Source organism: Nuphar pumila, chromosome 3 (genome assembly GCF_984573655.1).
Source record: "Nuphar pumila chromosome 3, dmNupPumi1.hap1.1, whole genome shotgun sequence".
In the NCBI taxonomy this organism is placed as follows: domain Eukaryota; kingdom Viridiplantae; phylum Streptophyta; class Magnoliopsida; order Nymphaeales; family Nymphaeaceae; genus Nuphar; species Nuphar pumila.
This window is the reverse complement of record NC_143251.1, coordinates 51,470,222-51,603,644: the sequence shown is the minus strand read 5'-3', so window position 1 is coordinate 51,603,644 and position 133,423 is coordinate 51,470,222. Positions and strand designations below refer to the sequence as shown.

Genomic DNA, 133,423 nt, shown 5'->3' with positions numbered 1-133,423 from the left:
AAAATATTTGTGTGACCCATAAAAATATTCCTTAAAAAATATTCTAGAATGTTCTGGAATATTTCTTCTGGATAAGATCAAACAGTCAGATAGATAAGATCAACCTGGATTTCTAAACAAGCCAAAGGGCAAAAGGGGCAAAATGGTCAAAATGGTTGCTTAGGGGCTAAGCAACCTTACCTATAAAAGGAGGAGAACCCACTTTAGAAAAATCGCCCCCCCCTTTGCCTCCTCTTTCTCTCTCCTAAAACTCCCCTACCTAGCCCACTTGGTCTGAGCCTGCCTGACTTGGCCTAAGCTTGCCTGATCTGGTTCTAGCCTGCCTGACTTGGTCTTAGCTCACCTGACCTAGTCCAAACCCAATTGACTTGACTTGAACCTAGTTGGGTTTGAAGTCAAAGTCAAAGTCCTTTTTGGTCCAGATTCTGGTTTGGTTTTCTGAACCCAGACTTAGTATGCTTGGGCTAAGACCGAACCTTTTGAACCCAGTTGACTTAGACTTAACCCAGTTGACTTAGACCGAACTCAGTTTGGTTCAAACCACTTAGGTTAAGCAACTTGACATGCTTTAACTCTTTCTTAACTAGGTCGACCTCATCTGACCTAGTCTGACCTCTTGACAGAAGGATCAAAGCTCGTTCGAAGCGTTAGAGTGTTCGAGAGTCGTTTCTTCCGTAATTTGAAGTAAGTTCGCTTCGTTGATCCATCTCTCTCAAGTATTTGCTTGTTTGTATATAGCATATACTTTCTGAAGAAGTATCTGATCCTAGTTCTTGGTTGAGCCCTCTAGGACACTTCGATGTTCACGCGCTTGCCTCGTAACTATCGTTAGATATATATGTTTAAATACGCAGTATATACGTTCTTAAAAATGGTATCTCGCCTAAGTTTTTAATTGAGCCCTCTAGGATACTTTGGTGTTCACTCTCTCGCCTTATAACTATCGTTGGATACAGATCTTGGTGTATATCAACTGGATACTGCCGATGCGTCTTATATCGCACATGCTTTATAATTTACCTTTGCCATCGCGTCGTATGATGCCAAGGCTCCTACTTTCTGCAATTTCAGATTAATGCACTTTAGATTATGCATTTACTTACACCGTCACATTGAATGATGCCAAGGCTCCTGCTTTCTGCAAATATATGTAGAATATTTCGTTCAGTTAAACACCCTGAACAATAGTATATGCATTTCCTTTACGCCGCCGCTGTATAAAGCACAGGCTTCTGCTTATACTACATATATGACATGTAAATGAGCATTCAAATGGAGATCAACTCTAAATCGCCAATGTGATTCCCTTACCGCTCCTTGTTCAAGATTCTGCTTGACGAATAAAGCTTCTATTGAAAAGGCTTCGCTTTTTGGCAAAATATACTTTACGTAAAGACTAAGTCAACTACGTATGGCCAGGCTATGACTCAGGGTTTCCACAACCTTGATGAATGCAAGGTACGCACAACGGTGCACATCTATTTCCTAAGTTAAGCGTAGCAATTTTCCGTCAAAGAGGAGAGATGGCGTTGAAATGGATAAAAGAAATGCACGCTTTCTCCGTTAAAGAGAAAAAGTGCTGCTGAAATTTCTGAAGAAGCTAAGAATAGCTCAGAAAGAATGTAGCAGGATACTCTGTCATATATCAGAGTGCTACCTAGTTCATGAAACGCTTTCTACGATGTAGAAAGGTTCGTCGCACCACTGCCGATAGAGTAGGGGAGGTGTTGACAAAATGGTTGGCAGAAGAGCTGCTGGAATCAGTTGAACTGCATAATGATGTCCGTTGTTGGAACAATGCCAGAATGACTCGTCTCCCAAATACCTGTAAGGGCACCTATCTCGTAAGGGCCGATGAGCCAGAGTAGAGGTTGCGCCTTGACTAGGTTTGGACTCGTTGAGTAAAAATACGCCGAGCAGCCGATCTATTTAGATCGAGTCATATGCATGTTCATTGAGAATGGTTACACAACTAAACTCGTAAGGGCCGAAGAGCCAGAGTGTGTTTTTTCCACCCAGAAGAGGTGTGATGCTCGTGGTGGCCGCAGTGCCAAGAGCGGTGTTCTGCATGCATATGAATAAGACTTACCCCGTGATTGAAAATCGTGTTAGGGGTACCCCCTCAGTTAATGACTATGTTGGGGCAGACTGAATGGGGTCAGGTACATACTCCCGTAGTGCTGAGGCACGGGCTGCCTAAATGACATGTAAATGTCTGTCCATGTAACTGTAAGACTGGCAAACCCCTTCAGGAATTATGCTCACTATGGAATGACAGTGATGGTACAACCATGAGTGACACGTATTTTACTTTGGACCTGATAGAGTCCACGATGACCTCAGTCACTCATGGGTGGGGTCGTGGTTATCCTTAAAATCTAAGAATTGAACCCAACTACTGCAAGTAGAGGATGCATCCGAATATGGACCTAGTAGGGTTCTCCCAGTTGAAACACACTAGCCTACTATGGATAGGGTCAACAAGCCTCTAAGATATCTAAAATACATAGAATAATCAACCCCCAGAACATCGAGTTGATGCCTGGATAATTGCTTCGCCTGCGTACCAAGGGTGGAAGAGGTTAATTATCGAAACAATGCATTAGCTCTAGGTTCAGCGATGCTTGAATGTATGAGTGTATGGACGTTGTTGAGTTAGTCCTGCATAACCTTTGTGAATGTGTCATGATTGGTATACGACTAGACCGACTGGACAAAGACCCGTGTTGTATCTGCACGACTAAGCGAAGCTCGAGGAGCCATTCTTAGATACGTGGGATATAGATGTGTCAAGTATGAAGACTTAAGCTAGACATCCCTTTGAGACCCGAAAGAGGTCAATGCTAAGTCCTGGAGACTTGAGCTGATGTTCAACTTATAGCTCCGAGGAGGCTCTTACGATATACGCTAAGTCATGGAGGCTTGAGCGTCGTTATTGCGAACTGCGACCCTGAGTGGTTAACACATTTACTTAAGTTGAATGAATATGTGATTGCTTGCTTACCAGACCATCAGTAGTTCTGACCTCGTTGAATGGGGATTTCAGGTGTTGGACCTGCGTGGCAATATGCGGAGCAAGGCGACATCGAGTTCCAGGGTTTCTCTAGACAGAGTTGTACTGCTTCCTTTTATTAAACCTATACTGCTTTTCCAAGCAGTGATGTTGTAATAAACATGTGGGTTTCGATAAAATTGAACACTTTGGTGGTCAATGAATTGCTTGGCTACATACATGTAATGTGCTCGAGGTTTTCTAAAACTGACGACTCATTATCGTCTGATTCCGCTGCTAAAGGCTTTTCTAAGTTCCGCTGCAAAGAAAAAAAAAGAAATTCATGAAAATTTCAACTTAGCTTTATTTTGAAAATCCGGGGCATTACAGAATTGGTATCAGAGCATGCGTCTAAGAAATCTGGTTCAAGATCCGACATGTTCACAATATTGCACTGTAAGTATATTCTACTTTGAAGTACTAATTTGGGTGCATCTTTGTATATATGACAACTCACAACTCTCGAGGATATTGCTATCGTTGCAAGGTTATGCACAATGAGTGGATATGCCTTTATGCAGTTCAAGACTGCCAATATTGTGGCGAAGAGGGACATTTCGCCAACGAATGCCAAAGGAGGTATACCGCCGATATGGGTCGGCGATGATCGCTAGGTCTTAGGGATGAGACCTCGCATGTTAGTGGATCACATCATATAAGTGTTGGGAGTAGACACACCCCATCGAATTCTGATGAACTACCGCACTGAGTAGAATTTGACATGAACTTCCTCGGACGATTCAGTCAGACGCAAGGCTACCAACATGCATCATATATGCCTAGCTTGCACAGTCGGGATGAGAGATGCAATAACTCCTTCTATAATCCCATTATGATTTTGGATTCCTCGAATCATAGTGCCATTATATGGGGGAATGGAACGACTTCACAAGCGCCGAGCCTGAATGGTCAGGAAGTGGGATACAACTACTATTATTTCATTATGATCTCGAACTCCCCGAGTCTTGACAATACAAAGTAGAAAAGTGGACCAGCATCATTGATCTATCCACAGGATTTGCTTGAGAGTGCATAAGTGCCGCCCAAGCCAACTCTTGTTATGCCTAAACCAAGGCAATGTGGCATTCAACGCTATTTTGGGTTGTTTTCGTCGAAAAAGAAGTCCAATTCTTAAAAAACTGGTTATGTTTTGGAGTCAGTAGACTCATGTACATAGTTTCTCGTCGCCAATGTCTGCCAGGGTGGCATGACGATTATATATAACGACAATGCTTGTGTGATGAAATGTATATAAGTAAATAAAGTTTTACTTCGTTATATACATCGAGAAACTAAAAACAAGTGCTTGTGTGTGAATAGATAAATGACTCTTACGACGAGAAGAACCATGCTGAGTGAGGAGTCTCATATGCAAGGATTCCTGCTAGAGACGCTCAACAACCTGGTTACAACCATTCGTGAAACGAGGCTAGAACGAGTCACACATCGCAACGAGAACCTGAGAGGAATAACCTATGAGAAGTTCCTCAAACTTGACCTGCCAGTTTTTATCGGTAAAGCTAATCCAGAACTAGCAAAGAGTTGGATCGAAGAAACCGAACGTGCCTTCCTGGTATTGGATGTACCCGAAGAGAAAAAAACAAATTTTGGCACGTACCGACTGAAAGATAATGCACAGAAGTGATGGGATACCACTAAACTTATCAAGTTCTCACAAGTCGAAGTCATCCCTTGGACTGACTTTCGGAGAACTTTCATGGATAACTATTTTCTGTTGCATTCCAGAAACAAAAAAAAGATGGAGTTTCTGGAGTTGGAGCAGGGCGGTATGAGTCTGGTGGACTATACCACCAAATTTCAGAATCTAGAGCGCTACTACTCTCGATTGTTCGAAACAGACCAAGAAAGGGCCGACAAGTATGTGAATGGTCTGCGCGAAGGGCTACGATCTCGAGTGATAACGAGCATGCCCTCAACTTTTCAAGATGCGGTGGCAACAACTTCGAGAATCCAGGAGGATTGGGCGCGATCTAAAGTGATCGTAGCAAAGAAGCCCATAGTTAATGGTGGGAACTGTAAGAGGACGTTCCCAAGTGGCCAGGGTTCACGACAACTTTTTCAGAAGAAGAAGTTCTAAGGTAGGAACAATACTCAACAAGTCGTGAGGCCAAGACAGAACACGACTTTGAATGGTCAGCAGTCCAACTTCAACTGCCCGAAGTGTCATGTAAACCACCCTAGGAAGCCATGTCCTCATGACATTGGTGGTTGCCTTTATTGTGACAAAATAAGCCACTTTATAAGGGATTGCACCAAGAAGGCTGCAGATGAACAAAGGAGTAATGCCAGATCTGCGGGACCCTCTCGACAAGCACCACAACGTTCACAGTTTCAGCGATCGCCACCTAGAGTAGAACAAAGGTCTGCTGCAGGGCGTGTATATGCTGTAACGACTGAACAAGTCGAAAATGGTGACCTGATTGAAGGCACTGTACCTGTTAATGGACATGCAACTTACATCTTGTTTGATTATGGTGCTATTCATACTTTTATCTTCGATGATTTCACTGAACAACTTCCACGCCTCGGTGCAATCGGTTGATAAAATGATCGAGGTATACAACCCGTTGTGTTCACGCACCAAATGTATCCTGTGTGTGAAAAATTTGGATATTGAGATAACAGGGCAACACTTACCTATTGATGCCATCCTGATCGATATGATACAGTACAACGTCATTCTGGGAATGAATTTGTTGGCCCAAAATAATGCCAAGATTTTATGCCGCGAGGGCAGGGTGATTCTATCTCGACCTGGATTGCCTAAGATGGAATACCAGTTATCCAAACCCGTTCCATAGAAAAGACTCATATCTGCACTTAAGGTACAAAAATACCTTAGGAAGGGTTGTGTGACCTTCCTGTTGAGTCTCTTGGTGGAAAAATCCAACAACCAGCCCCTTGAGAGTTTGGAAGTGGTGCGGGAGTTTTCCAATGTGTTTCTTAAGGAATTTCCAAGACTTCCGCTACTCCGTGAGGTTGAATTTGGAATTCAGTCATTACCTGGAACATCGTTGATATCCAAAGCCTCGTATCGAATGGCGCCAACTGAACTCAGTGAGTTGAGATGTCAGTTGGAAGAACGGATGAAACAAGGGTTCATCCGTTCGAGTGTATCACCGTGGGGAGCCCCAGTACTATTTGTAAAGAAGAAGAATCGATCCCTTCGGTTATGCATCGATTACCGAATGCTTAACCAGGCAACTTTTAAGAACAAGTACCCGTTGCCTCGGATTAAGGATTTATTCGATTAACTCAGAACTGTCAGAGTATTCTCTAAGATCGATCTCAGGTCTAGGTATCATCAACTCAAAGTTAAAAAAAAAGATATACCTAAGACCGCCTTTCGAATGAGATATGACCATTATGAGTTCGTGGTAATGCCCTTTAGACTCACTAATGCGCCTGCTGCCTTCAGGGATCTGATGAATTGGATATTCAGACCATATTTGGACAACTTTGTCATCGTCTTCATCAATGACATTCTCGTATATTCAGAAAACTTGGAACAACAAAGCGAGTACTTGAGGATCGTCCTGAAAACCCTTTAGGATAACCAACTCTATGCCAAGTTTTCAAAATGTGAATTCGGGTTAGACAAAGTGATGTTTCTTGGCCATGTAATATCAAAAGAAGGGATCGCAGTAGATTCTGCAAAAGTGGAAGTTGTGATGGACTGGAAGTAGCCAGAAAATATTACTGAGGTCCGTAGCTTCCTTGGACTTGCCGGATACTACTGGAAGTTCATACAAGACTTCTCCCGAATCGCCGTACCTATGACAAAACTATTGAAAAAGAAATAAAGTTCGAATGGAACGACCAGTGTAAGGAGTGCTTCAAAATTCTCAAACAGAAGCTTACAACTGCTCCGGTCCTTACCTTACCTTCTGGTCAAGGAAGTTTCGTAGCTTATACCGATGCCTCAGGAACAGGTCTGGGTTGCGTATTGATGCAGCACGACAAAGTGATTGCTTATGCATCACGACAATTAAGGATCCATGAGAAAAATTATCCAACCTACGATCTGGAGCTTGCCGCGGTAGTGTTCACACTTAAAATCTGGCGACACTAGCTTTATGGACAGAAATTTGAGGTCATGTCGGACCATAAAAGCCTAAAATACCTCTTTTCTTAAAAGGAACTCAATATATGATAATGGCAATGACTGAAATTCCTTAAAGACTACGAATTCATGCTTTCCTATCACCCTGGAAAGGCGAATGTTGTAGCTAATGCTCTTATTCACAAGACTGTTGGCACTCTCGCCAGCCTCACCGGATAATGGAAGTTGATGGAGAATTTCGTTAACTGGAAGCCATTTTTGGCTGATTCTGGCAGAATCCAATTGTCATGCTTGACGATCTACATCGAGTTCCTCGATCGAATTGTAGTCGAACAGTTCAAGGACCCCCAATACTCGGAATTAAAAGCTCGTGCCGAAAAAGATGATACTTTCTTCCATTTAAAAGAAGATGGAGGAATATGGATGGAAGAAAAAATATGGGTTCCAAATAACCCTGAGCTAAGAGAGGAAGTACTCTAGAAAGCTCATAGTAACAAGTACACTATTCACCCTGGATGTACAAAGATGTTCCGAGACTTGCAGAGAAAATACTGGTGGAGGGGTATGAAAAGAGACGTGGCTATGTTTGTCTCAAAGTGTTTGATCTGCCAACAAGTCAAAATCGAACATCAATGACCTGGTGGAAAAATGCAACAGATCGAGATTCCGGAATGGAAATGGGAAAGCATTACGATGGATTTCATTGTAGGGTTACCTCGATCCAAGAGACAACATGAATCAATTTGGGTGATCGTGGACAGACTCACCAAGTCTGCTCACTTCCTGCCAATCAACACTCGTTATTCAACTGAATGATTGGCAGAAATCTATGTTCGAGAAATCGTCAAATTCCATGGAGTGCCGATATCGATCATATCTGATCGTGACCCGAAGTTCACCTCCCACTTCTGGGAGCAGTTGCAGAGAGCCCTGGGGACGAAGCCCAAGTTCAGTACCGCATTACATCCCCAAACTGATAGGCAATTTGAGTGGACCATACAAACTCTTGAAGATATGCTAAGAGCCTGTATGTTGGAATGAAAAGGTGATTGAGATTCTCATCTAGTGTTGGCTGAATTTGCTTATAATAATAGCCACCATGCTAATATTAGGATGGCATCGTATGAAGCCTTGTACGAGCAACCCTGTCGATCACCAATCTATTGAGGTGAAGTGGGTGAGCAAACCTTGGACTCTACCATAGTGTTGCAACACTACACTAATCAGATCCATATGATAAAAAAGAAGCTACTGACTGCTCAGAGCCGACAGAAGAGCTACGCAGATCAAAGGCGTTGGAAGCTCACTTTTGCGGTTGGGGATAATATTTTCATTAAGGTCTCCCCAACCAAGAGTGCATTTCATTTTAGAAAGAAGGAGAAACTCAGCCCCAGATTCGTTGGTCCCTTCGAAGTCTTGAGCCGAATCGGAGAGACTGCCTACCGAGTAGCATTGCCATCTCAATACGCGCAAATACATGATGTATTTAACGTATCAATGCTTAGAAAATACGTTCATGATCCTTCTCACGTCATTCGACATGAAGATATTGACATTCGAGAAGATATGACGATGGAAGAAAGACCTGTTGAAATCATGGACCGTCGGGAGCAAGTGCTCAGAACGAAGGTCATTCCACTGGTGAAGGTGAAATGACAACATCATGGAATCGATGATTGCAATTGGGAGCCCGAATCTGATATGCGGAATAAGTATCCTGAACTTTTTGCCTTGTACTCTTGACTGAATTTCGCAGAAGAAATTCCTTTAAGGGGGTAATGATGTAAGACCCGTAATTTTTCAGATAATTTTTGAATAAAATACATGAGGCATTTACCAGTAAAAATAACATTTTTTCTCAGAATGCGAAACGAACCAATTCCTGTGAGCCAATTATACTTAGGATGTTCGTTGCTTCACGAATATATGCTCAAACACTCTGGAAGCCATAACTTCCTACCTGAACAAAATCAAGAGATTTGTACGAGCCAACTTTCTTAGTTACATCAATACAAAGATAATGGCCTACTCAAAATTTTTCGAAAAAAATTTGCCGAAAACCTGACTTTTTGTGGGACCTGCAAAAATATTTGTAGGACCCACAAAAATATTCCTCAAAAAATATTCTAGAATGTTCTGGAATATTCCTAGGATATTTTCAAAACCTTCTAGGGAATATTCTATGGAATATTCATTCTAGATAAGATCAAACAGTCAGATGGATAAGATTAACCTAGATTTCTGAAAAAGCCAAAGGACAAAAGGGTCAAAAGGGTTGCTTAGGGGCTAAGCAACCTTGCCAATAAAAGGAGGAGAGCCCCCTTTAGAAAAATCGTCCCCCCCCTTTGCCTCCTCTTTCTCTCTCCTAAACCTCCCCTACCTAGCCCACTTGGTCTGAGCCTACCTGACTTGGCCCGAGACTGCCTGATCTGGTCCTAGCCTGCCTGACCTGGTCCTAGTTCACCTGACCTGGTCCAAACCCAGTTGACTTGACTCGAACCTAGTTGGGTTTGAAGTCAAAGTCAAAGACCTTTTTGGTCGAGATTCTGGTTTGGTTTTCTGAACCGAGACTTAGCCTGCTTGGGCTAAGACCAAACCTGCTGAACCCAGTTCACTTGGACCGAACTCAGTTTGGTTCAAACCATTTAGGTTGAGCAACTTGACCTGCTTTAACTCTTTCTCAACTAGGTCGACTTCATCTGACCTAGTCTGACCTCTTGACGGAAGGATCAAAGCTAGTTCGAAGCGTTGGAGTTTTCGAGAGTCGTTTCTTCCGTAATTTGAAGTAAGTTCGCTTCGTTGATCCATCTCTCTCAAGTATTTGCTTGTTTGTATATAGCATATACTTTCTGAAGAAGTATCTGATCCTAGTTCTTGGTTGAGCCCTCTAGAACACTTCGGTGTTCACGCGCTCGCCTCGTAACTATCGTTAGATATATATGTTTGAATACACAGTATATATGTTCTTAAAAATGGTATCTCACCTTAGTTTTTGGTTAAGGCCTCTAGGATACTTTGATGTTCACTCTCTCGCCTTATAACTATCGTTGGATACAGATCTTGGTGTATATTGACTGAATACTGCCGATGCGTCTTATATCGCACATGCTTTATAATTTACCTTTGCCATCGCGTCGTATGATGCCAAGGCTCCTGCTTTATGCACTTTTCGATTAATACACTTCCGATTATACATTTACTTATGTCTTCGCGTTGAATGACGCTAAGGCTCCTGCTTTCTGCAAATATATATGTAGAATATTTCATTCAGTTACACACCCTGAACAATAGTATATGCATTTCCTTTACGCCGCCGCTGTATAAAGCACATGCTTATGCTTATACTACACATATGGTGCGTAAATGAACGTTCAAATGAAGATCAACTTCAAATCGCCAATGCGATTCCCTTACCGCTCCTCGTTCAAGATTTTGCTTGACGAATAAAGTTCCTATTGGAAAGGCTTCGCTTTTTGGCAGAATGTTCTTTACGTAAAGACTAAGTCAATTACATATGGCCTGGCTATGACCCAGGGTTCCCACAACCTTGATGGATGCAAGGTACGCACAACGATGCGCATCCATTTCCTAAGTTAAGCGTAGTGATTTTCCGTTAAAGAGGAGAGATGCTGCTGAAATGAATAAAAGAAATGCACGCTTTCTCTGTTAAAGAGAGGAAGTGCTGCTAAAATTTTTGAAAAAACTAAGAATAACTCAGAAAGAACGTAGCAGGATACTCTATCATATAGCAGAGTGCTACCTAGTTCATGGAACGCTTTCTACGATGTAGAAAGGTTCGTCGCACCACTGTCAATAGAGCAGAGGAGGTGCTGACGAAATAGTTGGCAGAAGAGCTGCCAGAACCAGTTGAACGGCATAATGATGTCCATTGTTGGAACGATGCCAGAATGGCTCGTCTCTCAAATACCTGTAAGGGCACCTTGCTCGTAAGGATCGCTGAGCGAGAGTAGAGGTTGTGCCTTGACTAAGTTTAGACTCGTTGCGTAAAAATATGTCGAACAACCGATTTATTTAGATTGAGTCATATGCATGCTCATTGAAAACGGTTACACAACCAAACTCGTAAGGGCCGAAGAGCCAGAGTGTGTTGTTTCCACCCAGAAGAGGTGTGATGCTCGTGGTAGCCGCAGTGCCAAGAGCGGTGTTCTGCATGCATATGAATAAGACTTAAGGTCGCACATACCCCGCGATTGAAAATCGTGTTAGGGATACCCCCTCAGTTAATGACTGTGTTGGGGTAGACTGAATGAGGTCAGGTACATACTCCCGTAGTGCTGAGGCACGGGCTGCCTAAATGACATGCAAATATCTGTCCAAGTAATTGTAAGACTGACAGACCCCTTCAGGAATTATGCTCACTGTGGAATGATAGTGATGGTATAACCTTAAGTGACACGTATTTTACTTTGGACCTGATAGAGTCCATGATGACCTCAATCACTCATGGGTTTTGGGGTCGTGGTTATCCTTAAGATCTAAGGATTGAACCCAATTAATGCATGTAGAGAATGCATCCGAATATGGACCTAGTAGGGTTCTCTCAGTTGAAACACACTGGCCTACTATGGATAGGGTCAACAAGCCTCTGAGATATCTAAAATACATAGAATAACCAACCCCCAGAACGTCGAGTTGATGCCCAGATAATTGCTTCGCCTGCGTACCAAGGGTGGAAGAGGTTAATTATTGAAACAATGCATTAGCTCTAGGTTCAGCGATGCTTGAATGTATGAGTGTATGGATGTTGTTGAGTTAGTCCTGCATAACCTTTGTGAATGTGTCATGATCGGTATACGACTAGACCGACTGGACAAAGACCCGTGTTGTATCCTCACAACTAAGCGAAGCTCGAAGAGCTATTCTTAGATACGTGGGATACAGATGTGCCAAGTATAAAGACTTGAGCTAGACATCCCTTTGAGACTTGGAAGATGTCAAGGCTAAGTCATGGAGACTTGAGCTGATGTTCAACTCATAACCCCGAGGAGTTTTTTGGAATATACACTAAGTCATGGAGGCTTGAACGTCGTTATTGCAAACTGCGACCCTGAGTGGTCAATGCATTTACTTGAGTTGAATGGATATGTGATTGCTTGCTTACCAGACCCTCAGTGGTTCTGACCCCGCTTAATGAGGATTTCAGGTGTTGGACCTGCGTGGCGATATGCGGAGCAAAGCGACATCGAGTTCCACGGTTTCTCTAGACAGAGTTGTACTGTTTCCTTTTATTGAACCTATATTGCTTTTCTAAGCAGTGATGTTGTAATAAACATGTGGGTTTCGATAAAATGGAACACTTTGGTGGTGAATGAGTTGCTTGGCCACATACCTGTAATGTGCTCAGGGTTTTCTAAAACTGACAACTCATTATCTTCTTATTTTGCTGCTAAAGGCTTTTCTAAGTTTTGCTGCAAAGAAAAAAAAAAGAAATTTATGAAAATTTCAACTTAGATTTGTTTTGGAAATTCGGAGCGTTACATTATAGCACTCAATAAACCGATTGAGATTGATTTTGACCTTATAAACCCATTTACATCCAATAGGTCTTTTATCCGGTGGTAGTGAGACAACAATCCAAGTGTTATTCGCTTCTAAAGTTTAGATCTCGTGGAACATAGCTTCTTGCCAATGTGGATGCTTAGTGGCTTCGCTATAGTTGCTAGTTTCAACATCATTTAAAACAGTGGAAAGGAAAGCCATGTAGGAAGCAAAAAATTTAGAAAGGCAAATAAATTTTTTGATGGGATAGGATTTACCCCCGAATATGGAGTTGGCGAGTGTGCAACAATATCAGGTTCTAGAGATATATGTGGATTTGGAGGTGGTGGGTGTTCATCATTTTCAGTGGCTAATGAAGGTTCAGGATTGGTGAATATATCCCCAATCGGGTTTGGTATAACAAGTGTCATGTGAGGAGACTCATGTTGAGGTTTGGTAAGGAAAGAAAATTCATTTTCATAAAATAAAACAACTCGGCTAAAAAAAATCATGAGTGTCCAGATCATAAAGACAATATTCACGCTGATTATATGGATATCCAATGAAAATACATTTTCGAGACCTTGAAGAAAATTTGTCTCGAATGGGTCCTAAATTTGGAGCATAACTTAAACACCCAAATACTCGCAAATGATTATATTTGAGTTTACTTTTGAAAAGAAGCTCATGTGGAGTCTTGTTTTGCAAAATAGGGGTAGGGATGCAATTGATCAAATGTCTCGCTGTGAGAATGCATTCTCCTAAAAAATCTATAGGTAAGTTGGCTTGGAATCGTAAAGCGCATGCAATCATGTGGAGGTGACTGTGCTTTTGTTCCATCTTGCCATTTTGTTGAGGGGTTCTCACACATGACCATTGGTGATCAATCATATTCTGGTGAAAACAATTTTGCATATCTTGTGACAAGAATTCAACACCCTTGTCAGATCGAACATGTTGCACTTGGCTTTTATATTGAATTTTGTAAGAAAAAAATATGTTTTTAACATATATCGCATAAGAAAAACCCATGTACATCTTGAGAAGTCATCCACAAGAGAGAAAAAAATGTGCACTTGTGTGTGATTATGTTTTGTATGGCCCTCATATATCACAATGCACAAGAGAAAAAGGTTTATTGCTCATATTAAAACTTATTTGAAAATAAAGTCGCGACTACTTAGCTCGATGACACACATCACACAAACGATTAAAACATGGAGATAATTCAACAAGTTCTTTAGACAAATGTATAGTTCGATCATAAGATGGATGCTCAAGTCTCATATGCCAAATTTTGGGTGTCTGGTGGTTGGGTAGCATGAAAGGTACGACTAAGTTGAAAGAGAAGGTCAAAATGGTAGAGCCCATCGTGAAGCGTACCCACTCCAATCAGCCTCTTCATTGAACGATCCTGAAAAACACAAAATAAGAGAAAAAATACAGCAACACAATCCAACGATTCAATTAGTTTTTCTATAGATAACAAATTATAACAAAAATGGAGAATGTGAAGAACAATGTTAAGGGTCAGATATGGTGATAGTTGGGTTTTTTTAAAATGGGATACCCACATAGTTTCTTTGGACATAGATTGGATATCAAGCAAAGAATTTAAGTGAGGAGTTAGATGATCTGATGATCCAGTATCAATAATCCAACGAAAATGTGATGAAGAGGAAAAAAAATTGAGAGTATGATGTATCACTTACAAGGTTAGTGGAAACCAATTTAGAGTCCAGATTGAGCCATTCAACTATCTGTTTAAGTTGATCCTCACTTAGTTGTGACAAGGCCGACATCCCACTGATTTGGTTGGGTTAGTTTGTGGCTACCTTGGCAGCTCCATTGGCATCTCCGTTATCACTTACAACATTTGCCCGACTACCCACATTTTCAGCAACAACTTGACTCTTCGGATGATCGGCCGAATAGCCTACAAGGCTATAACATCGACCCTTGACATGTCCAAGCATGCCATAGTGATCACATTGAGGTTATCCACGACTCCTCACAATGCCTTAATTATTATTCAGGAGACCTGGGCATTGTCTAATGCCTTTTGCTATTAATGATGTCAAGTTGGAAACCTCATTTGTAGATGGTGTCAAGAGACATTGAGTCTCCTCTTGACTTACCAACAAATACACTCGGCTCATATTAGGCAAAGGGACCATGGCCAAAATGTTACTGCGAATCATAGAGAGGGATTCATTAAGGCTCATGAGGAATTCAAACACCTTCTCTCTGTTGACATTCACTATACTCTTTGAATGCGCCACATGTGCAAGTTGGAATTGTGGAATATGAGCTCAATTTCTCCTAGTAGGTTTTTAAAGTATTAAGTATGTGGCCAAGGGAGATTGATCTTGGCACATATCACATATCATTTTTTTAAGTTGATAAATATGAGTAGAATTACCTTGAGAAAACTTCTCTGCTAGATCCTTTCACGCTTTCACTATAAAAAAATGCAGATTAGAGACGGACGCCATCCATCGCTAACGTGTTTAGCGACGGATTAGCGATGGAAAGCGTCTGTCGCATAATCCTGGTCGCTAAAATATGGTAGAATTTATATGTCGCCAATCCATCACTAATTAGCGATGGATTAGCGACAGATCATGTCTGTCGATAAATAATGACTGATTTGGTTTTGCGAAGGAATGTATTCCGTCGCTAAAATTTAACGATGAATACATATCCGTCGCCAATTTAGTGAGGGATTAGCGATGGATTAAATTATGTCGCAAAACATCGTCTGATTTAAATTGGCGACAGATATTTGCGACGGATAATATCCATCGCTAATCCATCACAAATTCTATTTTTTTTTTGAAATATGAATATCGAGAAAATTTTCTCGTTATACAATTTATATAACCTGTGTATAAAAAACAAAGTACATATAAAAAATACATATACAAAGCAGGTGAAACAAATTTAACACAAGTTATAAGTTAAACAAATTTAACAACCCAGTACAGTCCTTGCCAAGTTCTAATTAGTTACAAGTACGTGAAACAAATTAAACACATGAATCTAATCCTCGCCAGGATTCGGGGCATCATCCTCTTCATTGTCTTGATCTGCCCCTCTATCCATGCCTCCATCAACTCTCTACGCTGATCATCTCCAGCATCCTACAAGAGAACCAAAATGTTAGTATTGATAAACAAAATATAATGAAATAAATTATATGCAATGCACCTAATCCAATGCAATCAAAGTAAATAGCTGAATGACACATAGACTAGCAATAAAATGAAGGACAATAACAAAATTCAGATATGTGTTCTAAGACTGACAAAAAAAATTCATAGTGATTCAATCATGCATATATGTGTTCTAGGGTTGTCAAAAAAATGTCACAGTGATTCACGCATGCATATAATGTTTATACAGATGTCAAATAAATGTGTTATGTAGTGTTATAAGGCAGTTAAAAACTTTCATAGTGATTCAATCATGCATATACGTGTTCTAAGGCAGTAAAAAAATTTCATAGTGATTCAATCATATATATATGTGTTCTAAGGCAGTAAAACAATTTCATAGTAATGAAATCATGCTTATATGTGTTCTAAGGTTGTCAAAAAACTTTCATAGTGATTCAATCATGCATATATGTGTTCTAAGGTTGTCAAAAAACTTTCATATTGATTCAATCATGCATATGTGTTATAAGGCAATAAAAAAACTTTCATATATGCTAATATCATGCTCATATGTGTTCTAAGGTTGTAAAAAAACTTTCATAGTGATTCAATCATGCTCATATGTGTTCTAAGGCAGTCAAAAGACTTTCGTAGTTATTCAATCATGCATATATGTGTTTTAAGGTTGTCAAAAACTTTCATATTGATTCAATCATGCATATATGTGTTATAAAGTAGTAAAACAACTTTCATATATGCTAATATCATGCTCATATGTGTTCTAAAGTTGTCATAGTGTTGAAAGAATGCTTGTATGTGTTCTAAGGTTGTCAAAAAACTTTCATAGTAATTCAATCATGCATATATGTGTTATAAGCCAGTCAAAAAATTTTATAGTGATAAAATCATGCTTATATGTGTTGTAAGGTTGTCAAAAAAATTTCATAGTGATTCAATCATGCGTATATGTGTTATAAGGGTGTCATAAAAATTGTATAGTGATTCAATCATGCATATATATATTCTAAAGGTGTCAAAAAAACTCATAGTGATTCAATCATGCATATATGTATTCAATCATGCATATACTAGCTTGAAATCTAACGACATGAAACAAATTACATGAATCTTTATACTTGACGGGCACCGAAGCTCATGTTGAATGCAGATGAAGTTTCTTTGTCCCGAAAAAAGTTGCACAACTCATTATGGATAAGGTTGAGAATGACTTTATGTAAAAAGTCACATATTTTGTCTTCAAGACGCTGACAAACACCATCCCAAGACATAGCAGGGTCAATCAGACGGTGGGAGTTGATGCTGGTGGGAGAACTCTGAAAACTCTGGCTGCAGGAGGCAATGACTGGTGTGGTGTTCATGTCACTCCCAAACCCGAACACACAACCCTTTTTGGGTTCATTGATTGCAGTCACCCATGCTGCATGATCAAAAGGCAGATGCTGAGTGGAGTCATCGCCATATCGCTCTAGCATCTGCTGCTCTTACGACTCCTACAAAATAATGATTACAATATGAATTAATAATTAATAATTAAGAATTATAATATTTATGATAATGTAATTCATAGTAACTTGTATATTACAATGCTTATTAATACAATAAATACATACCGATGTCGCTCTCGCCTTCTCTAATACAATCTCTCCCGTGCTCTTACGTTTATGTGTTTCAACAAACACATCATTGTAAGGCACAATGCCTCATTTTTCTATTTCCTGCAAGGTTAAAGGATACAAAAATTAATTAAAAAGTATGCAAAAATACTTATAAATTTGACTATATATATATATTGATGAATTACCATTTTCTTCTAGTGGCTCCCAAAAGTCCTAGATCCATCTGTGTGTAGATGGGCATCAAACATCTTCACTCAGTTTTGTGCAGCCTTTGCTGAGCGGTTTCAAAATTCATTGCTCGCCCACTTATCGCACATTCTCTCCCAATAATCTCTCCTGATAGTAGAAGGGCCATAGCCCTTCCACTGTAGTGGATCATCTATCCCACCAGTTGTTTTTATTGCTGCAGTCTTCATATTATGCAGCATGTCAACAAATCAATTAAGAGTTACCTTCTGCCACACTACCCTCATGTCCTCCTCGTTCGTAGTGGCAAAGCGATGCGAAGTCTATAAATACTTTCAGAAAGTTAACACACATGACTATAAAAAAAATTAAATATGTTATATATTAGTTATGTTAAACGATTGCATACCATGAATGAGGATAATAATCTGTCCAACACCACCTTCGGGTATTCTTTCCATTGAGCGACTGATCCTGAAAGATGCTGAAGTAGCGACTTCCTAATTTCTCGTATTACTTTTTGTGGCTCGAACCTCGCGCTGCACATGAATTAATACACATTAACAATCGACTATCGATATACACTATTTATAAGATAAGTATTGGACAAGTGACAATGAAATACTTACAGTCAACTATCGATATACACTATTTGAATGAGTCATCGTGTGTCAGACTGAGAAAACCCTGCATCCGACATTGTCTCGTGATGTGTATGAGTAGCTGGTGTAGGTGAGTCATGTGTAGGCGAAACATCACCTACAGAACAATGAGTTAGAAATTCACACAATGCACATTTAAACTAATCAAGTATATAATTATTTAAATAATATACTTATTAAAGCATTACGTAATGACGAAGGTTGAGACTGGCTATCACTGAGCTGAGATCCTGTAAAGAAGATTAACAAGTAATAATTTTTATATCAACATATAAGCAAAAATATAATGAATGTCTATATTTAAATATAACATAAAGACATCTACCTAATGATGTCTCACAATCTCCACTTAGTCCTCAACCACTGGGTGCTCGACCATTGTTACCTCCATGAACCATATTCTAACAAATAAAAATGTTATTTGGATCCGTTACATGATATGCAATTCCATGAATACATAATCAAATAAAAAATAACTTTATGCAAGCATGAATACAGTCACATCAAACATGACAATACATTCAAATCATTCATATCACATCGATGTCAAACATGTACTTGCAACAAACACACTCAAATATCTTACTAACTACTACCATGACTAGCATGGTTTTCGAACTACAAAAATAAGAGCATAAGAGAAAGTGTGTGATATGCATTACAAGATGTATTTCACTAGCTCGAGTATGCTTCCTTATCACTTATTTGACTTTCATATTCTTCTTATTTTTCCTTCTCCTCTTTGTCTTCTTTTTTATTGGGCGCCCATCCACTTGTTATATCATTTAGATCACATTCTTTTATACGTGTGCCATTAGACAATGGAGATGTGACATGCAGACCATGTGTGACATCGTGACCATAAGAGAAGTCATATATATAATCTGATTGATAGTAATCACCCTCTTCAACAATCTTGTCTTCCTGTAACTGATCATATTTGGGGTATAGTTTAGACTTCACCTTGAAAACCGCCCACCATTCATTTCTATCTGACTTCCTTGTATTCAGATATGAAGTATAGTAAACTTGTTGAGCTTGCGATGCTAATATGAATGGTTCATATGTTCCAAATCTTGATTTATGATTCACCTCCACAATGCCTGAGGCTTTGTCAACTCTTGTTGCTGTGAGATCAAACCAATGACACTTGAATAAAGTTACCCTATTATTTAAGCCTAAGTAAGTCAACTCCATTATTTCTTCAATAACACTATAGTAGTCAAGTTCATTTTCACCATAACTGCTACCCTTGACACATACGCCACTATTCATCATTGACTTGTTTACACCTTTGTCTTTTGTATAGAATCGATAACCATTTACGATGTATCCGTTGTAACATTGCACAACTTTGGTCGGATCATTTTGTAAATCACATATTTCTTGGTCATTAACATCACCATGGCGGACCTATAAGCATAAACAATGACTGTAAACACGACCAATTAACATATTGTTGTTTACACATAAAGAATGTATGTCATCATCCTTACCAACCATTTCAATCATGTATCCTCTATGCAGTATAGACATGCCAACCTCTCATGTGTGCTCCAACCAGATAACATACCATATGTAGGGAAGTCACTAATTGTCCATAGAACAACAACCTTCATATTAAAGTTTTATTTTTTGTGGGCATCGTACGTGAGAACACCATCATCCCACAATATTTTCAGTTCATCAATCAATGACCTTAAATATACATCAAGATTTTGGCCCAGAGACATCGGGTCAGGGATTAATAGAGACAAGAAAATATTTTGATGCTTCATACACAAGCTTTGAGGAAGGTTATATGGGGTGACAATACTGGCCAACATGAGTATGGGGTTGATCTATCCCTAAATGGATTAAATCCATCTATACATAAACCGAGCCTAACATTTCTCACTTCCATTGCGAAGGTCTGATGAGTACGATCAAAGTGCTTCTAAGTTTCTACGCCAACAGAATGCGTGATCTTGTCTTCATCATGCCGAACTTTATTTACATGCCATCTTATGTGTGTAGCTGTCCTCGAAGACATATACAATCATTGCAATCTAAGGGTGAGAGGGTAGCAGCGAAGTGACTTGTATGACACTTCTTTTGACCTCGTGCTACCAGTGCTTCTTGTCTTTGGCTTGAATCAAGGATGACCACATGATGAACATGATCTACTATTTTCTTGATCTTTGAAATACAACATGCAGTGATTTGGACAAGCATCTATCTTTTGATACCCCATACCTAAAATGTTGACCATAACCTTCGTATGATAGAAATTTTGTGGCAATTTCTCATCTTTAGGTAACATACTCTTCACAATAGAGCACAGACGGTCAAAACATGATTGACTCAAATTATACTTGGATTTCAAATTCATTAGTTGAAGAACTGCAACCAAGATAGTGCGATTCTTGCAACCATTCCAAAGTGGCTCATCAGCATCTTTAAGTAAATCATAAAATCTACTAGCTGCATCGTTTGCTGCTTCTTCCTCTGCCCCAGTTAGTACATCACTAGGACCTATAGCAAAACCCAGTTCTGGATTATTGTGCACCATATCCACCCATGCGTCAAAATTGTTCTAAATTTTTTTACCACGAAATGTCTAATTCTGATAATCACTCATAAAACACTTCCTGTATATGTGATGTCTAACGTCATGAGGTTCTACAAATCGATTATTCTTACACATCGTGTAGGGGCACCTGATCCAACCTGTGGGATCCACTGTACTGACACTTTCCATTACAAATTCAATAAAACTGTTAACACCATCTATATATTCAAGCGATACTTCATTGTCAACTATCCTACGGTACATTCATTTACGGTTTGCAACCATTTTGTCCTATGATGTTACGAATATTATCCTAACTAGTTAAAAGAAAATCATAAAAATGCTATGATGAAGAAAATATCTAATTTATCATGCATTCATAGTGGATGTAATGATTTGATATATATATCATACACACACAGACATATATATATATATGATGTCATTCAATCACAAGAACTATGATGCATGCATTGATAACTTAATATTTTTATATGCAAAACCATTCATTTAAAGCAAGTTTGAAGCATTGATAACTTATCATTCATTTTCATGTGCAAACCCATTCATAACACGATACATTTATTTGAAGCATGTTTTTATGATACAATTTTACATGGAAGGCATAATCAAATTGAAAATAACTTCATGCAAGCATGGATACAGTCACATCAAACATTGCAATACATTCAAATAATTTATATCAAAACAATGTCAAACATGTACCTACAACAAATACACTTCAATATCTCGCTAACTACTACCATGAGTAGCATGGAATTCAAACTCCAAAAATAAGAACACTTCTATTTTCATATATTAAAATCATGCTCAACATGATCTCTGAACTCCATCAAAGCGATCCTAGATATCCACAACTAAGTGAGTGTGTGAACAAAAAAATATTGCATCCAAGAAATTAAATAACCTGTGATGCGCTTGCATTACTTACTCACCACGGCTATTTACCCGATTTGCACTTTGCCTGTCTCTTTTCGCATAACATTTTAAGACGCATGCGATGCTTAACATTAATCATTGTGCATTTTGCTCTGTTACGCACCTGCAATGTACATTACTTTAGCTAGACAAAGACACATAAAGAAGCAAAAGAAAATAGGCGGAGCCCCTTATCGGAAAGTACCAACGGTAGGGGTGCGGGCCCCCTTGCTGGTCGAGCAAACACAACGGCAGGGGGCGGATCCCCCCGCCGTTGTTGCTTAAAAAAGGGCAGAGGGCGAAGCCCTGCCAGAAAGTACCAGCGACAGGAGATGCAGCCCCCCCTGTCGAGCAAGCAAACCCAACGGCAGGGGGGTGGATCCCCTTGTCGTTGTTGCTTAAACAAAGGCAGGGGGTGGAGCCCCCTGCCGGAAAGTACCAGCGACAGGGGTGCGGGGCCCTATGTCGGCCAAGCAAACACAACGGTCGGGGGGGGGGGGGGGGGGGATCCCCCTGCCGCTATTGCTTAAACAAAGGCAGGGGGCCCCCGCCCCCTTGCCAAAGAATACCAGTGGCAGAAGAGCTCCGCCCCCTGTCAGCTGAGCAAACACAACGACACGGGGGGGGGGGGGGGGGGATCCCCTTGCCGCTGTTGCTTAACAAGGGTAGGGGGCGGAGCCCCCCTGCCTCAAAATACCAGCGGCAGGGGGGCTCTGCCCCTGCCGACCGATCAAACACAACGGCAGAGGAGCAGATCCCCCTACCGTTGTTGCTTAAACAAGGGTAGGCCCCCTTGTCGGAAAATACCAGCGGCAGGGGGGCAGGTCCCCTGCCGACAGGTTGGAAAGAGGGGCAGTGGGGGAGGCACGAGGGTACGAGAGGCAAGCCCACCGGCGTGGTCGCTGGTGGTCTTCGGTCGAGTTGACGGAGCTGGAGGAACAGGTGGTGGGTTGCCGACGGGGTCACTGAGGGAAGAAGGGGAGATGGCGTCGGTCGGTGTGGCCGGAGAGGGATGGGCGTCAGTCGATGTGGTCAGAGAGGGAGGCGATCGTCGGAAGGGGGAGAAGGGAAGGGAGGAGGTCGCCAGAGAGGGAGGCAGTCGCCGAAAGGAGGAGAAGGCAGGGCGAGCAACGTGGTGAGAGAAAGGAAAAGAAAGGGAGCTCGCATTAGGGATTTACGAGAAATTTAGCAACGAATTCACAATGGCAAAATTCCGTCGCAAACTTCATCGCAAATTTGCGATAGAAAATTTTTACCGCTGATCCGTCGTGAAGTTGCGACGGAGTTTGAGACAGAATTTTGCCGTCGTAAATCTGTCGCTAATTAGCGACAAAAATTTTCTATCGTTAATTCTACAAATAATTCAAATGTTAGAGCTAGATAGTTTTCTCTAGCTAATTCATCACAAATTTGCGATGAAAAAATCCATCATAAATTTTTGCCGCTAATTAGAGTTTTTCTTGTAGTGTTTAATTATTTGCAAGGTCTAGATAAATAATGCTATTTGCAATGCCTTTTGAGATTGCGTTGAGAATCTAGGACAACACCATGTCATTGCATTGATTTCCACAATTGGTACTCGTTCAAGGTGGCTTTTGGCTGAGGCAATGAACCATCCATGAATGCAAGCATTTTTCGTGTTCAACGCTATTATCATCACTCATTTCCAAATAGAGTAGTTGTCACCCATGAGAGAGGTCGATACAATAACCATGCCAGGGTTATTTGCATGATAAAGATGATATGGGGATGTAGGAGACGTGGGTGCCTTGCTTGGTACCTCCGCTGCCATGGTCGATCAGGGTCAGTCTGATACAAAGGAAGAATAGTTCAGTAGAGGCACGAAGAATGCTGCCTTGGTTCTTTGGATCCTTGCTCTGATAAAGAAGTTGATGGCCTAAGGAAAATTCTATTATTTTACTTGAATGTAAACACTTACGAGAGTGGCATATCCCTTGATAATAGGGATTGATATGAAAACAATGAATTTACAACAGAATATGCAATCTTGCCAAATGAGACTTGCTGAGCGTATAAAGCAACTAATTAAGATCACGCGTGATCTTTGCAATATAACTTGACTTCACCAGATATGACGCATGATTCAAATCATGCGTGATCTTAGATGTGATCACAGTTGTACCCAGAATATCGATCCTTTGACACCATACGGCTTAACATGTTTAGGTAAAACAAAGGTCAGTTCCAAAATGGTTGGGTCTTAATTTGGTTCATGTTTTGGTTGTTAGATTGAGTATAAATGAGTGGGTTTGTTTAAATACAAGTTTGTTCTATTAATATTTTAAATTGTTTAGAGTTAGAAAAGGAGCCCTATTAGATTAGCAATAATTATATTTCAATATCATAATCGGTATGCATTATGTTTGAATTAAGATGGTTTGTGTGTTGGGTCCAAGATAGGGTTCGAACTCAGTCAATTAGAGTAGGAAAAAGTACACATCGTGTTTGGGCACTCGTTGGTATGACCATAAAGTACATATAACCATTAGGGTTGAGTATAAAAACCGAAATGGGGCTATTGGGTTTATATATTTTATATTCAGAAGTGACCCGTCTTTTAAACAATTCTAGATTTTAAATTCAACACAAATCCATGGGTCTATCAAAATCAAGTTGGTTTGGGGGCATCGACTTGGTTCAGGCATACCTGACCTAGTTATACCTCTACTTTTGACATAAAAACAATAATTATTAATACAAACTAACTAAATGACATAATTCAAGTTAAAGTGTGTAGGTATGTGTGGATATGTATGAGTAACGTATAGTTGCTATATATATATATATAAACCTGATTGCAAGCACATGTCGTTTTCTAGTACTAAATGAAACATGCTAAATGAGTTTTCTTTGTTTTATTTTTTTTCGATCCTGACCTCATTGACCTCATGGATATATTGAGGATTATCAATTTACTAGGAATCAACATTTGGAGCAATGTTTTCAGTATCCGTATCATCCCTGAATCGTTTGGCCAACCGATTCAGGTGAATCGGCTGATACCGATTCTCAAGTGAATCATTCTGAATCGGCTAAAAAAATAATTATAAAATATTTTGTGTCAATCAAAATGTGACACATGTTAAAATCATTAAAATAATATTAAAAAATTAATTTAAAGCAATTTTTATATATTTTTAAAAAGTAGCCGATTCAAGTCAGTATCATATAGTTTTTCTGCTGATACTATACGGATAGGCTTATTCATGCCTATTCATGCCGATACTGACAACATTGATCTGAAGAGCCTAGACAATTCACAAAGATTATGGTGTTGATTTTCTTGACCTTATAAAAATCTATCTGTAATCAAACACTCAAGGGCTGATCCTTATAAAATCAAGTAGGTAGATCACATCTATACAATTAAAATTTAAAAATAAAATAAAAATCTCTGAAAAACTCATTTAGCATGTTTTATTTAATGTCTTTAATCAACAATTAGGATCAATGAAATCAAAGGCTATGTTTGGAAGCCTTGCAATGGGATGAAAACATGGTTTCAGTGTGACTAAAAATATCATTTTGCCAATGTGATGTTGAGAGAGGAGTTAGCCGAAAAGGTGTTGAAATGTGGTGTTGTGATGTTGAGAGATGGAGTTGCCAAAAACATCCTCTGGTGAAAGGTGTTAGAAATGTGGTGCCAACACCACTCCCAACGCATTGTTTTCGCAATGCCACTGCTCCCAAACAGGAAGAGAGTAGGAGAGCACGGCGGAAACCACAACACAGCCTCGGATTCAATGCTCCTAAACATAGCCCAAGTTACATTTTCCCTCCATTTTTGTGTTTCCATGCTTGCTTGACAGGTGCCCACATGGAGATTCCAACTCGGGGTAGGTGAGGACTCTCCTCCCTATCTGTGAGCCCAAGACCAATTACCATTGTTCATTTTTTGTCAATTTTATAATTCAGTACTAAAAATCATATGGTTTGAGTAACCCAAATTGACAGGGAAACAAATAAAATGCTGACTGGAAAGAATCGTCTTCTTTGGCTGGGAGGTTCAACTGAGCCTTTGATAAAGTCAGGCTAGGCTAGGGTTACAAACGGGTCAGATATAGGTTGGGTCAGGTTCAACCCCACACTTGGTCCAACATTCAACGGGTGGATCAGGCTTTAGTTCCAGTTCCAATTCGGAACACATGCTAGGATTCTGGATCCGACTCACTTGCACCTGTAGAATAATGCCTATTTTGGATCTGAGTGTACAAACTAAATAGGAACGCAGCTTTTGTTTTGAACCGTATATACTATGAAGATCCACAATCAAGTTTGCCCTCCAACTTGTCCTGTTTTGTTAGCTCGGACCCTTGAGAATAGCTAAATAATTCCAAGACAGTTGATCTCATGGAGGCTGTTATGCTTACACAGGAACCAGATAGTCTTAGATGATGCACCGCCTAGCATGACACTACTGCAGGTTAGGATTAACAGAGAGTTGCGAGAATGGAAGAAGCTGATCCATGAAAATCGTGGAAGCAGAGATGTGCATTCTGCTGAACATGCTTAACAAGCTTGGGTATTGAGTTTTTTCGGGACATAGGATGACTTCTCGTCATTCGGTTTCAGATGTGCACAACAACATTCAGAACAAGGTAGGTAACATTATTTGCCTTCTCAAAAAAAACAAACAAACAAACATTATTTGCCTTCTCAAAAAACAGAGTCCACGTGCTGAGTCAAATAACATTATTTGCCTTCTGAAAAAAGTATAAATAATAACATTATTTGTGTTCTAAAAAAAAAAAAAAGATAAAAAAGTATATGTAATAACACTATTTGCCTTCTTAAAAAAAAAAAAAATTCCAAGACTGACTGATTTGAATCCATGGCCGAGTCAAATAAGTTTACATCATTGTTAACCAGAACAAGGTAGGTCCAAACGAATCATGACAGATCGTTCTTATAGGGACCTGAATGCATGAATGCAGAATTGCAGCGGGGGTGAAGATGTCGTTGTTATGCTCGACATGACCAGAGTGTCTACACTCTCAACCCTTTCATAGAGTTTGAATGCCTTTAGTAAATATAACGTTACTTTTCTGTGAATGTCTCTTGTATGATTCCTCTGTATGATTCATACCCTTTTCACTGTATTTATAATTACGAAGAGTTCAAGTTTTTGGAACACAACCTTGAGAGAAATCCTTTCATCCCCAAAGAGACACAATCTCTTTGCATTTGAGCATTGTGACTGTTGGAATGACCTCCAAGAGTCATCTTATGGCCACATGACCTTACATCTCCCACTTAACCATAAGGGTTTTCCTGTGTTTATATGCTTGTTCTCAACCGGAACCTTGCATACATACTTTCCAAGTGATCTTTACTCATTCACCACTTAGACATATCTAAGTTCCATCTCACTCACATGTCTAGTAAAAACATCATAAGTGACTGCCTTGGTTAGCGAATCTACTACCATGTTACTTGAAGGAATATAATCCACTGCTATTTCATTTTTCATAAGCATATCATGTATATATTGATATTTAACTTCAATATGCTTACTTTTAGAGCTATTAGCTTATGTTTGTATTAGTCTTAAAATAGCTTTATTGTCACAATAAAGTTAAATTGAATATTTTGGAATGTCCAATTTCAACTAATTTAGAAAATGATTTATCCACACACCAAATATGACTGTCATGTTATAGGCAATATACTCAACTTCCTGGGTATGCTGTGCCGCATACCCTTGTTTCTTGCATAACCATGCAGTTGCCCCACCTCCTAACATAAATTCATAACCTGAGTAACCTACATGCTTTAAACTATTTGACTGATAGCATAGATTGAGTTCCTTAATTTCTTTTAGATATCAAAAAATTCTCTTCACTACTTCTCAATGAGAGAGCCCAAGATTACTTTGATACTTACTCACTAGACTTATAACAAAACTTAAATCAGGCCTAGTGTAAAGCATTGCCTACATCAAGCTTTCATTTGCCTGAGCATATGAAACATTCAACTTTTTTTGTCTATCTTTTGGACAATCCTTCTTACTCATTTTTTGGCCTTTTACTACAGAAGTACCCTTTACCTTGGTACTTTTCATTCTAAATTTCTTTAAAATATGGTCAAGATATTTTTCTTGACTTAGACATAGCAATCTTGATTTTCTATATCTTTTTATCTTAATTCCAAAGATATATGAAGATTCACCTATATCCTTCATTTTAAATCGAGAACTTAACTATGATTTAGTCATATTTATCATGTTTATATCATTTTTTGTAATTAATATATCATCAACATAGAGGGACAACATAATAAATTTACTTCCACTATTCTTGGCATATACACAGTGGTTCAGACTATTTGCCTCATAACCCAATTTAGTTATAGCATTATGAAAAATTAAATTTCATTGTCTTGGTGACTGCTTAAGTCCATACAAGGATTTATTTAACTTATATACTTTATCCTCTTGACCTTTAATTTTAAAACCTTCTAGTTGCTGCATGAAAATAATTTCATTTAATTCACCATTTAAGAAGACCATTTTCACATTCATTTGATATAGGTCAAGATTAAAATAAGCTACAAATGACAAAATAATACGAATAGATGCCAATTTGGCTACATGAGAGTAAGTTTCTTTATAATCAATCATTTATCGTTGTGAATATCTTTTTGCTACTAATCTTGCCTTCAATCTATCAATAGATCTATCTGCCTTGAGTTTTTTCTTAATAACTTATTTACTAACAATTGTCCTATATCCACTAGGCAAAGTGGTTAGTTCCCAAACTCCATTATTTTCTATGGAGTCCAACTCATATTTTATTGCTTTCTTCTATAGTTCAAACTCATTAGAAGCAACTGCATCTTTAAAACTCAAGTTGTCAAGAGTTTCATCCAAATTCATGGAATAACATAATTCCTTACTCAAGAATGTATAATAATCATTCAAATAGGATGAAGGAGTTCTTGTTCTTTTCTATCCAATTACTGGTTGTAATTTTTTCTCATTATTTACAACTGGATCGTAATGCTCTAACTCTTGATTTGGTACCCCAAGATCATTTATGATATCAAGAAAGACACCATCATCTTCATGATCAAAATTTCTTTCTTGAGTTTTCAGAAATTCTACCTCCATACTCTCTATAAATCTCTTTTCAAGATTATATAGACAATATCTTTTTTATCCTTTTGGGTATCCCATGAAAATGCATTTGATAGTTTTACTATTTAACTTATCTCTCATTTGACTATGAATCAATACATGAGCAAGTGACCCCCACTTTCGCAAATGACTCAAGTTTAGCTTCCTACCAATCCATAGTTCATGGGGTGTAAGATCTACAACTTTAAAAGAAACCTTATTTAAGATATACATGGTAGTGTAAATTGCTTCTCCGTAGAATTTCTTGAGAAGATTTATATGTGCTAACATGAACCTTGTCATATTCATTAAGGTTCTATTCTTTCGTTCTGCTATACTATTTTGTTGTAGTGTATAAGACATAGTTGTACAAGGAGTTATATTATTATCAATGCAGAATGTCTTAAACTCATCAAAGTTATATTCACCTCTTCTATCAGATAAAATAACTTGAATTTTTCTTCCTAGTAATCCTTCAACTTTATGTTTACATGCCTTAAACTTTTCTAGAGCTTTAAATTTCTTAGAGATTAGGTATATGTATCCATACCTTGAGTAGTCATCTATAAATATGATGAAATATGATTTCTTTTCATGTGTTTTTACTGTTAAAGGTTCACAAATATCTGTGTGTACCAAAACTAGTAAGTCACATGACCTACTTCCCTTGGGAAAAAGTTTTCTAGTCATTTTATTTGATATGCATGGTTCATATTTTTCAAATCTATATTTTTAAGAGAAGATAACATTTTCATGCGAATTATTCTTTTTATTTTGTTGACATTTACATGCCCTAACCTTAAATGCCATAAATATGCATCAACATTAAATACACACTCAATATAACCAGAAATATTCATTGTATTATTTGCAAGAGTTACATTTAAATGAAATAGACCATGGTCAACATCATAGCAACCCCTGATCTTTACTTTTTTTATTTTTTTCAATAGTGACCTTGTCACACCGAAAACGGATTTTGAAGCCTTTTTTAGCAAAATCTCACACTGCTAAAAGATTTCTTTTTATAGAAGGTACATAAAGTATATTTGTTAGTAGGAGATTGATCCCTTGTACCTGAAGCTTGTAGGTCCCTATCCCAACCACATCACTATAGGTGTTATCTTCCATATACACCTTTTGATCTCTAGGCTTCAACTCCTTCATCTCCACAAGTCCTTCCTTTGTCTTAGACACATGTTGCGTCACCCCTGAATCAATTCACCACCTTGGGAGATCACTATCTGTGATCAATGATTCAGACATAATGCATACTAATTCTCGTTCTTCATTTACTTGCTTTCTTGGATTTTCTTTCTCGGTTATATTTGAGCAATTATTCTTGAAATGTTTAACTTTTTTGCAAGAAAAACATGCTCCTCTTGCAGTCTTGGAGTTTTTGGTTTGCATTGGATGTTTCTTGTTGAATTTATTCGTCTTAAATTTCTTAAAGAATGTGCCTTTAGGATTGAACTTGTTAGAGGTTGCTAGAAAGGATTCTTGAGTATTCATAATTTCTCCCTTATTGTCTTTTGACATGTGCTCTTTCTCAAGGGCTAATTGCAGATGAAGCTCAGTTAGAGTAAACTTTTCTGATTTAATCTCATGGCAATTGATACCATCTTCCAAGTTGGAGAAAGACTGTTTAATATGATGGAGATTTACATGCGCTCAAGAATATCATTTCTAGCTATGACTAAGTCCTTAGCCATTACCAGCATTCGATTGACATGATCGACTATGTTGTCTGACTCTTTCATCCTGTATGAGTTGTATTGCTCCAAAAAAAGTTGAATGTTGGTTTCTGAAGTCATATCATACTACTTTCTAACTTCTTCCATTATTCTCTTTGCATTGTCAAAATCTTCAAATACTCGGATGAGGTCATCGTGCATAAATGTTAGAAGAGTTTCTCGAGCAAGTTAATCCTCTTTGATAAACTTATTATGAGCTTTCTTTTCTTCTTCACACCATTTATCAATTAGTGAAGATTTTACATTATTCAATACATATAAAGTCTTGTTATGTGTTAATAGATATTCCATCTTCCTTCTCTATATTCAAAAATTCATCTCATTGAGTTTTTTGATTTTGGATAACTCTGCTATGACTATTTGATTTGCCATATTCCTAATTATAAACAAATATTAGAATTAATAAACTTTATTTCAACTAATATTTGTAAATATAACTAGTTTTTATCCTTTTAAACTAGCTTAACATGTAATATGGTCTTTAAGTATGCAAGAAATTCATAAAGATTGCTAAATTTAAGCACTATTTAAAAAAAACAAGTAGTAGGTGGTTTTCAGAAACTCAGAACTACTTTTCTGTAATTTCAAAAAGTAAAATAAGAGGCTCTGTGTAACAAAAAATTACAGAAACCTGTTTCCACAACTTTTTGAGTTAAATAGAAAGTTCTAACTCTCTTTCTGTAATATAAAAAAAGATCAGAGGCCCTATTCTGCAAAAGCTCAATAAAGCATAACACTTTCTAAATTTTTTGAGTTTATCAGAAAAGATAAACCACTTTTCTATAATTTTCAAAAAGACAAAAGCCTTTCTGAGCAAAAAATGAAAACAAAAACCTCAATTTTTTTAAGTTAAACAGAAAAATACAATCCTCTTTCTATAATTTCAGAAAAGATCAGTAGCATTTTCGTAATTATCCAGCAAACTATATATGTATATGAAATTTCTTGAGTTTAACAGAAAAGAAAGGAACCACTTTTTTGTAATTTTAGAAAAGTTGGTATACTGGTTTTCTATTTTTTTTAGAAAAACTGAAGCAGAGACCCTTTTCCTGAATTTACAGAAAATTTTAGTTTTAAACTGATTATTTTTTTATGTAAAAAGGCTTATGCATTAAAATGAAGGGGGAACCCAATTAGGGTTCCCTTTTCGTTTTAAGTTTTTCTTTTTATTTAGAGAGAGAAGGGAACCCATAGCTGAAGTGGCATTGAAGAGGCATCAAAATTTTCACCAAGGGAACAACCACCTCCTCTGGCCTGTCCAGCGATGCCTCGACACCGACAAGGTGAAGGCTCTGTTCCCCTTCTTCTTCTTTCCTTTTTTCTTCTTTTTTTTTTGTTTTTCGTCTGCCGCTGCAGGAGGAAATCTGATGGCTAGTCCGGCGGCAGCACGTCGCACTCGACAACACCCGGTGACCATTCCGACAACATGCCATACCAGACAAGGTGATTGGCAATCGCCGCACGACCTCAAAAAATGAGGCCTCCGTTGGCAAGGGTTTGAAGGCTGGAGAAAATCCAACCAACCTGTACCTGGCAACGATGACACAACAATATCTCCGGTGGCAAATGTGGCCTCCAATTGAAAAGGATGAGTGATTCTGGGTCTCCTTTTTTTTCTCCTCTTTTTCCTGTTTCAATGGCTTCATCCAACTCCTCTTTAGGCATTTTTCAGTAGTTCGAGCCCCTCAGCAGAGAGAGAGAGAGGAAAAAGGGAACCAAACCCTCTTCCTCTTTTCCTTTTTTCTTTTCTGCATTGCGACCACCGATAAAATGGGTGGTTCGGTGCATAGAGACAGACGGTCAGAACGATTGGACCACCACTGATGTTTGATCACCACCAGTGGTGGTAATTCCTTTTCTCTACCCAGAAAAAATAAAAAAACCTGAAGAGGGCTGAACCCTCTTCCTGTTTTTTTTTTCTCAATTTTACGCAAACCGAGAACGCTTGGTTCACTGGTTTGTCTAAATCAGAAAATAAAACTGACCTCTTGTTTTGATTTTTGATTTTTGATTTTTTTTTATGTGCCTTTTCCTGGCGATAAGTTGTTGTCGTCACTGGCATTCGATTTCTGCAACACGCCTGCACCCACAGGCTGCTTTCGGCATCGTCAGGGATCTATCGAACCCGCTTTGATACGAATGTAGGGACCTATATGCATGGATGTAGAATTGCAACGGGGGTGAAGATGTTGCTGTTACGCTCAAAATCGCCAGGGGGTCTACACTCTTAACCCTTTCTCAGTTTGAATGCCTTTAATAACTGTAACTATTACTTTTTTGTGAATGTCTTTTGTATGATTCATACACTTTTCACTGTATTTATAATTGTGAAGAGTTTTGTTGAGACACAATCCTAGGAGAAATCCCTTCATCCCCAAAGAGACATGTCTCTTTATATTTGAGCATTGTGATTGTTGGAATGACCCCCAACAGTCAACTTATGGCTACATGGCCTTACAGTTCTAGTATAAAAGCCCTATGACACACAAACACACTAAACAGGCTCCCATGGCTATAGCGACATGGTAATGCAACATATGACACGCTATAACATGTGCTAGACACTGGTATATGTTTCAAGTCAATTTCAATATTTTATTATTTTTATGATTATTTTTGTGCATTTTCTCAACAATTTTAAGGCATATGTTCTATCTCACAAAAATCATGTAGTCTTGCCTTGTGTCCAAATTGTATCTGTGCCAATGTGGCATAGGGTAAGACCACCTTCAATGCACACTAAGTTGGTCCGGATCAAATGGTGCATAAGCTAGCCCATAAGAGCTCCGCCTTCCTTGCTCAGGGGCGACTGTCGTTTTTCCCTAGCATAGGATGACCACATTTTGAAACCCATAGGATACGAGGTGCCCCTTGCCGCACCGATGAAATAGCGTGTCACGCCCAATGGGAAGGGAAGATCTTAAGGGCTTACCAACCAGATGCCAGCCAATGTGTGGTCGGTGATAAGGGTTTTTGCCCTTGGCCTCGACAAAAGTCAAAAGAAAAAATCCATGAGCTGTTGTAAGACACTCCTGAAGATTCTAATTATCCCAAAAAGTTTAGGTCCTCTGTAATCTGCAAATGATCGGTATCGCTATTGACAAACCAGATTATTTGTCATCCACCAAACTTGGTTATCTTGTGCCACTGTTTTCATGGCCACTTGAATTTGAGTATACCAAGTAGAAATGGAAGATAAATACTTTGAACACCTTGGTGCTTTGCACTTTTGAAAAGAAAAGAAAAAATCTAAGTGCTTTGAAAAAAGGATTTTATTAGTAGATATAAATTAAGTAATTCAATAGCATAACCTGAATAAAAAACAATTTCCAATATTTTTACTAGAAGAAACTTTTGAATTCACATGCATGATTGCATTTGATGTGTCCCCGAGGGTCTCTAGAAAACCAAAAAGAATAAAACACACGTTTTCTGTAAGTTTTGGTCGGCACACTTGTATGATTGCCTATGTCACGTAGCCATCATTAATGCCTTGCTGCTATCTTTATTCCTGCTGTTAAGGCTGTGTTCTTCATCTTTCAAACCACATGATATATAATGCACACCCAAGCAATGGGTTCCTTGGACCTATTGTTAAAAGTTTATAGAAGGACATGTTATAATACTAAATAAATCTTAGATCATATGTTATTGGCAGGATTAACATCAAATTTGGTCCACTGTTTTCATCTAAGCCCAAGCTACGTGCAAAAAGAGTGCACTAAGACCATCACCACTCCCATATACTTCTGTTGATGTCCGCAACTTCTCCAGTGAGAATGCATCTCCTATATCATTTAACATGTTATTTTGGTGTTGCAACTTCTTCCAAGTAAAGGTGCAAAGCCAAATCAAAAGCGCAACCTTTTCCAAGCAAGTGCATAAAGTAGATAAAATAATAATGTTTTGAATTCTAAACAAGGAAAATATTCAAAAAAACACCAAAAGTTTGGGAATTAATAAAAAACACCTAAATTTTGGAAAATTTTAAAAAGACACCTAAATTGTTACACCTTTAATAAAAAAAAACTTCCATCAATTTAACATAGCTTATCACTATCCCAATGTGAGTTAAGAGAGTTATTTTACTAGTTAACCTTTAAAAAACTTCTTCCCTATTTTTTTATGTGCATTTTTTGAAAATGTGATGTTGAAGGTAAAATGGTAATTTTAGATCACATTTAACAACAAACTTGATGGTAGTAAACTCTTGGGTCTTCTTAATTAACCACAATATTTTATAGGTAAATTTTTATTTTTTTTGAAAATTTATGTGCCTTTTTTATTAATGCACAAACTTTAAGTGTCTTTTCTAAAATTTTCTTCTAAATGAAAATTGAAAGTCCTCGTTGCACTATATTGTTAAGGTTGGTCATGTGAACGAGCAAATATAAACTATCTCCTGGTCTGCATGATCCAAAGTACTGATCATATTAAGATGAATGAGAAATGTATGAAATGAATGCAATACATTTAAATATGAATAAAATACTAGTGGCTTTTATAAGCCTGTTGGTTCAACTATAGCATTGCATTTTCAAGGTGGTCCAGATCAATAAAACCTACAAGCGTGGTTTTAGCATATTTTTTCTCTAGTAAAATCTTTAAAAAAGTTTGAAACAACTTTGTTTGGCCTTCTACTTGTGGCCGTTGAGAGAAAATGGATCACAAGTAGAACTTGTAACACTTGGCAGAAGATGATTTGTCTTAGACCACCAATTGGAGATGCAATCATAAGTAACACACCAATAATGATACATCTCTATGATGCAATAAAGTGCCTAGTTATTCTCATGTTTTTCAGTTAGCTTGTTATGCAATAAGGTGAAAGAAGAAAGAAATTTGATTTAGTAGTGTGCTATCATCCCTTATTTAGTTGAATATATCGACTTACCCAATTTGTAGTCCAAGATAAGATGAATCTTTTTGGGCTTGCAAATGACTAGACACATGATGAAGGGCAGCTAAAAAAATGCCAAAACATTTATCTTAGGAAAATCAAGCTTACATAAATTGAAAAAAGAAATAAAGCTTTTTGTACTCACAAAATATGTAGTTAAGCAACCGTCCAAAGAAAGAAAAGGTTATAGCAATAAAAATGTGAATGTTGCATAGAAAAAGGACAATAAGCAACTGAAGAAACAAGAATTATCAATGTAACACCTAAAAATTTCTAACTTGAAAATGTAGAATTTTAACCATAATTTTTTTTTTAAATAGCACAACGAAAATAATTTAGGTTTTAAACAGTTGGACAATCCCCACAGGTTACAGAAATAAGTTATATATTTCAAATAGAGATCCATCTAACAAACCAAAGGAAATAATTTTTATTCCATGAGTCTCATATAGTATGAAATATTACACATCCCCAAATGCTAATAAAACATCTCATTTAAAAATGAGACACCTAAAAGCTTGTTTCAAGATCAACAACTTAGTTAGGGAGGAAAGGATCATGGCCTCGCTACACACCACACTCTTGCATTGTATCATCATTTGTCACTTGGGTCCCATGAAATGAGATCAAAACTCTTGTGAGCCAGTAAACGAATTTATGCCACATGCATCGTGATAAGTAATAAAAAATCTATCATAACATGCTTCAGGGTAGTCATATGCTTGCGGATAAATCAACATGTATCTTTAATATCATATCATGGAATCTCAAGTAAATAATATGAATAACATGATCATAATTTGGAATCTCAATTATGCAATAACATGATTATAATTTAATATACAATAACATGATCATAACTTGGAATTTCAAATATGCAATAAATCATAACAAAGTTAGTCAGTTAGTATTTTTAGTTTTGATAGGCTTACCTCCTCTAGGTACGCAAAGTCAATTGTCATCGCACCAACTAGAGCATATTACGGTGTTCATTATGCAAATTGTATATTTGCCATAGCATCTTAATGACTGAATAAACCAACCCAAGCCTACAGTTTAAAATTGAGAGATTTTCGACGCAAGGGCAAACCCGAATTGCAATCCCTACCGCTGCAGTAGCTGAGGCCTACCATTTTTAGGTAACCTCGACCTTCCTAACTCTAAGTGACTGAAAGTCTAAGGATTCCTTTGCTTCTTAATTTTTAAGTAGGTATGACATGTAGCTAAAACCAACATTTGACATTTGTCACTCGGGGCTGTACCATTTCACCCTCTCTAAGGTGGACCAGGGTGTGGGTTACATGGGCAGTTTCATCTTGATTAGGGTAGTTAGTAATCCATACCCTCATTTCATGAGATAGTTAGGCTCAATAGCCTGTATACTCCCCTAAGGGTAGTATACATGATGACATGGTCTTGCCCAACCAAATCACGCGTTCTGAGCCCAAGTGAGCACCTTGTCTTTGAAGGCAATAACCAAAATCTTAGATGTGTAGATGTTTGCATACGTAGTGAGACTTCTTCTCACGATGTGGGGTCACAACCCACCCAGGCTCTCATTAGCTCACCAATGCATTTCACATTTAGTTCATAACCACACATAAGTCCAATGATGTTCATATATGCCTCAATATATCATGTCATAGCATAATAAGGCATAACAATTCAGATTCAAATAGATGTATTTATATAATGTACTATGCATATCATTTTGTGAAGGCATCATAGCCAATTTGAGAGGTAATAATCTATATGAAAAAATGAACATCATGATCACATGCTTTTATGCATCATATGCTACTTATGCAAGTATAAGTATTCCTTTATGTTATATGCATCTTTCTTTTTTTTGCATAGCCTTACTATTTCATAAGCAATTTGTATTTAGCACAATACAAAACAAGAGTTATCATATGGCACTTGGCCCGTGCATAGACATTATGACTCAATGAATTTATGTCAAGCATAAGCATAATTGTTCCATTTTCTATGTCAAAGTGTACTTATCACAATCGCGAGCATAGATAAACATGATTTCCATGAGTTTTTGTCATATAGCGAATTCCATAAGCATAGACAATGTAATGTCACCTTGAACTTATCATAAACATGTGTAAAAATATCGGCCATGCATCTATTATATGCATAGACCCGTATGTTCTTTTCATATTGCATTTTTCTCAAGTATAAGTATAGACGAGTGTAAGACTTTCATGTGAAAAATCATCGCACACTCGTTGGAATCATATACATACATGTATTGATTTTTGTATAATGTAACATCGCTTCAATCATACTCATTCATGTAGGCATGAACAAATTCATTCTTTTCATTGCATTGATCTTAAGGCAATTAAACCCTAAATTTCAAAAGTGTATGTGCATCTAACTTGATATGATGTTTTTACATATGGAAAGGCTTAGACATATGCAAATATTTTCTTCCAAGTATGCATAGGAGAGTATTGTTTGCATTGGACTTTGCACAATCTATTGAAGTTATAAATTCTATTTCATCCATTGTCAAAACCGATTTTTGTAAATACCTAGCTTTCCATTTCTTTCTCCTTTCCTTTTTTTATGCTTTTGTCTTTTCTTTTCTTTTTTTTTTGTTTTGATTTCAATGCCAATGGAACCACTGGTTAATGGCCTGTTTAACCAGCTTGGGACTGGTCTAGACCACATAACACAATTTGGTTCAGACTTGGCTGAACCAGACTATTTGGTCTAGTCGGTTTAAATCGACTCAGCGCAGACCACCTGAACTGGTCTGCTTGATTTTGGGTAGGTCTGTGCTCACCCAAATGGACCCAGGTCTGAACCAGTTGCTGGTTCAAACCTATACGGTCTAGACATGGTTCAAATTTAGCCTGGACCAGAATTGGGGTCTGGACTGGGTCTGTCCGACCAATCCTTATTTTGTCATAGTTTGAGTAATTCAAAAATAGATGTGTGGAAAAAGATTTTTGAAATACATTTGCTGTTTAATTCATAAATCCACTTACCCTATCTTATTGTTGCAACTAGTTTGAACTACTTCACCCTTGGATTTTCAACTCACAAATGGTGTAGAGTAGAGTTCTTTAATGGACACCCTACACTACACTAAAATGGAGAAGATGAGCAAAATACCAAAATCATGGTAGATGAAGAGAAAAAGAGAGAGAGAAGAGAGGGAGAGTTCTTGGATGCCTTTCATTCTCAATTTAGAGTGATATTTATAAACACGAGGTAATGATTACAAGAAGATATGTGGCTTAGATCATTGAAGAGAATTGAAGGTTGGGATTTGTCCAACCTAATTCTCAAAAAAAATCTTCCATGTATGACCCTTGACTTCCATAGCATATGAAGACTTTTCTTAATATGGAAACCTATACCAATGCTAAGGATTCTAACTTTTCTTCTTCTTTGGATTTACCTAGGATTTGTAAAGATTCTACTTGAGACTAATTAGATCTCACTTAGATTGCAAATCTCAAGGTAATGATTAGCAACAACCGTCGTTGTCCTCTAATTTAGTTCTAATTCAACTATCTTAACTACCAAGTTACCTTTTTACCATACTTTATTATTTATTATCTTTATTATTTGTTGATATTACTTTTAGGAACCTCAATTTATGAAAATTTCATATTAGTTCTTATTTTTCTTGAAATTTCATATTAGTTCTTATTTTTCTTGAAATTTCATTTCACTATATTTTTTCTACTTTGGATCTTCTAGTTTGATTTGATCCAATTAGGTCCAAACTCTGCATTAATACTTTAGTATATTTTATCTTAATTAAAATTATAGCTTAAGGAATAATTCAAAAGTAATTAGCTACTCTAAGGCTAATTACACATTGTTTCTAATCAATTAAGATCATTTAACAAATAATCATTGGTTTAATCTTTTGGTTAAGTAATAAAAAAATTCTACATTCTAAAAATATAAACAACATTAATTAGATAAGTTAAATATTAAATCAATATTTTCACAACATTTATTTTCCATATTAAAATTTTGCTTTATTAGATTAAAATTTCCAAAAATTTGTGGGTCTTACAATCAAGACTTCTCAATCAGGCAACCATGCGACAAAAAGTACTCTTACCAACATATAATCTGCATGCAATTAAGTGAAGTGAAACACTAGGCCTAAAGTGAAGCTTTTCACCAACACTGACTTTATCATATCGAATACTGACATTGCATATCTATTTCCAAAATAAAAAATTCAATTTAGATTTTTCATGAAATCATGACAAATAGTATTATCGATAACAAAATAAATTTTTGTAGTTATTTCCCACTAGTGACCATGTATACAATGTCTGTGCCAACTTCTACAATGAGTTGTTGTGGCACGACAATATACAAGCTTAGTCTTTCCCCAAAAACGTGCTGGTCAAGTTCATGATATCTGTTGAACGGTTTTCTAGGCACCATCTCATGCATCTTAACAATTTGCCATAAAGTGTAGAGGGTGATGATCCAAGATAGCACTAGCACTACAATACGAGAGCCCCTACAAATACTGTAACTACCAAAATAAATGTTAACAAAAAATCATTTCAATGACCTTAATTTTAATAAAAAAATCAACAAGAAAAAAATTGAATGATCTTAATTTTAAGAAAACAACCACTGTTAACCCATTAAGTGGGTCATCCAAGCTACATCCTGTGGGTGAAGCACAACACTTTATAACTAGAAAATATAAATTGTAAATGATCGTAGTATACGACAAAAATGATGTATTTCCCAAAATGTCTTACAATTTTCAAATTCTTCCTGATATCCAAATTCACAAATTTTTAGCTTTAAAACAATCTTTCTGGTTGTTTATGTCTCCAAAATGTAAGAACCATCTTTTAGTAAATACTCTCACATTTACGAATGTCATCACACATATGTGAACCTCTATAAAAAAAGCTCACATTCTCATATTTAGGAGAAAATTTACATAGTTGAAAAAAAAATCACATATTTAGGTGAAAATTCAAATATTCTTATATTTGGGAGGAAGTTCACATATCTGGAGAAAATTCACTCGTGTGAAAGGTAGTAAACTCCTCAGCCTCTTTAATTAACCACAATATTTTTTAGGTGCATTTTTAAAATTTTCCAAAACTTATGTGCCTTTTTTATTAATGCCCAGACTTTAGGTGCCTTTTCTAAAATTTTCTTCTAAATAAAAACCCAGGGTCCTCATTGCAATATATTGTTTATAAGGTTGGGCATGTGAACGAGCAAATAAAAATTGTTTCCTAGTCTGCATGATACAAAGTACAAATCATATTAAAATGTGTGAGAAATGTAAGAAATAAATGCAAGACATTTAAATTGGAATAAAATACTAGTAGCTTTTATAAGCCTTCTGGTTCAACTGTAGCATTGCATTTTCAAGGTGGTCTAGATCAAACAAATCTATAAGCATGATTTTGCATATTTCTTCTCCAGTAAAATCTTTAAAAGGGTTTTAAAAAACTTTGATTGGTCTTCTACTTGTGAAAATTTAGAGAAAATGGATCATGAGTAACATTTGTAGCTCTTTGCAAAGAGGATGATTTGTCTTGGACCACCAAATGGTGATGCAGTAATAAGTAACACACCAAGAATGATAGATATCTGTGATGCAATAAAATACCTTGTTACTCTCATGTTTTTCAGTAAGCTTGTTATGTAATAAGGTGAAAGAAAAAAAAATTAATTCAACAGTGTGCTATCATCCCTTATTTAGTTGAATATACCGACTTACCCAATTTGTAGTTCAAGATAAGCTGAATTTTCTGGCTTGCAAATGGCAAGACACATGATGTAGGGTAGCTAAAAAAAGGCCAAGATAGTTATCTTTGAAAAATCAAGCTTACATTAAGTGAGAAAAAAATAAAGCTTTTTGTACTCACAAAATATGTAGTTTAAAATAGTGAAAATCCTTCAAAGAAACCGAGCAACCCTCAAAAGAAAAGAAATGTTATAGCAACAAAACATGTGAATGTTGCATAGAGAAAGAAGAATAAGCAACTAAAGAAACAAGAACTATCAAAACTCCTCAATTAGGCAACCATGCCACAACCATACGACAAAAGCACTCTTACCAAGATATAAACTCCATGAAATCAAGCAAAGTGAAACACTACGCCGAAAGAGAAGCTTCTTCACCAACACTGACTCTATCATATCGAATATTGACATTGCATATATCTACTTTCAATACAAAACAACAAATTCAATTTAGATTCTTCATTAAATCATTGCAAATAATATTATTGATAACAAAATGAATTTGTGAAGTTATTTCCCACTAGTGACCATGTACATAATGTCTGTGCCAACTTCTATAATGAGTTGTTGTGGCATGACAATGTACAAGCCTAGTCTTTTCCCAAAATGATGCTTGCCAAGTTCATGATATCTGTTGAATGGTTTTTCAGGCATCATCTCAATCATTTGCCATAAAGTGTAGATGGTGATAATCCAAGATAGCACTGCACTATAATACTAGGGCTCCTGCAAATACAACAACTAGCAAAACAAATGTCAACCAAAAATCATTTCAATGACCTTAATTTTAATATATAAAAAAAACAAGAAAAAATTTGAATGATCTTAATTTTAAGGAAAAAACCATTGTTAACCCATTAAGTGGGTCATCCAAGCTATATCCTATGGGTGAACCACAACATTTTATAGTCAGAAAATATAAATAGAAAATGATAGTATTATACGACAAAAATGATGTGTTTCTCAAAACATCTTACAAATTTTCAAAATTTGCTTGATATCCATATTCACAAAATTTTAGCTTTAAAATAATCTTTCTGGTTGTGAATGTCCAAGAAATATAAGAACCTTCTTTTAGTAAATACTCTAATATTTACAAATGTCATCACACATATGTGAACCTCTCTAAAAAAGAGGTCGCATATTCTCATATTTAGGAGAAAATTCACATATTTGGAAAAAATTCACATATTTAGGTGAAAATTCACATATTCTTATATTTGGGAAGAAGTTCACATATCTGGAGGAAAATGACTTGTGAGAAGGGTAAAAAGGTCTTTTTGAAGTTAGTAATTTGTGAATTTGAACAACAAGCAAATTTCAAAAATTGTAGGGCATTTCAAGGAACACATCAATTTTGTTGTGCAGTACAATTATTTTTTGAAATATAGAAAGCTTGAGATCTAGGATAAATTTTTAATATACCAAAAATGATAGAGAAATTAAATAACTTAAAAAATAAAATCCATATAGATTAAATTGGAAAAACAGAGAAAGGTAAATAAGATACTAATTGAGAAAAAATATTCCAACATGTTCAATAATAGAAAGCATCCTTTATTTTTTATAATGTAAGTAGAAAGACTCTAACAAAAAAGATTAAAAACAACAACCACAAGAAACTATATGGTTTGAAATCATAACGAGTAAAAAAAGAGAAAGCTAAATATTAAAAAGAAAAATAGAAACGTGATAAACATACAAAAATAAAATAAACAAAGAAAGCTAAATCTTTTTAGGAAAGCGACACTAAAAACATGATATTTTTTAATACAAGAGAGTCATCATTGATGGAGTTGCCCAATGACCAAAAAATTCAACTTGGGGGCTTGTCATAATCATAAAAAATAATTAGAAAGAAAAAAATATCAGATTACAAGGATTTTATCACATAGCAACAAAAGGACAAAAGCTCATTCTCTATGCATCATGGTCTCATCAACAATCTATGGTTAATGTCTTGAAAGTTCATATATGAGAGTGTGATTGTGTCATGCTAATGTTGAGCTGTCTATCTTGAATGTTAGCTCAATGAGTTTTCAAACTACATATCACCATAAACAATATGTATATTTTCCTTCAGTAAAACATAAGCAAGAAAATTAGAAAAAATAGAAGTTGAGTTTGTAAACTTTCTAGCACAAAGGGAAAGAAAACTATGTAGATTTAATTGTATTTAACCATTTTTTGTTCTGTTTTAAATTCCATTAAAAAGGAACATTTTTTATTTCTACATAGGCGCACAATGGTTTTGAACTAGAGTTGTGGCTCTACACAACCGTGCATACTGCCACTACACCACACCACCACTTGTTTAATTTCGTAAGGAAATTTCCTGTATGTCTTCTTGGAACGTTTTCTCTAGTTGGTGGATTTTTTGTATTTCCATGCGGGTTTTCTCATGTCTTTCAATCTTCGCGCTATCTTATATTTATTGTGCTTCGGATCTCACGCTAGAGTCTTGAAGCATTCAATTTTTTTTGAGATAACTTCATGAATTGGGTTGGGTCCTCAAATCTCGCTAAAGTTCAGATCCAAGTCCCATTTCTAGTATTCGTTATCCGTTTCACTCTATTAACCCGCAAGCATCGAAATCACATTGACCATTACAAAAATCATATTATTTCACACAACTACACATTTTTACTTCATTGATAATTCCTTAAAATTCATGGGTTTTACACTTCATGAGATGTCCAAACCCATGCTCGATATTTGAAGAACGTGAAGAACGTGAAGAATTAAGAAAATTAACAGGCAAACCTTAGAGACATGACTGCAGTTGTCAAAGAGATCTCAGATATTGAATTGAAAATGGGAAATTGAAAGAGGAGGAGTTGGGTAAATATAAACATCATGATGAAATAAGTGACTCATATGTGTTTTTAATTCATGCATATTGTACCAATAAATTTCTGCAATGATTTTCTACCAGTGATCATGTACACAATGTCTGTGCCAATTTTTACAATGTGTTGTTGTGGCACGACAATGTACAAGCCTAGTATTACCCTAAAAGCATGTTGGTTAAGTTCATGATATTTGTTGAACCGTTTTCCAGACACCATCTCATGCATCTAAACCATTTGTCATAGAGTATAGAGGGTGATGATCCAAGATAACACTAGCACTATAATATCAGGGCACCTGCAAATACAACAAATACCAAAACAAATGTCAACAAAATCATTTCAATGATCTTAATGTTAATGAAATGACCACTAATGTATTAAGTGAATCATTCTATTTACATCGTCAACATGAATCATATTTAGTGATCAACATTTTATCACCATTATGTGGGTCATCCAACCACTATTAACCCATTAAGTGGGTCATCCAAGCTACATTTTGTGGGTGAAGCACAACATTTTATAACCAAGAAATATAAATGGAAATTGATCATAGTATACGACAAAAATGACATGTTTCCCAAAATGCCTTACAATTTTCAAAATTTGTCTGATGTCCATATTCACAAATTTTTAGCTTTAAAATAATCTTTCTAGTTGCGAATGTACCCAAAATGTAAGAACCATATTTTAGTAAATATTCTCACATTTACAAATGGCATCACACATATGTGAACCTCTGTAAAAGAAAGGCCGCATATTCTCATATTTAGGAGAAAATTCACATATTTGAAAAAAAAATCATATATTCAGGTGAAAATTCACATATTCTTATATTTGGGATGAAGTTCACATATCCGAATGAAAATGACTTGTGAGAAGGGTAGTAAACTCTTGTGCCTTTTAATTAACCACAATATTTTTTAGGTGCATTTTTAAAATTTTCCAAAACTTATGTGCCTTTTTTATTAATGCCCAAACTTTAGGTGCCTTTTCTAAACTTTCCCTCTAAATGAAAATCCAAGGTCCTCATTACACTATATTGTTAAGGTTGGGCGTGTGAACGACAAAATGGAAACTATCTCCTAGTTTTCATGATACAAAGTATTGATCATATTAAAATGTGTGAGAAACATAAGTGATGAATGTAAGACATTTAAATATGAATAAAATATTAGTAGCTCGTATAAGCCTGTTGGTTCAACTGTAGCATTGCATTGTCAAGGTGGTCCATATCAAGCAAATTTACAAGTGTGGTTTTGCATATTTCTTCTCCAGTAATATCTTTAAAAAGTTTTGAAAAAGCTTTGTTTGGCCTTCTACTTGTGACAGTTTAAAGAAAATGGATCACGAGTAGAACTTGTAACTCTTTGCAGAGAGGATGATTTGTCTTTGACCACTAATTGGTGATGAAGTCATAAGTAACACACCAAGAATGATAGGTATCTATTATGCAATAAAATACCTAGTTATTCCCATGTTTTATAGTTAGCTTGTTATGTAATAAGGTGAAAAAAAAAGAAATTTGCTTAAGCAATGTGCTATCATACCTTATTTAGTTTAATATACCGACTTACCCAATTTGTAGTCCAAGATAAGCTCAATCTTTTGGGCATGCAAATAGCAAGCCACATGATGCAAGGCAGTTAAAAGAAGGCCAAAACATTTATCTTAGAAAAATCAAGCTGAATATGAGAAAAGAAATAAAGCTTTTTGTACTCACAAAATATGTAATTTGAGATAGAGCAAATCCTCCAAAAAAGCCAAGCAACCCTCTAAATAAAGGAAAGGTTATAGCAACAAAACATGTAAATTCTAAATACAGAAAGGACAATAAGCAATTGAAGAAACAAGCACTATCAAGTCTCCTCAATCAGGCAACCATGCAACAACCATGCGATAGAAACACTCTTACCAACATATAAACTGCATGTAATTAAGCGAAGTGAAACACTAGGCGTAAAGTGAAGCTTTCCACCAACATTAACTTTATCATATCGAATACTGACATTGCATATATCTATTTCCAAAACAAAACAAAAAATTCAATTTAGATTTTTCATGAAATCATGACAAATAGTATTATCGATAACAAAATGAATTTTTGCAGTTATTTCCCACTAGTGATGTGCCAACTTCTACAATGAGTTGTTGTGGCACGACAATGTACAAGCCTAGTCTTTCCCCAAAAGCGTGCTGGTTAAATTCATGATATCTGTTGTACGGTTTTCTAGGCACCAAGTGTAGAGGGATATGATCCAAGATAGCATTAGCATTACAAAACCAGAGCCCATGCAAATACTACAACTACCAAAACAAATGTTAATAAGAAATTATTTCAATAACCTTAATTTTAATAAAAAAATCAACAAGAAAAAATTTAAATGATCTTAATTTTAAGGAAACAACTTTTGTTAACCCATTAAGTGGGTCATCCAAGTTACATTATGTGGGTGAAGCACAACATTTTATAACCATGAAATATAAATGAAAAATGATGGTAGTATACAACAAAAATGATGTGTTTCCCAAAATGTCTTGAATTTTTCAAAAATTTTCCATTGTCCATATTCACAAATTTTTAGCTTTGAAATAATCTTTCTAGTTGCGAATGTCCCAAAAATGTAAGAACCTTCTTTTAGTAAATACTCTCACATTTACAAATGTCATCACACATATGCGAACCTCTGTAAAAAATATGGTCGCATATTCTCATATTTAGGAGAAAATTCACATATTTGAAAAAAAATTCACATATTCTGTTGAAAATTTACATATTCTCATATTTGGGAGAAAGTTTACATATCTGGAGGAAAATCACTTGTGAGAAGGGTAAAAAGGTCTTTTTAAAGTTAAATTTTGTGAATTTAGACATCAGGCAAATTTCAAAAATTATAGGGCATTTCGCGAACACATCATTTTTGTTGTGCAATATGGTTATTTTTTGAAATATAGAAACCTTAAGATCTAGGATAGTTTTCTAATATACCAAAAAAGATAGAAATTAAATAACTTAAAAAATAAAATTCATACAGATTAAATTGGAAAAATAGAGAAAGTAAATAAGGTACTAATTAAGAGAAAATATTCAAACATATTCAGTAATTGCAGGAGAAAACATCATTCATTTCTTATAATGTAAGTAGAAAGACTAACAAAAAAGATTAAAAACAACAACCGCAAGAAACTACATGGCTTGAAATCATAAGGAGTATAAAAAAGAGAAAGCTAAATATTAAAAAGAAAAAACAGAAACATGATAATCATACAAAAATAAAATAAACAAAGAAATCATAAGGATTACTTGACTTGTGGACTTGCCCTTTTGATCGAGAAGTATTTTGATCGAGAAGTACTTTGCTTATTGTCTCTTCATTCCTTTAATTTGGGGCATGTAATTTGACTACTTTAAAAATCTGAATGGTTATTATTATTGATAGATGAATGGACATTATTATAAAAACAAAATTTGGCATGGTTTTTTAGGTTGTTTTGATAATTTTCTCTAGAAATTAGCACCCATAAACGTGGGCTCAAGAGGCCCCGGTTTGGGTCTTTACAAATAAGGCTCCTTTTTTAACTAATTTTTTTTTAAATATTAATAGAACAAACTCGTATTTAAACAAACCCACTCATTTATACTCAACCTAATTTATACTTGAAACGATTTACCCATACAAGCCTACAATCTTAATAATATCTAGGCCTAAAACCCAAAACATGAACCAATTTAAGACCCAAGCATTTTGGAACTGACCTTTGTTTTACCTAAATATGTTAAGCCATATGGGTCCATAATTTTTAGTCATAATTGAACCCAAGCATGAGCCCAAGTCAAACTGGATTTGGTGGGTCTATTTGTTGGACTTGATCAAAAATGGGTTTAGTTAAGACTTAACCATTTGAACACTAACATATTTACACTCATACCCGTCAACTCATATAGGCTTTAAATTTTAGCCATACCAAAATCTGAATCCAAATTCGAATCAAATTAGATCGGGTTTAGTTGTAATTTTTAGATCCAAAAACGGGTCTGACAAGACCCGGTTACACCAAAGAGACTGATCTCTCTCTCTCTCTCATAATGGATCAGTTCTTCCCTTAATAACAAACTGTTAAACCAATTTGTAAATGATATGTAGACAACAACACATGGCATGTAACCACTGCTGGTGGTTCACACTTTTGGCCAATGGGGGTGGTTGTGAGTGCCAGTGCTCAGATGAAGTCATCAGATCAAACTCTACTGTCACACAAGTGTGTCCGTAGCTTTTTGAGAGGTGCACCAAATAAGGCTGGGTAGTCGTGGGGCCCCACCCAAAGCTTTCCTCACTTCGATGAGGGTTCCTTGTCATAAAAAGAATAACACATGGCATGTAAATACCTATATTAATAGTTTGCACAAGACTGCCTTCCATCCATCTTTAAGTAATATAGGTGTTTGCATCACTACACATGAATCAGATCCAATACTTAACAAATATCCCTTGAGTATAGCATCAATATTTTAAGTTAAACTTTCTATCCAAGGTGGATGCTATCCAACTCTATCACAAAATAAGGGCACGTTTGGAAGTGGAAAAGAGGTAGAAAAAGTGATGGAAAATGAAAAAATCCATACGGATTTTCCGACCTTTATAAACGAGCAAAACTTTTTTGCTAAGAGAGTTTTTGTAAAAAGTACACTTTTTGATAGAAAACATTCCACCGCGGGGGTTGGAGGAATGCTTCCTACCAAGAGAAAATTTATTTTGACACTATCCACCACCCATCTAATCACCATCACCGCCCACCATCTCACCACCACCACCACCACCCTCCTCCTCCTCTCTCATTTTTTCACATTTTCCCACTAGTTTTTCTCATGCTGTACAAACAAGCGAAAACTTTTCATATAAAAAATTCTTATAGGCAAAACTTTTTTTTCCAATGAGAGTTTCTCTCTCTTCCAAATGTGCCTGAAGTGAGAAAGATGTAGGAAAAAGTGATACAAGGTGGATGTTTTTTCCGACTCTTATAGACTTTTTCTCTTAAAGTTTTCTTTGAAGTACACTTTTTGATATAAAGCATTCCTAAAAGCACCCTGATCCCTTAGGTGAAGTAAGAAGTTCACCGGGGGGATGAGAGGGGCCATAGGTATAACAAGATATGACTAGTGTGGTCAAATCTCAGATCTTGAGTGGAGTTTCTAGTGTAATAAATGAAAAAGAAATTGACAATTATGAGATGATAATGGTGAAGATGTTGACAGTTGTGAGATGATGATGATGATGGCATGATGGCAGGGATGATGATGATATTAATGGTGGTAGTGATCCCATGTTTCTCATTTATCCATTTAATTGTGAAGTGCACGCAATCTTGCATGACTTCATCCGTGGGAATCTTAGATCACTTTTTTTTTATAATTTTTTTAATTGTATTGTATTAGATTTTTGTAGTCATGAGCAAGGAACAAAGTGTAGTTATGAACCCACAACAATGTTTACTAGATATTTATATGCAAATTTATTAAAGCCATATTAATATGTACTTAAAGTAAAAACATACCAGAAACATTTAAACACTTGCATATCAATATTCGTACCTTGTACCTATACTAGCCTCATATCTGTATGTTGCAACTATGGTTACCCGACCGACTCGATGAAAGCGTGAGAGGGCTTCATAGGAAAAAAAATTACCTGGCATTTTTTCACATAAGCAAACTTTCCTATATGTTTCATGTAAAATGGAAAATGTTTTCACTGGTTAGAGTGCAAAGGAACAATTTTTTTCTAGAAAAAAATCCAAATTCTTAGTGGTTAGGCTGACTTTTTTCTTCCAGAAAATGGGGTTTTCTAGACATTAATTTAGAAAGATTCCCATGTTTATTTTCTATGAAAAAAATAATGGAGTAGTAAAAATTTTCCCTTTTCTGCTGAAAAAAAAAACAAGAAATTACATTTAGAAGCAAATGAGAGATCAGAACTTGGGGCAATCCAACATGATTCAGTTGAGCTTTAAGCACATTATTTGGGTGGTTTATCTAAGTCCTTTTTTGTTTTTCCTTTTAATAGGAAAGGTGTCAGAGGATAACCCTTGTGGGATTTGAACAAAAAATCCCTTGGTTACGATAGTGCGACCTAACCATCCAGCTATCTCATTTGACTCTTAAGTCCTGTTATACTAAGTGAAACTAGATATGTCAGTGGATCTGATTTCATTCGATATCTGACCAATCAAATTAGTCAGATTTGGTAAGAGAGATCTTAACTCCATTTAGTCAGATTTGGTAAGCGAAAACTATATCTGGTTATAATCAGTTGCATATATGATTTTGATTTTTTTGCACTTGAGATATCTGGATTTGATGAATATCTGCACCCACTTACATGTAAAGAAAATCAGATTTGGTATGAGCTTTTATCCATCCAAATTAGGTTATCCACATCTGATTAAAAGAATTTGATATTGAGCACATCTCACCCAAATTCGAACCATTTGAATCTTATATATAACTCGATTTTTTTTAGTCAAGTTGGCTACTTTTTCTTTGAAAGGCAAGCTGGGGTTAGGCCAACCCCTATCAGAACAACTGCACCATGTGGCAGAGGGATTCGATCATGGGCCTTCAGCTTGACACAGGACCTTGTTACCACATGGGATATCACCTTGGTCAAGTTGACCACTTTTTGTTACTGTAGGAATAAGCAGGAGTCCTAACCTTATTAATATATTAACTAGAAGTGGAACGAAAGTAACAAACATGCACATTAACAAGTGCAGTTTGAGTAGTTTAAAAGACAGAAATTCATGACGTGCTTCAGTTGTAACATTTCCCAATAGAAACACCAAAATTTGTGAATGTGGTTTTCATCAACATTCAAGCTCAATTTTCCACTAATTATTCGGTATTTCATGAATTTATTGGCAGTAGGAAAGTAGGAAAACTAGAAAATTCTGAAGTTTTTAATGGATCTTAAACATTCATTGTCATGCTAGGCATCAAGTGGGACATGTACAAGATGATGAATGTCCTTCCCAATATGAGTATTTGAATTTATGATTATGATCAAATCCAAGCATACCTTGGAAGGCAAACACTCCTTCAACCCGTATGAACTTGAAAAATAAAACTCATGTAGCTAAAAGTCACAATATTCATGAGGTGGTCCAATAGGAGATGGGGTAGTTGTGGTATAGACTGTGGCATTTGGTCTAAGAGATGAAACACGCTAAGGACCAGGGATGATGTTATTATGCTTGGTGGCCCCCTGCACTATACATCATTTTGTCTCATCATCATCATCAAATCCCCTAGTTTTATGGAGTCAACTCTATGTATCCTATTTCCCTTGAGTTTAGTTCTTGATAAACCCCATATTAACATATATCAATAAATGTGACAATAATATTTTGACAAGCTTTCTATATTTTGAAAAATAACCATATTGTACAACAAAAATGATGTGTTCCTCGAAATTCCCTACAATATTTAAAATTTGCCCAATGTCCAAATTCATAATTTTCTAACTTTAAAAAGATCTTTTTACCCTTTGCATAAGCAAATTTCCTCTAGATATGTGAATTTCCTCCCAAATATGAGAATATGTGAATTTTCACATAAATATGTTAATTTTCTTCCAAATATGTGAATTTTCTCCTAAATATGAGCACATGCGACATTTTTTTACAAAGGTTCGCATATGTGTGATGACATTTGTAAATGTGAGAGTATTTAATAAAGAAAATTCTTAGATCTTAAAGACATTCGCAACCAAAAAGGTTATTTTAAAGCTACAAATTTATGAATTTAGACATCAAACAAATTTTAAAAATTATAAGACATTTTGGCAAACACATCATTTTTGTCGTATACTATGGTCATTTTCTATTTATATTTCCTGCTTATAAAATATTGCACAGGATGTAGCTTGTATAACCCACTTAATGAGTTAACAGTGATTGTTTTCTTAAAATTAAGATCATTACAATTTTTTCTTTTTATTTTTTTTATTAAAATTAATGTCATTAAATTATTTTTTTGATGACATTTGTTTTGGTAGTTGCTGTATTTGCAGGGGCCTTGGTATTGTAGTGCTAGTGCTATCTTAGATCATCACCCTATACACTTTATGGCAAATGGTTGAGATGCATGAGATGATGCTTGGAAAATGGTTCGACAGATGTCATGAACTTAGCCAACATACTTTTGGGGAAAGTATAAGTTTGTACATTGTCGTGCCACAACAACTCACTGTAGAAGTTGGCACAAACATTATGTACATAGTCACCAGTGGGAAATCACTTCAGAAATTTGTTGGTACAAACTGCACGAATTACAAACACATACAACTCACTTATTTCATCATGATGTTTGCATTTGCGCAACTCATCTTCTCTCAATTGCCCAATTTCAATTCAATATCTCAAATCTCCTTGGTTGTTGCAGTCATGTCTCTAAGGTTTACCTATTAATTTTCTTGATTCTTAACTTCTTCATGTTTCCTTGAATGTTGAGCATGGTTTTGGACATCTAATGAAGCATTCATGAACTTGGAATATATATAATGTTGAATATTGTTTTTACTAGTAACAACATTTCAATTTACCAATTTGTTTTTCTTTATGTCAGATAAATATATCTTCTTACATGTTATTAAAATCTAGTAGCATGAACACCGAAGTTCATGAACTTGGTCATGTTCCATACTTATTGCTTTTAAACTACATGTTTCTCTTTTGAGTTGCAAATTTGATTTTATTTTTCTTTTGTCTTTAATCTTTTTTATTTTATAGTAGTTAGTCCACAATTGTTTGGGGAGCCTTCGTCTATAAGGGAAAACAAGTATACTTAGAATATGGTCTAAAGGCTTCCACATCAAAGAAGCCCATGTGGAAGGGTGTAATTGGTTATTTACCTGTTTCATTAATTGGTTAATGGGCATTTGGAAATGATATAGCTGATAACATCTTGCTTTCTTTGTAGACACTGTGTTGGTTGATTACATCAGCTAACATGTTTGTGGTCATTCATGTCATTGGAAGTTATCAAGTGATCACCTCTGTCTTCTCCATGGAAATTGTTATCAGTAATACTATTTGTCATGATTTCATAAAGAATCTAAATCAATTTTTTGCTTTGATTTTAAAGTAGATATATGCAATGCCAGTATTTGATATGATAATGTAAGTGTTGGTGAATAGGCTTCACTTTAGGCCTAGTGTTTCACTTTACTTAATTGCACACCGTTTATATGTTGGTAAGAGTGCTTTTGTCGCATAGTTGCCTGATTGAGGAGTCTTGATAGCTCTTGTTTCTTCAATTGCTTATTGTCTTTTCTGTATGCAACATCACATGTTTTGTTGCTATAACCTTTCCTTTCCTTGGAGGGTTGCTTGGTTTCTTCAGAGGATTTGTACTTTCTCTAACTACATATTTTGTTAGTACAAAAAGCTTTATATCTTTTCTCAGTTTATGTAATTGTGATTTTTCTAAGATAAATGTTTTGATCTTTTTTTAGCTATCATGCATCATGTGGCTAGCCATTTGCAAGCCCAAAAGATTTAGCTTATCTTGGACTACAAATTGGATAGGTCGGTATATTCAACTAAATAAGGGATAATTGCATACTTCTCTTTCACCTTATTACATAACATGCTAACTAAAAACCATGGGAATAACTACGTATTTTATTGCATCACAACTATCTATCATTCTTGGTGTATTACTTATGACTGGATCACCAATTGGTTGTCTATGACAAATCATCCTCTCTACCAAGAGCTACAAGTTCTACTCGTGATCCATTTTCTCTGAACTGCCACAAGTAGAAGGCCAAACAAAGTTGTTTCAAACCTTTTTAAAGATTTTACTAGAGAAGAAATATGCAAAACCATGCTTGTAGGTTTGCTTGATCTATACCACCTTGACAATGCAATGCTAAAGTTGAACCAGTAGGCTTATAAAAGCCACTAATATTTTATTCCTATTTAAATGTCTTGTATTAATTGCTTACATTTTTCATACATCTTAATATGATCAGTACTTTGAAGACTAGTAGATGGTTTCCATTTTCTCATTCACATGCCCAACCTGAACAATATAGTGCAATGAGGACTATAGGTTTTTATTTAGAGGGAAATTTTAGAAAAGGCACCTAATGTTTAGGCATTAATAAAAAAGGCGCATAAGTTTTGCAAGATTTTAAAAATGCACCTAAAAAATATAGTGGTTAATTAAAAAGGCCCTAGAGTTTACTAACGTCAAGTTTGTTGTTAAATGTGATCTGAAATTCCCATTTTACCTTCAACATCATATTTTAAAAAAATGCACCTAAAAAATCAAGTAGTTTTTAAGGGTTAACTAGTAAAATAACTCTCTTGACTCACCTTGAGTTACTGATAAGCTAGGTTAAATTGATAGAAGTTTGTTTTTTATTAATGGTGCAAAAATTTAGGTGTTTTTTTTTAAATTTTCCAAAACACGGGTGTGTATTTTATTAATTCCCAAACTTTAGGTGTTTTTTTCATCTAAATATGTGAAATTTCTTCCAAATATGAGAACATGCGACCTTTTTTTCAAAGAGGTTTGCAAATGTGTGATGATATTTGTAAATGTGAGAGTATTTACTAAATGAAGGTTCTGACATTTTGGGGACATTCACAACTATAAAGGTTATTTTAAATCCAAAAATTTATAAATTTGAACATCAAACAAATGTTGAAAATTGTAAGACATTTTGGGAAATACATCATTTTTGTCGTATACTACGAGCATTTTCTATTTATATTTCTTGGTTATAAAAGATTGTGGTTCACCCACAGGATGTAGCTTGGATGACCCACTTAATGGGTTAACAATGGTTGTTTCCTTAAAATTAAGATCATTTCGAAGTATTCATGCTGGAAATAAGCCATTCTCACCGATAACATCATCAAGTGAAGCACATTTCAAACTCAAAATGTGGAAATAAGAATAAGATATTATATAGTGATGTGCAAATAGCATGAGAATACTTCCAATTGATCGCATCACCTTCACATTTCAACATCCCAATCATGCTGCAATAGATCTCTACTCAATCAATAATCTCACACCCTTATACATGGAACCAGGACGAAGCTCATCAAGTGTATCAATAGTTCTGAAACAAGCAAACTCTCTCAAACCATCCCACCCACGTCAAGTAAGAAAGTCACAAAAGTCATCTTCTATATATAGAGTCGTCACTTCAGTACGAACAACTATGCGGTCAGAGTCATCATAAACACAAACTGTTATTTTTCTTATTGATTTTTGTTTTCTTAAAATTAAGGTTATTGAAATGATTTTTTGTTAACATTTGTTTTGGTAGTTGATGTATTTGCAGAGGCCCTGATATTGTACTGCTAGTGTTGCCTTGGATCATCACCCTCTACAATCTATGGAAAGTAGTTGAGATGCATGACATGGTGCCTGGAAAATGGTTCAACAAATATCATGAACTTTGCCATCATGCTTTTAGGGAAAGACTAGGCTTTTACATTGCCGTGCCACAATAATTCATTATAGAAATTAACACAAACATTATGTACATGGTCATTGGTGGGGAATCACTGCATAAATTCGTTGGTATTGCAAACACATACTACTCACTTATTTCATTATGATGTTTGCATTTGTGCAACTCCTCCTCTCTCAATTGCTCAATTTCAATTCAATATCTGAAATCTCCTTGGTTGTTGCAGTCATGTCTCTAAGGTTTACCCATTAATTTTCTTAATTCTTAACTTCTTCATGTTCTTCGATTGTCGAGCATGGGTTTGGACGTCTCATGAAGCATGATCAAGTTCATGAACTTGGAATATATCTAATGTTGAATATTGTTTTTACTAGTATCAACATTTCAATTTACCAATTTGTTTTGCTTTATGTCAAATAAATATATCTTCTTATATGTTATTAAAATCTAGTAGCACAAACACTAGAGTTCACGAACTTGGTGATGTTCCATATTTATTGCCTTGTAAGTGCATGTTTCTCTTTTGATTTGCAACTTTGATTTTATTTTCCTTTTGCCTTTTACCTTTTTCATTTTATAGTAGTTACTCTATAATTGCTTGGGGAGCCTCTGTCAATAAGGGAAAACAAGCATACATAGAATATGGTCTAAAGGCTTTAACAACATCAGGGACTGTTTTCAACATTTTGAGTGTACTTAGGGATGTTTCCTTTGCTTATGTTGGGCACAATGTTGTACTCTAGATTAAGGCATTGATCCCTTCTATGCCTAAGAATCTATCAAAGAAGCCCATGTGGAAGGGTATAATCTTTGCTTACATCATAGTCATGCTTTGTTATTTCCCTGTTGCATTAATTAGTTATTGGGCATTTGAAAATTATATTGTTATAACATCTTGATTTCTTTGGAGAAATCGCGTTGGTTGATTGCCTCAGCTAACATGTTTGTGGTCATTCATGTCATTAGAAGTTATCAGGTGATCATCTTTCTCTTCTCTATGAAAATTTTGTTATCAGTAATACTATTTGTCATGATTTCATGAAGAATCTGAATCAATTTTTTGCTTTGTTTTGGAAGTACATATATACAATATCAGTATTTGATATGATAGAGTTAGTGTTGGTGTAGATGCTTCACTTTAGGCCTAGTATTTTAAATCACTTAATTGCACACTGTTTATATGTTGGTAAGAGTGCTTTTGTCGCATGGTTGCTTGATTGAGGAGTCTTGATAGTTCTTGTTTATTCAATTGGTTATTGTCCTTTCTGTATGTAGCATTCACATATTTTGTTGCTATGGCCTTTCTTTTCTTTGGAGGGTTGCTTGGTTTCTTCAGAGGATTTGCATTTGGTCCAAGTACATATTTTGTGAATATAAAAAGATTTATTTCTTTTTTCAATTTATGTAAGCGTGATTTTCCTAAGATAAATGTTTTGGCCTTTTTTTAGCTGCCCTACATCATGTGGATTGTCATTTGCAAGCTCATAAGATTTAACTTATCTTGGACTACAAATTGGGTAAGTCAGTATATTTAACTAAATAAGGGATGATAGCACATTTCTATTAAATACACCTAAAATATATAGTGGCTAATTAAAAAGGCTCATGAGTTTACCACCGTTGAGTTTGCTATTAAATGTGATCTAAATTTACCATTTTACCTTCGACATTATATTTTCAAAAAATGCACCTAAAAAATAGGGAAGGAAATTTTTAAGGGTTAACTAGTAAAATAACTCTCTTAACTCACCTTGGGTTAGTGACCAGCTAGGAGAAATTGATGGAAGTTTGTTTTTTATTATCGGTGCAAAAATTTAGGTGTCTTTTTAAAGTTTTCCAAAACTTTGGTGTGTTTTTTATTAATTCCCAAACTTTAGGTGCTTTTTTAACCTAAATATGTGAATTTTCACCTAAATATGTGAAATTTCTTCCAAATATGTGAATTTCCTCTTAAATATGAAAATATGCGACATTTTTTCATAGAGGGTCGCATATGTGTGATGGCGTTTGTAAATGTGAGAGTATTTATTAAAAGAAGGTTCTTACATTTTAGAGACATTCACAACTAGAAATGTTATTTTAAAGCAGAAAATTTGTGAATTTTGACAACGGACAAATTTTAAAAATTGTAAGACATTTTGGGAAACACATCATTTTTGTTGTATACTATGATCATTTTCCGTTTATATTTTCTAGTTATAAAATGTTGTGGTTCACTCATAGGATATAGCTTGGATGACCCACTTAATGTGTTAAGAGTTGTTGTTTCCTTAAAATTAAGATCATTCAAAGTTTTTCTTCTTGATTTTTTTTATTAAAATTAAAGTCGTTGAAATGATGTTTTCTTGACATTTGTTTTCGTAGCGGTTTTATTTCCAGAGGCCCTAGCATTGAAGTGCTAGTGCTATCTTGGGTCATCACCCTCTACACTCTTTGGACAATGGTTGAGATGCATGAGATGGTCATGAACTGCTGCATAATGCTTTTAGGAAAAAACTAGGCTTGTATATTGTTGGGGCAAAAAACTCATTGCAAGAGTTGGCACAAACATTATGTACATGGTCATTGATGGGAAATTATTGCAGAAATTCGTTGGTACAATATGTACAAATTGCCCAATTTAAATTTAATATATGAAATCTTCTTGGTTGTTGCGGTCATGTCTCTAAGGTTTACCTGTTAATTTTCTTAAGTCTTAACTTCTTCACGTTCTTCGAATGTTGAACATGGGTTTGGACATCTCATGAAGCATGATCAAGTTCATGAACTTGAAATATATCTAATGTTGAATATTTTTTCTACTAGTATCAACATTTCAATTTACCAATTTGTTTTGCTTTATTTTCAATACATATATCTTCTTACATGTTTTCAAAATCTAATAGCACAAACACTGGAGTTCATGAACTTGGTCATGTTCCATACTTATTACCTTGAAAGTGCATGTTTCTCTTTTGAGTTGCAACTTTGGTTTTATTTTTCTTTTGTCTTTTACCATTTTCATTTTATAGTAGTTACTGCACAATTTCTTAGGGAGCCTTCATTCATAAGAAAAAACAAGCGCACGTTGAAGATAGTTTAAAGGCTTGAATAACATTAGGGACTATTTTGAATGTTTTGAGTGCACTTTGGAATGTTTCCTTTGCATAAGCTAGGCACAATGTTGTACTCGAGATTAAGGCATCGATCCCTTCTACGCCTAAGAATCCATCAAAGAAGCTCATGTGGAAGAGTATAATCTTTGCTTACATCATAGTCACACTTTGTTATTTCCCAGTTGCATTAATTGGTTATGAATTGGTTATTTAGAAATGATATAGCTGATAAAATCTTGATTTATTTTGAGAAATCATGTTGGTTGATCGCATCAGTTAACATGCCTAACCTTAACAATATAGTGCAACAAGGACTCTGGGTTTTCATTTAGAGGGAAAATTTAGAAAAGGCACCTAAAATTTGAGCATTAATTAAAAAGGCACATACGTTTTGGAAAATTTTAAAAATGCTCCTAAAAACTATTGTGGTTAATTAAAAAAGCCCAGGAGTTTACTACCTTCAAGTTTGCTATTAAATGTGATCTAAAATTATGATTTTACCATCAACATTATATTTTCAAAAAATGCACCTAAAAAAATAGCGGAGTTTTTTAAGAGTTAACTAATAAAATAACTCTCTTAACTCACCTTGGGTTAGTGATAAGCTAGGTTAAATTGATGGAAGTTTGTTTTTTATTAATGGTGCAAAATTTTACATGTCTTTTTAAAATTTTCCAAAAGTTTGGTGTATTTTTTATTAATTCTCAAACTTTAGGTGCTTTTTCACCTAAATATGTGATGTGATTTTTCTTCCAAATATGTGATTTTTCTTCTAAATATGAGAATATGCAACCTTTTGTTCACAAAGGTTCACATATATGTGATTACATTCATAATTATGAGAGTATTTACTAAAAGTAAGTTCTTACATTTTGGGGACATTCACAACTATAAAAGTTATTTTAAAGCCAAAAATTTGTAAATTTAGACATCGAGCGGATTTTGAAAATTGTAAGACATTTTAGGAAACACATCATTCTTGTTGTATACTGTGATCATTTTCCATTTATATTTTCTGGTTATAAAATGTTGTGGTTCATCCACATGATGTAGCTTGGATGACCCTCTTAATGGGTTAACAATTGTTTCCTTAAAACTAAGATCATTTTTGTTGATTTTTTTTATTAAAATTAAGGTCATTGAAATGATTTTTGTTGACATTTGTTTTGTTAGTTCAATAGATATCATGAACTTACCCAACATACTTTTAGAGAAAGACTATAATGCCTCAATTTTTTAAACCGATTTTTTTTGGATTTTTTTTATATAATTTTCAAGAAAACAACGAAAACTCTTTTTAAGCACGGTTCAAGCTTTAGGCAAGTTACAATTTCTAACTCACACATGTAAGACTAGAAATAATTGAATTGAACCATCATTTGTATTAAAATAAATCAAATACTAGTCTCCCAATAATAAGAATTTACAGGACTTAATGAAATAATTAAATCGTAAAATATATCAAGTTCTCCCAACAACCTAAAAGAAGTGTGACTCTCTTGGTGTCACCCCGAGCCTCCCATCATCACCCTCTAGCTTTAAAAAAATACAAATACATAAAACATACATCTTTCTCAGTATAGACAAAACATAGCATGTTATAACATATAAACACACTAGGAGCATGATCACAACAATGATAATTAAGCATACAGGATTTCACAATAATTTATTCTTACCAAGTAATGAACCTGCATTGTATCGCTAGGAATCAAAGTCATAGTAAAACAAAGTCATATATACCAACATATGCATGAACTTGAAATCATACATGACATGCATGTAAACCTGTACTGCCAAAAGATGAGATATATTTGACCATCCTTTATCTAATAAGTTGGTGCATTCAGGAATCTATACCTTTGGATCTTGAGAAACAAGATCACAAGTCAACTCTGCTGCATGGAGCCACCTGAACCGTTTCTCTTGCAAATTTTGTGCAATAAACTTACCCAACCCTGAACAAAAACAACAACTTATAAAGTGAATGTCTTGCTCCCAGCCAACAATATAATGTATAAATAGGCCTCTACCAGATCACTATCTTACCAGGAACACTATATGCACCCAACGTCATAATGAGGACCATAAAAACCAAAATCAACAGACAGGATTGACGAAACAGAAACTCAACATGACCATAAGCAAGAGAATAGAACGAAGAAGATTTCTTTTTAAAGAATGTGCAATGACCAACATTTTGTTACCATAGTACTTCAAAGTCCATACTCATTTTACTGTAAGCATCATTACCTGCAGCCACGCATGCAGTGACCACGGGGATGAAAACATTGAGAACTTGCCACCAAAATCTGTGAAACTACGGCAATGCTTTTAAGAGAACTAAAGATTAAGGGTAAATACATTAGAACTTTGAAAATGGTACAAACAATGAAGAATTAAGAAGTGGCATTGGTGAAGAATCTTTGAGGCTTTTAAGTCGGTTGTGTGCAAAAGAACTCACATTCAGCTAATCAGAATTTCAACGGATAAACTAAACAAGTATTTAGAGGGACCTAAAAACAATAAAAAATATAACTCATCAACCAGTAACATAATCAGATAAATAAACTGGAAATATGCAGCAGAGAAAGACCTCTAGTGACAGAAGACAAGTCGCATTATGTTTGCTCAAGCAAGTTCTATAGAGACCAGCTTTTTGACATAACTATATTACAAAATATACCTAATTATAAAACAAATTTTGAAAAATCTATGATAATCAAAGACACTACATAGTATATAATTTTTAACATACACAACAAAATCTATGAAAGTTTGGCTACAAAAAAAACAAAAACAAAAAAAGAACAAGTTTCATCTATCCAAAATACATTAATCCAAAAAGTTTTAAATTATCTCCTCAGACTCCATTATGCTACACATAGCCATCTTCAACATCTCGTCAAACTCCATGAGCTAATTAATAAATTAACTTTTCATATAGACATAATATTAAAATAAAATTAAAAATGATCTATGATTGGTGTGAATGCAATGCCTGGCTGGTCCTTATGAACTGCATGAATTCTTCAACTTGAGATTCCAGTGCATGTACTTTGCCTACCTGGTATTCCAACACATTTATTCTTTCTTTCAACTCACGTATCTCTTTTTTGTATTATGCATTCTCTTGGTCCAAAGAACTCAAAAGCCTTAACACCCATGTCATAAGTACGAACTCGCCTATATATATCATCTCCAATAGCTAGAGAAAGGAAATCATTTCGAGATGGGGCAATCTGAAGATCCCTCAGGCAGTTGAGATATCATGACATTTATTTTATCCTACAAAAATAATACACATTTAAATTCATGGAAATGTTAAACAAAAATAAAATAAATGTGTAATCATTAACCACTTACAATTGCTGCACTTGTTTCAAACATTAGAGTCATAATGAAGAATCCAGCTTGTGAAGGCTCAACTCCATCTTCTCTACACAAATGTGAGAAGAAGTTAATTATGATAGCATAATAACATAAAGTCAATCTTACAGGTAAAATAATGATGAAGTTAATGATATTATAATTACCTTTTCTCGTGCAAAACTTTTTGTACCAGTAGTATGCAAAACTTTTTGTTAAGCACGTTCGATACTATTCATTGTACTTTGCATCTTCCATAGCAAAATAAATTTCATAAATAACTATAAATACATTAATTATAAATTTTAACTTGTTTTTGCAGAGATTTAACAACCATACCTTTAACTGACGAGAATCAAAATGTTTTATAAGGGCAGACCACTGAGGCTCAGAAATATTCTCAGGGAAGACCCTAGGAACTGAAGCTTTTGCTTGGAAAATGTCATACAGTCAAGTTTACAAGATATCTACTCTAGACGAGTGGACATCTGGATGCTAGCTTTCCCTTGTGGAACAAGTATTGTCACTAGTTGAGATTTTTCTTGAAGCTTTTCCTAGGGCAAGTGATAAACAAAGCTGGAGAATTTAGAATAAAGAAATATTGCTCAATAATGAATTCCAAGAAAGAAACATAGAAAAAAAGGTTTACAGCTACAATGGTTTGGTGGCATCTAAAAGCTGCATATCACATTATTGATGCTTGAATGTTTTTTTTAATTTGTACAGAAAAATCATTTTTCTTATTTGCTAGTACAAAACAAGCAATTCGTCTATATCAGAATCAACAGTTTTTAGCAATCTGGACACCATTCATGTCGCTATTCAGAAAATTAGAAAAAAATCTGTATAAAATCGAGTATACCTTCTATTTGAATGATTCTTCATTTATAAATCATCTAAAATCATAAACTAGCAAAACCCCCACTCAATTGAACCAAACTGCATCAAATGTATGGACGTTCTGCAGCTGAGAGAGGGAAGGAGGGAGAAAAGAGAGATCAGATCGGTGAATAATGACCTTGTCGACTTTTTGACAGCCTTGAGCAAAACGTGTCCGTGCTTCTTAAGAAGAGGATGTGCAGAGGGTTGGCCGAGCTCGGAGGGTTAACCGAACTCAGAGGAGAGAGAGAGAGGAGGAAAAAAATGGATATTTGATATTTTCACTGGCGTGAGGGAGAAGGGGAAGAATCGAGGGAACTAACAAAAAAAATGGAGGGAGAAAGGGGGACTTACCGTCATATTAAGAAAAGAGCGTTACTGGCGCAAATGAATGACACGCCAGTAAAATATTATATTTGATGTTTTCACTGGCGCAGATAGAATGACGCACCAATGAAATGACCGTAAAACACTTTGCGCCAGTAAAAAATGAGTTTTATTTGTGCAGCTCGGAAGTGCGCCAGTAAAAACACTTTTTCGTGTAGTGTTACTATCCAATCTAATACCTTATTCTTCACATGGACCTTTAAATGAGGCATTCGTTTATAATTGGATCAGTTTCAAATTCGTTGAAGCAGCTTTTCTTGGATCCATATTTGGATCTCATTTTCAATTGGATATTTATTTTGGATCGAGATCAAATCCCATCTATTTATAGTTTTTATGATGCATTCCTCGGCCTGGTTTAGGAATTTTGGGTTAGGTAGGCTTGAGTTAGGTCAAGGGATAGGACAAAGGTCAAGCTCGGGTAAACAGAGTAGGTTTTCATCAAAGTTTGGTAGAAAAAATCAGTGCAACCAAACAACACCACAAAAAAATTCAAATTTGGATGGATGATTCTGAGGGTTTGCAATAATTGGATTTGCATCATCCCCTCCCTTGAGAATTGCCTAGTCCCTTAGGAAAAATTCTGAGAGTATGCTTTCGATGAGGGTAGTTGATCACTAAGGTTGGTGCATCCCTTCATAGTTTTCAGCATACTGTCTTCGTCGGTGGTGGATCTGTTCTTGGTTTCTTCTTAGATGAAAAATAATGAATGGTTTTGATCCAAACACTATGAGTTGCTTCCTATCAGAGGTAGATTCAAAACTTGTTGGCAAGAAGTCGATGGGTTTTTATTGAGATACAAGCTCAACCTTTGATGCAAGCTCGCCTTAGTGGTAGAGTGACAACAAGGTCGAACTGTCCACTCTTCACCAATTTCAACCCCATTGTGCATCATGCCATATGCCAGAGTTTGTCAAGCCCCAAGCTTTTCTTTCTGAAACTTGAGTTGACAGCAGTGTGATGATACTAATAAACCATTTGTTGAATTTATGTGCTTCGAATTGTGATTGCAATGCACATTAATTTATTATGTCTTCCCATTGCGATGATGTATGGCTCAAACTGGCTGCAGGTATGTTAACTTGCTATAATAGAGTTTTTTGTGATGAAGTCTTGCAACTGCAATTGGGGTACAACTAAATTCAAATTGAAGTGGTTCGCCTTCAACTGGTTGTATTATAGTAAGGCGCCACCCAACTTTACTATGCATAGCAGTAGGTAATGACTCCTTTTAACAAGCATCCATGAGAGTTTCTGAGTGCACCTCGGTTGCAGTTGGCAAAAGTGAAGGGTTGAGATTGAACCATGAGTATACATTAGTAAAATTGAGTGGTTAGCACAATGATTTATCTCAAGTAGTTGAGCCATAAATTCAAGCTGATTTGGCACTTGGGAAACCAAGTAATCAAATTTTTTAAGGTGTTGCTTGTTACTCATATATTCTAAAAATATGAGGTGCACTAATTGTATCGCTAAGTTTCAACCAACAACCAACATTTTTTATAGAAGTTTAGATACAAAACCATCCACATTAATAGGGTCCTTATAAATAGATTCAACCTAGAGAACTATAAACTCGTTCAGCATGGGGAATATCATGCAACATGTGGGAATCTAGTCATCAACCAGAAAGTCCCTTTTGTCTTTAGCTTGCAGATCACCTACATCCAGAAGCGATTTTCATCCCTAATCTAAAACACGATGTCTATGACTATCAGCATGAATTGTATTAATATTCATACCAGAGTTTATAAACAACACCCTCAACTTTAGAACTGCCATTCTGAGCATTTGCAGGTTCTTGAATCCTGATACAATCACAATGAGGTCGTTGCTGGTTACGCTGGAAAAGAATGACCACAACATTGTTTGGTTCATGTCCAGCTCAAGGTCGATGGAGGAGCTGGTCATCTTTCGTAGCATCAACGGCTTGGCCAACAAGCAAAGCCTTTTGCTCATGATGCTTGATGGGAAAAACTCTCTCTTGCAAGCAAAAGAGTTGGTGGTCCCGCCTCCAACGTTTCAGTTATCACACAGACCACCATGAGATAGTATGTGGGTTTTCAGATGTATTGTCAAGCGATCTACCAGGACTCCCCCCACACTGTAAAGTGGAGTTTGGTATTAAATTGATACCTGAAACTTCTCTAATTTTCAAGCACCCTATTGTATGGCACTGACAGATCTCAAGAATCTAAAGAAACAATTGTAAGAGATGTTGGAGCAGATATTTATTCGATCGAGTGTCACCTTAGGAAGCATCAATATTATTTATGAAGAAGGATGGTTCAATGAGGTTGTACATCAATTACAGGATACTCAACCAAGTCACCATTAAGAACAAGTATCATTTACTTCTTATCAAAGATCTATTTGATCTGTTGCAAAAGACTAAGGTGTTTTCAAAGATTGACCTTAGATCTAGGTATCATTAACACAGGATCAAGAATGATGACATTTCAAAGACAACTTTTCAGATGAGATATGGGCATTATGACTTTATAGTGATGCTTTTCAGACTCACTAATGCACCGACAACATTTATGAATTTAATAAATCAAATATTTTTGTCATATCCAAACTTATTTGTGATTGTCTGTATTGATGACATTTTGGTGTATTCTGAAAATGAAGAGCAACATCAGGACCACTTGAGGATTGTTGTAACACCCCAAAATTTTTAACTTAAAAACATAGAATTTTGACCTCATTTTTTTTTGAAATAGCATAACTGAAATAATTTATGTTTTGAAAGAACGGACAATTTTGACGGGTTACAAAAATGAGTTTTGTACTTGAAATAGAAATCCATCACATAATCAAAAGAATTAAATATCATTTCATGCACTACAAATAGATCAAAGTTTATACAACTTCAAAGGTTTAATAAAATATCTCATGAAAATGAGATGTCTAACAACTGGTTCCAAGATCGGGAACATAGTTAGGGAAGGTTGGATCAGGGCCTCACCGAGCATTGAGCACTCGCACCACATCATTGTCTGTCGCCTGCTCCCCATGAAATGGGGTCAAAACTCTCGCGAGCCGGTAAGTGAACTTAAGCATTATGCATTATGGTAAGTAATCAAAAGCATCTATCACGATTTTAGTTATACAATATCAGTATGATTAGCATGATCATAATATCAGAAATGTAAAGACATGTTCAGAACCTTGATAACAACATGAATAGCATGATCATAATAATGAGATATCAATAAGAATCATAAGAGCATAATCTTAGAAATAACAACAGGCTCATAATTTCAAATAAATTGCAACTAACTATGTGAGTGAGTTTGCAGGGTTAGTATTAAGTTTCGATAGACTTACTTCTCTGAGTAAGTAGAGAAAATCTGCCATCGTGTCAACTAGAGTATACTACGATGTTCATTATGCAAATTATATATTTATCATAGTACCTATTGATCGGATCTCAACCCATGCCGCGGCTTCCAAAGGACCAAGAGATGATCGGTGCATGGGTATATTTGGATTGCAATCCCTATCATTACAGCAACTAAGGTCTACCCTTTGTCTGGTAACCTGGACCTCCCTGACTTCGAGTGATGAAGGTCTGAGGGCATCGAGCTCCTCATTTTTTAAGTCGGTATGACATGTAGTTTAAATCTATATCCAAAAATTGTCACTCGAGGTTGTATCGTCCACCCCCTCTTAGGTGAACCAATTTGTGAATGGGTGATGTGGGTGGCTCCATCTTCATTATAAGTAATTTTTGTATCCATGCTCTTGTGTCATACAAGGTGTTAAGGCTCAATATCCCCATAGTCCCCGCAGGGCAATATGTCATGACAAGGTCTATGGCCAGCAAAAACCAGGTGCTTCTTAAACAAGCACATTGCTAATGAAGGCATATATCTAATATTTAATGTGTGCTAGTTAGTACATGAAGTATGACTTCCTCTCACGGTGTTGGGTCGCAGCCCACCCAAGCTCTCATTAGAGCACTAATGCTTTTTCGCAGTTAGTTCATTATACACATAAGTCAAGAGATGTTCATATAATAGTTTAGATGCAAATAGATCATTTCATGTATGCATCATAGTCATTTAGAGACAATTCATATAAAACATGAACATCGAAATCACTAGCCTTTATGCAACATATGCTATTTATGCGTGCATTTGTCATATAAATTTTCTTCTTGGCCTAATCTTTCATTTTGTACGGAATATATCACACAAGTGCTATATATATATATATATATATATATATATATATATATATATATATATATATATATATATATATATATATATATATGGCACTCGGCCTATGCATAGACATTCACATGTAGAAATCAAGTCGATGTGTGTTTGTCTTATTTATGAGCATATGTATATGATGTTTGACAGATCTCATAAGTATTTTTATTGCATTGTCGCCTAGCTTTTGTCATAAGCATTGTAGAGTTTTGGTCATGCCGCTTGCATACAGATAGACTTGTGAATTCTTTTGAATTATATTGACTAGAGTCTAAGTATAGACATGTGTAATCTCTCTAAGGCAACACATTGTGTACTCATAAGCGTTTAACTCTTGAATCATGCTATATTGATTTACTCGAGCCTAATCGAGTATTAAATACAAACTCTTTCCTTTTCTTCGTGGTTGTATCACCTTTTGAACACTTTGTTCCTAAAGTGTGTGTGAGCTTCATATTGATACAATTTTTAAATCTTGTATGCTTTCGAAATGAAATCCTTTGTATACCATAAATGCAATTTTATAAAAAAAACAATAATTGTTTTTTTATTTTCATTTTCTTTCCTTTTTTCTTAATTCTGATTTTCCTCATAGTATAGCCAAGATGCAGTTGTTCAGTCCAGTCTGACCTAAGATAATCAGCACACCCTTGAACCACGGTTGGTCCGAGTCACTCAGTCTAGCAGGTTCCAGCTGAATTCGGTTCAGACCAACCGAACCCAGTTCACACTACAAGAAAAATGGCCATTAGCGACGAAATTTTGTGACAGATTTTTTTTGTCGCAACTTTGCTGCGGATTAACGAGAGAAACAAATCCGTCGCTAAAATCCATAATATTTACGAAAATAGCGACAGAAAAACTTTCGTCGCTAATTAGCGATGGCTTAGCGACGTCAGGTTTTTGTCACAATACCCGCAACATTTAGCGACAGATTTGGCGACAAAGGTTTTTTTGTCTCTATGTAGCGACGATGTTAGTGAGGAAAATATTTCGTCATTAACTGGTCATGTAAATTTGTGACAGAGTTGTGACGGAAGTAGGCCATCGCCAAATCTGTCGCTAAGTTTCCCATAAATCCCTAATCAGAACCCTTTTTTCTCTTTCTTGTTTCGTCTCTCCCGCCCGACGCACTCCTCGGCCTGCCGCCCGTCGCTCCTCAGTCCGCCGCCCGTCCCTCTTTTGGCCCATCGCCCCCCGTTCCGCCACCAGTTGCCCCCCGCCCGTCGCCCGACGTCTCCCAAGTAAGTGGGTCAATTTTTTTTCGGCAGGGGGTCGCCCCCCCTGCCTCGTTCTTTTTTTCTGGCAGGGGGGGCGCCTGCCTCATTTTTCTTTTTGGCAAGGGGTCGCCCCCCCTGTCTCATTTTTTATTTCTGGTAGGGGGGGTCGCCCCCCTGCCTCTTTTTTTTTCGGCAGGGGGTCGCCCCCCTTGCCTCATTTTTTTATTCGGGCAGGAGGTCGGCCCCCTGCCTCTTTTTTTTTCGGACAGGGGGTCACCCCTCCTGCCGCATTTTTTTTCGGCAAAGGGGCGCCCCTCCTGCCTCTTTTTTTTTCGGTAGGGGGGGCGACGGGCCGGGGGGAGCCCGACGATCGTCGGGTTCCTGAACATACTTCCCCCAACCCTTTAAGTGTTGATTTTACTATTTTAGTTTTTTTGAACCCCTCTCTTTCTGTTTTTTTTTTTCTCACAGCAATCTCTCCCTCTCGGTTCTCACAGTTGCAGCATTCTCTATGTCTCTCTCGTGGTGGAGCCGAAATAGGCACGCCTCTCTTGTGGTGGAGCCAAATCAAGTACGTCTCCCTTTCGGCTTTCACAGTCGCAGCATTCTCTCTGTCTCTCTCGTGGTGGAGATTTGGATTGAAAACCCAATCTCCTCCTTCAAGAAATAAGGGTTTTCGTCCTTTTTCTGTTCTCCCTCACTTACAACGTTAGATCTGAAAATTATGATTGGGATCATCAGTTGTTCTTTCGACCTTTGGTTGTTTCTGCCATCATCTTTTTGCTAAGCGGATTTAGGGTTTCTTGGTCATTTTCTACCATCATCTTTTTGCCAAGCGGATTTAAGGTGACTTGTGGTATTAAAAAAACTAACAGATTTACATATGTATGGAGACATAATCCTTTAATTTGTGTTTTTCGTGAGCTGTGAATTTAAGAATTGTGTTATCTTAATTGATGGACTGTGATTATAAGACGTTGACTAATCTTCACACAATCTCTTTTTGAATGGGCATGTTTTTTCTATGTGGTTCTGCTCGGTTTAGTTGTACTTGGGGGGTTTCTTTCATGGATTGTGTTAATTTGATGCGTCGAGAAGTTTCGTATGTATGCAGATTTCTTTTGCCCATTAGGTGAAAATTGTCTAATGTGCTAATCCTGCCATTCACCATATGATTTGGTGGGTGCTTCTGTTGATTTGTATTTCCATGCTTGATTAATGATTGCCACATCTTAGATTCCAAATGCTTTTGGAACTGTTACAGTTGTAACTTTCATGTTTGAGGATCAAAAGCAGGTGACTAAATTGTTAGATATTTGAAAGGAAGATGATTCAAGAAATTTTCTATCCAAGAAACTGCCTTTTCTGTGAAGAAAGGAATGTTATTGCGGTATATTGAAGATCATTAGTGTTTGCATTAATCAAGATCCGTTCCTTTATTGTTCACATGAGACCTATGGGATTCATCAGAAATTTTATTTCCCCCGGTTGTGCACTTGCATCATGTGAAATTATATATAGAGGTTATGGCTCACGTGTATTATGGTTAATGTTTTGTTGTGCATGCTTTTGGTTGGTCAGATGGATTTTAAATCATGCATTGTAATTGCATGATTTTTATAAACATTGGTGTTGTTAAGTTATTTTTACATTGTAGTAGTGGCACACAGTTTCACTCAAAGAATGCAGGCACATACAAAAAATCTTTATTTATTGAAATTTCACCAGTTATTATTTATGTTTGATCAGAGCTTTGTTGGAAATTTTGACTTGTGTGAATTCAAAATCTAGAGCTATTTTGTTTAATTATATCTGTTAAATCACTTTGAAAAAACTGGATTTGCATCAATCTTAGTGATTTGCTAAAATTGTTAATGCTAATATGCATTTCGTTCAATGTTAATTTTTTATTGAATGAATACTCATATTTTATTTCTCAGATACTTACATAGATCAAGTTGTTGCATTAATATTACTTTTATATGTTAATCTCATATTTTTTCAGTATTTATTTGAGATTTTTTATTTCTTATTGGTTGTTGCTTCATCAACAAAGCATTTTTTATTTATTTATAATTTTAGATATTTTTTATAGTTTTTTTAAGGTAATTTTTTTTTAGGCTTACGCTTTACGCCTCGCCTCAGATTTTGGTGGAGCACCTCGCTACTCCTCAACGCTTTTCATAACACTGATTTGAATGTATTGCAATACTTGATTTGAATTATTTGAATGTATTGAAATGTATTGCAATGATTTTAATGATTTGTAGGTATTCCAATGATTTGAATGATTTGAATGTATTGCAATACTTGATTTGAATTATTTGAATGTATTGAAATACTTGATGTGAATGATTTGAAACAATTTGAATGTATTTCATGACATTTTTTATTTGTTAGAATATGGTTTGTAAAGCTTATAATGGTCGTTCATCCAGTAGTAGTCAGTCTCAGCCTTCATCTTCACAGGCTCCTTTGATAGGTACATCATTTAACTAATTGGATGCTTGATTAGTTGAAATGCACATTTTGAGAATTTCTAACATATTTTTTTACAGATGATGTTTCGTCTGTATATGACCTAACTACACCAGTTGATCATACAAGTCAGGAGCTAAGACAGGATGCAGGGTCTTCTCAGTCTGGCACAAAAAGACTCATTCGAATAGTGTATATCGATAATCGACCGTAAGTATTTTGTTTTCACTTATTGCATATCTTATAAATATTATATATTGATATTTATTGTGTACCAATTCATGTGCATCACGAGGTTCGAGCCACAAAAAGTAGTACGCGATATTAAGAATTCACTACTTCAACATCTACCAGGACCGATCGCTCAATGGAAAGAGTATCCAAAAGAGGTGATAGACACATTATGGTCCTCATTCACGATATACAGTTGTTTGTCATAGTTAATGTGTTTCATATTTAATTATTTGTTATAGTCATGTCTACTAACTTTCTGAAAATATTTGTAGGCTTTGAATCGCTTCGTGACTACTATGGAGGAACATGATGTAAGGAAGGTGTGGCAGAAGGTGGCTATCAATCGATTTGCAGACATGTTGCACAATATGAAGACTGCAGCAAGAAAAACATCTGGCGGGATAGATAATCCACTACAGTGGAAGGGCCATGGACCTCCTACTATCAGGTCAGATGTTTGGGATGCAATCTGTGACAAGTGAGCTAGGGATGCATTTTGAAACCATTGAGCGAAGGCTGCATAAAATCAAGCGAAAATTCCTGAAGCCCATCTACATACAGGTGGATCTAGGACTTTTGGGAGCCACCTGAAGAAAATGGTAACTCATCAATATATAAACAAATCAATTTTCTAAGTATTGTTGCAAATCTGTTAACTAAATCTTTTATCATTTCACTTCGCAGGAAGCAGAAAAAGGAAGCATTGTGCCATACAAGGATGTGTTTGTTCAAACACATAAACGTAAGACCACAGAAGAGTTCGTATCGGAGATAGCGAGAACGACAATGATATGTATTTATTGTATTAATAATCATTGTAATATACAAGTTATCATAAATATTGCAATTCTTAATCATTAATTCATACTGTAAACATTATTTTGTAGGAGTCATATGAGCAACAGATGGTAGAGCGATATGACGATGACTATACTCAACATCCATCATTTGATCCTGCAGCAGGTGAACCCAAAAAGGGTTGTGTGTTCAGATTTGGGAGTAATATGAACACCTCACCAATCGTTGCTTTCTCCAGTCATGGCTCAGAGACTTCTCCCGTCAACATCAGCTCCAAGCATCCGATTGATTCTTGGGATGATGTATGTCAGATCGTTAAGGACACTGCGTGATTACTTCCATGAAACAATTGCCGACGTTCTGCGGGATGAGTTCAACAATTTTTTGTAGAACGGGGGAGCTTCGTTTGTAGGTGCCTCTCGGGTATGAAAGTTTCATGTGATGTATTGCATGTCATTAGATTTCATATAACTTTGATTGCCTTAACTTAGGTGTATTGCATATAATTTATTTCTCTAGAAACCCTTTTTATCATTTTAGCTTTTCATTAATAAACTTTAGGAATTCGGGTAACTATATTCCAAGAATCACTTTTCACTTTGGGAAATTATATTCATCAAATTCATTTTCTCTTGAGTGAATCATATTAATATACATTTTCAAATTCATTTTCCCATTGAGTGAATCATATTCATCCAAATTTCTAAAACTCATTTTCCATTCATCTCATTTTTCCAAATTCATTTTCATTGATTGAGGCATAATTATCCAAATTTTCCAAATTCATTTTCATTGATTGAATCATAATCATCCAAATTTTCCAAATCCATTTTCATTGAGTGAAACATATTCCAGTCATACAAATTTTTCAAGAGATCCTCAAGGTCTTCAAAAATAATATTTTCTTTTTTTTTTGTAAATTCTTCAAGAAGGCTTTTTAAATTAATCTTCAAGAATTAATTTCTCATATCCCATTTATCTAGAGATTTTTAGAAACTAAATGCTAATCTAATTATTCACACGAATTACTCAAAATATCTACTTCCATTTTATTAATCATGTTTATACAGATTTTCAATAATTTAATTTTCCCAAATGCATTTCATCACTTTCCTACAAATTTTGAAAATCAAAAATCCAATTTTTATATTCATATTAATTATTTTCAAGAATGAATTTCTCATAAACAAATCTCATCATCTTCACACGAATTTTCATGAAATCAAGTTTTTAATTCCCATATTCACATGGATTTCCAAGAATCTTCCAAATTAGAGAGCAATATGATTTTCTTAAGTAGGTTAAGGTGGAATTAAAATTTGTGGGATGCCTAAACTCTTAAAAATGAAAACTCTATGAAATCAACTAATTTTTAGGGTTGATCATGGTTCTCAAAATGAGAAAACACCATTGAAATCCATGCTTCTTTATTTCAAACATGAACATTGCCAAAATCGTGTAGTTCAAGAAAGATACATAAGAGAAAAAGAAATAGTAATATGTATATTTTTTTGCCATATCCACTTGTGTTATGAAAACACACGTTTATATAGTTGAGGAGAGAGAGAGGATAGAAGAAGAGAGAGATGAGGGATTGAATAAATATCACGATGCATAAATAATAAATTCACTTACCTTGACTTGTGAACTTAGGCTTTGATCTTCTTCTTCTCTTAAAGAAGAGTTTCAAATAGGCACCCTTCACTACTTTTAAGTGAAGAAAGAGAAAAACACAAAAATCGTGAATAAGGAGAAAAATAAGAGAGAGAAAGAGTTTATGAACTCTTGGATGTCTCTCCTTCATAAATTGATGAGGTATTTATAGGGTAAAGGTAATGATTACATCCAAGATGTGTGGCTTGGATCAATTATAAGGAATCAAGGGTTGAGATTTAATCATCTCAATTCTTAAAAAAATTCTCCCAAGCATAACCCTTGACCTCCATATCACATGCAGAATTTTCCTAATATGAAAACCTATTCAAAGCTAGAGATTCTAGCTTCTCTACTTTATTTGTTGTACGTATGATATTTTGGAGATTAACCTTGGGATTGGGTGTATCTCACTTAGATTTAAAAATCAAAATCTAATCATTATGAAAAATCCAAAACTAACTTGGTTTTGACAATCACATCATTATCGTTTTCAATCAAAAGAATGCCATCCACATATAGTGAGAGAATAACAAATTTGCTCCCACTTTTTTAGACATAAACACAGTGGTCAAATTTATTTGTCAAATCTCTAATGATGTAATTATCTTATGAAACTTTAAGTACTACTGACTTGGTGATTGCTTGAGTTCATATAGGGAATTTTTCAACCTATATACTTTATCTTTTTGTCTTTTAATATATAGCCTTCAGGTTGATTCATGTATATAGTTTCTTTAAACTCACCACTAAGAAAAGTGATTTTAACATCCATTTGATGCAAATCGAGATTGAAATGAGCTACAATAGCGAGTATTATTCTAATCGAGACAAATTTTGCAACTGGGGAATATGTGTCAACATATTCTAATCTTTCTTTCAGAGAAAAACCTTTAGCAACTAATCTTTCTTTAAATTTATCAATACTACCATCATACTTGGTCTTCTTTTTTAAAATCCATTTATATTCAATGGCTTTTCTTTTCTCAAGTAAATCAGTCAATTCTCAAACCTAGTTTTTCTTAATGGACTCAATTTCTTTGTTCTTGGCTTTTACTCAATTTGTTGACTCTCATAAGTTTGTTGTCTCATCATATGACAGATTATCTTCCATGTCATCCATATCTAAAGTATAACACAGTTCCTCCGACAGGTAAACATAATAGTCATTTAAGTAAGACAGAGAAGCTTTAGACCGTTTATGCCCAACTTAAGACTGATTAGAAGAAGATGGAGAGTTTGCAGGGAGTTTATTATTACTTAAAAATGTTCTTGCGTGTTATTAGATTCATAATACACATCAAGAGGATCGTCTCTGCTTATTTCAGGAATGATTTCTTCCATGTTTTGATCTTTCAAGAAGATAACATCTCTACTTTTGATTAAACCCTTATCTAGGTGGTAAAATCTATAGCTTTTGAATCCTTTGGGATATCCAATAAAAATACACCTTATAGATCTGGTATCGAGTTTATCTCTAAATCACTCTATTACTTTTATATGAGCTATTGAACCCCACCTTCGAAGGTGACTTAGATTAGGTTTTCTTCTTATCCATGATTCATAAGGTGTCCATGAGCTTTACAAGGAACCTAATTTAAAACATATGTTGATGTACGTATTGCTTCTCCCCAAAATACTTTGGGTAATGAAGCATTAGATAACATATATCTAACCATATCGAGGAGAGTCCTATTAAATCTTTGAGCCACACCATTTTGTAGAGATGTACTAGGAGTTGTAGTTTGCAGCCTAATCTCATTAGCCTTGCAATATTCAGAAAATTCATTTGAGGTATATTCTTTTCCTCGATCAGACCGTAAAACTTTAATCTTTCTACCAAGTTAGTTTTTGACTTCTTGATGATATTCTTTAAATTTGTTTAATGCTTCATACTTATAAGTTATAAAATATACATAATTATATCTAGAAAAATCATCAATAAAAATATAAAATATTACATTCCTTCATGAGTTTGAATCCTAAAAGGACCATAAATATAAGTCTATATAATTTTCAATAATTCAGATGCTCTAATAACATTATGTAGGAAAGGTTTTCTTGTCATTTTTTCATAAATACAAGGTTCACATCTATGAACTGAAGATTCATTAAAGTCAGGTATTAGTTTTAAATCAACGAGTTTATTCATTTTCTTTAAGTTAATATGTCTAAGTCTTTGATGCCAGACATTTACATCCACATTAAAGATAGTATCAATACAAGCAAAAATTAAAGGAATTTTATTCATATCAGAAGCATCAATTTTAAACAATCTATAATGTTTATCAAAAAATCCCAACAAACAGGATTCAACCATGTTTTCTCATAGTAACTTTCTCTAGGAGAAATCTAACTTCAAAAATTGTGGCAACCAGGGGGGATAAATACTAAATTACGTCTCATGGACGACACAAACAAGACATTAGACAACAATACATTGTTTCTAAAATTTTCAATATGATAAATCCTAACACCCATAACATCAGAGTAGATGTTGTTGCCCGTGTACACCCGATGTTCACCAGGATTATACTCGATCATATCCACTATCCCTTCCTTGATGATTGTTATATGATGTGTCACTCTAGAGTCCACCCACCATCCAGAAAGAGCTTGGTCTGCATAAGAGCATTCCAATATCACAAAGATTATATCTCGCCTCTCTTTTTGTTGGTCATTTTTGTTGTTTTTACCATTGTTATTTGTCTGACTCCAGCAATCTTTCTTGAAGTGTTTAGGTTTTCTACACTTGAAGCACTTGACCTATAAGGCGATTGCCTGCAGCTTGCAGAATGTTGAACCTTTCTTATCAAATTTGCCATTACCATTAAAAAAAAATTCTTAAAATGTGAACGTCTAGAAGTGATACGATTGTGATTGATAGAATCTTTCGCGAAGTGTAATTCACTTTTCCTATCTTATTACATATGTTGCTACGTAATTTTTAGTTGAGGAAGAAGAGCTTTCATGGTTAGATTTTTTGAATTCAGTCTAAGAGCAGTTTGCACCATCTTACATGAAGATGAGAGACTATGCAGAATAGTGGATATCTGTATACAATCAAGGATTATATTCCCAACTATTACCAAGTCCTTCGCCATAACAAACATTTTATTTATATGATCAACAACATTATCATTTTCTTGCATCCGACACAAATTATATTGTTCTAGTAGTAATTGTATGTGTGTTTCAGAAGTAGTATCATATTTCTTAGAAATGATATCAAACATTGACTTAGTTGTAGGGTAATCTTCGAACACCCTAATAAGGTCATCATCTATATAGCTGAGCATGATGGTTCTAGCCAACATGTTGTCTCTTTTATATTTCATAAAAGTCCATTTGACCTCTTCGATAGCTTCGGCACCAGGGTCCCTCATTTTAGTAGTGAGGGCATTATCGATGCTCTCTAAAGTTAAAACAAGAGGGGTCCTCCTCTTCCAAATATGGAAATTGGTGTCATTAAGTTTATCAGTTTTGGCTAATTCGGTTGCACAAACCTTACTTGTCATTTTTCTGAATTTAGGTATTTTATGATGGCAAAACATGATAAATATAAGTCCAACATTCAATAAGTAGATAATTAAAAGAATATTAGTCATAAACTAATAAATAATAACTTTTATAATCAGCAAATTCATAAAATCAAACTTATTGTTTCATACAAGTACTAAAAATATATACTACAGTCAAGTTCTTGATTTTTAATGAAAATGAGCCAATCTGCAATCTTTAAGCACTTTTTTGTAATTTCAAAAAAGTCAGAGAAGAGTATTGTATATAAAATATTATCCAAAAAAATAAAAAAAATCTAGGGGTTTTCTGCAAAAATAAAAAACTTAAGTCAGTTCTGGATAATATGTTAGAGTTTAGGTCCCTTTTTGGAATTACCAGTAAAAATAAGGAGGGTCAAAAAAGTAATTTAACCGAGTAGGAACTTGATTGGTAATACTGAAAAAGACCATGAGCAAATCACAATATCACCTGATAGGGATATGATCAGAATTTTTGGAAAAGACTAGGGGCACAGTCATATTTTCACCTATAGAAACATAAAAAAGGGCATGCCTTTCTAGAAAAAACCAGAAGCTTCTTGAGGAAGCTTCTAGCATTCTACAAAGTTTTTTTTTATGTTCAATTGGCAAGAAACTACTGATTGATGTGTCGGTTCATTCGCCAGAAAAAAGAAAATGGCGATGGTGCCTTGTTATCGGAGGAGCGTCGGTGTTGCCAGAGCGACCTTGCTCGCTTTTTTAGTGGTGGAGGAACGGAAGAGAAAAAAAAGAAAGGGAACTTTCTCCCTCAGATCTATATTTTTATGCTATGATTTTTTTTTTTTGCTTTTCAAAGGGGAGTTTTCCTCTTCTTTCTTATTTTTTTTATCGAGGTCGCCCGATATCGGTGACCTGTAAAAAAATTTCTGGTGAAGAGAGGACGCTGGTTACTGGCGACCCTCTAAAAAAACTTATTTGGGCCAGGAGAGAATTTTTTTTTTCTTTTCGATGACCCTATGGTATCTTATGCAGACCTTGATTTGAGGTCGGTGTTCTACTTCTCATTTTTTGTTTGATTTAACCTCTTTTTTTTTACCCTCTAATATCTCTCACAGACCTCAGATGGGATCCAAGTCCTTATATTAATGATCTTAAAAGAAAACCGGGTGAGGATTTTTTTTAACTTTCAAGGGATTTTTTTGAATGAAAAAAAAATGATGGGATAAAAAAATCATCGAGCAGACCCGATTTTAATGCACTGTTTCCCTTTTATTATGTTTTTTTTAACAGAGACGGGGGTTGTCAGAATCCAACGACCTGTCTGATATGCCTAATCAACAGAGAGCACTAACCTTTTTTTATTTTCGTTTTCCTGGTGACTCTTGATCCATGACTTGTGGCTCTAAACATCAAATGATGATCCAGAGATGACACTACACACACCACCAACCTCGGCTCTGATACCACTAAAGGATCAAGATCGATATGTGTGCAGATGAAGAAGCAAATTAGGATGAATATGACCTTCTTCAGGAGAGAATTTGATTCCATAGGTTCATTTTGTTTCTGAGTAAGCCCTCTCTCCCTTTATATAAGGGAGATAAAGTTATTGGGGATTTACACCCTCCTGGGTAGCTGATAACCCAACGTAAAGTGGGACTTGCTGATTTTCTCTCTAAAGAGAGAAAATTGACAACTATTTCATAGCTCTAAGCTTATCCAAAATGAATCATGCTGGAGAGAGAGTGGGCCCACCTCTCACCTCAACGCATGCCATTTTTGTTCACAAAGTGTCATTTTTTGTCACCGATGGTCTTATAGAATTAATGATGCTTGATATAGGGTGCTCTTGTATTTGGATGTTTCCTAGGAGGAAGATGAAGAGTTGCACGTCAGCCAACAAAGTTAAAATTTCTATTGCATGCACCATCTTGACTGACACACATGCTCACATTTTTGTTCAATATCTTTTGGGATGAAAAAGCCTAATTAAGAATTAGATGACGAGACCAGGCTATAGTTTCAGGTGATGAAAATTGAAAAGAACCACAAAAAATTACGCTGCCTTTGGAAAAGAAAACTATTTTCTTACAAAACATGATTATGTATGAGCATGTTTGGAAGAAAAAAAAAATGCAAAAAAAAAATGCCTATGAGCTTTTGATATCAAATTTTTTTCAAATAAATTTTTTTCTCTTGTTTGTGTGGCATGAGAAAAACCAACTGAAAATTTTTGAGAAGCCACTCTCGTGTTATATGATTGAACACGTGAATGCCTTCTTCAAGGATGATAGGGAGAAAGGGGGTTGATCAAACCACCTTTCACATAGAGAGAGAGAGAGAGTTGAAAATGGAGGTGCATTAGAGAAATATGAAGAGGAAGGAAGTCAATAGAGTAGCAGCTGATGGAATGTCATGTTTTGAGGGTGAGGGAGCTGCCTTAATGCAAAAGGAAAACTTTTGACAAGAAAAATTCCTCTACTTTCCTAGATAGATGATTTTTTTCAATCAAAAATATGAGTTTTTAGATAAAACTTTCATTTCAAAAGTTTTCCCTCATTTGGAATGGATGGAAAAATTATAATTTTTCTTTTTATACTTCACTTTTTCTATTATTTTCCTGCTTCCAAATGTGGCATATATGAAAAAAGTTTCATATTGACTAAGAAAATTTTCACCACCATGTCTGCACCTCTTGGGATATTATAGAAAAATATTTCATGTGATTATTTAGTTCTGCAAGATCTTTAAATTCCTAGACTCTAGCATATAGTTTTCTAAAGTGACATTAATACATGCAGAGGGAGAGGGATGATAGGGGTTTGATCTTGGGATTGGTGCCTTATCGGATTCTCAAAAATAATGAAAGGCTTGAGCCCTCATTAATGCATTTGTAAAGCTTGAAAAATCGTAGATACCATGATCGAATAAAGAAACATGTTCCTGACGATCGGAGGCAGTGGGTTCAACTAAATGGAGATCTTCAATCTTGATGATTATACCATCAAAAAACAAAAAAGATGCAAAAAAGCAAAAGGTGATCTCAAATAAGAGAATTTCAAAAAAAATATCCAAGATTCTCAATTTTGGGGCTAAGTTCCCTATATATAGTCTTGGGGTGGATCAGTCTAGTGTGGATCTAATCCAATACAAATAGATCCAAACTAAAGTAAATATGGATCAGTCCAAAATGAATCTGATATGAAACAAACCAAACCAAACCAAAGCATTAAGTTCAAAACTCAACCAAATACCTGACCCAAATACACACTGGTCTATACAAGAAGAAATAGATCTGATTAATCCAAACAAAAAGAATAGCATCCATGTCAGTCTATAACAATTCCTCACCCTTAAAGAATTGCCTTGTCCTCAAGGCGTGAAGTTTGGGTAATGCTGCAACAATTCGTCCTTAACCTCCTAGGTTGTCTCGTTCAGTCTGCTCCTACTCCACTGGATCAGTACCTCCATCATGAGCCATCTGTCTATTCATTGGTGTCTCCTCCCAAGTATGCGTAGTGACCTCCAAGTCGAGAAGGTTTGGTATTTATAATAGAGGCATCCTACAGTATGACTTCAGCCTGAAGACGTGAAAGACTGGGTAGATGTGCATCCCTTCTGACATCTTGAGTTGGTACATTACCTATCTGATACGCTCCAACACTATGTATGACATGTAGAACCTATGGACGAACTTGTTTTGTCGAGCCTCGTATATTGTCATATGTATGAATGGGGGGAGCTTGAGTAGGATCAAGTCACCTACTTCAAACACCCTTGGTTTGTGTTGCCTATCATGTGTCTGCTTTATAAGGTTTTGGGCTATGGTCATATGTTGTTGGAGGATCTGCACAAGCTCATCTAGCTCCATCATCTCTCGCTCTACTGAACCTGGGTCAAAATAGTATATAATTGGATCTAATTTTTTGGGTATTATAGTAGGACCTAGTGAAATGGGAAAGATGGAATTCAAATTTATGTTGGGCATTTAAAAGTAAGACCAAAGAATAGATTTGTACTTGATCTAAGAAAGAATTCAAACCAAACCTGACTAAAGTAAGGAGGAGATGGATTTGAGTTCAAAACCAGTGGTAACTGATTCTAGAGCTAAGAACTAGTGAGAATTGGGTTAGAACCGGTGTGGGTCACCCCATAACCACTACAAAATGAGACTGAACTAGTCCTGGATGGGTGAAAACCAGGCCTTTGGTCCTATTTGAAAAGAACTGGTTCCAATTGAAATTGATTCTAGCTCTCCCACCATGGGGTGGTTTCTGACCTGATTGGGAAGGGAAAGAAGAAAGAAAGGAAAAGGTAGTGGGGATTATTTTTCTTAAGATAACAATTTTATCCAAATTTTGTGCTTTTATAATTTCTTTCTTATCGCGTCTTCTAAAAGATGCATTCTCATAAGGCAATAGAGCATTTTTCAATACTTATTCAAATCATCCCCTCTCCTTGAGAATTGCCTAGTCCCTTAGGAAAAATTCTGAGAGTATGCTTTTGAAGGGGATAGTTGATCTCTAAGGTTGGTGCATTCCTTCATAGTTTTTGGTATACTGTCTTCACTGATGGTGGATCTATTATTGGTTTCCATTGAAATAAAAATAATGAATGGTTTTGATTCAAACACTATGAGTTGCTTCCTATGAGGGGTAGATTCAAAACTTGTTGGCAAGAAGTCGATGGGGCTTTTATTGAGATACAAACTTAAGCTTTGATGCATGCTCGCTTTAGCGGTAGAGTGAGGACAAGGTCAAACCATCCACTCTTCACCAATTTCAACCCTATTGTGCATCATGCCATATGCCAGAGTTTGACATGCCCCAAGCTTTTCTTTCTTCAACTTTAGTTGACAGCAGTGTGATGATACTAAGAAACCATTTGTTGAATTTATGTGCTTTGAATTGTGATTGCAATGCATATTACTCTGGTATTCCTTCCCATTGTGATGATGTATGGCTCAAACTGGTTGCAGGTATGTTAACTTGCTATAACATGTTTTTTTTGTGATGATGTCCAGCAATTGCAATTGGGGTACAACTAAATTTGAACCGGAGTAGTTTGCCTTCAATTGGTTCTATTATACTAAGGCACCACCCAACTTTACTATGCATAGCAGTAGGTAATGACTCCTTTTAACAAGCATCTGTGAGAGTCTATGAGTACACCTCGATTACTGTTGGCAAAAGTGAAGGGTTGAGATTGAACCATGAGTATACATTAGTAAAATTGAATAGTTAGCACAACGATTTATCTCAAGTAGCTTAGCCAGAAACCCAAGCTGATTAGGCACTTGGGAAACCAAGTGATCAAATTTTTTAAGGTGTTGCTTATTACTCATATATTTCAAAAATATGAGGTGCATTAATTGTATTGCTAGGTTTCAGCCAGCAACAAACATTTTTTATAAAAGGTTAGATGCAAAACCATCCTGGTGAGTTAACCCAAAACTCATAAGCAACATGATGCTATTTAGGTAATAGTCGACAAACTCACCAAATCGGCACATTTATTGCATATTTGGATTGGTCAATCCCACGAGAGTTTTGGTCGGCCTATATATCAAGGATATGGTTTGACTGTTACATACCAACTTTTTTTATTCAAACTCAATAATATGATGAATTTTAATTAAATATATAAATTTTTGTGTTATGAATGTCTTATCACCAATAAATATGTTTTTTTGTGGCTTTGGATCTCAAACTAATCGAAATTCAGGTTTGAATCAACCCTATTTGGATTTGGGGGCATAGTCATTATTTCTAGAATTGTTCATGGCTTTTTAGGCAAAGGGACATGCTCAGTATTCTTGTTACAGGTTAAGCATATTTTTTTATGGGATATAGAAGGGATTTTTTAAAAAGATATTGGTTTTTAAAGGTGATGGAAAAATAATTATTTAGTACCCATAAAAAAGCATTTTTGGTAGGCAAAGAACCTACTTGGGATTGCTTTTTATTTTTAGGGCAATATTGTCATTTTGGAGGGATAGTTGGTGCAGAAGTGAGGCTAGGTGGCCCCACCCTCTCTGTTCTTTTGCCACATGGACCCTCCTTAGGATGGGATTAAAATGTGGGTTAGTGTTAACCCATTCTTCTTTTCTTATGTGCATAACCCTCCCTCACCTTCATCACCTTCTCCTTCTTCACAAAACCTAGATTATGTCATCCCCTTTCACTCTCTCACCAACTTCTTCTTACCATCTCCTCCATTGCCAAGTTTGTTGTAAGAAGGAGAGATGGACTTGCACAACCATATTCTGGAGGATATTTGGTACCTTGAAGAGCCCTTGCAAATTTGGGTTGATCTTATATAGTTTTTGGGTTGTATATTGGTGTTCTTGCATTATTAAGATGTATGATGCCCTACTCCCATGACCCCTCTAGGAAGTATGCGTAGATGATTTTTTTTTAAGTATGTTTTTAGAAACCATTTGAGGAAAAATGGTTTCTTAAAAATGTACACATCTCATGCTTTATCCATGACTTGAAATTCAGTTTTATCATGTTGGATATTTTTAAGCATGTTTCCTTTCATCTAAGTTGATTTTTGGGGAAAAGCATGTTCAAATGTATTTAATTTAGATATTTTTTATGTACAACATGCTCCATGTCCAAGAATGTTTGTTTTGGCATGTTTTTATATTTACATGCTCTAAATTGTGTAGTTTTGGTTCTTTGAGTAAAGAGCTATGCTGATAATGATGAGTTTTGAAAACAAAATTTGTGTTTTGGGAGTTTGAAATATGTGAATTTTGGTTTGTAAAATTATATGTGTTCTACAAAGTCATAATTAAGAATATAGTTGCTAAGAATCTATCCATGCTTTAGATTTTTATGAATTGTGTCTAGTTGGGTTTGTTCTCTCTCATCCCTAGAAGGCTGGGGTATAGTTTGATGGGATAGAAACACTGTTAGGTAGTGTCTCGGTCTCCATTTTTGGGTTTTGGTGGAGCTACTTGGCTCTGTGAAGCATAGGAGTCTACTCCTGCACTCAAGAATCAACCCTTGTTGCCTCACATGCCCTTAGGAAGAATTGAGGGTCGACTTCTGCTTCCTAGGAGTCGACTCTGGTGAGGTTGGGTTGACCTTGCTTTCCAAAGAGTCGACTCTTGGTTTTGGAGAGTTGACTCTTACCTTGAGTGTGTTGGATCACGTTTCAAAAGAGTTGACTCTTTCATTAAGGGAGACAACACCTCTATAAAAGAGTTGACTTTTGGCTTTAAAGAGTCGACCACTGCACTCGAAGAGTTGACTTCTATTATGGAGGGTTGACTCTTGTGATCAAGAGAGTCAACTCTTGTGTAACATGATGTGCTTTCCTTGTATTTTACACTTGGGTTAGGGCTATTAAGCCTAGGATTTAAGTGAATCATCCCAAGAATAGGCTGGGAGACTTGTGTTTGTGGAGTTTTTGGGTTTGTTTTATTAGATTATGTTGGGTGATCCAATGAGGGACTTGATTTGTGCTGAAATGCATAGGTACACAAGCATGCATGCATAGTATGATGCATATGAATGTGTGCATATTTTTCTTTTCACTGTTCTTGGTGAAAGAATTTTGTTATGTCAGTAGTGAAAGTGTGGAATTACGTGATTGGTGCATGCATGGATTTGCTTGTGTATGATTTGTATTTGCAATGTGGCAATACAAAATTATAGTGCTTATGTGAGTACAAAATTTTGGGTTTTGTATTGCAAGGATGGGCAATATGTGACTGAGAGTGCAAGGGGCAGGGGGAGTAGGTGCCCAAGTGGGCAAGGAGAGTGGTGTCCCTCTGGTTAAGTATAATTCAATAACTAAACAAAAAGATAATAAAATATGCATGCATGTGTAAGTGGGCATGTCATGAGTCTCTAAGTTGGTGCATGGGGCACTAAGGGTAAAGCTTTATTTGTGTCAGTTATTGGTTCAGTTGCATTGAGGGTCGACTCTTATTTGTGTCAGTTAGTGGTCCAGTTAAGCAAGGGGTGGACCCCTAAGTTGGTGAGTTGACCCTTGTTTTAGCTAGGAGTTCAGTAGAATTGAGGGTTGACCCCAAAGTTGGGAGAGTTGATTCCTATTCATTTTAATGCATTGTTCAATTGAGTTGAGGGTCGACCCCTAAGTTGGGTGGGTCGACTCCTTGTTTAGATTAATAGTTTAGATGAGTTAAGAATCGACCCCTGAGTTGAGTAAGTCTATTCTTTTGTGTTTCATCATAGTTCTATTGGAATGAGGGTTAACCCTTGAGTTATGAGGGTCGACTCCTCTTCAGCTGATTGCTATGTTTTATTTTGAGGGTTGACTCCTAGTATTGCAGAGTCCACTCCTCCTTTTTTGTTTAAAGTATTTTAGCTTCAGTTGAGGGTTGATTCCTCTTGAGTTCTTTCTTTGTACATTCTCTTTGGATTATGACTCCTCCCCAGTGTGGGGCAAGTCAACTTCTATATGTTTTCTTCTCTTGAGTATGTGTGAACCTGAGGGTCGACACCTATGGGAAGGGTCGATTACTCGTATTTGAGAATTTAAGATTTTGAAAAATGAACCTTTGGTTTTAAATCATACTTACTCAATAATTGTGTGAGTGATGTGACTATATGGAGACAAGTTATGTCTTATCCCTGTTCTTATTCTATTTTTTAAGGACTGAAGCAAAGGCAGAGTAGAACACAGTGGACATCAGAGGCTCATGGACCTTGGTAGACTGATCCTTAGACTTCCTTTTGGGGAAACATTTTGGGTCCTGATGTAAATTTGAAATGTATGATGTAAAAACTCTTCTTTTGTGAATGAATTAAATATGATAACTTTTGTCCAAATGTTGGAACCCATTCCCACAGTGATTCTGGTTTAATTAATATGGTTTAGAAAGAAACTTTAAATTGGCATTTATATTTTGAATAAAGCTAAAACATTTTTAACCAAGAAAAACAACTTGATAAATATTCAGGATATCTCATCGACTGCACGGAGTACCAATCTCAATTATTTGTAACTATGTTTCATGTTTTACCTCTAAATTTTGGAGACAGTTACAATAAACCTTTTATACAAAATTAAAGTTTAGTATGGCCTTTCATCCCCAAACTGACAGTCAGTTGTAAAGGACTATACATACCCTATAGGACATGTTACGAGCCTATGTGTTGGATTGGAAGGGTGATTGGGATATGCATATGATACTTGCAAAATTTGTCTGTAATAATAGTTCTCACATCAACATTGGGATGGCTCATTATGAGACTCTATATAGAAGACCCTATTGATCACCTATGTATTGGGACAAAGTTGGTGAATGAACTGTAGATTCACCAATTATACTACAACATTATATTTAGCACGTACAGATGATACGAGAGAGACTGCTTATGGTTTAGAGTCAATAGAAGAGCTATGTGGTCCAATGGCACAAAGAACACACTTTTAATGTAGAAGATTTTGTTTTTGTCAAGGTATCTCCTACCAATAGTGTGTTTCGATTTGGGAAAAAAGAGAAATTAAGTCCTAGATTTGTCAGTTCTTTTGAAATCCTAAAACAGATTGATGAAGCAACGCATTATGTGATGTTACTTCCTTAGTACACACATATTCATAATGTCTTATGTATGTATATTGAGAAAATGTGTTCATAATCCATCACATGTCATTCAATATGAGGATGTTAATATTTGACAAGACTTGACAATTGAGGAAAAGTCAATGAAGATTATTGATTGAAGAGAATCAATATTGAGATCCAAAACTATTCTTATCATCAAGGTGTGTTGGCAGCATCATGGAAATGTCAAATGTACATGGGATCCTGAGGTTAGTATAAGGAGAAATACTCTAGTTTGTTTGAGTAGTCCTTGTATTGAATTTCGAGGACAAAATTCTTTTAAGAGAGGATGTAACACCTGAGATTTTTCTATAAATTTTTAATAAATAAATATAAAATTTATATCTTAATTTGGGTTTAAATTTCTATAATTGCATTTTGGTATCTAGATCCATGAATGGATCCTGAATATGGAATTGGGTTTCATGGGGTGGGATACTCAATAGGATCTGGGCCCTCTTGAATCTTGGAGTCTAATATGGGATGGACTCAACCGAGTACAAGTCAATCCAAGGGGTGGATGTCCCCACCTACTTTCCCAATTTCACTACTTAGCTTAGTCAAAAGAGTTCAATTATTTTCTATTTCATTAGGAATCCTAAATGGCTAGGAATTTCTAGATTGTTCCTTAAATTGTACGAATCCAAATTAGCTAAGGCTGGTTTGGAGTTTCCTTATTGAATTAGAAAGCCTCGTGAAGAGGCTATAAGAAAGGAGTCTCTTTTTGCTCCCAATCACATGCCCCTTACTATTCTCTTCTTTCCTTATCTTTCCCTATCTCTCTCTCCAACCACCAAGAAAGTGCCCTAAGCGTTAGGGCTTGTGCATGATAGAAAGTCATGGTGGACCGTTGTTGGAGTTTTTGAAGGCGCACTAAGGTATGGGACTTAGCATGTTCAAAAGTTGTGACGACTGTGGGTTGAACTCAAAGTGTAGGCACACCTTTGGGTTCGAGGGTGCCTTGTGTGTTGAGGACAGTGTGAGGATTGCCTCGACTGTTGCTTTGATTTGAGGGTAGCATGAGAAGGAGTGTCTCAGTTGTCGCTCGTGTGTGCTGACATACTCTCAACGAACCAGGGTCAGGAGGATAGCTGGTGTGTAATCGAGTATGGCCAAAATGACGAAACCTTAAGTAACCAAGCCAGTGAATGGGCAATGAGGGCTTATATGGGAGTCAAGTGAGGAAAACCCCCAGAGTGGACTTCACCTTGTTTTGGTGGTCTGTGCATGGGCCGCATGGTTGAGTGGTGAAGTTGGGGCAAAGGGGGGCCCTGAATGGGAAAAGTGGTCGTGCGCAAGGAGGACTCACTTGCCAAGTGAGCTGAGAGGACATGATGTTGTGCGGGCATGAGAGACCCACTTGAGAATTGGGACTACGCTGGGGCCCTATGAGTGTGAAAAAGAAAAAGAACTAGATGCGATGAAGGAGCACATCATCCAAATGGGTTGCGTTATCATAGGAAACTCCTCAGATGTTGGCAAGGAGATCATCAAGGACTACGATGGCTTGAGTGGGGGAGAGTGATGCACATGAAGTCTCGAAGAGACTTGCAACGTGCCAATGGTATGGAACTTGGTGCGTAAGAAGTGTGTGTATGCCATAGAGTGTGTCCTATGCTTAGGTTCGACACTAAGCTGTGCAAGGGGCATGGCATGTGCACAGGTGTGGTGAAGCGTAGATGCAACAACAAATGCTTGGATGTGTGTGAAGTGTAGTGGAATTGCCTGAGGAGCAATGGATTGGCTAGTGGCAACATGAATGGGGCAGTTGGGCCAGCCCCATAGCAAGGAGGCCCAAAGTGGCCCTACCCGTATGTGCAAAGGTTGTGCACGGCTTGCTGAGTGCATTAACAGACATGCACAACTTGGAGGGCATGGACAACAATGGCACCTCTCGTGACATGGGTCACTACCATGCATGTCGTGCACTGTGACGCGCGAGCATGCGAAGCACAATGCATCACAAGTTGTGCGCACGACACAACGCATGTCACACGCTGCATGCGGCATGTGATGCACAATGCACGTGGTTGCGTGCTGCCATGTGCATTGGCATGCGGCAACGTGCTGCAGCACGTATGGACATGTGACTATAGTGAGCACGGCATGGGCATGGCACATGTAGTAGTGTTCACGGCATGCACACAGTTGTGTGTACTATCTTTCGAGGCAACAATTCAACATGCATTTGGAGTTGTTTGGGGCCAAGATCAAAGATTCACCGTGTAAATAGACTATGGGGAACGCATGAGCGATTGCGGATTCGAAGAATTTCAAAATTGAAAATTTATGGTTCTCCAAGTGTTTTTCGGGTTCCTCGTGCCGGTGGTCAGTTCCCAAAATGCCTTACTATAACACAAAATATTAATTAACACACATACACACAGATATATATATATATATATATAAAGAGAGTGCGAGAAATGGGTATGTGATAAATGAAACATGGTAAATGAGTTTTTCTCTTCTGATATTTCTTTTGTAGTTCTGACCCCATAAATGTGTTGGGCATGGTCAATTTACGTGGAATCCACACCTAGATCATGTGTTTTCAATGAAAAAAAATGATATTCAGAGCTTTAAAATTTTACAAAGACTTTAGACCGTTGATTTTTCAAACATTATAAAAACCCACCCCAAGTGTTGGAATCGAACACTTCAAGAATTGAACCCTATAAAATCAAGTACATAGATCATATCTGCACAATCAGAATTTAAAAATAAAATAAAATAACCTGAAAAACTCATTTAGCATGATTCCATTACTATATATATATATATATATATATATATATATATATATATATATATATATATATATATATGTATATATATATATATATGTATATATATATATATATATCCTGACGGTAAGCAAGTAAGGACAATCTTAGTTTTCATTTTTATTATATTTTCTTGAAATGGAAGCTTGCATATGTGATCTGCATAGTCTATTTAATAGGAATAAGATGTAGGGTCATCCGATTATGTTATGTGAGCAGGTTTTTATAAGGTTTCAAAAATCATGAAAAAATTTATAAAGTTAAAAGCTTGCAAAATCATAACTTTCTTTCCAGAAAACATGATCCAACAGATAATTTTATGCATACAGAACATATTGAAGACATCTGTGGGGTCACATTTGCCTAACATAACCTTAAACATATAAAAACAGCATTGATCACATCCACTCGGATAGGTGGAACCAATATATATATATATATATATATATATATATATATATATATATATATATATGAGAATGAAAACCCTCCAAAACCTGCCCAATGATTTTTTTTTTGCTGTTTTTTTAGAAATTTTAACCATACAGATGTGCTCAGTATGATTGATTTACTATAATTTGACGCTTGGATCATGAATTTTGGATAGAAAAAATAGTATTTAGAACCTCAAAAATCTATGAAAATGGTACGCCGTTAATTTTGAGACTTATAAAAACCTATCCTTTTATCCTAATTAAATACTCCAAGATCTGTTTCCTGTAAAAACAAGCATATAGATCACATTTGTACCTTTGGAATTTTGAAAAAACACCAAAAAACCAATAAAAAGCTCATTGAGGAGGTTTAATTGGATTTTGTTTTTTTCTTTCAAAATTCCAACCATACAGATGTGATCTATATGCTTGTTTTTATAGGAATCAGCACTTGGAGATTTGATTCCAATGCAAGGATAGGTTTTTATAAGTTTCTAAATCAATGGCATACAATTTTCATACATTTTTTAGGCTTTAAATACCATTTTTTCTATCCAAAATTTATGATCCAAGTCTCGATATAGTAAATCAGTCTTGCTGAACATATCTGTATGGTCAAAATTTTGAAAAAAACACCAATTTTTTTTATTGAGGTTTGAAAGGGTTTTGATTGAGGAGGTTTTAATTCTCTCTCTCTCTCTATATATATAGATATAGATATATATGGTGCTTCTATGGCCGTATCGTACTGCCAAAACGTATGGCTTTTGACACTTGATTTACATAAATCTATGCTTCAAATATATATATATATATATATATATATGGTGCTTCTATTTTGGTATCGTACTGCCAAAACTTATGGCTTTTGACACTTGATTTACATAGATCTATGCTTCAAATGCAAAACCTAACCTTTGGAACATGTTTACTATTAGAGTATGAATTATGATTTACGTTGGGTTGCTTCTCATAAATATCATCATCATACGAATGCAACCAAGATCTTTTAAGGCTAGAAAAATCTATTGCTCAGAATTCTAGTAAATATCCGAGCATTCAAAAATCATATTTTTCCATAAAATAAATACACAATCCAACAATTGATTCTGAGCAAAGGAACCATGACGGATGCATCATTAAGGTTGCATTCACGAAAAAAACACCAAAATACCTAGTTCACACTCAGGTAAACATATTCTAGTGTGTGTACATATATAAAAGTCTTTTAGTTTTTTCTTTAATTCTGACCATACAAATGTGATCTATGTATTTGATTTGGCATGGATTAGCTCTTGGGGCATTCAAGTCTAGTACATAGGTGTGTTTTTATAAGGTTCAAAAAAACAAGAGTCCAAAATCTTTCTAAAATTTTCAGATTCAAAATTCATTTTTTCATAAAAAATAAATGATGTAGGCATTGATTCCTTATAAATCGACCATGCTGAAAATATCTATGGGTTCAAAATCACGAAAAAATGTACTATAAAGGCCAAAAAAATATTTAGCACACACACACACACACACACACACACACACACACACACATATATATATATATATATATATATATATATATATATATATATATATATATATATATATATATATATATATATATATATATATATAAGGTACGTAGCAGGAAGCTACCCGATTGCATCCCTACCAGATGGTAACTTATTGCTTGAGACCGTTAAATTTTGTTGTGTTTTTCAAAATTCTGACCTTACGGATGTGTTCAGCTTGATTGATTTACTAGAAATTGACACTTGAATCATTTGATTCCAATGCATGGATAAGTTTTTATAAGGTTCAAAAATCAACGGTCAAGAATTTTTATAAATTTTTGAACTTCAAATACCATTTTTTCATCTAAAATGCATGATCCAAGTGTCAATTTCTAGTAAATCAGTCACACATTTGTAAGGTCAAAATTTTGAAAAAACACTAAAACAATTCTTAGCAGGTAGGATTGGTATTTTTCTTGTCTAGTATATATATATATATATATATATATATATATATATATATATATATATATATATATATATATATATATATATATATATATATGAAAGGGGGTAATGGTGTATGCCCAAACAGTGAATGGAAGGATCAGACAATTTTTTTGTTGCTGATTTTGCAGAAAAGGGTCTTTAACGACGGCCACAGATGCCGCTAAAAAGACTTTGGTCAGATGCACGGCACGAGACCGCATGTCCTCTCCCGAAGTACCTACTCCCACCTAATAGAAGGTTTAGATTTTCAAATTTCTTAGACTGTTTTTGTCTATCATACCCTATAGGTATAATCTATCAGCAATATTTATTAGAAAACAAGTTTTGCATTATGTGATTATAACATACATGTATGTTTTTTAAGACCTTTCAAACTCAATGGCTCACAATGTATCAAAATTTTATGACTTAAACAATCCTATTTTTATGTCCAAAAAGTATTCTTTCTATCAAATAAACTATGTTGAGTACATCCATAGGGTTTGATTGAGAAGATACAACCTACAACTATGATTTCTACGAAGTTTCATAGCATTACTTATATATATATATATATATATATATATATATATATATATATATATATATATATATATATATATATATATAATATTTGTTGTTGTTGAAGGAACCAACTTATATGAAACTATATATTGGTCTAAAAATCATAGGTTCAAGCTTTATCAACAAAATCTAACTCAATAGATGTGTTCATCAAACGATCAAAAAATATGATTTTCTAGGTCATGAATTTTTAGTGCATTATGGCCTGGTAATTTTTTAAGCCCTTAAAAGGCATGACTGTGTCCCAATCATACAATCAAAACTGTTTCTCACTAAATAAAACATGAAGATCACATCCATGAGATTTAACTTCAATAGTTCCATATAATTTTGTGTCTTCTATAACATAATATTAACTCACATGAAATATTCTAAATGAAACGCGTTAAATGGGTTTTTTCTGCTCTTCCGATATTTTTTTGCAGTTCCGACCCCAATAAATGTGTTAGGCATGGTCGATTTATGAGGAATCCACACCTGGAACATGTGTTTTGGATGAAAAAAATGATATTTGGAGCCTCAAAAATTTACAAAGTTTTAGACCGTTGATTTTTCAAATGTTAGAAAAACCCGCCCTAGTGTCGGAATCTAACACTTCAAGAGCTGAAGCCTATAAAATCAAGTACATAGATCACATTTGCATGGTCAAAATTTAAAATTAAAATAAAAAAACCTGGAAAAGTCATTAGGATGTTCTCATTACTATATATATATATATATATTAATGATTGCTTCCTCCTGAAGTAAGGACAATCTTAGTTTTCAATTTTTTTTTATTTTTTTGAAATGTAAGCTTGCATATGTGATCTCCATAGCCTATTTAGTAGGAATAAGATTTAGGGTCATCCGATTATGTTATGTGAGCAAGTTTTTATAAGGTTTCAAAAATCATGATAATTTTTATAAAGTTAAAAGCTTGCAAAATCATAACTTTCTTTCGAGAAAACATGAACCAACAGATGATTTTACATACAGAACATATTGAAGACATTTGTGGGGTCACATTTGCCTAACATAACCTAAAACATATAAAAATAGCATTGACCACATCCATACGGATAGGTGGAACCAAGATATATATATATATATATATATATATGAGAATGAAAACCTCTCCCATGGAAACCCTCCAAAACCTGCACAATGAATTTTTTTTGCTGTTTTTTTAGAAATTTTAACCATATAGGTGTTCAGTATGATTGATTTATTATAATTTGACGCTTGGATCATGAATTTTGATAGAAAAAAAAAGTATTTAGAAACTCAAAAATGTATAAAAATGGTATGCCGTTAATTTTGAAACTTATAAAAACCTATCCATGCATCATAATTAAATGCTCCAAGAACTGTTTCCTATAAAAACAATCATATAGATAACATTTGAACCTTTGGAATTTTGAAAAAACACCAAAAAACCAATAAAATGCCCATTAAGAAGGTTTAATTGGATTTTTGTTTTTTTTTCTTCAAAATACTGAACATACATGTGTGATCTATATGCTCGTTTTTACATGAATCAGTAATTGGAGCATTTGATTCCCATGCATGGATAGGTTTTTATAAGTTTTAAAATCAATGGCATGCAATTTTCATAATGTTTTAGGCTCTAAATACCATTTTTTCTATCCAAAATTTATGATCCAAGTATCGATTTATAGTAAATCAATCGTGTTGAACACATCTGTAAGGTCAAAATTTTGAAAGAAACACCAAGAAATTTCTATTAAGGAGGTTTGGAAGTGTTTTGATTGAGGAGGTTTTCATTCTTATATATATATATATATATATATATATATATATATATATATATATATATAGAGAGAGAGAGAGAGAGAGAGAGAGAGCAAGGAATTACAAAATGCATAAATGCTTATAACATTAAAAAAAATGTATAAGGAAACACAAAACCACCTCCCTATCAACAAATACAATGTTAAATTAGTCAAGGACAAGAGAATTGGAAGGCGACATCTTTATTACGATACACCCATTCAGCAGCAGTGATATTCATTCCATGAGAGCCCACACTTGTAGCAAAAATGAACGCCACACCTGCAAAGTTGTCATCCAAACTTATCTGTAAAAATAATAAAAAGAACACTACCTTATTCTAAAAAAAACAATTCTTGGCAGGAAACCTTCCTCCAACCCCCATGGACGAATGTTTCTTATCAAAAAATGTACTTTTTAGAAAAAACTCTCAGCGAAAAGGTCTATCTCATTTGAAATGGTCAAAAATTCAGTACAGATTGTTCATTTTGCATCACTTTTCATATATATTTCTCGCTTCCAAATGTGCCCTAGGACACAATTTGTGACCCATTGTCAAATGCCCCAGTAGGGTGCACCAAAATCTGCCCAAACAACATGTAAATGCGTCTGGATTATGTTGGGACGACCAAATGAGAGTCCAAACCAAATCCATGTTATTGAAATAATGTCGCAAACACGCACTTTTTACTTAAACCCACGAGTGAAAGTAGTATAGTTTTTATTTTTTTTTACTTTATATTTTTTAGACAGGACGCTCCAAATGTGATCTACCTGCTCAACCACGAGTAAAAAACTATTTATTTTATTTATTTTTAGATAGGACCCTCTAAACGTGATGTACCAGTTGGCCATTTTGACCTTGTTTTATAAAATCCAAACCGAATCAAGCTCCTATAAATTATTACTCGATTTTTTGTGTATTCTTTTTGACATTTTTTTTTTTGATAATGCAAGGAGAAAACACCCCATCACATATCGCAAACCTTTGAGTTCTCTCCAGCTTGCCTTTTATAAAAAAACACAGGGTCACCGCTTAGTACACGTCAGTTTGTGTCGGGACGTTACAAGTTCGAATCCCAATGATATATGGTTGAATAACCCCAGCTTTCTGTAGAAAAAAAAAACTGAGAATAGCAAACGAACCTGCATTTTATGTGCAGGCAACCGTCCGTCTTCTCCACGTAGAACATGCAGGTCGGGCACCTCTGCCACGAATTCTTTTCAGCAAGATTCTTCAGCAAAATATCGTTCCTGCCCCTCTCGTCCGACCCCAGCCTCTGGAACTCATCACAGCCGACGCCCGCGTGCCACGCCACCCTGCACCGAGCGCAGAACATCCTCCTGCAATGAGGGCACTCTGCCTCCTCAATGACCGTTTTACCATCATCTTCCATGAGGGCGGAGCAATCCTGATACGGGCAGTAGAACCGGTTCGAATTTTGTATCACCGACTCAGCGAGGATGGCCGACCACATCTCGAAGACATCAACGGGGATGATGCCCTGGCACCGGTCTGCATCTATGGTGGCCCTGCACCCCGACTCGGGGCACTGGACCATTGTGTTCTCCTTGATCCTGACTGCAATGTGTCGTTGGGTGCAGTCGAGACAGAACCGATGCAGGCACGAACCGTTCTGGAACGACTGGGTCAGATCCCTGGGTTCCATGCAGATCCCACAGACGAATCCAGAAGGTCCGGCATCGGATGCCGACGAAGAAGATGACGGTCCAAGTGACAGCCCAACCTGCGGCTCGGGACCAGCAGGTTCGATGGTTGGGGGTCCGGCGTACTTTTCGTCCGATACGGGGAAGAGTTCGTCTTCCTCTCCAAGAATGGACATGTAGAGATCGTCCACGTACTCGTTTGCATCGTCCATACTTCTTCTTTTCTCTTTCTTCCTTTCCTGTTACTTTTCCTACCTTGCTGCTGGAGTTATAAAAGAGTCTATTCGTGGATAGTATTCATTTGGTTCCGCACGAAGAGAAAAATGATGGTGCACACACGCTGAGAGATATAGAGAGAGAGAGAGAGATTGCCACACCTTTTCGTTTCATTCGATGACAGAAACAGAAATGAGAAGGACAATAAAAGAGGAGAGAAGAAAATAAAGAAGGGAACCGCAAGGCCTTTGATGAGAAAGGGCCAGAGAGATCCAATCCTGTATGATCGGATACCTTTCCTATTCAAATTGGCAACTACCATCTTCCCGTTATCTTTGGACATTGCTTGTTTTAAGCTACCGGATTGTGTTGGATATCCGAAGCAGCAAATGGGCCCAGCTGGATTCACTCGGTAATTAATTCCCCTACTGGATCGGATACAAGAAATGATCATGGACATATGTATTCAGATCTGATAAATCTGCAAGAACTAAGAAAAACTCAGACCCATTTAGGGTGAGTAGAGTTAAAGCATATGAAGCATATCGGATTTGGATCTGGCTAAAAGTTTCTCAGCCCAACTTCAAATCTGGCATTACTGGGACAACTGGATAGGTAAGCACACACTCAGTCAAACCTAGCCCCCAGACCAAGTTGGGCTCTTCTCTGCTAGTGGAACCTTAAAACATATAGCTATTATCGGATCTATCCCAGGATCCGGATCCAAATTCATTCAGCTGGGACAACTAGATCGACCAGCATTTCTCTCATCTCATGGGATGTCGCGAAAATCATGAAAAAATGAGACTTACTTATCTTCATCTCCCATCTAAAGTGGAAGTTAATTCAGATAAACAATCCACTGATAATATATCATAAAGAAGGTTAATTTCAAATTAATAAGTTCAAAAACACCTTTCATTGCTTTAAAATGGCGAGTAGCTGGTTAAAGAAAGAGGCAATCCTTGGTAACAGAGTCATGCCCAATGGAAACGCTTAGGTTAGAACACTTAGATTCTCCTTTCCACTGTTATCATTTGCATGAACCTTTAAGTAGTATTGGCAATATCAACAAGAGTAATGGCTTGAACTTGAAAAAAGAGCTTCAAATCTTAAAATTACTTCTGTTTTGTGGCTCTTTACTTTGCAGGTATTAAATAAAATGTTTTTGTTCACAAAGTGCCGTTTTTTTGTCACCAATGGTCTTGTACAATTAATGATGCTCTTATATTCGGATGTTTCCCAGGAGGAAGATGAAGAGTTGCACGTCAACCAACAAAGTTAAAATTTCCGTCGCATGCACCATCTTTACTGACGCACATGCTCACATTTTCGTTCAATACACGCATCTTTTGGGACGAAGAAGCCCGATTAAGAATTTGATGACGAGACCAAGCTATATTTGCAGGTGATGAAAATCGAAAAGAGCCACAAAAAATTATGCCGCCTTTGGAAGAGGAAACTATTTTCTTACGAAACTTGATTATTTATGGGCATGTTTGGAAGAAAAAGAAAAAATACAAAAAAAATAATTGCCTATGAGAAGTTTTGATATCAATTTTTTTTTCAAATAATCAATTTTCTCTTGTTCGTGATAGGGGCTTGATCTTGGGATGGGTGACCTATCGGATTCTCAAAAATCATGAAAAGCTTGAGCCTTCGTTGATGCATTCCTGAAGCTCGAAAAATCATAGATACCACAATCGAATGAAGTAACACTTTCCCGACTATCAGAGGCAGTGGGTTCAACCAAATGGAGATCCTCAATCTCGATGATTGTACCATCGAAAAATAAAAAAGATGCAGAAAAGCAAAAGGTGAGCTCAGATAAGAGAATTTCCCCAAAATATTCAAGATGCTCTATTTTGGGGCTAAGTTCCCAATATATAGTCTTGGGGTAGATCAATCTAGTGTGGATCTGATCCAGTACAAAAATATCTAAACTAAAGTATGTATGGATCGATCCAAGATGAATCTGATCTGAAACAAACCAAACCAAAGCATCAAGTTCAAAACTCAAGCAAATATCGAACCCAAATACACACGGGTCTAAACGAGAAGAAATAGATCCGATCAATCCAAACAAAAAGAACAAGATCCAGGTCAGTCTGTAACAATTCCTCAACCCTAACAAGAAGTTTGGGTAACGCTGCAACAATTCGTCCTTAACCTCAGAGGTTGTCTCGTACACTCCGCTTCTGCTCCACTGGATCAGTACCTCCGTCATGAGTCATCCGCCTATTCATCTATCTCCTCCCAAGTATGCACAATGGCTGCAGCTGAGCAACGACCTCCAAGTCTGGAAGGTTTGGTATTCGTAATGGAGGCATCCTATGGTACGACTTCAACATGGAGACGTGAAAGATTGAGAGGGTGGTGTATGTTCGCCCCCGATGATTCACTGAATCCCACGTCTGTGTTCGGGGCTTTGAATGAGCACCACGTATACAAGCACATGGGGCTCGTATTCCCGTGTATGTTGACATAACTTTGCATCGGACTCTGGTGTTGTTGCAAAGACTTAAGTACCCTTTATTGCTATTCTTCTCATAAAGTGATGGTTTGAGAAAATGACAAAAATGCCTTTCATTCAAAAAAGAAAAAACAAATAGTTCAAAAAAAGGACAAACATGTCCTCCATCCAGAAAGTCGAGGATGATGTTGACTCTTCAAAGTCTTTTTCTTTTTCTGTTCAAAAAAAGGACAAACATGTTTTCTTCTTCTTTCTCCGTAAAACACTGTAAAACCCTTTCTCTCTGTAGAGAAGAAATCAAGGGAAACAAAGAGTTCTTCCTGGAGAAGGCCATGAACATCAACCCTCTCACTCTCTCTCCCTCCTCTCTCTACTTCTGTGCACATCCAACAGACGATCCTACATTGTTGCATCGTCATCTTCTTCTTCTTCCTTCTTCGTAAAACATTGTAAAACCCTCTCTCTCTGTAGAGAAGAAATCAAGAGAGGTAAAGGGTTCCTCCTGGAGAAGGCCATGAACACCAACTCTCTCACTCTCTCTCCCTTCTCTCTCTACTTATGTGCCTGATTTAGAGTTTTTGCCCTTACAGGAGGGGGGTCCGGGGGCTCCCCCCCCGGCGCGGATCCCGCTGCGCGGTCAACGGGCGGGGGTCCAGGGGGGGCCGCCCCTGGCGGGGGCTCGGGGGGCAGCGCCCTTCGGACCAAAATTTTTTTGGGCCTTCCAACAATGATTTGTAGTATTATCGGGCTTTCCTACAACAATTTGTAGTATTTGTAGTGTCTTCCGTAAATCGCGAAACGCTATAGCGATTTGTAGTGTCTTCCGTAAATCGCTATAGCTATTTGTAGTGTCTTTCACAAATCGCTATAGCGATTCGCAAATCGCTATAGCGATTTGTAGTGTCTTCCGCAAATCGCTATAGCGATTCACAAATCGCTATAGCGATTTGTAGTGTCTTCCGCAAATTAGGACCAACTTGTCAGAGTCATATCTCCCTAACCGGAGGTCATATTCTAAATCCGTAAAAAGTGGTGTCTTCGTTATTGAGTCTAGTTTATTTCTGTAAATTTTCAGCAATTTCTATTGTCATTTCATTCCCCATTTTAACTTCAACGATACATTACAACCACAATCATCAAAAGAAAGATTGCCCAAGCTAAGAGTCACTGTTCTCGCCCTCCTCCTCGACAGCAACCCAGTCGGTGCAGTCGCGCTGAGGATGGCCAGCAGAAGCTCCACCACATCGTCTTCCTCTCCCTAGCGAGGAGGTCTCAGCGGAGCCATCGTTCCGGTGACAGGTGTTCATCTCGTTCCGGTGATGGGTGTTCTACGAAATGTAAATCCCCCCTTCTGTAAGGGCAAAAGGCCATGAACACACTGGAAGGAGCCCTCAGACCCCCCTTCTGTAAGGGTAAAAACTCTAAATCAGACTCCACAACTCTTCAAGTTGAATGATGCTACCCACGCTGGGAGGAGCCCCCAGACCCTCCTCCTGTAAGGGTAAAAACTTTGAATCAGGCTCCACAACAGTAAATGTGCAGGTCAGTCGGTGCTTGATGGAGCAATGTATGATCTTCTAATGGATGTGCACAGAAGCAGAAATAGAAGGGAGAGAGAGAGAGTAAGAGGGTTGATGTTCATGGCCTCCTCCAGGGAAGATTTCTTTCTCGGATAATCCTGCAGTGCAGAGACTGGGTCTTAAATAATCATCTTCGGGGCACTTAAGTCTTTACAACCACTCTTTTTCAAGAACCGTCATTTTTTTTTGCACCAATGGAGGAGAGGGTACTTAAGTCTTTGCAATCGCATCAAACTCCAACGCTAATTAATGCTGACAAACATGGGGATACGAGATGCACATGCTTACATACGTGGTGCTCTTTGGGACCCCCGATCATGAGATGTAGCTAACTGCCCTGTTCGGGGGGGGGACATATAACCTGCTTTGTGAAAGATTGGGTGGTTGTGTGTCCTCTCTGACATGTCGAGTCAGTACATTACCTAGCCGATATGCTCCAGCATTGTGTATAGCCTGTAAAACCTGTGGATGAGCTTGTTCTGTCGAGCCTGGCGAACTGTAATCTGTATGAATGAAGGGAGCTTGAGTAGGACCAAGTCACCTACTTCAAACACCCTTGGTTTGTGTCTTCTATTATGTGTCTGCTTTATGTTGTTTTGGGTTATGGTCATATGTTATCAGAGGATCCACACAAGCTCATCATGCTCCATCATCTCTCGCTCTACTGAACCTGGGTCAAAATAGTATATAATTGGGTCTAATTTTTTGGTTGTTAGAGTAGGACCTAGACAAATGGAAAAGATGAAATTCAGATTTTTGTTACGCATTTAGAAGTAGGACCAAAGAATGGATTTGTATTTGATCTAAGAAAGAATTCAGACCAAACCTGACTAAAGTAAGGAGGAGATGAATCTGGGTCCCAAACCAGTGGCAACTGATTCTAAACCTGAGAACCAGTAAGAACTGGGTTAGAACCGGTTTTGACCACCCTGTAACCAGTACAAAATGAGACTGAACCAGTACTAGATGGGTGAAAACCAAGCATTTGGTCCCATTTAAAAAGAACCGGTTTCAATTGAAACTCTCTCTCTCTCTCTCTCTCTTACCATTGGGTGGTTTCCTACCCGATTGGGAAGGGGAAGAAGAAAGAGAGGAAAAGGTAGTGCGGATATTTTTTCTTCAGATAACCTTTTCATCTGAACTTCATGCTTTTATAGTTTATTTCTTATCCCGTCTTCTAAGAGACACATTTTCGTAAGGCAAAGAGAGAATTTTTCAATACTTTTTCAAAACTACAACTAATGAATCTGAAGACCATCTTGTTGACTTGGAAATATAGGTAGGATTTTGATCCTATACCATGATTGTACTTTCTTGAGCACTTTTTGGATGTAGTTCTTCAAACTCCAAGGTACTACATTGGCCATGAGCACTTCCTACCACCCACAAATGGATGGTCAAACCAAGGTACACAATCAATGCCTTGAGAATTACTTGTGAGCTTATATGTGTGACCAACAAAGGCATTGGGTGAGAGTCATATCATGGGCTGAATAGTCCTATAACACCAACCAACATTCCTCCATCTAGATGATGCCATTTGAGGCCTTATATGGATGCCAACCCCGTTCTATGGCACATTATGTGGATGGTTCCATGAGGATCAGATCGGTTGATGCCTTGCTTGAGAAAGTTAAACTTTTAAGAAGACTTAGGTTGCATATCCAAGGAGTTCAACACCGCATGCAATAACAACACAATAAGCATTGGTGTGATAGAGAGTTTCAAGTGGAAGATTGGTTATTGTTGAGGCCACCACCCTCCACCAACTCACCTTGAGGTAGGCCGGTGATCACAAGTTGGCTCCAAGGTTTTATGGGTTATACCTTGCATTGTAGCGCATTGGCAATGTTGCTTACAAGTTACAACTTCCTCTGGATGCCAAGGTTCTTCCCATGTTCCACATATCAAGGCTCAAGCCTTACATAGGCTCTCCTCCATCTGAGCCATCTACCATACTTGACTTGGGAGAGATTGCTCAATCGATTTCATATCGAGAGCTTGAGAAGAGGTGAAGATAAATTGATAGATGTTTTATCACTGAGTTCCTTTTCTAATAGAGTGAATCTAAACCAACTGATGCCACTTGAGAGATTGAGTATCAATTCTTGGAGAGGTTTCCCAAGTTTTAGTCTTGAAGACAAAGTCATTTTGTATAAGGCGGGTGTAACACCCCAATTTTTAAATTTCAAAAATGGTGAAAAAAAAATGAAATATTTTTAAATACTTTAACACAATAGCATCGAAAAAATCTATTGGGACTAAAACTTGGTATGCTACTTCTTGTATATATTCATAACTATACAACCATAGAATTGAAAATTCAAACATTCATAAATTAAATTTAAAAGTTAATAATTGTCCAAAATTAATTATAATTATCCAATCTACAAATAAATCTAATTAAAATATCAGAGTCTCAATCCAAAACATCAAAGGTGTGAAAAAGGTATGGCTCGGTCTCTGTCGCAACCTCTCGCCATCGCATATAAGTCTACTCACTTTCTAAACATTAAAATTCAAGGGTCAGACAAACGATGTCTCAATAGGATAGAGTTATACTAAACAAGTAAAGCAAAAATACGAAAGCAGAAATTGCATTTAACTTTTCATACACTGAATCAAATTAAATCTAAAATAATTTAACATGGATTTCAATAATTCAAGTAAGAACACTATTTACAAAAATATACATTATTCATTTAAACTTAAGCAAGTAACATGCATGAACAGTTAAAAATGCATATACTTACCAATGCAGAAGTCATTCATATGCATGAATCAATGCTTATCTTTAATTATCTTATTTTTCTTATATGATACACATCATGCCTATCTAATTCATGCACATTTAGGTTTAACTTCTTAGCCCCATGGGTACAAACACATGTAGATACCTGGATCAGGGTCATGGCGCAGAAAATGTTTTCATACAAGGGTGGCTTTAGCCTAGTCGGGCATCTTTCACCATTTTTGGATGAGGGATGACAAAAGTGTGAGAGACTCTCAACACCACCATCCCGATGCATCAAAATTTCACTTATGAGTTTCTTCCCCATACGTTGCAGTCTATTTCAAAGGGTTTCTCCTATCTTTGTGGATGGGAAGGAACAACCTTCCATGCTCAAAATAAAATTTTATGAAGCCAAATGTACCACATTCGACCACTTTAGGGCAATGGATGCATATATTAGAGCATTGCATTTGATAACATGTTCATTTTTATGCGTTGTAAACATACGTACATATACATAAGCAATGCAATAAACTTTCATAACTTGATGTAAAGACCCCAAAAATTTCAGGTCCATTCCGAACATCTTCTTTCGCAGATGTCAAATCATCTGCAGGGCAGTATAGAGTCTCACCCTTAGGTTTATCTCAGTCTAGAGGTCGGTTTACCCAATTGTATCAATAAAATTACCATTTTACCCCTAGGTCACCCCTAAACCTTTTGTTAATTAAACTTAGCCAAGCTCGACTTAAGTTCAGAAGAGTCAGAATGTCAGCTATTTTTATTTCCCCTAAACTCACGATGAGCAGTGTCAGTTCATTCTGGCTAAATTTAGCTTATTTCAGGCAAAATGAGCTCATTTTTAGCTCAAATTCCCTCTAATGGTCCTTGAGTCAACCAATTCTAGTAGATCCTGTCCTCCTGAGTCTATATTGAGCTCATTGAGAGTTTGAATGGTCCGGTTTCAGTTCAAGTTCACTTTTTACACACTTGAACCTTTGATTATTTTAGCTCATTTCAGCCGAAGTTGAACTAATCTTGGTCATTTAAGTTAGTGTTCTAGCTCCAAATTTAGTTCACCTGAGTATAATGGACTTCTGATTCAGTCCATTCCAAACCTATCCAGTTCAAATTAGTTCAGACCAGTTCAGTACTGTGTTTTACCCTTGCAGGGCAAAAACAAAAAAAAATAAAAAACTAGTCAGAATGTTGTTTCTACCAATTTTTTCAACTTGAACAAGCCCTAATTCGAACTCGAATTAATTCTTATATTTGATATTTTGTCAATATCTGAGATCCAATCCATTTAAATTTGGATATTGGATCCAATATTGGATCTGATGTCCATTTTTCATCCCAGACCTGGCTTTTTCATATAATTTCATTCTATAATCCATATCCAGAGTCCAAATTCATTTTCTGAACCTAGAATGTCTTGTCAGATATCTAGGATCCAACTAACCATTCTTGAATCCAGATCCATTTATATCTGGATCCACCTTCTGATCCATTCAGAAGGATATTCAGAACCAATTTCTGAATTGAACTCAGATTCATCTGATATATGATGCACAACTACATTTCTGATCCAGATCCAAGATTCAATTTCATTTTCTGGGCCGAATCCAAGATCCAAATTCAAATTCCAATTTTCATCATGAATTTGGGTTTTTTATTTCAATTTTCAGAAATCCATATTTAGGGTTCGATTGCCATTTCAGACCAATTTCCTCCAATCAAGATCCAGATCCAATTTTATTCAAAACTTCAAATCCAGATCCGTTTTAAAATTCAATTTTTATCCTAATTTCAAAATCAATTCTTGAATTTCAAATTCAAATCCATCATTTTGTAAAAAACTTATAAAAAATACCCTGAATCCAATTCATAATTCAATCTGGATTTTGAAATATCAAAATAGATTCAGTTTCAAATTCAAAATCCATTTTTTTTCTAATTTCAAAAACAGTCTTTGAATTTCAAAACCAAATTCATGTTTTTACAAAATCTTTCAAAATTCAATCTGGATCTCAAAAAATTGGATTTTCAAAACCAAATTCCATATTTTAATTCAATTTGGATTTCAAAAATTTCTAAATGGATCTCAGATCCAACTGAGATCCATCATCTTTAAATTCCAAAATCCCCTTTATTTTTCAGCTTTTATTTTTAAATCTTCCATTTTAGTCTTTTAAAACAAAAGGAAATATATATATATATATATATTTCTTTTCTAAAGGTGGCCCCATTTGGTTTTAAATAAAATTCATTTTGAAAATCCTTTTTTAGCTTAAAAAATATTGATTTTAAAGCTCACTTTTAAAATCCTCTTTGCTTTTAAAAACCATATAGGAACCCACTTGCAAAGTGGTGCCATGTGTCAATTTTTTATCAAATTACCCTTCATACCCATTTGAAAATTTTCAAAAAGACCCACATGGGCACCCACTTGCAAAAGGGGCGCCATGTGAGAAAGTTTTGGCAAAATACCAATTTTGCCTATTTGAAAAAAAAGAAAATTCCCACATGGGTTTGGCGCCAACCATGGGAGATATTTTCTATATTTTTGATGCCCAAAATGCCCCAAGTAGGGCTATAAATAAGACCCCTTGGGGGTCTCTTTCCATAACTTGAAAAAAAATTAAGAACTCCCTTGAAAAGGTAAGAGTTCTCTTTCTTACTTCCAACTCCTCTCTCTCTCTCTCCTCTCTCCTTGGAGTTGGTGCCACCCTTGGAGCTTCTCCTCTTCTTCTTCCCCATTTGGTGCAAGGTAATCCTCTTCTTCTTCTTTCTTTTGATTTGATTTATATTTTATAATTTCTATTTTTTTTAGCAAAAGCCCTTAGAATTATGAGATTTGATCTTCTATAGATCAAATCTCATACTCAATTGGCTAAATTAATTTCAATTTATGCCCTAATGCTTTCAATTTTAATTTTTAGATGTTTTAATTCTGTTTTTGCATCATTTTCATCATCATCCATGATCTGAAATGATAGATCTCATTCTTGATTATTAGATCAATTCATTAATGATGTTTTATTTCATTCAATCATGTTTAGATGATATTTTTAATTCTGGTCTGATTTTAATTCCATCAATTCACATATAATTAGGCATCATTTTCATTTGATTTTTTTATTGCATCTTCATTCATGTATTTTCGGAATCTCAACTAAAAATTAGATGAATCTGAGTTGATTTGCCCTTTTAAAAATCGGGATTTGGACCCTATCATTTTGTTTCATCCGGATTTGACCTGAAATAACACCAACTTGCCAGAGTGATTTCTCCCTAACCGAAGATGATCTCTTTGATCTGTAAAAAATGGTGTCTCTGGCATTGAATCTATTTTGTTCATGCTAAATTTCAATAATTTCTATGATATTTTTGTTACGACAATGAAGCTGTATATGACATTTCTAGAACTAGATTTTGATGATGAACAAGTGAATCAATTGCATTTAAGCTAAGGCAATGAAGAAAGATGACAATAATTGAAGAATTCAATGAAGAATCTTTGAAGACAAATGTGCAAATAAAAATTTTATTAAATATCTTAGATTCTTGTAAGAGCCTTACGTAGAGTATATATTTCAATTGCATTTCACCTAAAAAGTCTTTAGAAAAAACTTTTCTAAAAGAACCCTTTATGAAAATTGTTTTATAAAAGTCTTTACTTAATTTTTCATGTTTATTAGTCAACCAACAGACTTACCAGTTGACCAACTTTTTCAGGCCAATTTTTTAAAGAAAAAATGTCAACTTTCTGAATTAGTCGACTAATCAACTCTTAGCCGACCAGACAAAATATTTGTTTTCAAAAAAAGTTAGCAAGAGTCGACTGAAAGGTTTTTCAGTCTACTAATGATTTCATCAGTCGACTAACTTTTCTTTAGTTGACTAAGTTTCATACTCCAGATTTTAAAATGGTTATGTTAAACACAGTAGTCGACTGATGATAATTGTCCGTCTGCTAATATTTGTTTTCAGTCGACTAATTATTGTTCCAGTCGACTAATATAGTTGTTTTCCTGTAACTTTTAAAATGTGTATCTTTTTATTTTTTAAATGAATTGATCGTTCAAAAGTGATTGTTTTGACACTCCTTCACACCCTCAACATATGAGATGTTTTAACTATAAATATGAGTGCATTCCACACTAAAAAACATCGAATTACAAAGATCAAATTCTTTGCTTTTTACTCTTATTCATTCAAGTATTCATTTTCTCACTCACTTGATATTTTCACTCAAATTCTTTTGAGAGATAGTGAATTTGTGAGTTGAGTATTTCAACAACCTCAGAAGCAAATTGCATTTCATCTGCATTTATAAAAAAAGCTCATAGGTTGATTGTAAGTTTGCTTACTTATATTTTTCTGTAAAAGAAAACAACTTCTTGGTTTAAAGGAGTTGTTTGCTTTTAGTAGAGTTGTTACTGAAAGTGGGACCGGATTTGGTCTGTATATTCTTGTGGTGACACAAGGTTGATAGTGGAAATCTCAAGCAAGTTTTGCTTGGGGACTGGATGTAGGTCAGGAAGACCGAACCAGGATAAAATCTTGTGTTCTTTGTGTGATTATTGTGTGAATTTCAAAATTCTTCAAAATTCCAAAGACATTATTTAAAAGCATTATTCACCCCCCCCCTCTAGTACTCGTTGTCTCGATTCTACAACACTTTCATTTGGTATCAGAGCAAGGTTTATTATATCATGATTTTACCATCATATAGCATGGCAACAACATTGTCTTCTCAGCACAAAGAAGGATGCTCATCAGTTCATCATCCTCTCTTTGATGAAAAAAACTATGGCTATTAGAAAGTAAGAATGATAATATTCTTATAATCCATGGATCTTAAAATTTGGAGAGTCATTTCAGAAAGTATCATGCATCATCAACTGATTTCAGCCTATGGATCAATGAAGCAAAGAAGACAACTTCACTCAACGCCAAAGCTATGAATGTGCTATATTGTGTCGTTGATAAGGTAGAGTTTAATCGTATATCTCAATGTTCTACTGCAAATAAAATTTAGCATACTCTTCTCGTGACTCATGAAGGTACGTCAAAGGTAAAGGAATCTAAAATTGCCTCTTTAGTTGATAAGTTTGAGTTATTTAAAATAAAGCAAAATGAGTCAATTTCTGACATGATAACTAGAATGATCGATATTACTAATATTCTCAAATCCCTTGGAAAAGAATATTCGCAAGTGGATTTAGTTAGAAAAGCCTTGAGGTGTTTAACTCCTGAATGTGAGAGAAAGACCACAGTAATAGAGGAAGCCAATGATTTAAACATCCTTTCTCTTGAAGATTTAGTTGGTAATTTGATGGCATATGAAGTTCAACTTCAAGATAGACAAGAAGAAGAACCAAAGAAGAAATCTCTTGCATTCAAAGCCACTTTAGACTCTGAAGATTCAGATGAAGATATTGCCCTTATCACTAGGCAATTCAAAAGATTCATCAAAAAAGGAAGATTTTAAAAGAAGGTAAAGAAAATTGATTCTTCCAATCCTAATGAAGTCAAGTGCTTTAATTGCAAAAAGGCAGGACACATCAAGAAAGATTGTCATCTTCTCAAAATCAAGACTAAAGACCAATTCAAGAAGAAAAAGGTGTTTCAAGCAAGTTTGGATGAAAGTGATTCTTCTTCTGACGAAGAATCAAATAAAGAAGTTGCCAATATGTGCTTTGTAGCACAAGAAGACTCGGTACACAAAATAAGGAGCAAATGGATCTTGGACAACGGTTGTTCCAAACATATGACTGGAAGGCCGGAGTTATTTTCCACCTTCCAAAGTAAGGATGAAGGAACCGTCACCTTTGGTGACAATAACAAGGAAAAAGTAATCGGTATTGGTAACATTGGTAATCCAAAATTTCCCTTGATAGAAAATGTTCTTTTAGTAGATGGATTAATGCAAAATTTATTGTCTATTAGTCAATTATGTGACAAAGGTTTTCTCGTTTCTTTTGAATATGATTTATGCTTAATTTTTGATTTTCATTCTAAAAAAATCATTTTTAAAGGTAAAAGAAGGAATAATGTATATGAACTTTATCTAGATGAGTTACCCACTTTTAATGAAAAATGTTGTATCGCTTTAAATGAAATTCAATGGTTATGGCACAACAAACTTAGACATGTTAACTTTAAATTAATTTTTAAGTTATCCAAGAATGATCTTGTTAGAGGCCTACCTAGAATACCATATAAGAAGGATCACTTATGTGATGCTTGTCAAATGGTTAAACAAATCAAGAGTTCTTTCAAAGCAAAAGATATAATTTCAATAAAGCGTCCTCTTGAACTTTTACATTTAGATCTATTTGGACCATCTAGAATTCAAAGTTTGAATGATGGTAAATATGCTTTTGTTATAGTAGATGATTGTTCATGATTTACTTGGGTGATTTTTCTAAAAAGCAAAAATGATACTTTTTCTAAATTTTTTAAACTTTGTAGAATTATTACAAATGAAAAATCTATATCTATTATCACCATTCGTAGTGATCATGGTAGTAAATTTGAAAATGAATCTTTTCTAAAATTTTATGATTTACATGGTATATCTCACAAATTTGCTTTTCTTAGAGCGGCTCCACAAAATGGAGTTGAAAAAAAGAATAAAACTTTTCAAGAATGTGCTAGAACCATGCTTCAAGATAAAAATTTTCCAAAATACTTTTGGGTTGAAGCAATAAATTCAGCATGTTATGTTTTAAACTATGCTCTTATTCGACCATTTTTACATAAAACATGTTTTGAATTGTATTATGATCATATACCAAAGATCTCATATTTCAAAATTTTTGGTAGTAAATGCTTCTTGTTAAATACCAAAGATAATCTTGATAAGTTTGATTCAAAATCAGACAAAGCAATATTTCTTGGATATTCTTCTACAATAAAGCTTATCATGTTTTTAATAAAAGAATATCTTGCATTGAAGAATCTTTACATGTTGCATTTGATGAGAATAGTGAGCAGATTATACCTCTAAGCAAAGGAGAAGAAGAACTTCAAGGAGAACCTTTGATAGAGAGTACTTCTCAAAAAAATATTCATCTTCCACCAGTTTGGAAAGAAGTTCCTAATCATCCACATAGGCAAATTATTGGAGAAATAAAGAGTGGTGTCCAAACTAGAAGGCAATTGAAAAAATATATTGCAAATATTGTTTTCATATCAAAATTAGAACCAAAGAATATCAATGAAGTTTGTGATGATAAATTTTGGCTTTTGGCCATGTCTGAAGAACTTAGCCAATTTACTAAGAATGATGTATGGGATCTAGTTGGTAGACCAAATGATCATCCGGTAATTGGAACAAAATGGGTCTTTCGAAATAAGTTGGACGAAAATGGCGAAGTCATTTGAAACAAAGTGGTTATTTTAGTGTGTTCACAAGTTCTATGGATGAAACAAACCTTAAAAGATTTTGGTTTGAATTACTCCACAACAACTATTTATTGTGATAACACTAGTGCTATAAATCTCTCAAAAAATCTTATTCAGCACTCAAGAACTAAGCATATTGAAGTAAGACATCATTTCTTACAAGATCATGTGTTAAAAGGAGATATTTCATTAAAATTTATACCCACTAATGCACAACATGCTAATATCTTCACTAAACCACTTAAAAATGAAGCTTTTATGAGAATTAGAAGAGAACTAGGCATTTGCTTATTTTTAGATTTATAAATTTATTTTTTAAAACATTTTGTTTTTGAAAAATCTCAAATATGAACATTTAGTCAACCGATGAAAATCAATTAGTCAACTGATAACTTTCTTTTAAATTTTAAATGGAAGGGACCCAATACCCCTTGGTTTTATTTTTAATAGGGAAGTCGTTTTCTTTTTTAAAACACGCCTGCGTATTTTTTCCCTCTTCAGAAGCCGAACACACTCCCTCTCCTCTGCCATTCCTGTCTATCTTCTACAAACCCTAGGAGATTCAATCTCTTGCCGGTCGCACTCCTCTTCCTCGCTGAAACCTTCTTGACCGTGACAGAGTGCTTCTACAACAGCTCACGATTGTGATGCCTCAGCATCCCTCTACAACACCGGTTATCCTCCATAATGCCAGACGACATCATCCTCTCACCAGACGTCATTCTTGAAGCATTGGAGAGTTGACATCCATAGTGTCTCAGCTTGTTCCTCTCTGTGACCTTGTCGATCAGCCACTCCCTGCGGCACTACTTCTCCTCGACAGGTTCACTCTTTCTATCTTTGATTCTTGACAAACATGCCTCGTCAGAAAATAGCCTTCGCACAAGGTTTCCCTTCATCTACACCTACATGCAAAGGACGTCATGGATTTTCTCTTAGCCTACTCAAAAATCCCCTTTTATACGATACTTTTGAATCGATTTTTGCACTCCTTATATTACCCGGTAGAAATATTCTGTTTCACCTATTTTCTTGCTACAATATAAAAGAACTATTCACAGGCATTTCACATCTTTTTTATGCCAATTCTGATTGATTTCATTATCCTTTATTGATCTATTTGTTTTACACTAATTTACAAATTGATTATGAAATTGGTTTTCTTTTCTCTCTTGTTTGCGATGTTCAAATTAAGTTTGATTCTAAACATCTTGGACAAATCCTAGATATTCCATCTTCGGAAACTCTTTTCAATACTATTGAACTTAATGATGAAAGAAATTTTGAATAAATTCTTCTTCCCGGTACACCTCATTGTCCTCCCTTCAAGAATAAAAATCTTCAAACTCGCGCTCGCATTGCTGGATAATTTCTTGCCCACAATGCCCTACCTAAAACTGGATCTTTTGATTACTATTCCACATATCTCTCTACGACTCTTTACGTCTTATTTGAAAATATTTATGTAAATTGGGACAACATGTATTTTACTACATTGTGGAAACAAAAACCCTTTCTTCCGTATGGATGTCTTCTTACCCACATTCTCAAATATTTCAAAGTGCCTTTGACTAATGAAAAATCTGTTTCGCAAAAGGAAATCTTTGCTGAAACTGTTTTTAAATGCATGAAACTCTCCTATCTACCTCCTTCACCTTTTGATTCCCCTACATCTTTTGAACCCTCACTATCTCCTATGTCACCTCCATCTCAACACAAATGAAAGAAAGTCCCTATTGATCAAGATCATGATGAAGTTTTGCAATGAATAGAATCTTTGGAGCTACATCAATACACTTTTTGTGAGGATGTGACTCAATAATGTTCATATATTCAGAATGCTATTGTTGAACTCAAGGACATGCTAAAGCAACACTTTTCATGAACTTTGATAATTTTTGGGTTGTAATATTTTGAACTCGAATTTGCATTTTTGCTTATACTATGACTGCACTTACTCCTTTTGATTATGACAAAGGGGGAGAAAAAGTCAAACATAGAAATTTCATGAGAAAGCATTAAAATTTTCATAAGAACTTGATACCAATTTCATGAAAAAGAAATGGAAATGCATGAAGTAATAATGGAAATGCAAAACAATCAATATGTGATATATATGCTTTGATTGTGCTAACTTCTTATGTTTTGCAGCATATTGATAAGGGGAGTAAAATCTTCATCTATGCATCTAAATGTTCCATCTTTGACTAGTTTGTCATCATAAAAAAATGGAGAGATTGTTACGATAATGAAGCCGTATATGACATTTCCAGAACTAGATTTTGATGATGAACAAGTGAATCAACTGCATTTACCATTATGAGGATTTGCGGGTTCTTGAATCCCAATGCAATCACAACAAGGTTGTTGTTGGTTATACTGGGAAAGAATGACCACAACGTTGTTTGGTTCATGTCCAGCTCGGCTTGGCTAACAAGCAGAGCCTTTTGCTCACAATGGTTGATGGTAAAAGCTCTCTCTTGCACACGAGAGAGTTGGTGCTCCCGCCTCCTATATTTTGGTTATCACACAGACTACCATGAGATAGTACGTGGGTTTTCAGACATATTGTCAGAGGATCTACCATGACTCCCTCCACACTATGAAGTGGAGTTTGATATTAACTGATACATGAAACTTCTCTAATTTTCAAGGCACCCTATTGTATGGCACCGGCAGAACTCGAGAATCTGAAGAAGCAATTGCAAGAGCTATTGGAGTGAGAATTTATTCGATCGACTGTATCACCCTAGGGAGCATCAGTATTATTTGTGAAGAAGAAGAATGGTTTGATGAGGTTATGCATCGATTACAGGATGTTCAACCATGTCACTATTAAGTGCATGTATCGTTTGCCCTGTATCAAGGATTTATTTGATTAGTTGTACATGGTTAAGGTATTTTTGAAGATTGACCTTAGATCTGGGTATCATCAACTCAAGATTAAAAATAATGACATTCCAAATATAGCTTTTCAAATAAGATATGGGCATTATGAGTTCGTAGAGATGTTTTTTAGACTCACTAATGTACCAACAACGTTTATGGATTTAATGAATCAGGTATTTCTGCCTTATCTGGATTCATTTATAATTGTCTGCATTGATGACATTTTGGTGTATTCCGAAAATGAAGAGCAACATTGGCACTACTTGAGGATTGTATTAGGGACTCTTAACGAATATAAGCTATTTGCTAAGTTCTTAATATTTGAATTTTGGTTTGAGGAAGTTATGTTTTTTGGTCATGTGATCTTGAAGGATGGAGTATCCGTGAATCCTGCTAAGATGGAAGTTGTGTTGAATTGGGAACAACCAAAGAATGTTGGAGATAGTAGGAGTTTTCTTGGTTTAACAGGATATCATCGATGGTTTATACTAGATTTTTCATGAATTACCTTACCTATGACAAAGCTCCTAAGAGAGTAAAATTTGAGTGGAATAATAAGTATGAGGAAAGCTTCCAGAAGTTGAAAGAGAAGCTCACAACTACCCATGTATTAACCATGCCATGCGGTCAAGGTGGTTTTATGGTTTATATTGATGCTTTAAGTACATGTCTGGATATAGCATGGTAAGTTTATTATCTATGCATCTCGACAATTTAAAGATTCATGAGTAAAATTATCCTACCCATGATCTTGAGTTGTCAAGAATGGTGTTTGCTCTGAAAATATAACTACACTACTTATATGGAGAACAATTTGAAGTGTTTATTGATCACAAAAGCCTCAAATACCCATTCTCACAGAAGGAATTGAATATGTTGAAAAAAATGATGGTTACAATTCATGAAGGATTATGAATTTACTATTTGCTATCATTAGAGAAAGGCAAATATTGTAGCGGATGCTCTTAGCTGCAAGGTTGGTGATACCTTGGTCAATCTAGTAGAAAAATAATATAAATTATTAGAGGATTTGGTTGATTGAAAGCTTTTCGCAGATAATCATAGTGCTATCAGATTATCCAGTTTGAATGTTCAACCTGAAATCCTCATAAGGATAATAGTTGGACAAAAGGCAGACCTTGGGTAGGAGAAGCTAAAGGTACTTGCTCAGCAAGAAAACACCTCTTTTTGACTCAAAGAGAATGGGAGCATTTAGATGAAGAAGCAACTTTGGGTGCCCAATGACTTTAAGTTTAGGGAAAAACTATTGGATGAGGCACACAAAACAAAGTATATCATTCACCTGATAAGTACAAAGATGTTTAAGGATTTACAATGAAGGTATTGGTGGAATGACATAAAGTGTAAAGTCGTGAGGTATATCTCAAAGTGTTTAACTTGCCAACAAATCAAGATTGTGCATCATAGACCTAACAAAATGATGCAGTAAATAGAGATTTTGCACTGAAAATGGGAGGACATTACCATGAATTTTGTGATGGGTTTACCCAGAACTTGTCGGCAACATGATGATATTTAGGTAATAGTCGATAGATTCACCAAATCGGCACATTTATTGCCTATTTGGATTGGTCAATACCTCGAGAGTTTGGTTGACCTATATATCAAGGAGATAATTTGATTGTTACATCATGATTTTTTTTAATTCAGACTCAGTAATATGATGAATTTCAATTAAATATATGCAATTTTGTGTTATAAATGTCTTATCACCAATAAATGTGTTTTCATGGTTTGGATCGGCCCCGTTTGGATTTGGGGGCATAGTCATCATTTCTAGTATTGTTCATGGCTTTTTGGGCAAAGGGACATGCTCAATATTCTTGTTATAAGTTGAGAATATTTTTTCATGGGATATAGAAGGGGTTCTTTTAAAAAACAATGGTTTTTAAGGGTAATGGCAAAATAATTAATTAGTAGCCATAAAAGGGCATTTTATGTAGGCAAATGACCTATCTGGGACTGATTTTATTTTTTAAGGCAATGTTGTCATTTTGGAGGGACAGTTGGTGCAAAGGTGATGCTAGGTGGCACCACCCTCTCCTTTTGCCACGTGGACTCTCCTTAAGATGGGATTAAAATGTGGATTAGTGTTAACCCATTCTTCCTTTCACATGTACACATAACCCTCCCTCACCTTTATCATCTTCCCCTTCTTCACAAAACCTAAACCGTGTCATCCCCTTTCACTCCCTCACTCAGCTTCTTCTGACCCTCTCTCTCCATTGCCAAGTCTGCTGCATAAAGGAGAGGTTGGACTTGTACAACCATATTATGGAGGAAATTTGGTACCTTGATGAACTCCTATGAATTTGGGCTGATCTTATATAGTTTATGGGTTGTATATTGGTGTTCTTGCACTATTAAGATGTATGATGCCCTACTCCCATGACCCCTAGGAAGTATGTAGCATGTAGACGACTTCTTTTTAAGTATGTTTTTATAAATCATGTTAGGAAAAAAGGTTTCTCAAAATTTTACACATTCATGCTTTATCCATGACCTGAAATTGAGTTTTATCATGTTGGATATTTTACAGCATGTTTCCTTTAAATATAAGTTGTTGATTTTTGGGAAAAACATGTTTAAATGTATGAAATTCAGATATTTTTATGTACATCATGATCCATGTCCAAGAATGTATGTTTTGGCATGTTTTCTGTATTTACATGGTCTAAACTATGTAGTTTTGGTGCTTTGAGTAAAGAGCTATGCTGGGAATGATGAGTTGAGTTTTGAAAACGAAATTCATGTTTTGGGAGTGTAAAATATGTGAATTTTGGTTTGTAAAATTGTGTGTTCTACCTTTTTAAGTTGAAAGTTGTAATTATGAATATGATTGCTAAGAATTCGTCCATGCTTTAGATTTTTACTATGTCTGATTGGGTTTTTTTTTTCTCACCCCTAGAAGGTTGGGTATATTTTAATAAGATAGAAACATTGTTGGGTGGTGTCTCGGTCTCCATTTTTTGGTTTTAGCAAAGTTACTCAACTCTGTGAAGCATAGGAGTCAACTCCTTCACTCAAGAATCAACTTTTGTTGCCTTAGAAGCCCTTGGGAAGACCCAAGATCCACTCCTGCATCCAAGGAGTCATCTCTCATAGGGTTGGGTTGACCCTGCTTCCCAAAGAATTGACTCCTCCCATGGATGTGTTGACTCTTGTTTCAAAAGCATCTACTCTTTTATTTTGAGAGTCAAAACCTCTGTAAAAGAGTTGACCCTTGACTTCAAAGAGTCAACCCTTGCATAAGAAGAGTTGACTCCTACTATGAAGGGTTGACTCATGTGACTAGGAGAGTCAACTTTTGTGTAACAGAATGTTCTTTCCTTGTATTTTGGGCTCAGGTTAGGACTATTAAGCCTAGAATTCAAGTGAATCACCCCAAAAATAGGTTGGGAGACCTGTGTTTATGGTATTTTTTGGTTTCCTAATTTTGTTTGTGTTGGGTGATCCAATGAGAGACCTGATTTATGCTGAAATGCATGTGTATGTAAGCATGTAGGCATGGTGTGATGCATATGAATGTGTGCATGTTTTTCTTTTTACTATTCTTTGTGAAAAAAATTTGTTGTGTCAGTAGTGCGAGTGTGGAATTACGTGATTGGTGCATGCTTGGCTTTGCTTGTATATGGTTCATATTTACAATGTGGCAATACAAAATTATAGTGCTTATGTGAGCATGAAATTTTGGTTTTTGTATTGCAAGGACGGGCAATATGTGACTGAATACATGACATAAGAATGAAGTCAGTTTGAGTATGACTTGTGTGGGCATTGGCCCGTGGTACCAAGAGGATATGGAATGATCCATAAAGAGGTAATAATTTAAACAAGTTACACTAAATGTTGATTTAAGCTCACCAAAGTGTGTGTTGGAGCAAGCTTTTCAAAAGTAGACGAGCATAAGCACCAACCTCGTGGGAGAAGTTTTAGATAGTTGAGCAGGCTCCTGTCATTTGGATCTAAGGGATTCGTTCTCCACCACAAGGCTTAAGGGATAATGGATTCTGATAATCAAGGTGGAGGTGGAGCTATTGTAGTATGTCTTTCATAGTGCATTATATTGTTTTGCAGGAGTAGAGTTGTGTGCTTCTAACCTCGATAAAAGTGTCATGGTATCCTCCAGGTTTAAAATATACAATCAAACAAATGAATAAACCCCTTAAGCGGGGGGTTGTAGGTGCCCAAGTGGGCCAGGAGAGTGGTGCCCCTCTATTTAAGCAGGATTAAAATAATAAATGAATGTGGAACATGAAATGTAATGCAATAACTAAACAAAAATACTTAATAAATATTCATGCATGTGTAAGTAGGCATGCCATTAGTCTATGAGTTGGTACATAGGGCACTAAGGGTACACTTTTATTTGTGTCAGTTATTAGTTCAGTTGCATTGAGGGTCAACTCTTATTTGTGTCAGTTAGTGGTCTAGTTAAGCAAGGGTTGACCCATAAGTTTGTGAGTCGACCCTTCCATGTTTCAGCTAGGGGTTCAATACAACTGATGGTCAACCCCAAAGTTGGGAGTTTAATGTATGGTTCAACTGAGTTGAGGGTCGACCCTTGAGTTGGGTGGGTCGACTCCTCCTTGTTCAGATGAGCTAAGAGTCGACCCCTGAGTTGGGTGAGTTGACTCTTATGTGTTTCATCATGGTTCTATTGGGTTGAGGGTTGACCCTTGAGTTAGGAAGGTTGACTCCTCCTTAGCTAATTGATATATTTTGATTTGAGGGTCGACTCCTAGTATTGCAGAGTCCACTCCTCCTTGTTTGTTTAAAGTGTATTAGCTTTAGTTGAGGGTCGACCCTTAGTTATGCAGAGTTGACTCCTCTTGAGTTCTTTTTTTGTATGTACACTTTGGTTTATGACTCCACCCCGATGTGGGGTGAGTCTACTTCTATATGTTTTCTTCTCTTGAGTGTGTGTGAACCTAAGAGTTGACACTTATGGGAAGGGTTGACTTCTTATATTTGAGAACTTGAGATTTTGGAAAATGAACCTTAGGTTTTGGATCATACTTATCCAGTGATTATGTGAGTTATGTAACCTTATGTAGACAAGTTGTGTCTCACCCCTATACTTATTCTATTTTTTAGGGACTAAAGTGAACGCAGAAATGAATGCAGTGGACACCAAAGGCTTGTAGACCTCGGTGGACCAATCCTTGGACTTCCTTCTGGGAAACCTTTTGGGATTTTGGGTTGTGATATAAATTTGAAATGTATGATGTAAAAAAAATTCTTTTATGAATGAATTAAATATGATAACTTTTGTCCAAGTGTTGGAACCCATTCCTATTATGATTCTGGTTTGATTAATATGGTTTAGAAAGAAACTTTAAATTGGTATTTATGTTTTGAATAAAGCTAAACAATATTTCACTAAGAAAAAAAACTTGATAAATATTTGGGACGTCACATCGACTGCATGGAGTGCCAATCTCAATTATATCTAACTGTGATCTACATTTTACCTCTCAATTTTGGAGACAGTTACAACAATCCTTATGTATGAAATTAAAGTTTAGTACGACCTTTCATCCTCAAACTGTTGGTCAATTGAAAATGATTATACAGACCCTAGAGGACATGTTACATGCCTGTGTGTTGGATTGAAAGGGTGATTGGGACATGTATATGGTACATACAAAATTTGTCTATAATAATAGTTCTCATGTCAGCATTGCAATGGCTCCTTATGGCACTCTATATGGAAGACCATGTCAATCACCTGTGTATTGGAACAAAGTTGGTGAGCGAACTATAAATTCACTAATTATACTTCAACATTATACCTAGCAGGTACAAATGATATGAGAGAGACTGTTTATGACTCAGAGTCTATAGAAGAGCTATACAGACCAACAATGCAGAGAACTCACTTTTAATGTGGGAGATTTTGTCTTTGTCAAGGTATCTCCTACCAAGAGTGTGTTTCGATTTGGAAAAAAGAAAAAATTAAGTTTCATATTTGTCAGTCTTTTTGAAATCCTAAAACGGATTGGCGAAGCAGTGAACTGTGTGACGTTACTTCCTCAGTACACACATATTCATAATATCTTATATGTATCTATGTTAAGAAAATACGTTCATGATCCATCATATGTCATTTAATACGGAGATATAGATATTCAAGAAGACTTGACTATTGAGGAGAAGCCAATAGAGATTATTGACTGAAGGGAACAAGTATTGGGATCCAAGACTATTCTTATCGTCAAGGTGTATTGGCAGCATCATGGCATTGTCAAATGTACAAGGGAGATTGAGGTTGGTATGAGGAAAAATACTCCAGTTTCTTTGAGTAGTCCTTGTATTGAATTTCAAGGACAAAATTCTTTTGAGGATGTAACACCTGAGATTTTTCTAAAATTTTTTGAGAAATAAAGATAAAATTTATGTCTCAATTTGGGGTTGAATTTCGATAATTGCATTTTGGTATTTGGTTCCATGAATGGATCCTAGATATGAAATTGGGTTTCATGGGGTGGGACACCCAATAGGATGTGGGCCCTCTTGAAACTTGGAGTCCAATATGAGATGGACTCAACCAAGTATAAGTCAATCTAAGGGGTGGACGCCCACACCTATTTTCCAAATTTCACTACTTAGCTTAGTCAAATGAGTTTAATTGTTTTCTATTTCATTAGGAATCCTAATTGGCTAAAAATTTCTAAGTGATTCGTTAAATTGTAGGAATCCAATTTAGCTAAGGCTGGTTTTGGAGTTTCCTTATTAAATTAGAAAGCCTAAAAGAGGTTATAAGAAAGGAGTCTCCTCCTGCTCCCTATCGCATGCCCCTTCCTATTCTCTTCTTTCTTTCTTTCTCTCTCTCTCTCTCTCTCTCTCCCTTTTCTTTCCCTCAAGCACCTCTCTAGAAGAGAGTTTCCCTGGGGTGTAGTTGCATCTCCATTGTGTGTAGCTGTGACAAGAAGTTGGTCAGAGAAGACAATTTGTGAATAGTATTCAGTAAATCCAATGTTTTTAAGGTAGGTACATCGTAACTTTGTACATGTCTATAATGCTAGGATACATAAGCATATTGTGGATGCTCTCTGAATGTGCATGAACACACATATCAGCCTAGATTCACATAGAAACTGATATTGTGTTGTGCATAAAGGTTTTAAAACCCAAAATTTGTTTTCGAAAATCCAATTATATTTTAAGGTTAAATTTTTGGGTGTTACAAATGTAACATTTATTGTAAAAAACCTAACTTCATGAAATATTTTATGACGTTTATGTATAGTTTTGTAATATAATTTTTTTTTGAACCATTAAGTTTTAGATCATTGTAAAATCCATTCTATTTTGTTCTTAAGTTTTTTGATATAGAGAGTAGATTAGTATGGTCAGTTTTTTTAAAAAATGCATTCAGATTTGAGTTTTAATGGTGACAACGACAAACGACCTAACCATTTATATGGTGGACTATCTACTTTCTTATATATATATATATATATATATATATATATATATATATATATATATATATATATATGCCTGTAACATTGGACTTGCAAATCATCTATTGCTATCAGACCAATATTCGCCATTAATCATGCACGAATCTATATTGGGTTTTTTTTACGTGAAAAGGGGAATTAGCGACAACCATGACCATTGCTAATTCTTATTTTTTTGCCTAGATATTTAGCAATGGTCATGACTGCTGCTAAATGTTTGGATTAACGCTGGTCGTGCATCCACTGTTTAAGCCGACCACTCTTATGACTTTCCCTATATATAATAATGGATGCACAAAGTTTTTAGCTTTTCCTATATATAATAGTCAACGCATAAACTTTCATCTCATATATATATATATATATATATATATATATATATATATATATATATATATAGAGAGAGAGAGAGAGAGAGAGAGAGAGAGAGAGAGAGAGAGAGAGGAGAGGAGAGTGTAGAATTTTTTGTGCATTGATCATCCATCACGATTAAGCTGCGGTTAAGCAGCTATGCATTAAGTAGCTACTCTCTCTCTCTCTCTATCTATCTATCTATATATATATATATATGGTTAACATTAGCTACTAATGACCTAGAAATCATCGGTGCAAGTTGAATCAACTCAATTTGACCATATAGATGTCTTTAAAATGATTTGTTTGCCAAGGATCAAGCCTTGGATCATGTTTTTCTTACGTAAAATGTGATTTTTTGAGTTATAAAATTTTGGTACATTGTGGGCCGTTGATTTTTTAACCCTTTAAAAACTTAAATACTTTTCATAATTACAATAATCAAAATAAGTTTTTTTATTAAACAAACCATGTAGATCACATCTACGTGGTTAGATGGAGTCGATACAACTTGCACCTGTGACTTTTAGCTCATTAGTACCATACCTTCATTAGAAGCCAATATTAACCCACATATATATATATATATATATATATATATATATATATATATATAGTGATGTGAAGGAGTGCAAATCCATAGGTGCATAACTCAAAATGAAATGTTGTTGAGCATCCATTGCGTGTGTAATGGACGCTCAGCATTTTTCTCATGCAAAAACATGTAAAATTGCAAAAAAAAAAACAAAATTGCGGCACTTTTGAAGTGCTGCTAAAGGTCCCAGCAGAATTATGACATGGGACTTTTAAAGATGCTTCAAAAGCACCACTAAAAACCTTTTTCGTTAATACTAGGTGTGTCCTTTAAGGTCTTTAGCTGTGCTTTTGAAGCCACACTAGCGGTGCTTCAAAAGCGCTGGTAATTCATTTTTTAGCACAAAAACACATGTTTTTGCTCATTTTTGCATGCTGGCCATCCATCACACACACGCTATGGACGGCCATCATGATTCCACTGTAGCTGTGCACTTAAGGATTTCACAGCTACAAACATATATATGGTGCTTCTATGGCGGTATCATACTGCCAAAACTTATGGTTTTTGACACTTGATTTACATAGATCTATGCTTCAAATGCAAAACCTAACCTTTGGAACATGTTTTATTTACTATTAGAGTATGAATTATGATTTTCGTTGGTTTTTTTCTCATAAATATCATCGTACGAATGCAACCAAGATCTTTTAAGGCTAGAAAAATCTATTGCTCAGAATTCTCGTAAATATTTGAGCATTCAAAAATCATATTTTTCCATAAAATAAATACATAATCCAACAATTGATTCTGAGCAAACGAACCGTGAAGGATGCATCATTAAGGTTGTATTCACGAAAAAAAACACCAAAATACCTAGTTCACTGGTAACCATATTTTCATTAAACATATTCTAGAGTGTGTACATATATAAAAGTGTTTTAGTTTTTTTTTTTTTAATTCTGACCATACAAATGAGATCTATGTATTTGATTCGGCATGGATTAGCTCTTGAGGCATTCAATTCTAGTACATAGGAGGGTTTTTATGAGGTTCAAAAAAACAATAGTCCAAAATCTTTCTAAAATTTTCAGATTTAAATTTCATTTTTTCATAAAAAAACACATGATCTAGGCATTGATTCCTTATAAATCGACCATGCTGAAAATATCTATGGGTTCAAAATCATGAAAAAAGGTACTATAAAGGCCAAAAAAATTATTTATATATATATATATATATATATATATATATATATATATATATATATATATATATATATAGGGTAGCGGGAAGCTGCCCGGTTGAATCCCTACCAGATGGTACCCAATTGCTTGAGACCGTTAAATTTTGATGTGTTTTTTAAAATTCTGACCTTACATGTGTTTAGCTTGATTGATTTACTAAAATTTGACACTTGAATCATTTGATTCCGATGCATGGATAAGTTTTTATAAGGTTCAAAAATCAACGGTTTAGAATTTTTATAAATTTTTGAACTTCAAATACCATTTTTTCATCTAAAATGCATGATCCAAGTGTCAATTTCTAGTAAATCAGTCACACACTTGTAAGGTCAGAATTTTGAAAAACACTGAAACAATTCTTAGCGGGCAGGGTTGGTATTTTTCTATATATATATATATATATATATATATATATATATATGGTAAGGGGGTAATGTGGATGCCCAAACAGTGAATGGAAGGATCAGACGATTTTCTGCTGCTGATTCTGCAGAAAAGAATCTTTAAGATGCCACTAAAAAGACTTTGGTCAGATGCACGGCACCAGACCGCATTTCCTCTCCTGAATAGGGGTGGCAATCGGGTCGGGTTGGCGTGTCAGCATACCTCAACCCGAACCCGACCCGTTTATTAAACGGGTCAGCTGTGGCAAACACGAACCCGACCCGTTTAATAAACGGGTAACCCGACACGACCCGCCAACCCATTTAATAAATGGGTTGGGTCGGGTAAACGGGTTTTCAGGTTCGCGGGTCAGGTTGGCGGGTTGTCAGACGGGTTGGCGGGTTGACCCACCCGCCTAACCCGTTTATTAAACGGGTCAGCCAGGTTGGCGGGTTGGCATACCCCCAACCCGAACCCGACCTGTTTAATAAACGGGTTACACGGGTCGACCCGTTTATTAAACGGGTTGGCTTAAGCCCAACCCGCCCTACTCCTGAAGTACCTACTCCCACCTAATAGAAGGTTTAGATTTTCAAATTTCTTAGACTGTTTTTGTCTCTCATACCCTATATGTATAATCTATAAATAATATTTATTAGAAAACAAGTTTTGCATTATGTGATTATAACATACATGTATGTTTTTTAAGACCTTTCAAACTCAAGTGCTCACAATGTATCAAAATTTCATGACTTATAAACTACGTTGAGTACATTCATAGGGTTTGGTAACCTACAACCATGATTTCTAGTATGTACGAGTACGTACTCCCAAAGTACCATAGCATTACTCATATATATATATATATATATATATATATATATATATATATATATATATATATGGTTAATATTTGTTGTCGTTGACGGAACCAAATTATATGAAACTATTGGTCTAAAAATCGTAGGTTCAAGCTTTATCAACAAAATTTAACTCAATAGATCAAACCTTGGATCATGTTATTTTGATAAAAAAATATGAGTTTCTAGGTATGAATTTTTAGAGCATTATGGACCGATAATTTTTTAAGCCCTTATAAGGCATGATTGTGTCCCAATCATACAATCAAAACTCATTTCCACTAAATAAAACATGAAGATCACATCCATGAGATTTAACTTATAAAATATACATCTAAAACTTACGATTTGTAGCTCAATAGTTCCATATAATTTTGTGTCTTCTATAACACAAGATTAACTCGTATGAATTATGCTAAATAAAACACGTTAAATGGGTTTTTCTGCTCTTCCCGTATTTTTTTTGCAGTTCCAACCCCAATAAATGTATTGTGCATGGTCGATTTATGAGGAATCCACACCTGGATCATGTGTTTTCAATGAAAAAAATGATATTCGGAGCCTCAAAAAATTTAGACTGTTGATTTTTCAAATGTTATAAAAACCCACCCAAGTGTTGGAATCTAACACTTTGAACCCTATAAAATCAAGTACATAGATCACTTCTGTACGGTCAGAATTTAAAATTAAAATAAAATATCCTAGAAAACTCAGTTAATTTTCAATTTTATTTTATTTTCTTGAAATGTAAGCTTGCATATGTGATCTGCATGACTGCATAGTCTATTTAGTAGGAATAAGATTTAGGGTCATCCGAATATGTTATGTGAGCAAGTTTTTATAAGGTTTCAAAAATCATGATAATTTTTATGAAGTTAAAAGCTTGCAAAATCATAACTTTCTTTTGAGAAAATATGATCCAACAGATGATTTTATGCATACGGAACATATTGAAGACACCTGTGAGGTCACATTTGCCTAACATAACCTAAAACATATAAAAACAACATTGACCACATACATACGGGTAGATGGAACCAATATATATATATATGAGAATTAATGGAAACCCTCCAAAACCTGCCCAATGAAATTTTTTTGCTATTTTTTTAGAAATTTTATCCATACAGATGTCTTCAGTATGATTGATTTACTATAATTTGATGCTTGGATCATGAATTTTGGATAGAAAAAATAGTATTTAGAACCTCAAAAATTTATGAAAATGGTAAGCCGTTAACTTCGAAACTTATAAAAACCTATCCATGCATCGGAATCAAATGCTCCAAGAACTGTTTTCTATAGAAACAGGCATATAGATAACATTTGTACCTTTGGAATTTTGAAAAAACACCAAAAAACAATAAACCCCTCGTTGAGGAGGTTTAATTGGATTTTTGTTATTTTTTCCAAAATTCCAACCATAAAGATGTGATCTATATACTCGTTTTTATAGGAATCAGCACTTGGAGCATTTGATTCTGATGCATGGGATAGATTTTTATAAGTTTCAAAATCAATGGCATACAATTTTCATAATTTTTTTAGGCTCTAAATACTTTTTTTTCTATCCAAAATTTATTATCCAAGTATCGATTAATTGTAAATCAGTCCTGCTGAACCCATCTGTACGGTCAAAATTTTGAGAGAAACACCAAAAAAAATATTAAGGAGGTTTTCACATATATATATATATATATATATATATATAGATAGAGAGAGAGAGAGAGAGAGAGCACGGAATTGCAAAATGCATAAATGCTAATAACATTAAAAAAATGTATAAGGAAAAGCAACACCACCTCCCTATCAACAAATACAATGTTTAATTAGTCAAGGACAAGAGAATTGGAAGGCGATATTTTTATCACGATACCCCAATTTAGCAGCGGTGCTCTTGGTTCCACGAGCGCCCACACCTGTAGCAAAAATGAACGCCGCACCTGCAAAGTTGCCATCCAAACTTATCTGTGAAAATAATAAAAGAATACTACCTTATTCTCAAAAAAAAAAAACACCCATGAAGAACGTTTCTTATAAAAAAATGTACTTTTTAGAAAAAACTCTCAGCCAAAAAGTCTATATCTCATTTGAAAGGGTCACAAAATCCGTTCAGATTTTTCCTTTTGCATCACTTTTCATATATATTTTTCCCTTTCAAATATACCCTAAGACGCAATTTGTGACCCATTGTCAAATGCCCCAATAGAGTGCACCAAAATCTGCCCAAACAACATGTAAATGCGTCTGGATTATGTTGGGATGACCACATGAGAGTCCAAACCCAAATTCATGAGATTGAATTAATGTCGCAAATACGCACTTTTTACTTAAACTACATACAAAGGGAAAATAATGGTTTCAACCCAAGAGTGAAAGCTGTATAGTTTTTATTTTTTATACTTTATATTTTTTAGATAGGACCCCGCAGATGTAATCTACCTGCTCAACCACGAGTAAAAAACTAAATTTTTTTATTTTTTTAGATAGGGCCCTCTAAACGTGATCTACCAGTTGGCCATTTTGACCTTGTTTTATAAAATCCAAAGCGAATCAAGCTTCTATAGATTATTACTCGTTTTTTTGTGTATTCTTTTTACGACAAGTTTCACCTCTTTTTGGTGATTTGTTTTTTTGAATAATGCAAAGAGAAAACACTCCATCACAGACCACAATTCTTTGAGTTCTCCCCTGCCTACCTCCCAAGCTTCGACCTTGCCCCAGGATGTATGGTGGTGTACGGCTCTGGGACCCCGAAGCATGCATTGTAGCTACAGTACGTGTTTCAAGAGTGCACAGGCAACACCCTTTTGGTGACATTAATTCAAAGTCGTTCCTACCAGCTGCTAGTGGAGTCCTTGTGGGCCCTACAAGATTTTTTCATAAAATAACTTTTTATTTTATTTTATTACTGTTTCTCATATCACTTATAGCTGTGGTCAATCAAGCCACAATGGAGCCCATGTCGTAAGCGGGTCCTGTGTCAAGTTGAAAGCGGCTGTTGTTCTGGTAGCGGTTCGCCTAAGCCCAGCTTGCCTTTTATAAAAACACAGTACACGTCACTATGTGTTGGGACGTTGCAAGTTCGAATCTCAATGATATATGGTTGTATAACTGGTAGGGGTCTGCATAACCCCAGCTTTCTCTGTAGAAAAAAAAAACTGAGAATAGCAAACGAACCTGCATTGCATGTGCAGGCAACCGTCCGTCTTCTCGACGTAGAACATGCAGGTCGGGCACCTTTGCCACGAATTCTTTTCAGCAAGATTCTTCAGCAAAATATCGTTCCTTACCCTCTCGTCCGACCCCATCCTCTGGAACTCATCACAGCCGACGTCCGCGTGCCACGCCACCCTGCACCGAGCGCAGAACAGCCTCCTGCAATGAGGGCACTCTGCCTCCTCAACAACCGTTTTGCCCTCAGCTTCCATGAGGGAGGAGCAATCCTGATACGGGCAGTAGAACCGGTTCGATTTTTGTATCACCGACTCAGTGAAGATGGCCGACCACCTCTCGAAGACATCGGCGGGGATGATGCCCTGGCACCGGTCTGCATCTATGGTGGCCCTGCACCCCGACTCGGGGCACTGGACCATTGCGTTCTCCCTGATCCTGATCGCAATGTGTCGTTGGGTGCAGTCGAGACAGAACTGATGCGGGCACGAACCGTTCTGGAACGACTGGGTCAGATCCCTGGGTTCCATACAGATCCCACAGACGAATACAGAAGGTCCGGCATCGGATGCCGACGAAGAAGATGACGGTCCAAGTGACAGCCCAACCTGAGGCTCCGGAGTAGCAGGTTCGATGGTTGGGGGTATTTTGGGAATTGAGGAAACCAAGGAGGACATGATGACTTCCTGGAGCTGCAGCTCATCGGCGTACTTTTCGTCCGATAAGGGGAAGAGTTCGTCTTCCTCTCCAAGAATGGTCATGTAGAGATCGTCCACGTACTCGTTTGCATCGTCCATACTTCTTCTTTTCTCTTTTTTCCTTTGCTGTTACTTTTCCTACCTTGCTGCTGGAGTCATAAAAGAGTGTATTCCTGGATAGTATTCATTTGGTTCCGCACGAAGAGAAAAATGATGGTGCACACACGCTGAGAGATATATATAGAGAGAGAGAGATTGCCACACCTTTTCGTTTCATTCGATGACAGAAACAGAAATGAGAAGGACAATAAAAGAGGAGAGAAGAAAATAAAGAAGGGAACCGCAAGGCCTTTGATGAGAAAAGGCCCGAGAGATCCAATCCCATATGATCGGATACCTTTCCTATTCAAATTGGCAACTACCATCTTCCCGTTATCTTTGGACATTGCTGGTTTTAAGCTACCGGATTGTGTTGGATATCCGAAGCAGCAAATGGACCCAACTGGATTCAATCGGTAATTAATTCCCCTACTGGATCGGATCCAAGAAATGATCATGGACATACGTATTCAGATCTGATAAATCTGCAAGAACTAAGAAAAATTCAGACCCATTTAGGGTGAGTAGAGTTAAAGCATATGAAGCATATTGGATTTGGATCTGGCTAAAAGTTTCTCAGCTCAACTTCCAATCTGGGGTTACTGGGATAGCTCGATAGGTAAGCTCACACTCAGTCAAACCTAGCCCCAGACCAAGTTGGGCTCTTCTCTGCTAGTCGAACCTTAAAACATATAGCTATTATCGGATCTATCCCAGGATCCTGATCCAGATTCATTCAGCTGGGACAACTAGGCATTTCTCTCATCTCATATGGGATGTCCCGATAATCAGGAAAAAATGATTCTTACTTATCTAAAGTGGAAGTTAATTCAGATAAAGAAAGGTAAAAGCTAAGACGCTAATGGAAGGAGTCTCATTTGATAAAGATATCAAAGAGCGCGCCCCATCTAATGTGGTGTTATCTCAAGGGAGTCGAATCACCTAATGTGGGTCCCACACAGAAGGTCGACTTATCCAGTGAAAGTTCTAGACTCCATCCAACGGCTGGTATTAAATTTTATGTGTGTATGATTATTGTATGCAGTTGAAATTTGAAAAACATTCAAAGAAGAGATAGAAATAAGAGTCTATCGCAATTTATGAGTTAAAGTAACTCGACCCTCTCTATTTTTCCTTACTATCGATTTATGTTTGACACGATTAAATTAGTTTAATAGCCATATGGAAAAACAATCCACAGATAATATATCATAAAGAAGGTTAATTTCAAATTAATAAGTTCAAAAACACCTTTCATTGATTTAAAATGGCGAGTACCTGGTTAAAGAAAGAGGCAATCCTTGGTAACAGAGTCATGCCAAATGGAAACGCTTAGATTCTCCTTCCCACTGTTATCATTTGCATGAGCCTTTAAGTAGTATTGGCATTGTCAACAAGACTAATGGCTTGAACTTGAAAAAAGAGCTTCAAATCTTAAAATTACTTCTGTTTTGTGGCTCTTTACTTGGCAGGTATTAAATAAAATGTTTTTTTGTCACCGATGGTCTTGTACAATTAATGACGCTTGATATAAGGTGCTCTTTATACTCGGATGTTTCCCAGGAGGAAGATGAAGAGTTGCACGTCAACCAACAAAGTTAAAATTTCCGTCGCATGCACCATCTTGACTGACGCACATGCTCACATTTTCGTTCAATACACGCATCTTTTGGGACGAAAAAGCCCGATTAAGAATTTGATGACGAGACCAAGCTATAGTTGCAGGTGATGAAAATCGAAAAGAACCACAAAAAATTATGCCACTTTTGGAAGAGGAAACTATTTTCTTAAGAAACATGAATATTTATGGGCATGTTTGGAAGAAAAAGAAAAAATACAAAACAAATTGCTTATGAGAAGTTTTGATATCAATTTTTCAAATATGATTGAACACGGGAATGCCTTTTTGAGGACGATAGGGAGAAAGGGGTTGTTTGATCAAACCTCCTTTCACAGAGAGAGAGAGAGAGAGAGAGAGAGAGAGAGAGTTGAAAATGAAGGTGCACCGGAGAAATATGAAGAGGGAGGCAGGCAACAGAGTGGCAGCTGATGGAATGGCATGTTTTGATTTCATTTTTTTTTTCAAATAAAAAAATTTCGCTTGTTTGTGTGGCTTGAGAAAAACCAGCTGAAATTTTTTGAGAAGCCACTCACGTGTTATATAATTGAACACGTGAATGCCTTCTTGGAGGAAGATAGGGAGAAAGGGGGTTGATCAAACCTCCTTTCACACACAGTTGAAAATGAAGGTGCACAGGACAAATATGAAGAGGGAGGAAGGCAACAGAGTGGCAGCTGATGGAAAGGCAAACTTTTGACAAGAAAAATTCCTCTACTTTCCAAGATAGACGATTTTTTTCTATCAAAAATATGAATTTTTAGATAATACTTCCATTTCAAAAGTTTTTCCTCATTTGGAATGGATGGAAAAATTGTAAATTTTTTTTTTCATACTTCACTTTTTCTATTATTTTCCTGCTTCCAAATGTGGCATATATGAAAAAAAAATCATATTGGCTAAGAAAATTTTCACAACCTTATCGGCACCTCTTGGGATATTATAGAAAAATATTTCATCCGAGACACTTTGACTCAACTAGCCTATAGTTTTCAATGTTAAAGTGACATTAATACATGCAGGGGTGTGGGTGATAGGGGTTTGATCTTGGGAATGGTGCCCTATCGGATTCTCAAAAATCATGAAAGGCTTGAACCTTCGTTGATGCATTCGTGAAGTTCAAAAGATAGTAGATACCATAATCGAACGAAGAAACACATTCTCAACGATCGAAGGCCGTGGGTTCAACCAAATGGAGATCCTCAATCTCAATGACCGTATCATCGAAAAACAAAAAAGACGCAGAAAAGCGAAGGGTGATCTCAGATATAAGTGAATTTCCCAAAAAATATTCAGGATGCTTTATTTTGGGGCTAAGTTCCCAATATATAGTCTTGTGTGGATCAGTTTAATTTGGATCTGATCCAGTACAAATAAATCCAAACTAAAGTAAATATGGATCGGTTCAAGATGAATCTGATCTGAAACAAACCAAACCAAACCAAAGCATCAAGTTCAAAACTCAACCAAATACCCGACCCAAATACACATGGGTCTAAACGATAAGAAATAGATCCGATCAATCCAAACAAAAAGAACAGGATCCAGACCAGTCTATAACAATTCCTCACCTTTGAAAAATTGCATTGTCCTTAAGGCATGAAGTCTGGGTAACGCCCATCAATTCATCCTTAACCTCCAATGTTGTCTCGTCCACTCCACTCTTGGTCCACCCGATCAGTACCTCCATCATGAGTCATCTGTCTATTTATATGTGTCTCCTCCCAAGTGTGTGCGGTGGCTGCAGCTGAGCAGCAGCCTCCAAGTCGAGAAGGTTTAGTATTTGTAATGGAGGCATCATGCAGTATGACTTCAACCTGGAGACGTGAAAGACTGGGTGGTCGTGCATCCCCTCTGACATGTTGAGTTGGTACATTACCTAGCTGATATGCTCCAGCATTATGTATGGCATGTAAAACTTGTGGACGAGCTGTCATCTGTATGAATGGAGGGAGCTTGAGTAGGACCAAGTCACCTACTTCAAACACCCTTGGTTTGTGTCTCCTTTATGCGGTCCTGGGGTGTGGTCATATGTTGTCGGAGGATCTGTACAAGCTCATCATGCTCCATCATCTCTCGCTATACTGAACCTGAGTCAAAATAGTATATAATTGGGTCTAATTTTTTGGTTGTTAGAGTAGGACTGAAAAAAGATGAAATTCAGATTTTTGTTAGGCATTTAGAAGTAGGACCAAAGAATGAATTTTGATTTGATCTAAGAAATAATTCAGATCAAACCCTACTAAAGTAAGGAGGAGGTGGGTTCGGGTCCAAAATCAGTGGCAATTGATTCTAAACCTAAGAACCAGTGAAAACTAGGTTAGAATCGGTTTGGGCCACCCTGTAACCAGTACAAAATGAGACTGAACTGGTCCTAGATGGGCGAAAACCAGGCCTTTGGTTCCATTTGAAAAGAACCGATTTCAATTGAAATTGATTCACTCTCTCTCTCTCTCTCTCCCACCATGGGGTGGTTTCCTACTCAATTGGGAAGGGGAAGAAGAAAGAGAGAAAAAAGCAGTGGAGATTCTTTTTCTTCAAATAACCTTTTCATCTGAAGTTCATGCTTTTATAGTTTCTTTCTTATCCCATCTTCTAAAAGACACATTTTCGTAAGGCAAAGAGAGCATTTTTCAATACTTTTTCAAAACTACATCTAATCTAACAATAAATCTTTTTCAAATACAACACATTGATTGGATCGAGTAATTCAACTCTATCAAAATTGATTAACCGATATGAGTTTTCAAGTAAGACTTGTTTGATAATGTAAGGTCCTTCCCAATTTGAATGTCACTTCCCTAAAGGGTGTGGTCCAACATGGTGAATGAATCTGAAGACCGTCTTGTTGACTTGGAAAGATAGGTAGGATTTTCATCGTATACCACGATTGTACTTTCTTGAGCACTTTTTAAAAGTAGTTATTCAAACTCCAAAGTACTACATTGTCCATGAGCACCTCCTATCACCCACAAATGGATGGTCAAACCAAGGTACTCAATCAATGCCTTGAGAATTACTTGTGAGCTTATATGTGTGACCAACAAAGGCATTGGGTATCATGGGCTGAATAGTCCTATAACACCAACCATCATTCCTTCATTTGGATGATGCATTTTAGGCCTTGTCTGGATGCCAACCCCATTCTATAGCACATTATGTGGATGGTTCCACGAGGGTTAGATTGGTTGATGCCTTGCTTCTTGAGAAAGTTAAACTCTTAAAAAGACTTGGGTTGCATATCCAAGGAGCTCAACATTAGATGCAATAACAACACAATAAGCATCGGTGTGATAGAGAGTTTCAAGTGGAAGATTGTGT

General features: G+C 35.9%; 2 protein-coding genes and 2 pseudogenes across 2 annotated transcripts; 2 read left to right on the top strand and 2 right to left on the bottom strand.

Moving 5' to 3' along the window:
• The first annotated feature begins 22,751 nt into the window (after positions 1-22,751).
• Positions 22,752-53,972, top strand: LOC149842876 (lysine histidine transporter 1-like; annotated as a pseudogene).
• A 1,443-nt stretch (positions 53,973-55,415) lies between these two features.
• On the top strand, positions 55,416-70,166 carry LOC149842875 (lysine histidine transporter 1-like; annotated as a pseudogene).
• Positions 70,167-94,857: 24,691 nt separating this feature from the next.
• Positions 94,858-96,547, bottom strand: LOC149842874 (E3 ubiquitin-protein ligase RSL1-like). Its single transcript, XM_090000751.1, has 2 exons — positions 95,814-96,547; positions 94,858-94,949 (listed from the first exon to the last, which is right to left on the bottom strand). The coding sequence occupies exons 1-2, from the start codon at positions 96,545-96,547 to the stop codon at positions 94,889-94,891; spliced, it is 795 nt and encodes a 264-aa protein (XP_089856877.1). The 3' UTR covers positions 94,858-94,888.
• Positions 96,548-126,395: 29,848 nt separating this feature from the next.
• Positions 126,396-128,484, bottom strand: LOC149842873 (E3 ubiquitin-protein ligase RSL1-like). The gene is made up of 3 exons (XM_090000750.1): positions 127,694-128,484; positions 127,213-127,284; positions 126,396-126,456 (listed from the first exon to the last, which is right to left on the bottom strand). Exons 1-3 carry the CDS (start codon positions 128,482-128,484, stop codon positions 126,396-126,398), a joined length of 924 nt encoding a protein of 307 aa, XP_089856876.1.
• Between the last annotated feature and the right edge of the window lie 4,939 nt (positions 128,485-133,423).

Coding starts and splice junctions, on each gene's coding strand:
- LOC149842873 (XM_090000750.1), bottom strand. CDS start 128,484: ATGGACGATGCAAACGAGTACGTGGACGATCTCTACATGACCATTCTT. Junction 127,285..127,693: donor TGCCTGCACATGCAATGCAG/GTTCGTTTGCTA, acceptor CACGTACTGTAG/CTACAATGCATGCTTCGGGG. Junction 126,457..127,212: donor GCAAGGTCGAAGCTTGGGAG/GTAGGCAGGGGA, acceptor GCAACTTTGCAG/GTGCGGCGTTCATTTTTGCT.
- LOC149842874 (XM_090000751.1), bottom strand. CDS start 96,547: ATGGACGATGCAAACGAGTACGTGGACGATCTCTACATGTCCATTCTT. Junction 94,950..95,813: donor TGCCTGCACATAAAATGCAG/GTTCGTTTGCTA, acceptor ACAACTTTGCAG/GTGTGGCGTTCATTTTTGCT.